This window comes from Cucumis melo, chromosome 9, assembly GCF_025177605.1.
Source record: "Cucumis melo cultivar AY chromosome 9, USDA_Cmelo_AY_1.0, whole genome shotgun sequence".
NCBI lineage: Eukaryota > Viridiplantae > Streptophyta > Magnoliopsida > Cucurbitales > Cucurbitaceae > Cucumis > Cucumis melo.
Window position 1 is genome coordinate 22,806,072 of NC_066865.1, and position 117,298 is coordinate 22,923,369.

At 30.3% G+C, this 117,298-nt stretch overlaps 14 protein-coding genes, 2 long non-coding RNA genes and 1 other non-coding gene across 19 annotated transcripts in view; 9 read left to right on the plus strand and 8 right to left on the minus strand.

Annotated features, from left to right (window-relative positions):
- LOC103482670 (ACT domain-containing protein ACR8-like) overlaps positions 1-1,903 on the minus strand; it is a 3,288-nt gene extending 1,385 nt beyond the window's left edge. Inside the window, exons 1-4 of the mRNA XM_008438941.2 lie at positions 1,324-1,903; positions 532-692; positions 349-416; positions 1-237 (exon numbers count right to left, since the gene is read on the minus strand). The exon at positions 1-237 is cut by the window's left edge and continues 330 nt beyond it. Of these exons, the coding sequence (XP_008437163.1) occupies positions 1-237; positions 349-416; positions 532-692; positions 1,324-1,406 (549 nt within the window). The 5' untranslated portion in view covers positions 1,407-1,903. The remainder of the gene's footprint in view (positions 238-348; positions 417-531; positions 693-1,323) is intronic.
- A 9,103-nt stretch (positions 1,904-11,006) lies between these two features.
- On the minus strand, positions 11,007-12,859 carry LOC103482671 (protein DETOXIFICATION 56). Its single transcript, XM_008438942.3, has one exon. The coding sequence runs from the start codon at positions 12,620-12,622 to the stop codon at positions 11,159-11,161; it is 1,464 nt and encodes a 487-aa protein (XP_008437164.1). The 5' UTR covers positions 12,623-12,859; the 3' UTR covers positions 11,007-11,158.
- Positions 12,860-34,945: 22,086 nt separating this feature from the next.
- LOC103482672 (AT-hook motif nuclear-localized protein 22) lies at positions 34,946-36,400 on the plus strand. The gene has a single exon (XM_008438943.2). It carries the CDS (start codon positions 35,220-35,222, stop codon positions 36,129-36,131), a length of 912 nt encoding a protein of 303 aa, XP_008437165.2. The 5' UTR covers positions 34,946-35,219; the 3' UTR covers positions 36,132-36,400.
- Positions 36,401-38,966: 2,566 nt separating this feature from the next.
- LOC103482673 (kinesin-like protein KIN-UA) lies at positions 38,967-47,358 on the minus strand. Of its 3 annotated transcripts, none has more exons than XM_008438944.3 (19): positions 46,766-47,358; positions 46,057-46,157; positions 45,842-45,964; positions 45,348-45,533; positions 44,934-45,155; positions 44,697-44,844; positions 44,167-44,316; positions 43,490-43,578; positions 43,150-43,353; positions 42,890-43,039; positions 41,604-41,738; positions 41,360-41,491; positions 41,142-41,280; positions 40,978-41,070; positions 40,365-40,490; positions 40,112-40,237; positions 39,834-39,977; positions 39,558-39,686; positions 38,967-39,459 (listed from the first exon to the last, which is right to left on the minus strand). In XM_008438944.3, the coding sequence occupies exons 1-19, from the start codon at positions 46,950-46,952 to the stop codon at positions 39,299-39,301; spliced, it is 2,745 nt and encodes a 914-aa protein (XP_008437166.2). In that variant the 5' UTR covers positions 46,953-47,358; the 3' UTR covers positions 38,967-39,298. The 3 variants fall into 3 exon arrangements, 2 of the variants coding, with proteins under 2 accessions (XP_008437166.2, XP_050945802.1); XM_051089845.1 differs by having other exon boundaries at positions 39,558-39,692; positions 46,766-47,341; XR_007823555.1 differs by lacking the exons at positions 38,967-39,459; positions 39,558-39,686 and having other exon boundaries at positions 40,112-40,280; positions 46,766-47,345.
- A 10,164-nt stretch (positions 47,359-57,522) lies between these two features.
- Positions 57,523-58,945, minus strand: LOC103482674 (zinc finger A20 and AN1 domain-containing stress-associated protein 1-like). Its single transcript, XM_008438945.3, has 2 exons — positions 58,713-58,945; positions 57,523-58,253 (listed from the first exon to the last, which is right to left on the minus strand). Exon 2 carries the CDS (start codon positions 58,223-58,225, stop codon positions 57,719-57,721), a length of 507 nt encoding a protein of 168 aa, XP_008437167.1. The 5' UTR covers positions 58,226-58,253; positions 58,713-58,945; the 3' UTR covers positions 57,523-57,718.
- Positions 58,946-65,078: 6,133 nt separating this feature from the next.
- Positions 65,079-65,839, plus strand: LOC103483063 (uncharacterized). Its single transcript, XR_001764899.2, has 2 exons — positions 65,079-65,450; positions 65,552-65,839. It is a non-coding gene; the product is annotated as an uncharacterized LOC103483063 (long non-coding RNA).
- Positions 65,840-66,849: 1,010 nt separating this feature from the next.
- Positions 66,850-69,756, minus strand: LOC103482676 (probable aminotransferase ACS10). Its single transcript, XM_008438946.3, has 4 exons — positions 68,969-69,756; positions 68,722-68,856; positions 67,806-67,966; positions 66,850-67,727 (listed from the first exon to the last, which is right to left on the minus strand). Exons 1-4 carry the CDS (start codon positions 69,461-69,463, stop codon positions 66,872-66,874), a joined length of 1,647 nt encoding a protein of 548 aa, XP_008437168.1. The 5' UTR covers positions 69,464-69,756; the 3' UTR covers positions 66,850-66,871.
- A 4,760-nt stretch (positions 69,757-74,516) lies between these two features.
- LOC127150937 (uncharacterized) lies at positions 74,517-75,783 on the plus strand. The gene is made up of 2 exons (XR_007823556.1): positions 74,517-74,792; positions 75,210-75,783. It is a non-coding gene; the product is annotated as an uncharacterized LOC127150937 (long non-coding RNA).
- Positions 75,784-76,825: 1,042 nt separating this feature from the next.
- LOC103483064 (blue copper protein-like) lies at positions 76,826-78,731 on the plus strand. Its single transcript, XM_008439498.1, has 2 exons — positions 76,826-77,066; positions 78,184-78,731. Exons 1-2 carry the CDS (start codon positions 76,826-76,828, stop codon positions 78,729-78,731), a joined length of 789 nt encoding a protein of 262 aa, XP_008437720.1.
- A 2,068-nt stretch (positions 78,732-80,799) lies between these two features.
- Positions 80,800-81,828, plus strand: LOC103482677 (blue copper protein 1a-like). Its single transcript, XM_008438947.3, has 2 exons — positions 80,800-80,971; positions 81,491-81,828. The coding sequence occupies exons 1-2, from the start codon at positions 80,800-80,802 to the stop codon at positions 81,826-81,828; spliced, it is 510 nt and encodes a 169-aa protein (XP_008437169.1).
- A 3,029-nt stretch (positions 81,829-84,857) lies between these two features.
- LOC103482678 (probable sugar phosphate/phosphate translocator At1g12500) lies at positions 84,858-86,451 on the minus strand. Its single transcript, XM_008438948.3, has one exon. It carries the CDS (start codon positions 86,329-86,331, stop codon positions 85,300-85,302), a length of 1,032 nt encoding a protein of 343 aa, XP_008437170.1. The 5' UTR covers positions 86,332-86,451; the 3' UTR covers positions 84,858-85,299.
- A 2,061-nt stretch (positions 86,452-88,512) lies between these two features.
- On the minus strand, positions 88,513-88,586 carry TRNAV-AAC (transfer RNA valine (anticodon AAC)). The gene has a single exon. It is a non-coding gene; the product is annotated as a tRNA-Val (tRNA).
- Positions 88,587-90,684: 2,098 nt separating this feature from the next.
- On the plus strand, positions 90,685-91,113 carry LOC103483065 (drimenol monooxygenase-like). The gene has a single exon (XM_008439499.1). It carries the CDS (start codon positions 90,685-90,687, stop codon positions 91,111-91,113), a length of 429 nt encoding a protein of 142 aa, XP_008437721.1.
- A 3,839-nt stretch (positions 91,114-94,952) lies between these two features.
- On the minus strand, positions 94,953-97,780 carry LOC103482679 (cytochrome P450 76T24-like). The gene is made up of 2 exons (XM_008438950.3): positions 96,757-97,780; positions 94,953-95,718 (listed from the first exon to the last, which is right to left on the minus strand). The coding sequence occupies exons 1-2, from the start codon at positions 97,645-97,647 to the stop codon at positions 95,119-95,121; spliced, it is 1,491 nt and encodes a 496-aa protein (XP_008437172.1). The 5' UTR covers positions 97,648-97,780; the 3' UTR covers positions 94,953-95,118.
- A 1,728-nt stretch (positions 97,781-99,508) lies between these two features.
- LOC103482680 (geraniol 8-hydroxylase-like) lies at positions 99,509-102,491 on the plus strand. Its single transcript, XM_051089846.1, has 2 exons — positions 99,509-100,599; positions 101,717-102,491. Exons 1-2 carry the CDS (start codon positions 99,709-99,711, stop codon positions 102,302-102,304), a joined length of 1,479 nt encoding a protein of 492 aa, XP_050945803.1. The 5' UTR covers positions 99,509-99,708; the 3' UTR covers positions 102,305-102,491.
- Positions 102,492-108,601: 6,110 nt separating this feature from the next.
- Positions 108,602-112,329, plus strand: LOC103482681 (geraniol 8-hydroxylase-like). Its single transcript, XM_008438953.3, has 2 exons — positions 108,602-109,539; positions 111,564-112,329. The coding sequence occupies exons 1-2, from the start codon at positions 108,652-108,654 to the stop codon at positions 112,149-112,151; spliced, it is 1,476 nt and encodes a 491-aa protein (XP_008437175.1). The 5' UTR covers positions 108,602-108,651; the 3' UTR covers positions 112,152-112,329.
- A 1,282-nt stretch (positions 112,330-113,611) lies between these two features.
- LOC103482682 (geraniol 8-hydroxylase-like) lies at positions 113,612-116,592 on the plus strand. The gene is made up of 2 exons (XM_008438954.3): positions 113,612-114,624; positions 115,800-116,592. Exons 1-2 carry the CDS (start codon positions 113,737-113,739, stop codon positions 116,406-116,408), a joined length of 1,497 nt encoding a protein of 498 aa, XP_008437176.2. The 5' UTR covers positions 113,612-113,736; the 3' UTR covers positions 116,409-116,592.
- The last annotated feature ends 706 nt before the right edge of the window (positions 116,593-117,298 follow it).

A 117,298-nucleotide genomic window follows, 5' to 3' on the forward strand; every position in this document is an offset into this window, starting at 1 on the left:
GGTGTCTATTTTCTCGGAGTCTTTGATAGGGGAACCAGAATTACAGTCCTTGACGTATATTAAAGAAGCTATTCGGCCATTGTGAGTCCACACTTTGGCCTCAACAACATCGCACTGAAGCTCAGCCAACACTGCAAATACCTCCGAAAGAAGACCCACACGGTCTGTCCCGGTTAGCTCCAAGGCCGTCAAATCATTTGAGGTGGCAGGTTTGCCACAATGAATCGTTGCAAGTGACTGTAAGACAACCCCATAATGCAAATAAGTTACAAAACACTAATGGGTAACAGATGCATTCACTGGATCATTAAAATTAATTGTGATTGGAGTTGGGTGCCTATTAATTACCTGTTCGAGGTAGCTAATAACGCCCTCGTCGGTTAATTTATTTCCCTCGAGATCAGTCACATGAAAAACTGCAAGCAACATTTAATAGTAGGAATATCATTAAATAGGTTAAATCAAGTGGCTATTCATTAGCATTAAATGCCATTGACAAGAAGAAGAAGAAAAAAAGACAGATAAGCTTACCATCCATGAACCATATTCCGTCTGAGGAAATGTAAGCTTTCTGAATTGAAAGGTTCAAGTCCGTCAACACTTGTACAGCTTCCAAGAGGATCCCATGTCTTCTAGCACTGTCAACCTTGACCAAAGTAGCAGTTTCGCAAACGGCATTATCAATCACAACCCTGCAAATGGGTCAATTTACGTCAAGTTTAATTACATTATAATTCGTAGTTTTGAAATTTCAAAATAAGAAACCACATGGGTCTCTGAAAAGTCTCAGTAAAGATGTTTGAACAATCCCGCTAGACAGAGTCAAACAAACCATAAATTAATAAACACTTGATGCGGACCGACGCTACGTCTAAACAGAGAGACCTTCTAAATATTCTAGACAATTAGAAAAGTAAAAAAAGGAAGAAGAGAAAAAAAAAATCCCGGTCGGTAATTTCAAATCTATTTTCAGATGAAGGTGTGTGAACGCAGAGATCGGAGTCGGATCGAATCTGAAAACGTGTGGGAAAAGAAATCTCTAAGAAAAGGAAAGGGAACATTACGGTGCTGAAAATAAGCAAATACTGCTCCTGATAAGGAAAACCGCAGATTTGCAAATCGGATAATAACCGAAACCCTAAAACTAAAAGATGGAAACAAATAGAAAGAAATTCCATAAACTAATCGAAATAGGACAAGATTAGCCGACTATTGACCAGAAAATCATGCTATTACGGAAGAAGAAGAAGAACAGTCAAGTGAACGATTGGCAGTGGTTAACGATAACGACTGAAGGCAAGAGATAGAAAGAACGAAAGAAACCTGGGAGTGTTCATCCGATTGATAAGCTTAGAGTATTCATCAAGACTCCCGGGCCACTCTATATCCACCATACTAAGTTTCATTTTCAGGCCGTAAAGGAGAAAACAAGAGACAAATTCAAGAACTCAAAACACCAAATTTCTCTCCAGATAAGGCAGTGTCGAAAAACAGAGATCTCTGAGGCCGTACTAAACAGAAGTCTCCGGCGAGAAATGGCGAAACCTTAAAAATTCCGTTGGATTTACTTGTGTCGAGTGGTGTTGGAGAGGAGAAGCATTAAGAAGTTGGAGAGTTGGGGGTCACCGGTCGCAAGAAATCCGCCGCGTGATTTTCCGAGTGAAATTTCTCTCTCTAAAAGGTCAGTATTCTCTCTCTTGCGATGGCAAAAGCACGCCTTGGCCTTGACTCCCTGGCTCCAGGATGGTCGCACTTATATTTACAACTAATTTATTATTTTCCCTTCTTTAAAAAAAAAAAAAAAAAATATATATATATATATATATATATATATATATATATATTCTATTTTTAATTCTAAAATAAAGGAATATAGTATTGGGCGCTCACACGTCAAAGGCGTGAGGATTGCCACACCGAATTACTGCTCCCGGCACTTGCATTTTAATTCCCCCACTCGCCGATAGGGGGACCACTCTCTTTCCGGACCATGAAAAAAAGGGTGAGTTAAGCAGAGAACGACACGTGGACAATGCCAAATAGGATTGGAGAATGAGTCCACGTAGGACGCCGCGTGTGATAGAATTAAGGACGTGTTTGCTTGGTTTTGACTCAAATAGCGGGGGATTTGGCAAGCTTGCCGAAATAAAGAAAAAAAAATAAATTAAATCGTGCCGATTTTAGGAGGTTAACGTGATGGTAGGGATCGTCCACGTGGTCTAAACTGGGCCCTACTGTTCCCTTTAAGACCGGCTTTAGCTTCCTAATTAAGTAGGGAATGGAAATGGATTGGCCGACCGGAATAATGACGTTCACACGTGACAACTCACCCCCTTCCTTTATTTTCCCCATCCCTTGTATTATTAATTAATTAACTTTACAAAAAATTACATTATACCTTTTCTTAATTATTTAATTAAATTACCGTTTCTTAGTTTAAGTCGTTACTTAATTATTTTAATTCAAAAAAATATATGGATGGAAAAAAGAAAAAAGAAAATGAAAAGAATGATTTTATTAGCCGAATGGACCATACTACTGTTTGGGTGGTAATAAAACATGGGGGGGGGGGGGGGGGGGGGGGGGATGGATCTCTTCCTTTCTTGTTAAATCGAGATTATTCCAAATCCCTTTGATTCAAAGCATATTCCCCACATACAAAGGAGGGTAAATTCGTAACTAAACCCTCGTCCTTTCATTTTCAACGTGGCAGGCTTTGATTCGCTTGACGGACGAGAGACAACTCATTTCTCGCTTACGTAGCCATGTCATCATCATCCCCCAAAACGGCGAGCTTCGCGTCCTACGTGTTGCGAAAAATGACTGTTGACGTGGGGTCCAGTGCAGGAAACACGTTCGCTTGTTGGCGGGAATCCTCCGTCTATACCTATGACGTGGTACTCCATTGAAAAGAAAAGAAGGAAAAAAGATAACCGCCGTGTGGCTCCGTTTTGCCGCCTTTTCCGGTTTCTTAATTTGAAATTGCATTTGCGTTACAATGCCAAATAGGCAGATAACAATAACGAACAAAACACGGCCGTTATGTCCGGACAAGAGGACGCGTCGTTTCATTCCAACACCAGATTATGTGATTAATTGTTCATTCAAATATACCCGTACCCTAATATAAACCAAAATTTTTAAAATAAAAAATACCCAAACTTCTTTTAAGGAAAGAAAAAACTTTGGAAAATTATTGAGTTTTATAAAAGGATATTTTCAAAAATATAAAAAATCGACAAAGTATTTACAGAACAATTTCGAAAATGGAAAAAACAGATACCGTGTAAAATACAAAAAATGTCTCCTTCAACAATGCGCCTAATATATTTGGTAACGTGATTTGGTACATGATTAATTGAGTACACGATTGTTTAGATTTGTCTATATGATCGTTTAGATTTTGTTATCATTTTTTTTATTCAAAATTTGGTATACTATCGTTTAATTTGGTATACGATCGTTTAGATTTGGGTACACAATCGTTTAAATTTGGGCCAAATCTAAACGATTTTTTTCAATATTCTTTATAGACACGATCTTTTAATTTTTGTTACTTTAATTTAAATCCCTAACCAATTTTCATAAAAAAGAAAAGAAGACATCGAAGAAAGACCATACAATGAAATGCATGAGTACAGAGGAAAATATCGGAGAAAATGATGGAAGGGCAAATATACAACGTTTAAAAAATGACTAAATTTATGAACTTTGTTGCACGTACCCTTATATTTTGGAAAGTTTCCCTTTTATAGATATCATATAAATATTACAATTTTTATCTCTAATCTTTTTTCTTACTAAAAAAGCATAACATGATTATTTAAAATAATAAAATTTGGAGAAAACTACTCATTTCATTTATGAGTATTAAGATTTTACATTTAACATATTATTCATTAGGTATTTGCTTTCGGTCATTTAAGTAATTAAAAATAATAACGAAGTAAATTTTCGATTTTAATAGTGATGCCAAATGTAAATCTTAAAATTTAAAAATCAAATTCAAATGTGAAAAATAAAATTTAATATTTTGAGGACTAAATTGTAATAAACTGAAAACTTAAGCACCAAATACATTCTCCTAAAAATTAGACAAAAAAAGAAATCCTCTATGAATGTTTTAATCCGAACTACCTCTTTTGCATCTTAAAAAACTAAATACCAAATATACCCATTCTTAAAAACTATTCCATTTTTTAAATTAAAAAACTAAATGCACCTACTATTCAAAGCTTTGGATGAAGAAAGTAATTTTTATAAAAAAAGAAAAAAAAGAAAAGAAATTCCATCCTTTTGAAATTTACAAAGCTATCGATATTTTAGTATAAACATTTCGATTCAATGTGTTAAGATAAAAGTTGATAGAATGTTGGATGTATTTTAAGTGATACGGTGATAACTTATAATTAAAATTTGAGTCACCAAATCTTAAAAAAAAAAAAAAGTTTACAAGATTTTTAGTTGAAAGTAAAAATAGAAGGATTTAAAAGGAAAAATAGTGGATAATATGGTAGCTTTCAAATATATATGTGTATGAGAAGATGAAGAAAAGTGAAATGGGATAATAAATCCATACGTCCTAATTATGGTCCCCCTAAACCAAATCCTCCGTATCTCTTTTTCATTTATGTATATGTATATGTAATATAAATAAAATGAAATAAAAGAAGCGGGCATGGATATGCAAGTGGGGGGACATGGCATGCCATTGGCGGGAGAATATATATCCGTTTCCCGCTAATTCGGACGGTGAGTGGGGACCATAACCTCAATGGATCAAATTCTACTTCTCAATTTCTCATCAACCTGAATAACAAAGTGGACTATTCATTTCCACGTGGCAATTACTTTTTATATAGGAAAATAAAACCCAAAGAAAGAGAAAGTTAGGGGATAGCTATAGGATGGCTTTTGGAGCCACGAAGGGACCCTTGGTCGAGGAAACCAGAACTGACACGTATGCAACAGCTCATTCTAGTGGGTCCCTTTTTTTATATATATATATATAAATGTTGGAAATCCCGCTAAATATAATCTTGGTTGTCGTGGACGACGACACCGCTTTTTGACCGTTGATGAAGAAGGAAGGGGGGGGGGGGGGGGGGGGGGGGGGAAGTTGGCGGCAAATTCGAAAAAAACGAGAACGTTGATTTCGGGTTGGGATCTCATACAGCGGCGCCGCACATTTCTCCGCAAGACACTCTCCCTTCCCCATGTTTTCTCTAATTCTCCCTCTCACTCACGTGAGCCACACATGCCTAATTCACCTCTTCATTAATTCATATTCACACCTTGGTTTTTAACCCAATTAATTCCAATCACTTCTGTGTGCTTAGCTTCATTTTATTATTTGTTTCTTTATCTACTATCATTTTTTTTTAAATATGACAATTAAATTCAAATTATTAGTAAATGTAGCCTAACCTAACAAAATTTTAATTCTTAGAGTTGCTATGTTACCTTTTCGTGGAAGAAAGTTGGTTCAAGACTGAGGTAGGTTGTGAAATTGACATGTGTATATATATATATATTATTAATATTCTACATGTGTCGTAATCAAAGGATCTCACTCCATGGTGCGAACATAAGATACGTAACCTTGATAATATTTGTTTTAGTTTTATATTGAGTGTGACAATATATAATGATGAAAACTAAAAAATTAACCATTTTCAAATTAAGATAAATGTTATTTGAATCAGATTTAAAACTAATATAAGTATTTAAGGATATTAAGTCGAATCAATGGAATATAAAGTTAATATGTTGAGTTAAAAAGAAGAAGAAAAATGAACTTGTGATAAATACTATTGATATTGAGTTATTTAATATCGATTTAACTTGGTTAATTAGAGGATTTTAATTTGGTAAAAGGGTTAAATAAATAAATACCGACCGAAATAAAGAAAGGGAATTTAGTTGTCCAAGTAAAAGAGAGTAGGTAAGCATGGCCCCAATAATCCTAATGACGGATTATGAACGACCAAAATAAAATTAATAAAAATTCCAAATTAGAAAAACATCCGTCAATGGAGTATGTTGACCAGAATAATTCACAAAATCCAAGTGGCAGGCTGTAATTGGTGGAGATCGTTGTTGGGTGATAATGAGCACTGAGCGGTTCGTGTACGTACAGAAGTGATGAACCGTCAAATGATAATCGGATGGACAGTGTTGATTCCCCGTAAGAAACCGATAGATGGGTGACATGAGATTGAAGGAAATGAAGGAAGAGATAACGTGAAATGGAAGCAAATATGTGTTTTGTGGGTCAAATTGATTTGCAATATTGATGGATGGCTTGCCTTTCAAGGCAGGATTTCAACACCTTCTCTACAAATTATTACTACAAGAGGGTGTCGTGGTGAACTAATAATATACTCCATAGTTTTCAACTTTTTTTCCATATATAATACAAAGTATACACTGATAAATTACAAAGTTTGGTTAAAATTAATATAAAAAAAATATATATCGGGAGGGTAAAGGAGTTTGTGTAGAAAAGAAAAGTGAATGAAAGCAATATATATATAACATTTATTTTGATGGAGAGTTTGCATGAGGAAGAAGCGTGTTAGTTTAATGAATAAACATGGAGTGAGAGTATGCATTACAAGAAGTCCTTCACTTCCAAGTGTGACAGCTTTGATAATGGTACGGCCACACACACACACACACACATATATATATATATTATTAAGGATGGGAAGCCACACGTGACTTTCATGAGAGTGTCCTGGCAATGGGACCAATAATAAGTGTGAATGATAATAGTAAAGTTAAATTGCAATAACTATTTTTGAAAATATTTATGAATTTTTGTGTTTTTTGATATATTATGGATTTTGAGATTTATATTTTTGATGTATGGAACAAATACGAATAAAAATGATATTAATTATAATAAACTAAAATCTTAGGGAAGGTAGAAGTTGTAATTTAATAAATGATTTGAGGAGGGTGGGTAGAAATGGAAGTTGGGGGTGTGCAGTAGAAAGTTGGTTAAATAAAAGTGAGACAGCTGGGGTGTGGTTGGTGTAAACAAAGCCACCATGGTCCCATATAAACAAAACCACCAAAACTTATTAAAGAGGGAGAAAGAGGGAATTGAATTTCTTGAGATACAAGAGAAAGGGAAGAATTAGAAGACAATGACATTTCAAACCCCAAATTTCTCTTCACCTTTTGTTTTCATGGGTCCCATTTCAATTACCCTATTCTTTTTACCTTAATGCCCTTTCTTCTTCTTCTTCTTCTTCTTCTTCTTCTTCTTTCCTTTCACTAATATTAAAAACCATAGTTTGGATCTTATTCAACATAAAACAATAATAAATTAAAACTACATGATCAAGAGAATGATAAAATTCAATATGCCAAAAATACTATATTTTGGAAAATATTATTCTAGGACCGAAATCAGCCCACAGGAGGTGCTAACATATATCCTAACCCATGATGATAAAATTGCTATATTATATCCTAATGACAGTAGCTTCGGAACTCTATTTTTCTAAACACATCATAATTACTATAGGGAAAGTAAGCGGTTTCAAATTCTTAAATACTTCGACTTTTTACACCTTTAGTACTTAAACATCGACCACATTTATGTTTACATTCCATTTGTTTTGCAAGTCACGTTCTTCTTTCCTCAAGACAAATTTACCTTTGTTATTATGGGAATGCTATGTTATTTTTCCTATTTAGATTTTAACATCAACACTGATGGAGCATGAATGAGCTGCAGTTGAAAAATGAGGATTCCTCCAATTTTATTTGGTGTTGAATTTAAATCTCAATTAGGTTTTTTCAATGTAGTATTTTTTATAACTTTATAGTAATATACACATGTTTAATATTGTTTAGAGATGGAACCAACTAATATGCTTAGAATTTTCTAACTATGATCTAGCTTATAATTAAAGCTTCACACTTAAGTATATCGATAGTTTTTAATCAACTTTTTGTAACATTCACCCATTTAAAGTTTTTTTTTTGTAGAAATGCAACTAATTAAGATAAATGATGTACATCTTAACAAATCTAAAATATATGTTGGTCAAGTTTTTCACTATCAGACGTTCCATAGTATTTTCACAAACTTCAATACATAAAACTCCATTACAATACATAATTTGGAACTAGGAGTAGCACCAACCCAAAATCTCCACGAAATTTTTGTAAAACATATTTGAAAAGAATAAGTAAGGACTATAATAGATGTCGGCTCCCAATTGGAAGATAAATTATAGGGAAGCTATTATTGTTTATTCATAGTCCAAAGGAAAATAAAAGGTTAGAGTTAGGTATTTCAAATATTGTTTAATTAGGCATCAACTTTTTGTTATGGGTATTTGAAAAAAAAGGTGGAAGAACCAAATTAAATGAAGTGAGATAAGACTAAATTAACAAATGGCTCCTTATTCATTTTTTTTTCTTTTCTTGATGTTGACAAATTGGGCAGTGTTTAATTAAAGAAGATTCTCAAATGGGTTAAAAGCTTTGGTTGGGGATTCTGTTTTACTTTATTTTTATAAAAAAAAAAAGTCAAATTAATTATCTTTTTAATATACATATTTTAAGACAATATATACATGTGTTTCATGTTTTGTTTAGGAGATGGAATCGACTCAATTGAGTGAAATAAAATCCAACCAAATTAACACATATCATTCCCTCTTCTTTTTTCTTTCTTTCTTTCTTTCTTTTTTGTTTTTGTTGTTGATATTCCAAGTAAGGAATAATTATGTTATTTAGGGTTTTTTTTTAATAATTATTTAATTATGTATAATCCTTTTTTTAAACATTAATTGAGAGTGAAAAAAAAAAACACCACGAAAAATTATGGGCGAGAGTGAGATTTAGGGTTAAAAACTATTTATTTGAGTTTTCGAAACTTGGTTTGAATTTTTAAAACATGGAAAAAAAGTAGATAACAAAGTATGAAATTGATAGGTGAACAATGTATTTATTGACTTAATTTTTTTTTTTAAAAAACCTAATAATTACCAAAGGAGACTTTAAATATTACAATTTTTAATTTCAAAACTTAACTTTGTTTTTTTTTTAAACACTCTTAAGACAACAAGATGAAAGTAGCGTTTACAAATTTAATTTTAAAAAGTTAAATAGTAATTAAACAATGGAACTCATACCAATATACTTCTTGAGGAATATTTATTCTAAGATATGATTCCTTTTCTAGATTTACTTTTCCAAGTTGCAAATAGGATCAAAATTTTCGTTTAAGAAAAAAAAATGAACGATTTCAAGTATAACAGAATGAACTAAATATTTAAAAATTCAATAAAATTTTATATATATGTTACTATACCAATAGACTTAGTAATATTGATATACACTCATAAAAGTTTGTCCGATCTGATAGAATTTGAAATATTTCTATATTTTATAAATATGTTCAACTATTTTGTTACTTACTAAACCATTCTAAAAAAAATCTCAAACTATTCTCCATCTAAGTATTATATACATTTATTGAGAAGGCCCATTGAATTAATATTTATATAATTTAGACACTTAGGAGGATTTACTTTCTTATATTATAATAGAAAGTAAAAGAAGTTAAATCCAAACCCATTAATTAAGGGAAATGTGAAACTTTTTTTAATATCTTGTGTTTTAATTAAATTTGATTTGAAGCAAAGTTCTACTTTTTATTTTGGGAATAATTAATTAAGTTGAAGTGTATAGTGTTATCATGCTTCCATTTCCATTTCCTCACTGTAATTAAAGGACTAGCTTAAAGCTAATCAAATAAATTAATTAGAACAAACTTAAGTTCACCTCCATGCTTATCATTTAACATGAGGTGACAGTTTGCATAAAAAATTGACGTGATTGTGAAATTTTTAAGTTTATTTTCATTTTAATTATTCTTGAAATTACCATAACCTCAATCTCATACTCTATTTTTTAATATATGTAAACAAAAATTGAAGAACTGTCAATGTGATAGCTTCATCTGGTGTGTAGCCTAATGAGTACCTCTAAGTATTTTCTCTTTTAACCATTTATGATTTTTATTCTAAATCTTCTATTTAAGATTTGACATTCTTTTGTTCTGAAATTTGTCTCTTAGTCACTCTAAAGCTAGGTTTAATTTTCACTCCTTACATTTTTTCTTTCTAGATTATTTTTACTAATCTACACGTCCCTGTCTTTAAAATTTACGAATCCGCCACTATTTGTTGATAGCATTATGAAGTACTAAGTAGGCAACCTTTGGGCCAAAAGGCTAGCTAGTGACTTTCTTCCTTTGGGCCTAGATATTTGTTCATAGCAAATTATTCCACAGTTCGTTTGGGGACTCATACATCGACATGTTGAAAATATATAGAATTGCACATTTAATTAATTCATGTGCAATGATAAGGATATACACCATATTTCGGAGTTTTGTCTTTAATCTTAACGGAGAGTTCATGATGAAGAGTAAGTTGTTCAAAGATTTTGGGAAAAAATTGTTTTTCGAAAACTTAATGTTAACGTGGTTTAGCTTGACTACGATGGTCTACCGTTGGAGAAGTAAGGGGTAGATTATTAGAAATTAGAATGGGTAATTGATTTTTATTAGATAACAAGAAACTTCATCTCAAACCAATTTGGCAAATAGAAGGAGTAGCCAATCTATAAGGAATGTGAGTTTTTTAACATAGATTTTTCAACAATTTTCAAGGATTACAATTATGTTTATCACAATCGTTAAGTGTTAGCATGAAGCTAAAACTATAGTCGATTGTTTAAAAGAGTCATACTTGGAATGGAATGTCAAAATCCCTTGGTGGAGGTAGAGCTAGAGCTACATTCAAGTAAAGTTCTAAAACTATACGGTTTTCAGAACTTTTTTTAGTCTAGAAAAATTTATTTCTATCTCTTGTTTTATCATTCATTACATAATCGTATGATTGAATTAGTTGACTCAGGTGTGGTACTTTTTGTTTTTGTACAGATTAGACTCAATCGATACGTTTATAGAAAGGTTTCTCAAATTCCAAGTTTAAATTTAGAAATCGTAACTATGCAACCTCCTTGATACCCTTGCCCGAGGTCGATGAGTCTATACAACTTCCATTATTTCCTTAAAGATCTAAAATCGTAGCACAACATAGGACAAATGAGTTTATTTCTAACATCATGTTTTTACATTATCAACAACAACGACCTCTCCATCTTTAGCCATGAGTTGAGCCGCTTGAGCTTCTTTCCCCCAATCAATCCTCCAAACAAAAACCATTAACAAAACCAAACACACAAACACTCCAACCAAGAACCCAATCAAAAGCCCACCAAGCCCAACCCCAACTTTAAACCCCAACACCACCCCCAAAGGCAAAGCCACTCCATAGAACCCACCAAGACTCGCACCCAACCCCATCAACGGCTTCCCCACTCCTCTCACTACTCCGCCACAAACCGCCACCGGAAAATTCACCACCTCAATCGCCGCCATCAAAACCAGCATCTTCTTCACCATTCTCACAACCTCTTCATCTCTAGTAAAAATCCTCCCCCATTCCCCTCTCCCCGCCACCATCGCCGCCGCCCCCATCAATCCAACCACCACACTCCCCACCACCGATACCCCCGCCGACCACCTCGCCGCCAACCCACTGTTCCGACCCAACTCGTTCGACACACGCGCCGACGCACACGTGGCTAACGATAACATAACAGAGTAAAGCAAATAATCGAAGTTTAATACTATAGCTATGGTCCCTACGGCTTGTTTAGCATTGGGAAGACGGCCGGTGAGAAGTATCAGAATCTCGTAACACCACCATTCAAGACAGGTGGTTAAGCAACACGGACCTGAAAGCTTCAATAGGCGAACCCAATCTTGAACCGTTTGATCAAACCACCCCCCACCTTCTTCATTATTACTCATACTTTGTTTCAACCAAACGTAAATCGCTAATGAAATCATTGCTACAAAATCTGTTACCCAAATCGCTATGGAAACCCCAATTAATCCCTTGGATTTAGCAAGAAAAATGTTGATGGGTACATGAAGAGCCAAAGCCAGAGCAGAGGACAACATGGTCGGGAGCGTCTCTGTTTGTGAACTGAGATACGATTTCAATGGGCAGAGGAATGAAGTGATTAACAAATCAGGGAGAAGATAGAAAAGATAGGTTTTAGCGGCAATTGAAATGTCTTTTTGTTGACCGAAATGGATCAAGATTGTGTCGACGTTGAGCCAGAGGAAAGAAATTGGAAGTGTAGCGAGGAGTAAAAGGAAGATGGACATGAACAGAGTTTTGTGAAGGAGTTTGAAATTCTTGGCGCCGAAGGCTTGACCGCAAATGGGTTCCATGGCACAACAGAGACCATTCAAAACGGAAAAGCCGGTGACATTTGCGAAGGTGAAACCGAGTGTTCCGGCGGCTAATGGAAGATCGCCGAGACGGCCAAGGAAAGCAGTGGTAATGGCTATCTTTACAAACCATGTTAAGTTCATAGCGATGAGTGGAAGAGCGATGCCTCTTTGTAATTTCAGCTCGGAAAGAATGGAGTTGATGAAATCTTTTGAAACCCATTTCGTAATTCTTGGGCTTGATCCAGATTCCAAGGTTGAAGAAGATACAGTTACAGACATCGACCCCCCTTTTTTTTTTTTTTTTCTCTTTTTGAATTGGGGGAAGAGTTTTGTTCTTGGGTGGATTTTGTAACTTAATTTGTAAGGCCTAAGATGAAGATGAAGATGAAGATTTAGTTGACGTGATTGAGATACTCTTGATCGAACTTTAGTGAATTAAAAAGAAAAATGTGATTGAGATACTCTTGATCGAACTTTAGTGAATTAAAAAGAAAAATGTGTATATGATATAGATGTAAAGATGATTGGGTCTCTTTTTTTTTTCACTAAAAATATATATAGAGCACTAATGGCAAAGGCAAAGGAAATAATGCAAAGATTGGCTCAATAATAAGGGTTTGTGTTAGTGTGATGCATGCAAAAGAAAAAGATTGAAGATTTACGACACAACAAGGACATAAATTCTTGAATTCTGAAATATAAATTCAAATCACTACTCTTTCAATAAATCTAACCTTTGGAAATTGTTAACGTATAAAATTTTCAGCAATATTTAAGGTAATATGTGTGAGGGTTAAGTTCTATTCTATGAAATTAAACTCTTTTTAATATACAAAAGATGTCTTTGATAAAAGTATTCCAACTCGCAAAAGTTGAAAAATCCAAACTATATGATTGATGGACAGGGGAAGGCAAAGTAAACATACATCATACTTTAATTTTCCTTTTTGCTTAAATTATTAAAACAAAAATGCCCTACAATCAACACTATCCTATTATCTATTATCTTTTTTCTTCCATCCTATTTTTTTTATATTATTTTGGTTTATGGTTTGTTCGGCTTTACTTTCCGTTTGTATTTAGATTTGTCCAACTTAAGCCATACATATGTTTTAGAAGTGTAAATAATGTCTCAAATTAGTTAGAAAAATAAGTGATCATGATTGCATAAGAGAGAATTTAAATATGAAACTTTTTGAGGTGGTACCAAAAACAAAACTTCAAGGATTTATACCCAAAAGAGACAATATCAATTGGTGTCCGAGTTATGATCTAAGCCTAGATGTATAGGTAACACCAGGTACATTCTACAAAATTGATTTGTGTGGTTGCACTCATTATTAAGGGGAGGATTGTTATCATCAGGGCAAACAAAGTTCTACGTTCTTAAGTAATGAAATAATCGTGGGTATATAAGTAACAAATATTATTTGAGGTCTTTTGAGAGTAAGAACACCAAAAAGCGAAATCTTAATAATTTATACTCAAAATGATTTCTAAATTATTTTGTTATATCATATGATTTTTTAGTTTGATGGACTTTTAACTAACTTAAAGATAACTCGAGTATCAAGAATTTTAAAATGCATGCTTTTGAGTTTTTAACCGAAGGATTAAAATTTTGAATCTAAAGCATTAATTCTTTTTAACTCTAACCAAAACACTTTTAAAAGATAAACTAAAAATTCCAAGTAAGTTCAACAAAGCTTATCTAAAAAGAAAAGCATGGGAGAGCAATAGTTTAATAATATGATTATAATTAATTTAACATAATCTTTTGTGTCCCACTCTTTTTCTCTTTGAGTGAGACCCCATTCCCAATCCACTTGGTTTACCCATTTAAGAGAGTATGATATGCTTTTCACCCTAATCCCACTTACTATATTTTATATATCATTCTCTATGATTCACCACTAACTCATCTCTCAAACACAAACACACACATAAATTACAAGTGTGTGTTTCTTAGCTATATAATACAAATTTATTTATTTAGTTCAAATAATTATTATATTGAAGATTCTGTATGAAAATGAATTGGGTAAAATTTAAGATTTAAAACATGGGATGAATGATGACAGAAAGATAGACAAAATGACAAGAAAGATTAATGCGCCATATCTTTATATTATATGATACGTATTGAATTAGGTTTAAGTATAGGAGAGAAAAGAAATTCCATTTAGTTACATTTATATTGGTTGCTTTACGCAACCTATAATGCAACACAACATTCAAAAGAATAAAATGGTTCCTTTATTATTATTATTATTATTATTATTATTATTATTATTATTATTATTATTTCCCCCTCCTTATCCGTACGAAATTTACTAGGAATAATATTACTGTAGTTATTTTGAAAAGAGAAAAGAATATTTGGTTTGGTATTTATGATATAAAAGGAATACAATTACAATATATGAAAATTAGGCATCCCATAGCCAAGAAAAAAGAGGGAATATAGAGTTTTTAATTAATTAAATAGATTATTCCCGATAGCCAAATTATTAATAGGAAAGGAAGATAGAAAAATTTACAAATTAAGAGAATGAAACTTTAGAAGATGTTTCTTTTCTTTTTTGTTTTCCTCTTTCCTCCTTTGTTAAGAAACAAACAACGATTTTTTTGTGAGAGATAAAGCAATAATTTCTAAAACCCTTTTCAGTTATAACTTTAATTTTTTTCTTTCTTCCAGTTATAGGCATTGCAATTAAAATTGCTGTCTAATTGACTTTTAATTTTTGTTTAATAAGTTAGATTACTAGATTATAAAACGATTTTAAGAATCAACCTAGCTTATTTTCAAAAACAATAAAGTAATTGAATTTTAAAATTTACAACCAAACACAAATTTTAAATGGAAAAAGAATATAATAATGTCATTTAAACTATGAAGAATTCTTTTAATTTAAGCATCAAATTTTAATTCTAGAAATGCAAACAATATTGGCGATGTAGAGAAATGATGTTCCAAATGTAATATTTGGGCTATAGGATAAAAAATTAGAACTTGATGTATGTTTGATGGTCACATTGTTAGAAATAAGAAAATCATTTTTATTTTGAGAAACATAATATAAAGTAAATTTTTGTCTGAGTTAGTTTTAGAATGAACAATATAGTATGGAAATGTAATATCCAAATGTTGCTAATTAGGATCTAATTTAGGGTTTGATAATTGGTAATATTGTGTGTACTCTTCTCTAAAATTTACTTTTCAAGATTATGGAAGATGGCAAAAAAAAAAAGAAAAAGGAGGAAGAAGAAGAAGAAGAAAATAGAGGTTAATCCCCACAGACAAATATTGTATACCTAATTTGAAAAAGGTTGAGGAATCTACTTTCTTTAAACTTTTCTAAAATGAAAATGATAGATATAAAGCCACTTTGTTTTTGTTCAATGACTTTTTATAACTAAACCCATTTGCTATCAAATAATTGGGATTGGCTTCATAACAATAGAATTAGTCAAGGCCAAATAATACTATTAATTTGCCTTTAATTTATAGATGCTTCTTTAGTGGGTAGCTTCATCAAATGGATTATAATTCCATTTTTTTTCTCTAATAACTCCCATTCATATTTCATAACTATGGTAACATTCTAGGTTCATGATTCAAAATTCGGATTCGATACCTAATGGTCCATCATTATTAATTATTATTGCATCTTTTACGACATGACAATGTTATCTACTTGTCTTGAACTATTTCTAATAGATGAAACTTGTCTTCACAAGCAACAAGGTTCTTTCAGGATATTTTGTGTTCGCGCTCGGAGTAATCTTAGTTGGTATACACAGTGACTTTCGATTCTTTTAATAATTTTTTAACCATATAATTTTATATCCTCAAGATCTATCTCCATTCATATGCAATCTCAATTCATTCATATTTTCCACCTAAATTTGGGGTTACAACTATTAATATAAAATAAAAAGGAAAGAGAATGAGAGCAAAGTTATTATTGTTGTTCTTATTATCGGGTTTTATGGGTGACTAGGAAGATTCTTAGGGGGTGTTTGGGGTCTAGAATAGGGGTGTTCGGGTCTAGAATGTAATTAGGATTACTAAAAATCAAATGAGTATCGGAATCTTGTCAAATTGAGGAAAAAAAAAATAAATTTGTAAACATGAAAACGATGAAAAATAGAATTTAATTGCAAATTGTCGAGATGAAATAAATTAGGTATTACAATTCGACTTCAAAATGATCAATCCAAACATGAATTTTGGATTACATTACAATGCATTTCAATTCCATTACGGGTGTCCAAACGCCATCTTAATATAAGGAGAGTTGCACAACCTCTCTAGAACTTTGCTCAACCAATAAATTAGATTAAAAAGAAGAGCTTAAAATAATCAACAATTTCAAAGGAAGATAGAGATGTTTTTCCCTTTATGCTACTCAACACCATCTCCTGTTGTCCACTTTGCATACCTAAACATCATGCTTCTTTTTCTTTCTTCTTTCTTTCTCCTTTTCCCTTTTCTTTTTGTTCTGTTTTTTCTTTTCCTTTTTTTTATTATAAAGAATTTTTTTTTTGCAATTTCTTCTTCACCATTCCTCAAAATTTTGTTTTGTTTGGTGCAATCATTTCTCCTACCTTTTTTTTTTCTTATCCTAGTGATCAATAAACCTAACGAAAACCAACCACGATCGGCATGGGCAATGGGCCATGTTAAAAAGAGCTTAACGGATGATTTTAAAACCCAAAAGGTGTTGGGCCTTCAAGACAGTAAGCCCAATTCAAATGATATTTGGGCTTTTCTTCAATTTCTCAAAATGCAAAAATTTAACCTAACATATTAACTGTGTATCTAAGAGCCCAGAACTCCTCATCCATCTCCCTAACTCAAGTTTAGTATGAATTTGTTCAACTAAACTCGAAGTTTGATGTTCGATCTCTTCATGAGATATTGATAAGAACTCATATATTTTAATTTCAGCTTCATACAAATGAGTTATCGATCCAATCGAGATACTCTCCATCAAGAATCCCTCATCTAAAAATCCCAAATTATTGCTACTTTTTTTTTTCTTTTTTATCAATCATATTTTGTTTCATACAACTTTTTTTCAAGTTATTTTACTTAAATAGCACCTTAAAAAATTGTCAAATTATTTTGTAATGTAACTATCCCAAAATAAATACTCAAAACAAACAAAATTTAATCTTATTCTCTTTTTTTTTAAAAAAAAAAAAATCCATGACTGTTAAAGGAAGTTGAAGAGATTAAATCATTATCTATATTCACATAAACAATTGAACTTTAATCCTTCCTCCAAGTTTGGAGAACCTACAATCTATTATATATATATATGCTAAAAACTTTATATATTTATATAAGTTTCATACTTGGCTTAAATTATAAAATTTGTCACCCCCACATTAAAATCTCTTTTCTTTCTCTCTCTAGTTGTGATAAATTTATGATATCCAACATAAAGATATGATTATTATTATTATACATTAGGGGTTTTTTTAATCACTTAATATATTCCTAGAAAAGAAACTCTAGTTTTCTTTTCTTTTCTTTTCTTTTTTTTTTTAAAAAAAAGAATAGCCTTTTTTTAATTGAGAATCAACATAGACAAAATGATTTTGATGAGATTTCCAAATATTGTAGTTTTTGTTGTTGTTGTTGGTTGTGTGTGTGTGTGTTGTGTCTTTTTATTTTTATTTTTATTTCTTTTTGGGTTGTCCGTACAATCAGATTAAAATTTTCAATGTCTGCTTGTAAATAACATTTCCTTTTTCAAACCTTTAATTTATAATTTTCCTTTTTCTTTGCCCTTTTTTTTATCCCCCAAAATCCAAAACGTACAAAGAATGAAATGTATCTTATCTTAAACAGTATTTTGGAACTTTCAAGGTTAATTAATTAATTAATTAGTATATTAAAGTTTTAGTTTTAGTAAGTTAAACAATCAAATCATTATTAAATAATTGATTTGATAATTTCTATATTTGCTTTATGTGTGTAAATGCTATAATATTTGGAAAACGAAGGGGGGCATCCCCCAAGATGGGAGATCCATATATTAAACTTTAAAGCTAAGGAATTTGGATTTTGGGTACTCATATTCCTTTTTAACATTATTAAACATTCCATTCCATGAGATTGCAAAAACATAAGTTGATCATTTGGTTTTGTTACAGTTCTGCAAATTAAGACCAACAAAGATAGTGAATATATAAAGTGAAAAACTACATATATTTTTTTTAATGATATGAAAGTTTTCCAGAGTAAACCATATGATATCATTTTGAAAATGTGGAATTTAATTTTTCTTTCTTATCTATAGCAAATTCAAATATCTTCTAATTAAAAGTAGAAATGGAAAGAAAAACATGTACCTTTAAATTAGGGTTTTTATTCTACCTCTAAATACTTATAATTTAAGTGATAAAATATGATTAGGGTTTCTATTAGAGGAAAAGTATCAAGAAAATTATAAAAATCAATAATTTTTTTTTCAAACCACAATATTCATGACTGTTTGAGAAAAAAAAATCAAAATTTTGATCCTAGTACGTTGGGAATGATTATTATTGTAATGATTTATAGTTAATGTTACAATAGAAAATATGATAATAATAATAGTTATTATTATTATCTTGATGACTACTAATTATATTCAGATCTAAAATCGTAATTTTTTTCTTTATATTTGAGAAAAAGATTTTGGTGTTAGTAGTTTTACTTCCCCCTTTCAAACTATTGATTTTTTCTCCAAATAACATTTTTCTTGATTTCAATTCTTACTCTAGCTATTAGTTCACGCTTGAGTTGAAAAGTTGTGTTAACCTTGGGGAGCAATCGACATATGCTAGCACCGAGGTTGTATCAAAGATAATATAGTTCGTTACGACACAATAACAATTGACATTTGTTTCCAACATAGCACACCTCATGTTATAATAAAAAGGACACAAATATCAATTTACACCATGAACTATGAGATTTGTATCAATTTAAACCCTGAACTAATAATTGTATCAATTTAAAATTTGAGCTTTGGGTTGTATGAATTTAGACCCTAAACTAATAGTTGTATCAGTTTAAATCATAAAATTTTACAAATGTATCAAATTATACACTAAACTTACATAAATATATCAATTTAAACCTTAATTTTTTCACAAGTATCCAAATAAAACATAATAGAGGGCCGATTTAAATTGATACAATAATTTAAGTTCGAGATATAAATTGACACTTTTAAAAATTTAAGATTTAAATTAATATAACTCTTAAAGTTCAGGGTTTAAATTGTTAAAATTACGGTTATTTCTTATCATTTATTCTCGATAGAGAGAGAGAGAAAAAAAAGCATAAACATGTTGAACAATCATTTAATTTTTTTTAGACATATTAAACTAAAAATATAAAAAATTTGAAGGAAAATTTTCAAAAACTTTTATGTTATATTTATTAAAAGATATATGGTATGATTTTTTGTAGTTAAAAATTTGACAAAATATTACATTAATAATTGTTTTTGAAAAATAAAAACAACAAAAACAAAAATCACAAAACTTGGGTTTTAATAAGAAACCATTTACTTTTATTTAAAATATATTTTAATTTTTTAAAAATTAAGCCACATAAAAATTTTATTTTTCTCTTTCTAATTATCTACTTTGTACCAAAATTTTAAAAAACGAAAATCTACAAATCAAATGGTTTAGCAAAACTCTCTCTCTCTCTCTCTCTCTCTCTCTCTCTCTATATATATATATATATATATATATATATATATATATATATATATAAATTTTAGTGAGTAAAGGCGCTTAAAATAAATTATATTCAGGTTTAATTAAAAAAAAAAAGTTGATGATATAATATATATTTACTTATAATAATATTCCAAGAAAAGAAATTAGTGTAATAACTAATAAGTAGTCAACTGATAAGGATGAGGTTTGTTGAACCAATAGGAACCCAAAGTTAAGATGTTTAATTAATTAAATTAAATTAATACAAAAGATTCTTAAAAGGAAATCATGTGGGTTTCTTCAGCTTCCATTGTCGTCTTCCCTATAAAAATCAAACCCCCATTGGCACCATCATCAATTATAATATTCATTTTGAAATATATATATATACTGTCTTGAAATAAGCAAAATTAGGTGGAAATAGAGAAGAGAGTTAGAGAAAGCATCCCAGATTCGAGGCATATTATTGTTGCCTCTCACATGGCCACCTTCTTTAATTTTTTCTTCCCTCTCTCTCTCTCTCTCTCTTTTAAAATATACAATTCCACTTCTCTTTTTTAATCTTTTTAAATTATTATTGGCTATAAAACCCTCTCCATTTCATTAAATTAATTAATTTAGTTGATTAAGACTTGATTTTAAAATATGTATAAATATTATTATTATTATTTTTTTTATATTTTTGTGTGTCACTTTCATCATTGCTGTGACAGTTTCCTTAGCCCATCATCCTCATCTCTTAATTCATCTTCTTCGATGTCTTCTTATTTTAATTTTATACATTTTTATTAATTAATATCATCCATCCATCACTCCCTTTTCCTTTTTTTCTTGAATACTTCAACTCTTTTCACCCTCTATTGCCTTGCCCATTGGAGCCTCTCACTTCACCCTATTTATTGCACATACATTCTGCTACTCTATTCATTTATTACTGCTCTCTCTCTTTTTTTTTTTTTTTTAAAAAATAACCATGTAAATGTGTGTATCAATCTAAGCCTCTATTACAAAGTTTGTAATGTAAAAGTCATATGAACTTGTAACTTAACTTAATTTTTAGGTTGAAAATGAGAGGGTTATTGTCTTTGATGTTTTGTAGATTCATGTGTGATAGTTTTGGTTGATTAACTATATAAGGACACTTTTTGTAAGATTTTATTTGGGCTTTTGTTTTTTCTTTCTTATATGGAAACATTTTAAAGAATTGTTAATTAGAGAGATGTTGAGAAATATTTGGATTAGGAAAACTGACAAATTGACTACGAAAAGGAATTAGTTAGAAGTAGGGGAAAAAATGGTACCGACTTTCAATTGGCTATGTCTTAATTATATTATTGAATTTTATGTCGTCTATTAAATTCTTAAAATAAAATAATTTAGAAAAATAATCACATACAGAGAGAAAAATATTGTATATTTTTATGATGGATAAAACAAAATTTAAAAGGAATTTGGAACACCTTCTGAAAAATTTGTTGCCGAGTGTGAAACACTTTTCCCTAAGCACATTGGGAAGAAAAATATTTAAATGCTTGGTCTAAATTCTAAAAGTACTTTTAAATACCTCCCTCCTCTCTTATCTGTTTCCAAAATTTCTCAAATTATTTTCTATTATAAAAGTATTTATAGTTCGTTTCGAATATATTATTTCATCTATTTGGAGTTTTCATTTGTGTCCATTAATTTTATTTTAAAATTGAGCAATTGGTCTATTGTTAATTTTTTTTGGAACAAATTTTCGCTATATCATCATTTCAGAAAATATTAATTTATTGTTGATTTTTTTTAATTTTTTTATTCTAATAACATTTTCTTATATTATAAGTTATGAAAGCATTCAATCTAATTGTTATTATTATTTATATTTAGAAAAATGGTCAAAAATCAAGTTTATTTAATTTTGTCATTTAGTAATTTTATATTTATTTTATGAAGGATAAATAATATGTTAATTTTTCTTTTTTTGGAAAATATTATTATTTAATTAATTTTCATACGGATAAAATTTAAAAGAATAAATTTAAGAATTATTAAAATAAGAACATATTAAAAATACATATATTAAAATTAAATAAATTTAACTAAAATATTATTCTAACTAATAAAATACTTCGTATTATTGTTTTTTAAAATTTTTAACGAGAACAATATTATTTATTATATATTATAAAAAAAATCTCATATCTTAATAATTGAGTAATAATTCAATCGATTCAGAACATTATTAAAATTAGATTTGAAAATTGTTAATGCATGCAATTTTTTCAAATTTATAGACATCTTCAAACATCGGATCAATGAAATGGACTCTAAATTTTTTTTGAATAGATGAATAAATAAATTTCAACAAAAATCTTAATAAAAAAAATGTAATTTGATATACTTATAAAAATTTAGAATTTTAATTGATAAAAATAAAATATATAAGTCTCGTACGATACTTATCCAAATACAATCGAAATTAATAGTTTAAGTTAAGATACTTATGAAAGTTCATGATTTAAATTGATAAACTTATTTGTTTAGAATTTAAATTAATAAACTTTCATACGAGATTTGATCGATACTTTCAGTATAGGATAGAAATTTTAAGACTACCTATTACCTAACATTTTTTTCTTTTGAGGAAATAACAATTTAAATTATAATAATATTTCAAACTATATAATTAGTTGTCCCTTTATTAGTATTGATTAAAAACCGATCACTAGTTAATATCTAACAACTCGATGATTAGTGAGGTACAAATTAAAGGAATAATTAATTTATATATACTTTATAACTAACCCATTGTTTTATAATCCTTAAATTGAGGCTACAAAGGTTGAAAATTGAGTTAAATATAATATGGGGTGGCCATCATTTCCTTATCAAAGAATGGAAGTTTGCCCCTACATGACCTAAATGATTTTGTCCTCATAAACACCTTTAGGTTTTGGTTCATTTAGTACCTTTTCCCTCTTTAATTATTCTTCCTCCTCTTCCTTTATACTTCTATAAAAATTTAAAGTCAAACCAAAAAGGAAAACACATAATGTTTTTTTTTCTTCTTTCAATTTAGTATATACCCAATTTAATCTTACCTGTTAGTCATCATGAAGAAGTCTAAGGAGTGATCAGTGATTTAATCATAATTTATGAAGAAGCAATATATATTTAATTTTTTGTTTAAAATGTAAAAGTATTAGGTCAAGTTCATAATCAAATATCACGTTAAATTCACATCTCTGTAACCAAAAGCTTCCTATTATACAAACCCTAGAGTGACTATTTATAACCTTAAAAAAAAAAGACAATTAACTTACTAATTCTAAAATATTAATTTAACGTTGATTAATCCAAATTAATAGCTAAACAAATATTAAACTCAAATATACTAACACCATCTCCTACTTCTCCTCTTCAATAATTTTCATGCAGGTTTGTATATATATCGAGAATCGGAAAGGATTAATATGTCTATTAGTTGAAATTTAAAATTATATTTTCATAAATATATAAACTCTTTGAGTTAATACTTAAAAATAAGAAGAGAGATATGATAATACATTTGATATTTCTCAGTTATCTTGAATTCAAAGATTATTTCACTCACAAAGCATTGTCTCACCATTTTTTGGCATGATTTTTAATTTTCTCAAACTAATGAAATCTAGAAAAACCAACCAAAGTTAGGATTTTGAAACAATTATAGAAAAATAAACTAAAATAATTATAATTAAAGTAAAATGCCAATATTTTTTAGCCCTAGACGTTCATTTAAAACAATTATCCAAAAATTAATCTACATGTTTTATAACTCTAAAACTTTGTTTGGATTTTGAAAAGAATATTATAAAATTAGACCATAAAACAAAAAGAATAAAGAAATGAATCGAATAGTATTTATAAGCTTAATTTTAAGAATGGGTTGATGAAGCACAGAGAGACAAAATGATAAGAATAAGATTGACCATCTTGTTGTTGATGTATTAGAATATATAACAATAAAAAGTATAGTTTTAAGATTAAATGTCTGACCTTTAAACTGTCATTATCTTTCTGTAACATCGATGTTTCCCTTCCCTAATTTCCTGTCAATTTTGATGATTTCGGAAAAATATATGTAGCTGTCTTGACTTTTATATTACGTTCTTTGTTTCTTTTAAGCAATAAGTAAATTTAATATATGGTTAAAAAATTTCAAGTGGGCTACTCAACTTCTAATTTGCAATTACCATCGAGTACTCTTAGGATAAACAAGAACTGATTTCTAAAACCATAATTTGAAGTTTTAAAGTATCTCTTTGTGTTTAGATTTAGATTCTATCATAAAGTTAGAAGTTTTTTTTTTCTAAATTAAAAAGGTTTCAAATATATGAGATTATATATATTCTCTATATATGTACACAAATGAGAATTGGTTGGTTTTACAGCATTATTAGACATAGGGTTCATTCAATTTTGCAGTTTGGTTATATTTAGCATCACGAGGTTTAATTAAATTTAGTTATCTAATAATTTGAATCTCCCAAAATTTCACAACTACTGAGAATTGTTTAGCATATGGATATAGTTAGCTTGAGTTTTTTTTTTCTTTTTCCTTCTATCAAATGCAAATTATGATGGTGCGTAATTTTTTCAAACCACTTCCAATTTAAATTTTTTGCTAGATTTTGAAAAAAAAAAATTATCTTTTTAGTTTTCAAAATTTGAAAATTATAAGAACTTTAGAGTCTTAAATATTATTTTTTAAATTAGAAAAAATTAAAAAGAAATTGAAAAAGACAAATTTCTCAAAATATAAATAAAAGTTTTTTTAAAAAAAATTTATTAGTTTTTTTTAATTTCCAAAATATGACCAACATTTTGAAAAGAAAAGGAAGAATTTGATAGACTATGGATGGGTTTAGTATTTATAAAAATAGTTATAAAAATAAGTGAAAGTATAAATAACTTTTTACGTTTGTGTTTCATAATTAAGTTCATATTGGTAAAGACCTATTCAACACAAGAAAAGAATAAATTAAGACTGAGTAAATATATGTATATGGAGGGTCATTAAAAAACATAATTAAAGCAAAATTGAAATTTAAGGTTTAGTTAATTAGTAAAGATTTGAAGGGATAGCCGAGGGATGCGTTTGTCAGCGCAGCCCACGCGTCCTTACCTCCCCCAACACTCTGGATTATACGGTCAAAGTCAAACCCTCTCCCTCTCTTTCTCTCTCTATCTATCTCTCTCTTAATAAATTTTGATTCGTCTATATAAAAAAGAAAAAAAAAAAAAAAAACCAAAAACTAGAAATTATTTACTATCTAAAAAAGTTGTGACATTCATGCTTACTAACTCTCTCTTCTCTCTCTCGACCTTAGTTACATTTGATCAAAGATGTATAAATTTAAATTTGGAACAACTTTGAAAAACCCAACAATAATTATTATTTGATGATTGGAAATTAATTTTGATATGGATCCAAATGAATGAAAAAGAAATATTGTACAGACACCTTATAAATATTGTACTTTCTTATGCTTGTGTGTGTTTGCTCTTATTTACTTTTTGAATCTTTATTATTTGTCGAATCTAATATCAACTTTTAATTTTAAGAATTATGTTGTTTCTGTGACCATTATAATAATAGAAAAAAGAATAATAATTAACATATAACAATTTGGTATTTAAAAGAAAAAAAAAATGTAGACGACAAACTACTACAGCCATGACATATTAAAAAGTGGATGACTTTTATCAACCAAATTTAGATTCTCTTCAAATTCCAAAACCAGTTGTCTTTGCCTTTAAATTATTTCATTTTATGCTTCAATGTCTTTTTCTCCTTATTTCTTTTAACAATTAATTGACTACACATCTTTTTTTTTTTTTTCTCTTTTTATAATGAAATTAATTGATTGACTGACTACATTTATCCCCTTCACTACCGTACATTTATCTTACATAAATGGTGTCTAAAATTATCCATTAACAATAGTAGATGTCACCATATAATTGGAAATGGGTAGATCTAAGTTAACTATACCTTAATCATCTTAATTTTTCTCACGTAGAACTTTATATTTAAGTAAAAATGATATAGAGAAAAATAATAAGAATGGAGGTTGAATATAAATTTGAAGATTTCAGAAGTTGAGGGGATTTAGAAAAAGTACAAACTCACATACTCAAACAAAACTAGTAGTTATATGTTTATGTTACAATTTAGTTTCTAGAGTAAAAAGTGCATGATTCGTACTATCTTGTAATTTTTTAGATGGAAAGAAATAGGCTTGTGCAATTTTAGGTCTTAGAGCAAAATTTCTGGTTTCAGAAGAAGAACAAAAAAACCAACTCTATTATAATTATATTAGAGGTGAATATGAAATCAATAAGAACGAACTACGATTGGCGTATATTGTAATAATGAAAAGATGAAGGTAGCAGAAGTGGATGTAATTGGGGCAGATTGTGTTGGAAACTTATTAATAAATATACTAATAATGTAAGGTAAAAGGTGAGGTTCTCCCTCAAGCATGCTGATTAAAAATGAATGGAATGGGTCACATATTAAAGTTTATAGATCCTAGATACATTGCTTTTTAATCTCAAAGCTGAAAAAAGGTATTCTATCATAATCTCTGTTCTTTCTTTCTTTTTCTTCTTTGGGTGTGCATAAATCAGATAATGCTATTCTTTGAATAATTTTAATAATTGTGATTTATTTGTGTATCGGTGAAAATATTAAAATAAAGTAAAAAAAAAAAAATAAAATAGATGGGAATTAGTTGAATAATATATAGAGACATAATATATGACTTTAATAGGAAGAAAACAAACCGCATGCATCATCATACTTATTTTATTTAAAAAGAAAAGGAAGGGTTTAGGGTTACGTGGGTGATTTCCGGTTATCGTGAAAATAGACCCGAAAGAAACGGGGGAGAACACACGTGGCAAAAAAATAGGGTGTGGACCCAAGTGATTTAATAATAATAAATACAGAGAAATAAAATTACCGTTAAAGAAAGGGGGTGCGTTTGTGTTGTTTGTACTTTGTGCCCAGTGGCTTCACTTGGTCTTAACGTGGGAGCACATCATCTTTCATTCTTATCTCTCTCCCCCCTCTTTCTTTCATTTTTCATTTCAATCTCCCTCATATCCTTCCTCTTTCTATTTATTATTTTTTTGCTCCAATTAACTTCTTCTTCTTCTTCTTTTTTTTTTTTTTTTACAAAGAAGAAAATTAAAATTTAATGAAACCACAAATTATTTTATTAAATTAAGGAGATAATTGAATCATACTCTTAAATTCTCCAATTTTTAAATTTCTTCGACATTTAACTCTTAAGCATCAAAGTATATATTGTATATGCAACATTAATTTTCTCTTTTATACAAGTTAAACTTTTTTCCTCTTCAAACATATTTATTATTGGTGTCATGTGAAGGTTAGTTTCATTTTTCACGTCCAAACTTTTGTATTATTATTATTATTTTTTTGACAATATGAGGAGTGGAAAGGTTAGATGTTATGGTTGAAAGTTGATGTAGGATGAGAAAGGTGATGTGTTGGACAACATTCAGTTGTCATATAGGTTTGAGAGGGAAAATCATAAAAATTAAAATAGTTTGAAAATTACTTGTCAAGTATTAAAAAAGAATCTAACATAGAATCAAATGATGCTCAGGAGAATATATTATTTAAGTTAAGAATATACTGTCAAAACTTAGACCCTAATTATCAAGTAATTAATTAAATGAGATGAGTTTGTTATCGAGATCTGAACAATCCTTCTAAATATTGTATTTAAATAAACATGCCAAACTATAAAATAAAATTTATTTAGAGTTGAATAAAAGTCTATACAAAATCACAAAACGCTAATTTAAACTTCAAAGTTCAAACCCTTCATTCTTGATAAATACTTTTAAGACTTCAAAAAGTCCAATTACTAAAAGTACTTTAGAGAGTTAAATCTAAATTTCACCTTATCAAACGTACGAACATTTTAATTTTATATTTTAGTGTAATTGTGAATGTAAAAGACCGAACTTTGATTTTTAAGAAAAACATGACCGTTTACTAAAAAAAACTTGCTGTTGTTTGAAATTTTAATCTTTACTTATTATAAAATATTTTAATTTTTAATTTCATTCCTATACTTCGATATACTATTACAAATTCATTTCAATTGTTATTTTATTAAATACGAGACTACACTTGCATTTAGGTGTGACAATAAGTTGGTGTTTTTTTACTAAATTAAATATATGTTTGGATTGATTTTGCAATAATTCAAAAGTAATTAGGTAAAAGTTTTAACCGTTTAAAATGTATGGTAAAATTGATTATAAGATAATTTATGGAAAACCATTTTTTTCAATTTGGTTGGTTTCTAAAATCTATGCGATATAGCTTTTGAGTACTTTAAAGATGGTTTGATATCTTACATGTTTCCGTTTCTATATTTTAAAAAACAGATATCTTTGATAATTGTTTTCGTTTTTCATTCCGAAAATTTAAAGAATGTTTCTAAAAATTGGATAAAATAGAGAAATGATGAGAAATAGTTTTTCTCACTTCTATTCCCATTATATTTAATCTTTATTTTTGTTATGTTTTATAATCTTTAATTCGTTCGATAGAATGGAGATATGCTTATATTAACTTTTTGACCATTGGATTCAATTCCAAATTTGAATATATATATATATATATATATATATTTATTTATTTATTTATTTATTTATTTATTTCTAACTTGTTTTTTTTTCTTTATTAATTTTTTTATATTTATATGCTTAATATTTCCTAATTTATTTTTTCTTCCTTTTTTTTTTTTAATTTTTTATATTTATATGTTAAATATTTATTACTTTATATTTTCCTACTCCTTAATTTAATTTAATTTTGAATTTTTAATATTTTAGGTTAATGTATTATTTGATTTTTAAATTTTAGATCTAGTTTTAATTTCTTTTTCTATTTAGCTATATTATATTTTATATTTAATTTAATTTTAAATTTTATCGGTTAAATATTTAAATTTATGTATTATTTTGATCTTTCAAATTTGTGTATATATTTATTTAAATATTTCTCTGAATTTTTAATATTAAATTAAATAAGTATGTTTATATGTTATTTTAAATCTAAATTTATTATTTTTAGTATCATCGAAACTAGTTAAGATTTTATATTATATAATTCATTTTACTAAAATAATCATTTAGATTATTTTTAATATTTTAATACTACGACATTTACATAATAATATAATTGAGTTGAATTTGGATTAACATCATTTAAGATAAAACGAATTGAATGATAAATAATATTTTAAATTAAATTTATTTGGTAATGCTAAAGCTCTATAATTATTTTTTCTTTCATATTTTAATGAATTATATATATATATATATATATATATATATATATATAGACACACGTAAACTAAAAAAATAAGCAAAAAAAAATTAGAAAAAATAACACAAAAAACAAGAAACAAAAAATGATTATGAAACAAATTTCTGTTTCTGTTTTTTTCAAGAGAACAAAAAACGGAAATAGTTATCAAACATAATCTCATTTCTTGTTTAAAAAAAAAAGAAACAAATAATGAGAAACAAGAAACAAGAAACATAAAACAAAAAACGAAAACGTTTTCAAACGGACCCTAACTTATTAAAAAAATCTCATACCTTTCCTAATTAACCGTTAAAATTCTTATTTTATTTCTATTCTACCAATATTTTTCATGTTACTTTATTTTACACTGTGATATTTTTATAAAAGCATAACTACCCTGGTTACTTATATAGTTGTAATTATCATTGACTTTGATTTGAGTAAGTCATTGTTATTTAACATCCTTCCCTATTTTACATGGATCACTTATTAGGATAAAAAGGGTTGATTTGTCACAAGTTATTATACTAGAAAGTACACTAATATGATACAAATGAAGCCTAATTAAGAATCTTATAGGTTAGACAAAGAAGAAGGAAGCTTATTTTTTTGAATGCATTTTAAACTAAAATTTTAATCCGTACACCAACTATCTTTTTTCAAAAACAATACAGAAAGAGGATCAAACTTTTTTGTATTGAAATTTTGATTATACATTTTTTAATGTCATTTGATCTATGCATCTTTTGCCTACACTTTGACTATTTCAATTTTATATGTTAGTTTCAAAGTAAAAAAAGAAAAAAAAGAAAAAAAGAAAAAAAGAAAAAAATCTACACGACACTTTTCATGCTTCTTACCAAAGCATCTGTATGGTTTTATTTTATATAACTAATCTACTTTGGTTGTATCATTTTTGTCATATCTTATAAAATCTTCATTCATAGGTCAAGCAAGTAATGTATCATATATATATCATCATTGACATTTTAAATAACATTATTAATTAACATCATCAACTTACAAAAACAAGTCTATATATGGTCTCGAAGATTTTAAAGTAATAAAGAGGTAAATATGCATTAGAATTAAATTTAAGTAACAAATTAAGAAAGATAATATATATATATATATATATATATATATATATATATATATATATATATATATATATATATATATATAGGGTTTATGTCTAAGAAGAAGCATCACGTGCCTCTTGAATTGTTCACATTAGTTGCACGTGTTTTCTGTCCTTTTCTTTTAAAACATGATCGTGTTGTAACTTAATTGTACCCATGTGAAGCTCTTTTTCTTCTTCTTCTTCTTCTTCTTCTTCTTTCTTTTTTTCCTTTTCCTAATTAAAAAAATGCTATAAATTTGCATATAAAACTACAAAATTTCCTCAATATTCCACAATATTTAACTTACGTGTCAACCCAAATGATGGAGTTTTGTATGTGGAGAACATTAGCTTCAATGCTACATTAGTGGCAGCGACTTTGGAGCTTTTAACATTTTATAAGACGACTTTTGCTTTTGGATAAGGACAAAATATATTTATTATTTTACTATTACATGCTAATATTTTTTAATTCAATATTGTTGTTCATCATTTAAATTAATTCATTACTTTGTACATTTAGTTCTAGTTAATTTGGTTGGTTCCATATGTATTTAAATTCATATTATATTAATTACCATCTCAAACATTATATTGCTATTGGTGGTTTAATCAATTTCAAATCTCTTACATTAAGGAAAAAAACTGTAATTTGAGTTGATAAAATTGAACTTATCTATTCTTCTTTAGAAGAAAAGAAAAGTAATATTATTCTAATTTTAGATTAATTAAAGATAAAATTTAAAAAAAAAAAATCATATTTAATGAGCATGTGTCTTCAATCTAATTGGAAGGAAGAGACATAAAGTTAAAATGAACAAAATTCTAGGGAGACAATTAGCTTAGAGAGCAATTTTTAATTTTCCAAAAAAGTCGATTATGGAGAGAGAGAGAGAGAGAGAGAGAGAGAGAGAGAGAGAGAGAGATGGATTAACTATATTCTTGCTAAACTCATCTCTTTGAAATCCGTTTTTACCTAAATAATTTAGATATAAATGTGGAAGTACTTTTAAGTACTTAACCAGATTCAATCCAACAAAAAGAAATATATACATATATATATATATATAAATCTCTTGTAACTTTGACCCTGTTATGATTAGGAATGAATTGAATTTCATAATCTCACATATAGAATAAATATATTCAATGAAGGAGAGCTAATAGGATGTGGAGCATCTCACTTTGCGTTTAGATTAAATAAGCTTAGAATTAATCAACCAATAAAAGCTACAATAATCTATAACCTGTAGGCAGCCTTATTTCAATTATGAGGATTAATTTTGTTTTTGATAAATTGTCTAATTATTACATTTGTGTGGTTTGGTTTTAAGGTTTATGCGACTAATTAATTTGATTATATGTAATTCAATTCAAGCCTAAATTTCATTGTAAGTATTTCTTAAATGATTAGTATTCACACAAGCTAATATAGTGAAAAAAAATGTAATAAACAGTTTATAAATGTAGAAAACAAAATTCACAAAATTTTAATTAGACAAATATTTCTTAATAGAAGATTTTAAAAAATCAAGTAAAAATTATAGAAAAGAAAAGAGTTGGTGAGAAAATAAATGGAAGTCAAAAGACATAGTCAAAAGAAACAATATCTAACTTGGTTAAGAAAATTCTTTTTGGAAAGAGAGATTATTTTAGTACGTTTAAAAAACTTTGAGAAGAAATGCTTTTTAAGTAAAATTGAATTTTTGATAACCACTAATGAAAAGTGTTTATTAGTGTTTATTTGGTGATTTTAGATTATCAAAATTGGTTTTTATAAAACTCTTAATAGATAAGTAGGAAAAGCTTATTAAATTAAAAACAATCTTTTGTAGAATAATTAGGTGATCATTATCCAAAAATGACTTTAAAGTAGTTAATAAAAAAATTCTTAAAATTAGTATTTAAGAAATAAACACTTATTTATTTATAATTTGATACAATCACTTTTGGAGTACAAAAAAAATAAATTTATTATTTAAAATATGTTTTTTAAAATGTAAGATATAACATTTAATTGAAAATATATTTTGTATAAATGCTTAAATTAGAAGTTATTTTAAACCAAGTTATGAAAATATATTTAGATAAACACATCCTTGCTTTCTTGCTTTGACTCTTTGAGAAACATTTCAAAATTGTAATTAAATATGTAAAAAATTAAATACATTAGATGCTGACCTAAACATGTAGTCTTGTTTTCCATGTAAAAATAGATTAAATATCATAAATTTAGTCTCCATTTTTTTTTTAATTTTTATACTTTAAAATAATTTTAATAATACAAATTACACTCAATAAACTTTAAATTAATTAAGACAAAGAAAATCTTATTTTTGACGCAATAGTTTAGTTTTTCAAAGTTGTATTTGTAATTTTAGTTTCTTATTGCTAATCTTCTTCTCATCTCACAAACATTTAAATGATTAGTGAAATTCGAAAACCAAAATGACAAAAAAATTAAAAACCAATTTTTTTTTAATGAATTTCCAAACTTTTTATTTGAAATTTGAAATATTCTTACAAAATAGATAATAAATCAAAAGAGATATAGAAATATTAAAAAAAAAAACAAAAAATTCGAATAGCTATTTAACGAGAACCAATACATATTATTTTTAAAATAAAATGATTATTGGATAGATAAATAAAAATTAATTATAAAAGTTTTAGAAATTTATTTAGAAGCCTCCAAATGGGAGACAAAGCTGTGTAAATTATCCCTAAAGAAAACAGCTTTTTGATGGTTAAAATAATTAAAAGAAACATTCATTTATAAATTGAAAGAAAAGGAGAGAAGGAACTAAAAAAAATTATTGGTATACATTTAAGACATATTTAGATTGACTAGTGAAAAAATATATTTTAAAATAAACTTTTAAAATTTTTTCAAGAGTGCTTATTTAAAAAAAAAAAAAACTTATTTTTCAAAATTAAATTCTTGAAAAAACTAAACTAAATATATTCTTAACTTTCCACTCAACAATGAAATTTCAAGAGTACTCTAAAATTTAAAACTAATTAGCATAAATCTTTTAAGTATTGTATTAAAATTTTTGGTTGATGAATACCAACAATTTTATCAATATTTCTTCGTACTTATGAGTTCAATTGATAATTTTATTATTAAGACAAATGACATAAACGAATTAAATAAATAATAAAAATTCTAACTTGAGCATAATATTTTGTTTTTAGAATGTTATATAAACATCTATTGAAATAAATATTTTCATGAGATTGAAAGGTTTGAGATTTTCATCTACTTCCAACATGTTAAACCTTGATCTTAGAGTGCTATATCCAAGCTACGTTTATTTTTATGTATCACATTCAATTGTTTTATTATAGTTTGTTACGGGAAAAACACTTCTTTTTTATTTTTCTAAAATATTTTTTAAGAAAAATATTTATATATTTTTGCATTATGTTCAAGTGTCCAATTAAAATTTATCAAACGACAAATTTTTTCTTTTTTCTTTCTAGAAAAGTAATATTTTTTATCACTTCATCTTTTAGTACATGTTTGTGCTAGAAATGAATGAAGAGGATTCATGGAGATGAATGTTGCAACGAATGCACTCAGATTATCACTTCACCTTTTACATTTGTTTGTGTTAGATGATATTGGAGATAAAGTGGAATGGATAAGTAAAAGTAAATCCAATAATTATTGCTCTTAAATTTATATCTTTGACTCTAACTCTACGTAGAAGGAAGGAAATTAAACTCCTAACCTCGAGGTCGTCATTAGTAAACATTTTCTTTAATTTATTGATATTATTTTCCCTCTAATCATAGTCTCATGATATTCTATTGTTGTGATATGGAAATCGACGTCTCCAAGAGCTTAAAAGATTTCAGGCATCATTGATATACAAAATATTTGGATAAAAAAACACATTTCTCCTTCACATGATAGTAAAGTAAATTTGTAATTTAAGAAAGAGGGAGACCTAGAAAGCAACGAAAACTTAATAATAGTAAAAAAAGTTACAAGTTTTCGGTTCCAGATCTCAAATCAAGTAGTAATACACATTGTATATGTATTTAAAGAGAATGTGATGGAATGAAGTTTACCATTTTCTTATAAGATATACAATAATGATACGATATTTTTCCAAATCCTAATGTTTATAAGTCACGATTATATTTGATATGATGATCGATGGACAAACCCTTAATGAAATCCATATTCACCAAGAATAATAAGTATAGAAGGTAAGAGTGATGAATGGTGGTAGATCTCGATGTGAAATGAAGGAAGCTGTATAGTAGTTTAGTTTGTATACTCATTTAAACACAAAGTTAGAATGGATTTAGAAGTTGATTAGAGAGAGAAAGTAAAGAAGGGTATATTAGAAGAGAAGTGATGAGAGAGAGAGAGAGGGACCCATGGCACCGCCCATAGGCATAAGCACGCAGCTCTAACGAATCCCAACCCATCTCCCATCTATTTTCTCCCCTCATCTAACCCTAACCCACAAATATATCACTCTCTCTCTTTCCTTCCTTCTTCTCTTCCAAATCTTCAACAAATCCAATCCCACAAAATTTCTTCCCCCAAATTCCTTCAAATTTCTATGCTTCTCTTCTTCTAAAATTAAAGCTCCAAATCTTTGGAATTCAATTCCCATATGGATTCCCACTCCCTTCCCCCTCCTTTCCACACCCGTGATTTCCATCTCCAACAACATCCATTCCACACCAACACCAACAACAACAATTCCGAAGAAGAACATAGCACCACCACCACCCGTCTCAAACGCGACCGTGATGACGACACCAACAACTCCAACCCCAACTCCGCTGGCGACCCCACCCCCGACGGAGAAATCACTCGTCGCCCTAGAGGACGCCCCGCTGGATCCAAAAACAAACCTAAACCACCCATTATCATTACTCGCGACAGCGCCAACGCTCTCCGTACTCACGTCATCGAAGTCACCGATGGCTGCGACATCGTTGATAGCGTCGCTACCTTCGCTCGACGTCGTCAACGTGGTGTTTGTATTATGAGTGGTACCGGTACGGTTACAAACGTTACTCTCCGTCAACCCGCTTCACCCGGTGCAATTGTCAACTTACATGGCCGGTTCGAGATCTTATCTCTTGCCGGTTCGTTTCTTCCTCCTCCTGCTCCTCCAGCTGCTACTACTTTGACTATTTATCTCGCTGGTGGTCAAGGGCAAGTCGTCGGTGGTAGCGTTGTTGGTACTTTGATCGCTTCCGGTCCTGTCGTTATTATGGCTGCTTCGTTTAGTAACGCGGCGTATGAACGGCTTCCATTGGAGGAAGACGATCAACCACCGCTTCCGTCGCTGCAAGGCGGCGGGGGAATTGGGTCGCCGGATGAAGTTGGGCAGTCACAAATAACGGCGCAAACGGCACATCATCAACAACAGCAACAGAATCAACAACAACAGCAGCAACTACTTAACGATGGTAATGCGCCGTTATTTCACGGTTTGCCTCCGAATCTCTTGAATTCAATTCAAATGCCACCGTCGGAATCACCGTATTGGGCAACTGCCCGTCCTCCGTACTAACCCACTACTCTCAAACCCAAAAAAAAAAAAAAAAAAAGAAAAAAATTCCATATCCTTTTGAGTTGTTTCTTTAGCTTAGCCACTCAGCCATGGAGATTATTAATTAATTTGGGGTTTGTTTTTTCTTTTCTTCTTTTTTCAATTATTTTTCTATTTCCTCAAGTTTGTTTTTCTTTCATAATTTTCAGGATATTTCTTGATCTTAGTTGGTAATCAAATTAGATTACATGTCAAATTTATCATATTAATTACTACTTGTTTTTTTCTTTTTTTCTTTTTTTTCTTTTTTGTAGATGTGAATTATGATTATTATTAATTATTCCTTCACCTCCAATTTAATATTTGCTACATTAAATTTTACATCTTTTCTCAATACAACATATTGTTGGCTTGTTTCTGAAATACCCATGATGGAAAAATGAAAACTTTTGTAGGTAGCTGAAATCAGAAGCCAAAATGATATAATTTTGGTTGAATTATGAAGTGTGTTTTATTTATTCTTAATTTCCCCTTCCCAACTCATGGATCATGAGCTGATAAAAGTCAAAGAATGGCTAGGTTTCAAGATACAAAAAAAGTAAAAAAAAAGAAAAAAAGAAAAAAAGAAAAAAAGAAAAGTGGATTAAATTGAAGGCAAGGCAAGGGAAGGCAAGATGGTAAGTGAAGTATTTGGAATGAATTGAATGAAAGAATGGGTTTTTATGAATTATTAGTGGAGAGACAAATGAAAGTATTCGACACGTGCAAATGTTGAGATTCCAGAGCCAAAGCTCTTTCTCGAGGCAAAGTTTACAATTCCCATTAATCAAAATTATAATAATAATAATCTTCTCTTTTTTGTTTCCTTCATTTTTACAGAGATTATTCTTTGTGATGGAAAGTTTCAAACTTTGGTCTCAAAACTAAGAGTTGTTGAGTTTAATTTTGTGAAATAGTTATGGTACTTCTTCTTGCAAAATGGGGAAGCTTTAATTTGTTTTGTTTTTATTATTATTGAAGAATAGGCAATAATTATATAGATGTTTAATTTGAAAATTACTTTTATTTGTTTAATTTGCACAAGTTCCTATACTCTTGCCGGCTCAAAATATGGAGAGATCACATTGATTCTCTTGGGTTCTGTTGAATTTTAATATCTCATGATCATTTTCAAATATACTTTTATTTTTTCTATTTCCTCTCAAGGGAGATAGAATCATACATCTCTTATTATTTCACAACATAAATAGATTTTTAAAGAAACCATAACATTACGATTTTAATTAGTAATTTTGTGTTTATTTAGATCATATAACATGGGGTTTTTCAACTAGTCTTGGCAGTTGTTAACCATTAACTTTAGCTTTCTTCTCTTGAATTTACTCAAAGTCTTGTATAATTTTACTTGACATGAGTAGGTTAAATTATCAAAGTTTCTTTTTCTTCATAAGATAATTAACAAGTTACATATTTAAATAAATTTTGATTCAAGAGAACTTCTTAAGAAGAGAATTTTACATAAGCTATGACACATTAACATACAGTTTTACAGCAGAGAATCAAATAATTAGCTTGTTGATGAATAGAGTATATTGCTAGGCCGAAGAAAAGTTCAATGTTTCAAGCTTTTAGTTCCTATATTTTATAAAAGTAACAATTTAGTCTCTAAACTTTCAATTCCTATATTTTATAAAAATAACAATTTAGTCTCTAAACTTTCAATTTTATAGCAATTTTAGTCTTAAAATTTTAAAATCTGAGAGAAAATTTAATGAGATTTTTTACACAAATAAATTGATAAACTAATTAAAAACTCGATAATTTTATAAAATAAAATAAATAAAATATTTACACCATAAAATAGTAAAACTTGACATCAAATTTTGACTATTTTTGTTTAGGTTCGCATATCAATATACTCTATTCATCAACAGGCTAATTATTTGATTTTTAGCTGTAAAACTCTATGTTAATAAGTCATAGCTTTATGTAAAGTCTCTCTTCTTAAGAAATTCTCTTGAATCAAAATTTATTTAAATATTATCTTATGAAGAAAAAGAAACTTCTTTTGGAAAATAGTGGGGGTTAGATTGGTTGAATGGTGTTATTAACTCTTTTATATCATCTGAAATTGTATATTTTCATTCATATTTGACATTTAAATGGTGGAAGTTGATTAATGTCGAATGAATAAAAATATATATGAAAACAAAAGCTTTTAAATAAATTATTAAATTAAACAACAAACATTTATGTTCGTTAAACTAATTATAATATTTATTATTCATATTATATTTACATTAACGATATTTTGTTGAAAATATAATTCACGTTGAATGCAAGAAAATGTAGAATGTTGAAAACTAACTCCATGGAATCACATTTTTGTTGTAGTTTAATTTTTAATGAAGCAAGTTTTTCGATTGAAAAATAAACTTAAACATCCCCATATTCCTAATAACAATAATTTACTTTTATTCTATGTTTGGTTTTTGATACAAATAATCTTACTGTGATCTCTACGAAAACAAGAGTTCTTTTTACTTGAGTCTGTTATGTAGCTTCCTTTTCTTTAACATAGCATGCTTGATCTATAAGCTTTTAATTGTTTTTATACTGTAAGGTAACATAAATGAATAATTGAATTGTACATAGTAGCCTGATCATCTTGTTTAATACAAGATTGAATATCATTTACACTCATTCAGTATTAGAGAATTTATATCATTTACACTCATTCAGTATTAGAGAATTTATATCATTTACACTCATTCAGTATTAGAGAATTTATAAAGACATATAATTAAAGTTGATATTTGTGTTGACTGAAACAAGCTTAAAAAATAAGGATTTGCATTACATGGTAAACCCATAACTTTTCTATAAGCTACTTTTATTTACTTAATATACAAATCAATTTACACACTAAGTTTGAAATTACAGATCAGGCCAGCTCCTCAGTCTGCCTCTAAGAAATTAATATGATTTGATAAACTATTACAACCCAGATCTCACACTATTTTTTTCATAACAAAAATTCAGCAGACTTCTACTTCTTCTTTTTTTTTTTTTTTTTTTTTTTTGATGGGAAACAATGCAGGATGCAAGGCTGACTTTGGAGCCATTTCAGAAATGATTGTGCTAATAAATATAAAATGTTTCTGTTAAATCTACCAACTTGGGATCAATCAATAATCTATTCGTAATCGCCTCATTTCGGCTTGAAATGTTGGACTTGATATTAATGTTCGATGTGCAAGAGTTCTTATGTCTTCCCGTGAACAGTCTCTGGATATTCGAACCAGTTCCCATAGGGCACCTCCGATGATCATGTCTTTTGCGTTCACTTCTGCAGTATCAGCAATTTCATGGTTTTTTGAGTTAATATTTCCAAAAGTACTTGTTAAGCTTAAAAGTTCAGACATGAGAGAGAGAGATCGAGACTACCATGCTGTGCTAAATGACAGAGTGCAAGTTCGATATGTCGTTTGATAGTGGATGCTTCATTGTTGGCGTTCTGTACAATCCATGGGAGTGCTCCATCTTCAATTAAGAAAGACTTTCCAGCCTTGGTCCCTGTTCCTTTCAAAAAGCCGAACCCAGATCAGTTCATGAAACATTGTTTCCCAAAATGCTACCGAGATTTCATGTTAAACTAAACGTTGAATCAAACTGAAGGGAAAAAGAAGGTAGGCTAGAGAGACCCAATTTTGGAAAGATTACCTTGTGTAGAGGCCCTCGACTCGCACTTTGCGAAATTTGCAATTCCTCTAGCAACTTGTGCAAGAACATCAGGATGTCTGCATCTTACCATACCAAGCAATGCCTTAATACCGCCTTCGCCCCTTAGCTTCGTCTGCAACTTATCTGAACAACATAATATTACCTTGTAAGTGAGAGTATGATGTTGGATTGTGAACATTTGAACAGCAGGAGCAAATAATGAACATCAATTTGCATGGATTAATGAATGGACCTTTTAGACAGATTGCAACACTTACCATTGCCACATAAATTGGCGATTGCTCCGGCAACCATACGAAGCGTTTGGGGATCCTCAGCGTTGGCAGCGGTCATGGACAGTAAGCTAATGCCTCCTTGGGACATAATGAGTTCTTGGTTGGTCTCTGATGGAAAAGACAAGGCTTGTCAAGAGCGACGAAATCTCGGCTTAAAGACACAGACAAGCAAGTGGTATGAAGGGTCGAGGCAGGAGATATATTGTATTCCAACAGAAAAGGAATGGAAACTAACCATTCATTGCTAGATTTGCAATCGCCCCTGCAGCAACTCTGTGAATTGTCTCATCCTCGGTGCTTCTGAGTAGCATCAGCAAAGATGAAAGGCCTCCAGCCTCAACAATTTTTTGCTGATTTGTTTCTGCATATTTGAAGGAAGCATATAACTGAACCTTCCACAGTATTCACTATTATACATTTGTTCATTAGTGATGGTTAAAATGCTGCATAACAATACCTAGAACTACAACTATGGTTCAGATTTACGGAAGCAGATAATCAAAAGTAGATTTAGATTACTATTCACATTCAGTGACTAAATGAATCTCACAGCCACAGTTCCTCTTCTCAGTTACTCTTTCCCCAAAAAATAAAATAGTATTAGTGGCATCTAAATTACAAGGATAAAGACCATTGAGCATGAACCCGATGAGCAGAAATTGGCGGTTAATGTCCAGCCAACTTCATCAACCTTAAATCAGCCGGTGAAAATATAACAATCACTTAATATCAACTTTAATCCAGCCTTGTGACTGTCAGAAATATAACAGTAACTTGAAAAAGCTAGGAAAGAACAGTAAAAGCAATAATGGCAGATCGCCAGTGAACATTGTAATGCTTTTTGGTACCTTCAGCTGCTAGATTTGCAACCACTTTCACAGCATGAATCCTGACGTCATAATCTTCAGCTTCCAGCAACGACAAGATCTTTTGCAGTCCAACTGTCAAAATATTATAGAATTAATGGACAATTTGAAATAAGGTACAAGATAATACAGGAAGCGACTAAAACCTTGCTCAAAGAGTTTGGCCACTGAAGCCTTCTCCCCGTTTCCAGCATCCTGAGCCTGTGAGTGCTTAACTTGTTGCACGAGAGAATCTAGAGAACCGAGAACTTTACCAGGCTCACCTCTGTCTAGTCGTCTACTGGTCTGCACATAAACCATATGCTCTCTTGTTAAAACATAATGCTACACAAACAAGATCAATAAAAGCTAAGCCAAAACTTACCTCATCTGCTTCAAAGCTCAATTGCAACAACTGGCTCTGTAGCATAGCTATATCTCCTTCTAGTTTTTTTTTCTGATTTTGCTCATCCTCCAGAGTTTTGCGGAGCTTTAAGATCTCTGAATTGCATGAGATCTAGCACATGAAAGACACCATTAAAATAACTACAGCGTTAGGTATGGAGTGGAAGAGCTGGGGATGACAAAATAAGGCTAAAATTAGTTACACAGAGTTGAATCAAACATACCTCTGATCTCTTCAGTTGGGCTACTTGATTTCTAAGATTGTTAACTTCCTCTTCTGCTGCTTTCCTCAAAACTATTTCCTTTTTAACCAACTTCTTTAGCTCTGCCACTTCCTTGTCAGCAGACACTGTCAAACCCTGTATCATTTAAGAGAAGATATACATGGTTTAAGAGAAGGTTGGAACTGTTGCAACAATCCATGAAACTGTTGCCATAATCCAAGGAGCAAAAGAAAAACAAGCTACCACTAAGAGAGAGACTTTCTGTTGACCTTGCTATTTGATGAATAGTTATACTGGATAACTTTTTTTTTTTTTTTTAACTTCTCAAGTCAGTCAGAAATATAAAATGGATATTGGGATAAGCAATAGCTATTGTACTTAGAGTGTTCAAATAACCCGACAATCCGAACAACCCAGACTACTCAACCCAAATTGTAAGGTTTAGGTTGAATTTTTTATGTTTTTTTCGGGTTTGGTTGGATTTGGGTTACATTTTTTAAAATCCGGGTTGACCCAAGCTAACCCCAATTTCTAAAGTTATTAAAATATATATTACAACTTATAAATATTATAATTCATACATATTATTATGAAGTTTTTTTTTTTTAAGTTTGTAATAGATATGTTGAATTTTGATATTTAACATTTGAGTTTCATTTAAGTTTTATTAAATTTTAGTCATTAAATTGTAGGCAAATTTAAGTATTTTAAGTTAATAAATAATATAATTAAAAAAAGAAAAGAAAAGAAATAAATAAAACGACAACCCAACTCAAGTTTTGAGGTTATTTGGGTTGTCAATTAGACCAACCCGAAAATTTGGGTTGGCCCAAAAAAAATTCCTAACCCAACCCCCATGTACACCCCTAATTGTAGATGCTTCAAAAGTGTACTATCTTATCATATTGAACTGGAAACTTGATCCTTGCTCGATCTAAAACCATCTTTTAGAAGCTATAGAATGTGAAGAAGACCAAAGCACGCAGTTTGAGACTGTGAAGAAGATTGAGATGTGAAATGAAATAAATACACTTACAACCACAGTTTATATTTTAATTTTTGAATTAGATTAAAAGGATGAAAGTAACAAGGGAGGGATATCAGGATCACAGAAATCTACAACAATTTAATTTGGTAGCAGGTACCAGCCAAGGGGCAAATAATGCTAAAATAATTTATGTTTTAGCACAATCAATAGAATCTAATGATGTGAGAGGAAAATAGCATATAGAACTTTTATATTCCATATGAAACAGAAAGAACAGCTGATGTATGTAACAGGATACCTCCCCATTAGCAATTACACTAGAAGCAGATGCAGCAACTTCTTCATTAATTACTTTCTCCCCACCAAGCTTCTTCTGCTTCACCATCAATTGATCTTCAAGCTTCTTGATTGATTCCATGTAATCCTTCTGATATTTCAGCCTTTCCTTCTGTAAATACAACAAACATTCTCAGACATTAAAGCTGTAAGCAATCAAACCTTGAAAACTGCATAGGGGATACTCAATACCCAGAGAATTTAATCTAAAAGAACCCTTACCTCTAGGGCATTTGAATGACTTCTATCAGCCTCGGATATGCGATCCTGTGCTTCTTTGGTAATTCTCTCAATTTCAATCTCAAATGCCTTTTGCTGCCTTTCATGTTCTGCAATCAGTTTGTCTAATTGAATGTCTAACCTTCTCGACAAACTCTTATAATCAAATTCTTCTTTTATCTTCAGCATATTTTCCACCTTCATAGCCTGAGGGCAAGAAAATTTAGAAATTAAAATCTTGGAAATAGAACAGAATTCAGAAGTTAATAAACAAGGCAAAACAAGAGTAGTGATTATAATTGAAATGTCCAAAACCACACAAAACTAAGCCCCCATAACCTACCCGTTGGCCAAACATTATTGTACTCGTGGTCTCTCCACGATGCCGAGGTGAAGGACCAATAGTAATAACCAATGAAGTTCTTGCCGTTCCTGTTAAAATTTTGCACGGGAAATATTTCACGATTAGAATGCTAAAACAGGGAAAGATTGCTACAAGAATTAAAAATAAATACCACCAGAGAAACTACATTTAACCATGATATTGGCAGAGTTGTCTGGAAATTTTTGTATGAATTCTAACATGCTTAACTTAGAACCTAACTAGATTTCTTTTTTAAAGTCCCAGTCACTCTTTCTTTTTAAACCAATTTGAAAGTCATTCTGGGTCCCTTTTTATTACTTTATTTTGGTCTAATTCACAGTTTTGTATGGGAGGAAAGGAGATGACAAAGAAAACTCTCAATTAAATACCGTTTAGCAAAAGATCCTGTCTAGGAACCCAATGAGGCAAATGGAAGCATGAGCATACTTCTGCCATATGGAAGTTATAGCTTCAGTATTTATGTTGGAGAAGTTTTACAATATGAACTTAAATACCTTTAGTAATGAACAATCCAACTTCCATAACTTCATTTCGAAGATATCTTAAACACAGAAACATAATATAGAATTATATGAAACACTAATAGATCTAATCCGTAAAGGCACACCTAAAATAATATTAAAATCAGATCTTACCCCCAAATGAATCCCGAAGTAATCTTGTCAGCTTTGAATCCCTAACTGGAACGTGTGCACTATTCTCCGCTAGTGCATTTATGCATTTCCCTAATGCACTCAGGGAGAGATTGATGGATTTGGCTTCTTCAAGTGTATGTCCTTCACTTCCTGCCTCAAAAAAAAAAGCAAATAACATTTAACGTGTGTCGAAATTCATTGACAAAGCCAAGTATTCTTACGAAAAAGTTGAAAGACAATGCTACATCTAAAATGAACTAAGCATGAAAAGAAGAGATACTCATTAGTAGGTTATTTTTCCAAAAAAATACTAATAATAAGATATAATCAATGTCGAGTGGAGGGAGTAACAACTTAATTTCAGTAGAGTACACAACTAGCACTCGACTGTAAGTGCTAAAGACATCACCACAGAAATACTAAAAGTATGTAGGCACAGTATGTTGAACCCAATGTGCTGGCTTAGTTGTCAAAGGGGAACCTGCAAAGATAAATGTATTCGACTACTGCTAATTGCTAAATAAACACACCTGACTTGTCAATACGCTCTGAACCAGCAAGATCTACCACCACTAATTTACCCTTCCGAACAATTGGAGGTTTCAGCGTCTTAACTAAATGAGAATTATCACTTGACAGAGTTGAATCCCTTCCTTTTAGAGACCGTTTTACGTGTACCTTCAACAAGCAGTAAACATTTAATTCCCATAAGCTACTAGCAGTTTTTGAAAGATTGAAAGACCTCAAAGTAACCAGCATTTGCATACCATGAGAATTGCATGACTACGGGAAGATTCAGTGTTCAGTTTTGTATTCGCAGCAAACCGATGAGCTTCCCCCAACCTTAGTAGTTCCACAAAGCTCTCTTGGTGTCTAATTTCTACGAGGGTAGCCCCAGGTACTGAAACATCTCCAGTTTTAGGATCTTCAACAATGGAAATGTTATCATTTGCAGGGTCAAGAAGGTCCTGTATGCTCTCCATATAAAGCTGGACGTATGTTTGTAGAGAATGAAGGTTAGCCATTAAAGGTACTTCTCATGCAAATACAAAGAACTCAAATTTTGGCGCACAAGGACTTCTTAGAGAAAACACAATCAAAATTTCTCATCAAGCAGCACTCAAATTTGCAAGCTACTTCTAGTAGAAAAGAGTAGCAGAGTGTCTACAAAAGGAAACAACCTGCAGGTAGGATACTGAGACAGAATCAGTCTCCAAAGAAACTTCAGCCAAGATGTCCTCCATAGCACGCACCATGATTCCACGATCAGCAGTGTCTTCCTCTCCTAGTCTTCCAAGAGTATATGTTTTACCAGTACCAGTTTGACCATATGCCATAATTGTTCCATTGTAGCCATCCAATACACTCTTCAGAATAAGAAAAAAGGCCAGTCACTCAAAGGAAGTTGCAAAAAGATTAGGAAAGGGACCGAAAAGAATAGACATCAAGTGAAGTTAAATAAAGATTAGAAGGAGATTATTTGGAAAAAATTTCACTTCATCAAATTCCTGCTAAGAGGTGTATATATGAATAAATATTTGAATGCATGGTTTTCCTTTTTTTTCTGTTTTTAAATGAATGAACGAAACAAACACGTAAGCATAATTTATTTTATTACTATTTAAGAAAAAAAATACGAAATACAATGAAGACTGATAATATAATGCAAACATACCTCCACAACAGGTTTCGCCACGACTTCATAAACACGTTTTTGAGATGCAAACTCAGTTAGCACTTCATCAAACTCATAAGTATCTGAATCCCAGTTGTTCTTCCGAAGTTTCAACCTTTTAAGCTGAAATAGATTGTGATATTCTGACTGACTCCATGAAGACAATAATGATGGTAAATATGGTATTTAGTAGTGTAGTATTGGGACCATTGTACCTCTGGCTGCAACTCAACACAATCAGCAAAATCAGCATCAGCAATTGATTCTTCTGTATTGCGCGGTCGCAATCTAACAGCCACTCGAACTCTTCCAGGAACTACACACAACCATTATGAACAATGTGTGAAAAAGGAAGACCATCTCATTAAAGTGACCTTCCTTGACAATGAAAGTAGTAAAGGATTTTCAAACAAAGCAATAAAACAAAAATTAAATTATCAAAAGGTTAATACATCCGGACAGAATTAAAGCATTGGTGCAAAAATACAAGACATTGAATTTTGAAATTTGAACATAGAAGCTTGCTAAAAGTCAATCAATTTACCAACTTCCGCAAGCATTCAATAATGAAACTTTGTTGAAAGCAAACTAACGTTGTTTAGAGAAAAAAAATGACATTTCAAAACGGTTCTTATCTGCTCCAAGCAGACTTCAAGCTTCCATCCTATTTGTCAATTGAAAGGGTTGAATAACCCCATTCTTATCCGAACAAAGTTATAGTTTTTCCCTTTCAAATGCAAGAAACCAATATAACAACACCAGAATAATTCATCAAAACCATCCCCTTTCAAATACCCTCAATTTCAAATCACTTTGATGCAAGAACTCATAAAGAAGAAACCAGGATCTCCACAATAAAATTAAAAAGGAACACAAAAAATAAAACCCCATAAAAGAAAAAGGAAGAAAATCGAAGAGACAAACCTCCACCATCATCCTTGGCAACTCCAAGAGCAGCAGGGCTACTGCGGCGAAGAGCTGAATTGGGAAGAGACTTTGACTTAAGAGAAGACTTAGAGTTGGAGGAATTAGCAGAAAAGGGCTTATCGAGCTTAAGGGAGTTTCTAGAAGTGGCACCATTTCTATAACTAGTACCCCCAGAAGCAGCCATTGGAAGGACAGAAGAATTGGGGAAATGGGTTTAGGAAGAAGTCATTTGAAGAACGGAGTGGTTTTGGTTTTCAGAGAAAAGGGAAGAGAAGGGAGTGAGAAAGTTTGAGAGAGAAATGGGAAAAAAAAAGAGGGGGGGGGGGGGGGGGGGGAATGGGACCCAAAAAGAAGAGGGAGAAAATGGTGAAAACGAAGCGTGGAGGAGCAGTAAGAAGAGGTACAAGTGGAAGTGGACGTAAATGGTGTGGGGGATGTGATTCAGACAAAAGAAAATTCGGTACCTTTCTTCTTCTTTCTTTTGGTTTGGTCGGAGTTAGAAGAAAAGAAAAGGGCAAAAGAAGAAGAGGATTTGAAGAAGAAGAAGAAGAAGAAGAAGAAGAAGAAGAGAGGTTGAGGGAATGGATGATGTAGAAACTAAAACGACGCCGTTATTTTCTCAATTTACAATGTAACTAATTACGGGGTTGTGTCTCGTGAGAGTATTAACTAACAAAACGAATCACGTCGCCTAAACCATTATCATTATGCGCTTCCCAATTTACTATTTTGACCTTACGCTTTCTTCTATTAAATTAACTATACATAAAAATGACGTTTAATATATATTGTTTTAACCAAACTTCCTTTTTATACATACATTAACTTTTGACAAATTTTATCAGACCAAAACTCTTGACAAGTTTGTAAAGTTAGAAAAATGAGTTAAATTATAACCATTATAATTTTGAAACCTCTTAATATTAATTGTTCTATAATCAACGAAAGATAATAATTAAATTATAGGAAAGTGAGTTTAGTTTAGTAGTATTGACACGATTTTTACCTTTAGAGGCTGGTTGAAGGTCTTCAACTTCACCTCCACCTCACAATCGTTATCTTCAAAAATAAGAAACTAAAAGTCTAAATATGAGTTTTGCAAAATACGTGTAATTAATAACTTCCACTGTTGGATAGTGATTTCTAAGAGTGAGTTTGATTGTAATACTCCTATTAAATGTGAGCATGAAATTGAAAAACGGAGTCAACCGACCTAATCAAAGTCGAACAATTTAATATTAACTCCGATGGTCTCCTACTTGTTTATTTTTTTTTTTTTTTATTTTCCAAATTTTATAAAGTTTTTCAATTCTAATTAATTAAACAATAGAAGACAAGAAGCAAATTATTTAATTAAACATCTTGAATGCATTTAATTAGTTATGATCAAAGTTCAAAATCTCGCACTTCCATAAATTAAAAAAAAAAAGTTTACTAATATTCAAACTACCGTAGGAATTATATATTCTATAAAGCCATTGTTGACGTAAAATTTTAGAATTGTATTGGAAAATGAAAATAGATGTTTTCTTTAATATCATTTGTCATTTCATCTAAGATTCTATTTGATTATTCTTAGAATTTGTCGTATTTCATCTAACATCCCTATTTCATTTTCGTCATATTTTAGTGTACTCTTTTCAAATATTTTAAACAAAATTTTACTTTATTAATTTGTAAACCTCGTCCACACTTATATTTAAAATTTTAAAACTATACTTCAAACCTTTAAATATGATTCTTTTAAGAATTATACTATACTTTGTGTAAAAAGAAAAATGTTGATTCAACCTAACTATCATACTTCATATATTTTGACTAAAACAATATTAAAAAAAAAATGCTATCAAATAGATTTCTTTTTTAGAAATTATGGTATACGACATTTTAAATAATTTTTGGTGTAAGGGACTAATAGTAGTTCGAAATTGACAGTTTGCTTTCACCATTCTTAATGTTTAAATTATTCTACATATGGTTTTTTTAAAAATAATTATAATGATAATTAAGCAATATAATAAGTTTTTAAATGTGAAGGTAATTAAGCTAAAGGTAAGTGGAAACTATGTTTCTTTTTCTTTTCTTTCTTTATATATTCTTCGATCTATAGATACATATATATCATACTTTTTCATTTTACCCTCAAATTCAACTTAAAGCAAAAGCAAATTTTGAATCTATATGTGAATGCCTTATGCCATCATACCCTTCTATATGATAATAGTTGGACCATATATAATATATCTTAATTTGATTCAAATAAAATCCCTCTCCTCATGCATTTAACTCTTTCTTTTCCTTCTAACAAATCAAATAATTTTAAACATTTTTTTTTCTAAAAAATAATAATGCAAGAGATAATACCATGGATTGACTATGACTATCATCTATCACTAATAAATCTATGTTGAGCTATCACTGTCTATTATTGATAAACTATGTGACATATTTAAAAGTATTTTTAGGAATTTTGTTATTTAAAACATTTGCATTTATATTAGTTACTATTCTAACTATATGGTCATATTTTCCCATGAATTTGAATTCAAAAATTAAAGGTCGAGTAAACTTAAACTTAAAAGAAATGAGGTGAGAGAGAGAGAGAGAATTGCATGAAAAAGTAAATGCAAAAGACAGTGAAGATGGGAAGGCCTTTTCTTCTTTTTTGTGGTCTCTTTCTTCAATGATATGTGTACAAAATTTTGAAATGAATTGGTGCCAAAATTAAAGGGTCAACTTTACTCAACCAAAGATTAATTAATTAATACATAATTACACAAGAAAATCTTTCATTATATGAAAAAAAAAATTCCAATGATGAGTTTTCCCGCATCTTCAAATTCCAATGAGAAAAAAAAAAGGATTAAATTAAAATCTCTTCCCAAAAACAAAGTTACAAACTTAATTGAGCATATACATACAATTAATTTCAAAACTGAAACCCTAGTAATGATAAAAGCACCCTTTAATCTCACATTTTAAACATGAAATTCCCATATATTTTATTTTACATCATTAAGATAGAGAAATCAGTATTCAGATTGAAAATTAATTCTTTAAGACATTCCATATAAAAACAAGAAACAATGCATTAAATGAGTTTAAGTTCATCATGAAATGATATATATATATATATATATATATATATATATATATATATATATTCTTTACTCAATAGGGGGCCTTCACAATCTGTTTAAAGGCCCCTCAAAATCATTCTTGGAGTACTTTTATTTCTCAACTTTTGATTTTCTTGGGTATCTCATTGCACTCCAATAATTCTAATAACCCACATGGACAAGAGGACAAAGAACCATAACTACAAAAAAATATATAACAAATACAACAAGAAAATATAGAGATCGATACACAAATATACATGACTTACTAACAGTGGTCTAGGAGACAGAGGAAGAACAATATTACTCTAGAGAACGTGTTCAGAATACAAAAACGACACCACTAGGTTAGAAAGTTTATATATTATACTCCCCTAAACCCTACGGTCAAAATCCTAAATAATTCACAAACAAATGTACATATGCTTAATACAATAATTGAAGAGCTTTCCCTCGAATACCCACTAAATTAAAAGCGCGTTGCCCCTAGACCCCAACTTGCTAATCGGTTAATGAGACCCTCGTACTAGATTGTTTGTACTGCCTTATAACAAATTTAAGACATTTCAACAAAGTACATATTTGAATTTTCCCATCCATCAAAATATAGAGCCTTAATGTTCAATAGGAAGTCTCTTGAAAATAAACAATACAATCAACAAGAAGATATATAATATGCAATACTAATTAACTTTTATAATATGGTTCTACATTTCATTCAAGTGTCTTATCATAGACTTTCTAGTAAGTTAATGACAAGAAAGCATAGATTATTTGAAGAGTTTGATATATACATACATATATATATTAGATTCACTGTTAGTCACATGGTGGGTCTAAAACTTTTGTTGAATTAAGGTACAATGATAATAATATTTGGAGGCAACAAAGGGTTGGGAAGCCAAAATCATTTAAGTGGGTAAGTTTTTATTTTCCAAATATTTTGATGGTTGAAAAGGTTCTATCTAATCTTTACCTACCAGTTTTTAATACATGTCTGTGATTAGAATAAGAAATAAAAATTCAAAAAAGGAAAGAAATTTATTTTTCTTTTTAAAAAAAGGTCCTTTAGGCAGCCAACAAATAAGGTGGTTAACATGTCTAGTTAATCCAAATCTTATATCAATTTTAAGTAGAACTATCTATCAACTTTAAAGAAAGTAAATTTAATGTTATATATATAACACTTTAACAATATACTTCTGTACTGTTCGATGAATGTAAAATGTATTACATAATGTTTTAGTTTAATTACATGTTCAATGAAATAATTAATCACTATACAATATCAATAAAAAGAAAAATACTTAGGTGTAGTATGGGCTGTATTTGCAGTTTTTGTGTTGTCCAAATTAATTATCTAACTAAAACTTCACATATGCTAAAAAATTATTAAGTTCTTGTCATGTAGAGAGATAGGTGTAGTTAAGACTACGTATTACCATTGTCTCTCGAAAGAAAATAGAGGAAAAAAGGCGAAGGGTTTTAATTTGTTGCCATCTAAACCTCAATTAAATCAAGGTAATTTAAACTTTTGCCAAATGTGTTTAGGCAAAACTTAAAGAGTGTTTTCAAGTGCTTTCTTAAAATAGGAAGATGAATGTTTTGAATGTGTTGCCAAACTTATTCTCTTCAAATTTTTGTTTTAATAATTTAACATCTTACATGTGATGATATTGATTTTAGGTAACTCTTGGCATATTGATTATTTCTTTTTTTTTTTCATATATAACTACCTTTTCTTAGCAAATCTTGAATCGTAAACGAGTATAGAAAGTTGATTTATATAAGGCTCACTTTTGTTGGGGATGTTTTGAGTGAGAACTATATACGACTATATAATAACCATCTCTTGTTATAATAAATATTATTTGAAAGTCTATAGTAAATATTATTTCAAAAAGGAAGTTCTTGCGGATAAAAAAAAATTAAAACTATTTAAAAAATAGCAAAAATTAAAATATGTTAGGGAGAATATGATACTTTTTATTATCATACACTTAACTAACTCTAAAAATGTTATTCATTCTAATTACACGAAAATTAACTTATCTTACCTATATATTTCATCCAATAATTTCATCTTTGTTTTTAATTCTTCAACTTCTTCTTTGTGCTCAATTTATATAAATGATTATAAATCATATAAAAATTTCTTTTCTTTGAAAAAATAATTAATTAGAAATCAATCTAACCATTAACCCATAGAGAAAAATAAAACTAAGTGTCCCTTTCTTTTCGACTCCTAAACTTAAAACTATATCGCACCTAAAATTTGATGTTCAAAATTATTTTTTTAGTGTAATAATTAATAGTTATGGATCTTCAATCCTTAGGAACATGTATCAATATTGATACCTAAACTCATTTTATATAGACTAAAATCGAATCAAACTTCAAACTATAGAGATGAAAATGATATTTTAAATTCTAATAGCTTACCTACTACGTGTAAGGAGGGATCGGTCAATATACAAATATTAAAGATTATTTTCTTAATATATCTATCAAATATTGGGGGAATTTATAAGTTTTAAATTATTGAAGAAAAATAAAATTAATAGAGAAATATATATTCCAATCCAAAAGTGACTTTTTTGATTAACACAACTCGGGAATAGTTGGATGCCTCCATTCATACCTTATAATGTAACAATAATAAGTTTTCATTATTAATATCAAGGTTTGTCCTCTAAATTAAATGTTAACCCATATATTATCTTCCATTTTTCTTAAAAATAAAAAGAAGAAGAAAATTATTTTCTAAAAATTTAAATGGTATAGTTTTTGTTCATTTTCTCAATAAAGTTTTATAAAATAAATTTTAGGTTAAAATAAAATTTTAATCCCATACTTTTAAAGCTTTTTCAGTTTTAATTCATATACTTACAGTTTTATTTAATTGTTAGTTTATTATTGATTTTTTTAAAAAGAAAGAAAAAAGCTTTTGTCGACTAATTTGCAATTTTGTCATAAATTTCCAAACATATTCATATACATTTATATTTTTTTGACATGAAAAATATTGTTATTCAACCAATTCCAGTACCATATTATATAACATCGTCAGACATGAACAAAAATGGTAAATTTTCTTTTTTAGAATTTTAGTCCATCTTAGAAAATTTATTCTTGTTGATAATATTTTATGTCAATATTATTATTTAACCATGAAAAGTTGTTAAAACTTTGATGTTGTGTAATCCCATGCAACTATTTGTGGAGTGATAAGTAAATCAAATCATGTTAGAATTTTTGTAGGGATACGTATGGTTTGTTTTGAGTTTAGAATGAATAGGTATATTTTTTATATCTATTTTCTTTTTATTTTTTATTTTGTTATTGTTGTTTAAACTTAATCTACTTCTAACTTATTTATAGATCCAAAAATTTCTAGCTATCTTACTCAACTACTTAAACATATATATTCTCAGTCAAGAAAGAGTTAGAAGTTTGATCTCTTTGAGAACATGACATTGTTTAATAATTGAACCGACATAGTTCTTTACAAAGAAGATCACTAGGAAACAGAAATGAGATTTGAATCTTCAAGGAATTTATGTTAGAAGACAAAAGCATCATCCTGTACATATGTATGAACAGTAGTAGTAAAGCCCGAAGTAGTACTCCTCTTCATCTGAAACTCATAGAAACCAAAGCAAGTTGGTCTTTCGAAAAATTTGCATTACAAACAGTGAAAAAGGGCATTGTGCTGTGCCGCATTATTTGATACTGACAATACAAAACAAAGTAAAATAAAGCGAGAGGGAAATGTACCTACAAAATCTTATGTGTGTGTGTACGCAAGCTCATGATCAAAGTAAAATAGCTGAGACCAAAATGCATATCATTGGTTTTATTAAAGGATATTAGACAACAACTTTTGGTAGTACACAACCATATGACGACTGTCAAAGTTCTATTCACAATATATTAGATTCTTTGAATCCACAATTGGTTTTAAAAAAGATGTACACATGACCTGCAGCCTCACCCTCTAGACCCCTTTCTTTCTTTATGGAAAAATATTAAAGCTAATTTGATAATGATTCCCTTTTATATTCATGCTGACTTTCAGTAAAGGATACACACAAGTTAGAATTGAGACAATATGTTATCGATCAATTCAAACACTTGAGTTGGTCGACTCAGCTACTCGAAAGACCATAATATGATCCCCTCATTATATATATATTGTTCTTTTTCTTTTTCTTTTACTCCTCAGTTTTTCACCTTTTGTATTCCGTTTTTCCATTTCTCTTGTTTGTATACCTCTAAACATATAGCAACCTTCATGGTTATGCTTTTGATATATATATATCACCTAAAAGACTTGATTCATATAGAGATATATATTATGATATTTGTATTTCCATTACGGAAACAGACAGGTTATGCTCCACCATTTGGTGACCTTTGAGTATGTAGCTGCCTGATATCCACTTAAAAGAAATGGGCAGACTTTTGTTTAATTTGTTGGGGTATACCCTTTGCATGCCCTTTCATTATTTAATTTTTATTTGCTTTCGTTCTTTCACTTTTCTAGTTGACCCAAATTCTCAACCCTTTAAGAAAGTTTTTATGTGTTGAGGCCCTTGTGGTCCTTTTAACACAATTCTTAATACTTGAACAACATGCCTGTTTTAATTGATATTAATAATATGAGCCCTCAACCAAGCTCGGAAGTTATCTTGACATTCATCATCGACATCACAAAAGAAACAACCATCAAAGTTCCCAAAATTCCTTTCTTAATCTATGAATAATTGAAGTATGTAAATCCTAAATTACAAACAACTAGTAGAGTCTGTCTATCTCAATGATAAAGAATTTGTTTAGTATGAATTTTAATTTTGTGAATATATTTGATATCACATATATATATATTTGTAAATAAAATTTGATAAAAAAGATGTAAAGATAAAGTTATCTCATACATGTGCAAAGTTCAACTATTGAAATTGAATTATTCAGATCAAGTTCGTTGGTGCAAACACTGTCCATCATTTTATCTTTCAAAATCCAAGCATAAATGTTTTATATATTTGTAAAAGATATAAGAGATATCGATTAATCTTCGATATCAATGTGAAATCTTTAAGTTTTCAATTATATTTTGATGTATCGATAAATATTTTAATAATTGATTAAAAGAGGGATATGAATGAGATATTAAACGAGAGTGAAGTGAAAGTGAAAGCACAAATAGGGGATTAAGGCTTTATTATTGGTGCATACTTTTTGCGGTGACATGCCTTTATTGTTGATAGCTAGAAGTTTGAATTTTGGGGAGATATATCTAATCTAACATGGTTTGGTTACCATTTTCATTTATGATCTTTCTTTCTTGTAATTTCTTATTTTTCTTCTTTTTTAGATCATGATCACCTATGGTTTAAAATTTAAAACTTGAATAGAATACACAAATTTCGTAGAATTGTTTTAAAATTTTTTAGAAAATTATTTTAAATGACAAAACTAAAAAAAAGAAAATTAACAAAATATAGTGAAATTTTAGATTTTATTAATATAAACATTAATTATTTTTAAGATCTATAGAATCTAAAGTTTTACCAATTATAGCAAAATCTATCAAATGTACTAAAATTTTACATAGTTTTGAAAACTTTTTTTAAAAGCAAAAGAGAGAATCATGAATAGCTAACCAAACACGCGTGTGTTTCTTAGAAAAAAAACTTGAAAAATAAGAGAAGAGAACAAAAACGTCATAAAATCAACCAGTATATTACTCAATGATGTGTTTTGTGGAGTTGTTTACTTTTCTGAACTGTGGGAAGCTGCATTTTCTGCCATAGCAGCTGGTGGGATAAGGCCACCCTTTTCGACATATTGTTCATCGAGTCCACATGCAATGCAGAACTCTTTTTCTTCTTTATTGCTTCTAAGCCAATAACATATTTGAAATTGGGACATTCTCTTCATGCCCCCCCTCGAAAGAAAAAGTTTGTATTCTTTTCTTTTTCTTTCTTTCTTCTTTAAGTTTGATAGAGAGGAATATTGTTGAACACTCCTCACACATTTCAACCCATTCCAAAAGTTAGAAGGTGACGTTTTTCTTTATGCTTAAAAAGGAAAAAAAAATTGTTTCTAGATAAACAAAAAAAGTCAATAGTATAATACAACTTTTATGTCATCTTGAACACTCGTAAGAACTAATTTACGTTAAAATCTTTAGGAAATATTTAATATTAGGTAAGTTGATTATAGTGTCAAAAAAAAAAAAAAGTTAAAATAAAACATGTCAATAGAGTTTGTTTTAGGCATAGAAAACTATTCCACAATAATGTGTTACCTCAATCACCCATTTGAAAAAGAGATGCCACCAACCACTCCAAATTCATTTCTTTGCAATAATCGACCCTCCATTTTCAAGGCTTTTTACAAATAATTCTCTTGCAATTTTGATTGATACTCTTGCATTTCATTATTAATACATTTGTGTTTGAATTGTGTGTTGAAGTAAAGTCTTTCATATATTGAAATTCTTTAGTCAAAAATTGATTATTTTAACCTATATTCATAGAATGGTGTTTTAATTAAATATATAACAAATGCTTCTTTGTCAATCTCAGCAAATAGACATAAATAAATAAAACAATGTTATTCATTTATTTAACGTTTTCATTTGTATATTTCTTCTTTGCTTCTCAGTCAAAGCGTTGATGTCTTTGTTTGGCTTAGCATATTTCATCCTCTTTGACTCCTTCACAGAGGATCAAGCTAGTCCAATAATTCAAACCCCATATGAACTTTTCTAGCTTATACTTGTAAGAATTTGGACCATTGAGGATATTAAGTGAAGCTGTGACTTGCGAGGGCCTGCAAACTAATCTTGGGACAAGCAGTCGAACAGACAGAGACTGGAGTTTACTTCATTCCTCCAATTTTGTTGATAACTATGGTAACTCAATTGGAATATCATCCACTTCTCTACAACATTTTAAGGAAAATTAAATCTCCAAACTGGAGTACACACTTAGGAGAGTACTGATGTAGTAGCACTTAAATCATGTAATTTGTGTTCCTTCTATTTTTTTAGTGTTAGATATCACTTTCATCAAGCCCAAAAGCGGTAGCTGAAAACTAATCTAAAGTTCATAACTTAACCTAAGTTTAGATCCCGAAGTTCTATAATCGACTTCTGAAACCCAGATCACATCCAGTAAAGATCAGTTTAAAAGTTAGATGACGAAGTGACAACAAAATCTCAAGAATTTGATCAAAAAGAAAAAAATGGATGTGAGATGAACTTCTAACATTTGATTACATGAAAATACAAAATTGATAAATGAAATTTACTAGAAACAGAGATGGGGATTCAAAGCACTTTTTTAAAAAGGAAACGCCCCCACAATCGGACTTTTTTGTTTAGATATTCTCTAATTTTAAAATTAATTCAAAACCAATTCCTTTTCAATTAACTTTTGAAAGTGGGAATCACAGCGCAAATAAAACTCCTGACTACAGTAGATGGCTTCAAATGGAATTCAAGTTTTGATCAAAAGAAGAATAATGAAGAATTGCTTCTTCTTGTGTTCATCTTCAAATTTCGGATTCATAAAACCACTGCCTAATCTTTACAAACATTAAAGTAAACGGAAGGGAAAACCAGAATCAAAAGGAATCAAACTTGCATTATTCACCCATAGTTGCTAACTTCCCCAGCAAACCAAAGCACAAAGAGCTTTTCCCCCCACATCAAAATGAACCCAACCCAAATAAACAGACACAGAAACGAACAAAGACGATCAATCAGAGCAACAAACCCACTAAGAATTTACCAAGTTCCTACCCAAATCCTTCTCACAACTCAGAACCTTTCAACTTTATCGGCCCTCACCACAGGATTGGCTGTGGCGATCTCCTCCCGTCCAGCACTTTTGAAGTCGTAACAACAGTTGTGTTTCTCTGGGTACCGGTGAATTCCACAGAAAGTAAGCTCGCACTTGCATTTGAACCCCATCAATCCCACCTTCTTATTGCAGGTTCGGCACCGGTTTGGTACATCCGGTGATGGGGATTTGCTGGAACTGCCGAGGGAAATTCCAGTGGATGATGACGATGAAGCTGAATCCACTGATGAATCGGAGAAGACAACTGGAGAATTACCTTCAGCCGGCTTTAAAATTTTGGACTGAAGGGATTTCTCCATCGCTGCTTTTGCCGATGCCGCTTGCTCTTCTTTGATTCGAGAGTCTCTGTAGCACTTCGAGCAGAGATTCTCGGTACCAGCTGAACCAAAGAAGCCGCAGTTGTTCACACAAAGCTTCGGCTCCGATGGCTGGTAGCTTGTGCCATCGTTCTGCTCTGAACCCATATTTTCCCAACTCGTTTGGTCTAATTCGCTGTAGTTTCAGGAAGAAAAAAAAAACACAAAAAAGAAACAAAACTCGATATTAGTATTAAAATTAAACACATCTTTGATCAATTCCCTTTTTCATCTTCTTGCTAGAAACCCTAACAATTCTCAGAAAACCAAAAAAATCCAATCCGAATGCAGTACCAAAATTCAAAACTCATCAAACAAAGAGTGTAAAGAAAATTTCAAAAACTTCCTTAAAAAATCAGAACTCAGCCAAGTATTTCCAGCATCATAAACCGCAAGGATTCGCAGAAACATCAAACAGAACAAACGAGAACATCTATCTATCTACCTACCAGAGTAAACAAGGAAGACGAAAGGACAAGAAAAAGAATTCAAAACCTCAGAAAACGTAAAATTCCAAAATTTCCTTCTCATCCAAATAAAAACGATCTAAGACTATTCTGAATCAAAGTCAAACATGGTTTGAAAAAATCCATACCTCTTAAGCCAGTAGAAGATCTAAGGAACTCAAAACACCAAAACCCTCCGTTCTAGGATACAAATTCAAATCAGGAATTAGAACAAAATCAAAGATTTAGGAAACCCTCAAGGAGAATTAAGGAAAACAGAAAGAAAGAAAAGAAAAAACCGATTATGTTGAGGTTTAGAGGCTGATAGAACGATAAAGATGAATTACCCAATTCTTCAAGCTACCCCTTGTTTATCATTATTTCCACGGCGCCCCCTCGTTTCAATGTCGGTGTAATACTACCATACGCCACTTCTACATTGCACTCCTATTTTCAGCCGTTCGATCATGTTCATCATATTCATCACGGGTTCATTACTTTAAATCTGACGGTTAGGATGTTTTAATCCGTGATGATTGTTTTTTTCTCTTGGAATCTTTCCTGACGATTTCTTGACGAACACGAATGGGCCTTTTGGTAATTTAACATTTCACATAAAAAAAGGGAATTTTTTTTTCTTTTTTGGTAACAGATTTATATTATCCAACACTAAAATATTGTTTAACTTACTTTTACCTTTTCTTTTTCTTTCTTTCTTGCTTTTATAAAAAAAAAACATAAGAATAAATATAAATATGCCATTTATTTTTTTGAATATGTAATGGCAATAAAATAATTTACCATGATTAATTTTCAAATTTCAATTGATATAATTTATTTTTTTAATATTTCAAAAGTGTGCTAGTTTTTTATGGTAGTCATGGTCCACCATAATGAAATATTTTCTTAAATTTATTTGATTGTCTCCTTCAATCTCGTTAAAATATATTTATTCTATTTTGCAAATATTAAAATTGAAAAAAAAATAATAAAAAAAGAAAGGTTTGTCACAATTATTAAAATGTCCACGTGTCGAAATATATAAGAACCTCGATGATCCTTCAAATAACCTCCGTCCGTTGATGATTACTTCCCTACACGCGCCTCTTCTTCCCGAGGTGTCCGGTTCGGTTTACTAAATAAACCGGATGGTTCCTGGGTCCCACGTTTTGCGTGAAAGCTCTTTGCTTTATCCAACCTAGCAGTTAAAACGGCTCTAAAATTGCGGCAGAAGTTTATATTTGTGTGTCATTTTTAATTCGAATTTTGTTTCCAATGTGGTCGCTCGGACGATCGTGCAAATTGAATCTTTTAATATCTACCATTAGATTTGTGGGGTCCATGATATTGAGGGGCTATGATTTGGGAAGTTTAGGTGCTATTCTGAGATTGGCGTATTCTAGCAAGTTCTTTATATATAATATATATATATATATACACACACAAAATTATTGGGCCTGCCGCGGGGCCCAGATTTTAGGTTCGACGGCGAAGCTTTGGTTTGATGGGGAATGAGTTTGAACGAGCGGGTGTACGAGGTCTTATCGTGAACTCTTCTTTCTGACCGATTGATCGGAATCTTGAGTCTTGGGCGTTGGATTATATAGGCTTTTGAATTTAGAAAATCATTTAAGTGAAACTATGGGATTTTATTTTTGTTCTTTGTGAAGAGATTTTAGTTTCGTTAATCTCTTAACTATCGCATTTAATAGGCTTTACACGAGCATTGTCAAATAATTATTGCATTATTTCTCTTTCAAAATGAACAATTGAGAAAAATATTAATGGATTGATATCCATATTTGACATTTTTTATTTATTTATAATTATTTAAGATTATGATTATAAAAGGGTTTATGAAATTGCAAGCTGAGAGAACAATTTATTATAAATAATGAGAGGGATACGTATGAATTTTTTTTGGAAATTTTTGGATGTGTTTGAATGTAACAACATTATTCCAAACAAAAGTTTAAAACATTTTTTTTTTAAAAAAAATATACAAAAAAATTGTTAAAACTTTGATATATATATATATACAATAATACTTCTAATAATTTCGCCGAGACAATTTCTATAGTGGTTGGGCTGATAGATACCTCAAACTACGCTAAGAGCCTAAGCCCATCCAAATATATATGCAAATTTTGTAGGGTTTTGTTTTTGTTCTTTAGAAGTATTTTATTGCCATTAAGAATCCAAATCTCTCCATGAAACAACATGTCAATTAATGTCTATTTAAATTTACTTTTAATGTTTGTACTAAAATGTTTATTTAAAATTTTTATTAATCAAATATATGCTAATCTCAAACTTCGACATATTCTCTAGATAGTTAAAATATAGTCCATATGAACAATTTACGATGCTTTATCTAGTTTTTTAAACTATAAGAATTGCATTGTAACTTTTTTCATAAACCTAGAAAGTTAGATTTGTCAATGATTTATGAGTAATAAACAAAACTTGAAGTAATTAAGTGGTCAAGTTGTAATAACTATTTGGTTTTTTACTTTCAATTTTTATAATATAAAGGTTTCGGTATCCAATTGTTTGTTCTATTTTTCCAATTTATCAACATCTTTATATAGATTTTGAGGGAGAAAAAAGTCTCAAAGGTGATTTGTGTTTTTAAAAGCACATGTGGGTAAAGTCTGTATAAATACGGGAGTATGGTATGTATGTTTTGTGGTACAAGTCACAAGTCACAACTTTAATAGAAGAATATAGCTTCTTTTCTTTTATCTGTGTTGCTATAAATAGTCATCGACATTTAATTTTACACATTAATTGACACGTCCATTTTTATCTTATTTTAACTTAAAACCAAATTCCAAATTAGGAACATAATTGAAACAAAAGTAATTTAGAAATATTTTGTTGAACTTTAACCTATGTTGTTATGCCTGCATGGATGATAGAACTTATGTTGAACTAGAGTTGATTGAAAAAGTTGATATAAAAATGTGGATATACTTTGGAACCAAAATGAAAAAGCAGAGTCATTTTGTTGTCTTTATTAGATTACATTATCCTTAAAAACAAAAAAATTAGTGTTCATCAATTAGTTTTTAATTTTGAAAACGTTTTGAAAATTTACTAAAATTTCATAGACATTAATAAGTTGATCTATTAGATTTTAATTTTGACTCACTTTTAAAATTTACTATGAAAATGAAATTTTTATTGGCAATAATGATATTAAATTGAAAATCTTATAAATTAAAATTTAGAAATTTAGAAATTTGTAGAAGTAAATAACCCTTTTTTATTTATTAAATTTGTTAAGGTACCATAAACTTTGATGTATATTTAATTTATTTGAAATAAAATACACACATTCTAATATAAATTAAAAAAAGAAACTATTTTTACATATAGTTTTATAAATACATCCTATTTATCAAATGTTATAAAACAACTCAAATTGATCATTTTTTCTTTTTACTTGAACTCAAAATTTGAGCACTTAAGCCCCTCTACATACGTCCACAAAAATATTCCATATATACAATGAGATAATATTTGAAAATATAAAAAGCAAATTTTTTTAATAATATTTTCCTTTAATTCTTAAAAAAAAAAAAAAAAAAAAAAGGTTAGTGGCTATTAAATGATGAAGATAAGTAGCAATAAGAAAAAATGAAAATGATTGCATTGCTTTGCCTCCACTCTTCCTCAAAATCCTCTCTACCCTCTAAGTTTATCCAATTTAATTTACTCTCTAAAATTTTAATTTCTACTTCATCTTTAAGGATTTTTCTTAATCTATATAGCATTAGAAATTAGGTCATTAGAGGTCATACCTTAGCCAACTAATTGATGCATAGGGGTTTGCTCAGTCTTGTGTGGAAAAAAAGAAACAATCTTGAATGATAGTTATTGATAACAATATATTCTTGTTCACACGTCTTACCAATTTTGCGATAAAAGGGTTGCATTATTGTTTGTTGTTTCACAAATCTTTACAAACTACATTGATTGTGAGGGAGGTTAAGCCCCATTATTAATTAGCTTTGACTAGCATCGACATACATGCAATACGTACTTAACTTAATTACATGCTCCAAAATATATTAATGATAGTAGTATTGGTTTAACACAATTAACATAAATTTGTATTATCGACTTTGAGGTTAGAAGCGTGATTCCTCTGCTTCCTCTCTCTCTCTATATATATAATTATGTATAGCATATTCTCGTCTAGATTCAAATTTTTATTGTCACGTCATAGTAGTAATACTACTAGAGATAACAAATAATTTAAATTTTAACATTACTTCTCAAATTGGGCTTCATCCCCTTTTTTTTCCTTCTTTTTGAGCTAATACCTTTGAGAGCATTGTACAAATTACAATGGGTAAACTATACTATTTAAAAACCTAATTTACACAAGTCCCAAAATGTCATATAATCTTTTATGCTTTTGTTCAATAATTGATTTGATTGAAGCTCGAGATAAACTTAAAATTTACATATTTGTTTGATAATATAATATACATCATCTACAATGATACAATATTGTCTATTTTGAACATAATATAACACCTCATGATTTTGCTTTTAAAAGTACTCAAGAGAATAAAACTTCAAATAAATAAAAATAAATGTTACCATATGAATCTCTCACATTTTAAAACCAACGTGAAACTTTGTGTTTATCATGAAATTAACTATAGCATGGTTTTGACAAGATTGATAGTAAATAATGAAGAAAGGGAATAACACCAATTACACACTAGGGGAAAGACTTAATGATGCATAGCATTTCATGATTGGTGTGCATGTGATTGCTACATCAACTCAACTCATACACAATAATTTCTATGAGCCCAAAAAAAAAAGTGCAAATCTAATTAATATAAACATAAAAAAAATGAAAAAGAAAAATTGACATCCCCTTCTTCATTTGTTTGTTGACTAAGACAACAGTCCTCTAAGTTCCCCTCTTGAATATATACATATAATTTTGGGTACAAAATTAAAGGGAATGAAATGGTAAAAGAGGAAACAAAGGGTGCAGGCTTTGTAGTGGGTCTATATATCAATCTATCTATCTATCTATATATACTCTCCCTCTATTTGTATTGGACCAAAAGAAAAACTTCATTATTTCAACTTTTTGAATTATTGAGTACTTTGTTAGTAGTAGTAGTAAATGAAGAAATCATACTCACTACTGCAATTCACACCATTACTTCCCCATGGATACAGTGCTGCCCTTTATAATTACTTCTCCAAATTCATAATTCAACTAGTCCCAACCCATGATGTGACAACAATTTTATTTTGCAAGACATTATTGCTCTATATCGTAAAATCACATCTCTAGCTCATATTCTCTCATGTACTTAATAGTGTATGAAATCAATCCATCGTAAACCCTAATTCTTACGATGTTAAACAATCTTTTTTATCTAATTGATCTATAATGAGTAAAAAACTGCATGCTTGTCAATACATGCACATATGGATTCTAGAGTGAGTGTAGCTATATATCAAATTTATAAGAGATATTAACCTATTTAATAATAGTGTTTGAATCATTACTTTTGAAAATTTAGATATCAAATTGTTACTCTTTAATATAGGAGGATTAAATGTAATTTTTAATCTATATATAAACATCTCGATAATTAACACTTGTATTTTTCAGTATCGTTCATTCTAACAATAATGTAAAAGTGTATAAGATTGAGAAAATTTATAAAACAAAATTTACACCATTCAACCAAATACTTATTGAAATAATTCTTAACACTTGAGTTATTTCAAGTTGTCTCACGAGATTAATTAAAGTGCGTGTGAGTGATTTAAAAACTTACTAAACTTAATTTCTTTCGAATCTCTTTAATATATATAGATATAAAGACATACATGTATATTTATTTATTTATTTATTTTGATGGTGGATATCTTGTCATTGCAAAAACTATTAATTTAATTCTTTTGAGGAGAATAACAATTTTTTTAATAAAAAGTGATGAAATTATTGTAGTGCCGACGAAATTGAAGTTGAACAAATCTTTAGAATTAAGCACAAATGCTCTACACTTACTTACTCCATCTTAACGTTGAGAGAAGTCTTGGAGAGTGGGGGCTGTATTATACTTTTGGGGTATATATACAAATAACCTCTCTGTGTGTGTGTGTGTGTGTATATATATATATATATTATATTAGTGGTGAGAAGGAAATGGGGAAAGTGAAGAGAAAAAGATGGTATGATTGTTATGGAAGAAGAAATAGAGAGAAAGGCATCATTATGAAATTTGGTAATGTGGAAGGAAAATAAAAAAGGGCTCATTGCAAATACAGTCATACACAAATATACAAATTAGCATCATACCTTCATTCACAGTGTCAATAAATTGCTCATTACACATTAACCAAACAATATGGGCTCACCTCAAGGTTGTTCTCAATGTTCCATTTGACTCTTTACAAAATATCTATTCAAAACCAAAATAATGAAACATATAAAGGTCGATAAGAAAGCATGGCGCCAGGTTTGATCTTTTAAGCATCGACTAACACGAGCCCGTAGTGTCACAAGTCACTAGTTATTAACAAATGTCTAAGGCCTTAGCCACAGGATAAAAAAGAGTGCTTAATCAGAAGTCCACCACCCAATATTATTATTTGTACAATTTGCTTTCTCTACCTTTCTCTTTTTTCTCCGCCTCGTGAGTCTACACGGTCTATATAAGTATGAGCTTCAACTTTCATACAATATTCTACTAGAAAGAAAGGCAAAAGTTAAGAAGCTGCCATAGAAGAATAATGTGCGTCAGTGCAACACAAAGTGTTCTGTTTCATACAATTCAGAGTTCAAAGAACAAGAGAAGTTCAAAAAGATCAAAATTTCAAGTTCTGAGGCTTACAAGGTTGCTTTTTCACACAACCCCATCTAACCTTTTTGATGGTTTTTTAGAAGACTTTTGTTGATGGGTTTTTTTCTTTTCTTTTTTCTTTTAAATTTTAGCAGGAGGAGATGTGAAGAGAAGCTGGGGAAGGAAATTGAGCTGAAGAATCTGCAGCTATATCTGGAGAACCAGACCATAATTGAAGAGAATGAGAAACTAAGAGAGAAAGCCAATATCCTTCATCAAGAGAATTTGGCTTTATTGACTGAGTTTCAGAAAAAATTCCCGCATTTGGAACAGAGAAAGTGATGGGAATCATCAATAGAGTGCATGGTTTTATTTCTGTTCTGAGTGATTTTTAGATGTATTGAACTCTTTATTCAATATATATGTGCCATTTATCTAGAGTACTTGATATAACTTGAAGAATACTTGAGTGTAATTTACATAGTAGTAAGGTTGAGAGTTGAAAATCTTTTTTCAGGACCAGTCATTGTTGAACTTTGTGAAGCTTAAGAAGTAATCAGATCATATGAACACAAACTATGGGACCAAATATGATATAGGATCAATCGTATAATTTCTTTCATAGGTATTGAGTTTGTTCGTAATAAGTATTAGTGCAGGAAAAGATCCTTCTTTATGGTTGGAACTGTTCATATGGAAGACCAACAGTGTAGAAATTTGAACTTGTATGATCTATTATCTCGAGCCAATGGGAGCTGGAGCCATTTCTAGTGCAAAAGAAGAAGCACAAACAAAAATGAAAATTTTTAATGATTTCTTTCTTAGGTGAGAAGCAAAGCATATGAATGAACCGAATCTACGTCGAGAATGAGAGATAACAAGACTATGCATGCATAGGAAAAGTAAAAGAAAAGATTGAAAGGACTCATAGACCTTACATATACAAATAATGTTTGCTTCCAAATAATGGCTAGTTTTACTTTTTTTCATTAATTTTGTCCCTTAGAAAGAACAACAGAACTTCATACTAAACTTCATTGATCAAGTATAGACTGTCTTTAATCTATAGAACTTTTTGAAACATTAGAACATCGGATATACTTCAGTGACTTAACGTTTCAAACAAAATTGTGACATGGAGTACAAATCAAACAAAATTGTTACATGGAGTACGGCATGAGGATGAGGATTCTCTACTTGAGGCGGATTGCGAGTCTTTGTTAAACATGGGTAGAAGTCACTTCTCTCTGGTTTGTGAGAAGAAAGACTCAACTTTTGTTCACAAAATGGTTCCAACTAAAGAAGGTTCAGACATATCCTTGTCTACTCTAAAAAATGATAGAAGCTAGTAATGTAGCATCAATCGATAATAACCCTGCACTGCTACTCTGCAAGTCTACCGCCTATAATTAACTACGAAAGCCTAGAAAAAGTTTAATAGAATCAATACATATCTACAGAACAATAATTGCATTTCAAGTATAAGATTTACAAGCTTCGGAAATTCTCCGAATTCGGTCCATAACAATTGGTATTTCTTTATCTACCGAAGTTGTAAAACAGAATCCAAACCATCCCGGTTCAATACAATTACAACAAGAGCCAGGGGTAACATTAACTTTACCTACATCAAACAACTTTTCCCAGAGCTCAAGTTCCCCTTTCTCGCTGTAAGAGCGGATTAATTTGCTCATATCAGCCCAGCAGTAGAAACCTCCATTGCTCTTCACACATTTGATGTCGAGTTCCTTCAGCCCTGCAGTGAATTTACTATTCATTTCTCCAAGCCTCTCTCGATTGGTCCGAATGAAGCTCTGAATGAATTGCGTATCTGAAAGCATAGAGGAAAGGAGGTTCTGGGTTATGGCAGAAACGGATGAGAACCTTGCCAGTTTTCGAGCAGCAGCCAGGATATTCTCATTTAAAGAGTAGATTGCAGCAACTCTAAAACCAGGAAGTGACATGTCTTCAGATAGGCCATATGTAATATGAACTCTGTCTCGGTCGTTGTCTTCTAAATCGATCATTTCAGCCATGCTCACAAACTCTTCACTTCCATAGGTTGATCCTACAAATATTTCATTTGATATGATATGGATGTTTTTCTCCCTGGCAAAGTCTAGAAGGTCGTAGAGTGTTTCTCTATTTAGTTGATTTCCAACGGGAATCGAGGGATTTGAGATTATAATTCCACGAACTTTAAGGCCACGATTCCTTGCCTGGTGGAATGCTCGATCAAGAGAAGTTATGCTTAAACTGAAGTTATCGGCACTGCGGCAGGGAACAGGTACTATCTCTACCCCAGTTCGCCATTTTACATCATTGTCAAGGCTGCATTTGCAATTTAGACTCTTAGTTTTTCCAGATAAAACTGAAGTAGTGTTTCATGAAAGAGAAATGAACAAGTACCCAGGGTAATATGGCGTAGGAACAAGAAATGCATTTCCTGGGTCTGCTATGCAAAAGCAAAGAGTTTCGATCGCAGAGGTCACTCCGGTCGTAAATACTAACTGGGAAGGGTTGAATGAAACAGAGCTCCCTACAACTTGAGACATGAAACTTGCTACAGCCTGTGAGAAGATGCTTGACTAGATAAATATTTTGGGTAAAAGTACATCCATTATAAGGAACTCCATATGAAAGTTACCAATTAAATGCAGTCCAGATAAAAAGGTAATACTATAGGCAACACAGCTGGCAAGATGGAGCTAGGAAATAAGTAATAAAAAAGCCAATACCGATAAATTATGGAGAAAGTTTAAACGTCTTCTCTAACATGTTAACAAAGAAAAGCTAGCAATAAAGTTAGAAATATGAAAAATGGAATACCTTTTAAGCAGATATAAAGATTGGAATCAAACATTAACATCGAGGGTTCGAAAATGATTCTTAATTTCCTCTATAGAAAATGAAAGGTGGCAACCAGTATATTCATTGGAGTCAACTCTGTGCTTCATATATTGAAATCTCACTTCATTCAGTATATGTTTTACAATGCATTCATTCATATATTGAAATCTTCTCCGGTCTCCAAACGCGATATCCATATCAAACTAAAAGAATAATCAAGAGCGTAAATAAACAGAGGAAGAAGGTCCTTACAGGGGTGAAGCACATATTCAAATAAAGTCATCAGCATTTGAAAAAGCTAAGAAATTTGATGTGCTTACTCTATGTTAGCACAGAACACAAGTCCAAGCATATGCAACATACTAAGCTGGTCAAGCAATTAAATTTCTCCATCTAAAAAATGAATTCATACAGACAAGTGCAAACCCAAATGATTCACATCAATTACAGAAGGAAGGCATATAAATTCGATTACCAGTTTCAAATCCTTCAATCCATCCGAAGGCTGATAACAAACAGTCCCAGCTACACTCAGCTCATTGTGATTCATCCCTAATATTGCATCTCTTCCATTCTCCGTTAGCCAATTTTGCACCAAGTCCGAGGATAACTTCATCGTTTGATTAAACATCCACAATCGTCAACACAGAAACCGAGAAATTCAGAGCACAAAAATCTTGCTGACACATATTCAAACCAACAAAAAGCATAAAGCCACCCACCTTATTCTCAGCTACAGAAAGCTGAATAATCCCCGTCGGATTATCCAATTCATCAAATGGGTCCTCCAAGAACCTTCTCATTCCAACGAAAATCGAAGATTCCCCAAGTCTAGAAATCGAATTAGCCCGACCCGATACGCAAACCGGCCCACACGACCTCGGCGAGAGGAAATTCCGAGACAATGTTCGAGGCAGTACAGAGAGCTCCACTAACTGATTACTAGACGACGGCGAAGAGTCCCCCGAAGAATCCACTTCCGGGGAAGAAGGAGGATCCCGGGTGGGGTCGGACCGGTTCCGTTTCAAGTATAGCTGAAGAAAGTAGAAGAGAACGCAAGGTATAACAGAGCCTAAAACGACGCCGCCTCTTCCTTGAACGACGCCTTGCAGAGGCACTATGACTCTCATGGCGGCTCCTCCGCCACTGCTTGTGGTGGGTTCTGCTTCTTTGTCCGATTTGGAATTGCGAGTTCTGAAGAATCGGGTCTGGGTCATTGCAGAGTCATTTCAATTCACCGGAACCCCCAACAGATACTGCCACCCGCGAAGGGCGAGATTATGAAGGTGGTTCTTTCACCGGATAGACATGGAAAATTCCGGCGGCCGGCAGGGGAAGAGCAGAATCGACAAAATTGAATTATTTGAAAATAATTTTAAAAAATAAAAGAATTTATATTACATTGGTACTTTCCGCGCCGATTCTTTGGGCTTTAAGGCGGAGATGAATTCGTCTTCCCATTTCTTTTCTTTTTTGAAGGGTTTCTTGTTTTACGATAATACCCTTTCTGAAATTTCTTTACAATATTATACATATAAGAATAATAAATAATAGAGCATTAATCAAATACACATTAAACTCTATTATATGTATTTACTTCTTCTTTTTTTTTTTCTTTATCATGAAAATTATTATTATTTAACAAATTTTGATAATTAAAATTTAACAACTAAAAATAATAACATGTATAATAATTATTTTTAAAAGAGAAAGTGTGAAAATGATAAAATAGACAAAATATTAATACACAAAATAAAGTTGATGGATTATTATGATTTTTATTTTCTTTTTTTTGTAAATAGTCTGTGTATTATTATTGTTATTCTTAAAAGAAGTCATTAAACAAATTAAAATGGAAAAATGAATAGAAATGTAATGGGATGTTTGGGTTGAAGACAAAAATTGGAAGAATTTGTCACTTTCCTTTTCCATCACAAACCACAAGAGTCTAATCGATCAAATTATAGCAACGCATAGCCAGCCATATATTCTTATTTTAATTTTAATTCTTTTTCATCCTATATGAATTCAAAGTTATTATCGTTATTATTTTACTTAAATCTTTGAAAATTCTCTATTTCTAGTCGTGATTTTTTTAATTAATTATTTGAGTTAATCAAAAAATGTCACAACATTACTACAACAATAACTACGAGAATGAAATCAAAGTCTTGAATTCTAATAAAATTTATTTTAACACATTATTACAACATATATTTTACAATATGTTTTAAGATCTTTAGAAGATGAAGTGATTTCATCTCATCTTCCTTCTCTTGTGCCCCTTCTCACTAAATACATACAATATACTACACAAAAACCTCGAAAATCAAGAGAGTAATAATTATTATTTAACAAACTTTCTTTGAATGCCTTTTCCCCACTAATAAGCTAACAAATTTTGTTTAGTCAATTGGGTTTGTTTGTATTTGAATCAAGTTGTTTTCACACAATCGATTGGCTTTTAATTTTGGGTATTCACCAAATTTTGGCATGTGAGATGAAGCCAATCTTACCATAACTATACAAATTTATGAGTAAAAGAAGAAAAAAGAATGACTTAGAACCGTTCTTTTTCTGACAAAACTAAAATAAATAATAATAAAATAACTACTATTATTTATTAATAAAAATAAAAAATAGGAGTGTTTGTGATGGATCCTATGTAAGTATGGGACAAAAATATTAAACCACAAACTTTAGATAATTTAATTGGGGGCCTTAATTTGTAGTCAACACTCTGCTTGGGTACATTCTTAAAATATTTATTAATTAATGTTAAATTATAGATTTTGTTTCTAAAAAATAAAAAAATTGGATTGGACTTATTTCCTATAATATAACTAATAATATAAACCTGTCTAAAAAAAAAGGTAACATGTTTATTTATTAATTTTAAAATATAATTTTTGTTTTTTTGTTTTTTTTTTTTTGTAATTTTTTAAAAATAAATATTAGTTGACATTGACATTCTATGGATATTCATGAATATCGATATTTTTGTTAACAACACATTTGAAACTCCAATTATTTAAGTTTTGTTTGTTCTTGAACTATTTGTAAAATTTCATTGATAGTAACTATATTTGATAAAATCTTTAAAAGATAGTCTATATATTGTGATGAATAGTACTTACGAAAGTTAAATCAAATGATCATAAAGATTAATATATTGTTATTATAATAAAATACCATAAACCCTAAATTTCTTCATTAGGGTTAAGACTAAACTAAACGGACTAATAGGAAATGAATCCAACTCAGGCTAATTGATCTTACTTGGGAATATAATTTTTAAGAAAACTATCTTAGGTTTTTCTGAACAAAAAAATATTTATATTTGATTTACGAGTTTTAAAAATGTATATTTCTTGCTATTGTACTTTTAAGAATAAATATTTTTTATCAATAAATTTTCAAAATATCTATACTTTTAGTTTTTTTTTAATAATATTTAAGAATAGAGTTTAAAAAATTATTGTAAATGACAAAACTTTTTAGATTTTATTAATAAAAAACGTCGATAGACAAGTAAATATTAAGAACCAAATATATTTATACTTGCAAAATTTAGAGACTAAAAAGGTACATCTTGAACAACTTTGGACTAAAAGCACCTCTCCTTCAAAACTTGAGTACCGAAAAAATATTTTTTTCTCCAAATTTTAATAATTAAGCTCATGGGTGAAGGTAATTTTCATATAATATTTAAAATTCCGCCTACAAAATCAGAAGACCTTATGATATATCATCTTAAATTACTGATTGACCACAAAACTTAAGTATGAAAGAATACTATTAAACTTAACGGAGAATAAGGAGACAAATGAGATTAAAAAAAGGCTACCGTGCAATAATGGATCAATAATAGGAAGAAAGAAAACAAAACATTACAAAATCTAAAATACATGGTGATCAAATTTTAAAATGAGTACCCAATAAATTAGAGGAAAATAAGAAGAATTAAAAGAAAGATATATGTGGGGAAAGTGTGTGGTGGGTCTCAAAGTATATGCAATGTTAGGGGAAAGGGAAAAGTGTGGAGATGGTGAAGCTTAGGTTAACCAAAACGAAAGGATTTGGATGTTGATGTTTGAGGCCAAGAGAAAGAGATGACCAAACTCTTCTCCCAATTTTTGCCTATGTGATGGCATCGAAAGGGATGCTTCTATTATTGCATGCATTTTGGCCTATTTCCTTAATATCATTTCATTTTTACTATTATTATTTGAGGGTGTTTGGAGGCATTTATTTAAAGCAAAACAGTTAATTTATTATCGTGTTTTATATTATTGTAGTTAGGTTATAATAGTCTCTGTTTGAAGAGTAGTTCGAGATAGAAAAAAAATGACAACAAATTACATTGAAAAACATTTACTTTTCAAAAAAATTTACAACAAAAAATAAATAAAATTAAATAGCAATGGAAACATTATGAAACCACACTAATAAATCTATCCCAATTATATATAAAAAAAATATGTATACATGTAAAGGATGAGTTTGATATTTAGAACTTTGAAACATGTTGTGATATATATCTCTCCCTAACTTGTCTCCAACATGGCCAAATTGATATCCCTTCTTTTGGCTTTCTCTTCACTTATAATATATATATCTCCTAATTACATATTATATAAATGACATGAATTTATTTATTTTCCACTATCTTTATGTAGCCTAATATTTTTCTTTCCCAACCTCTCTCACCTTCTCACCCTTATCTTTCTCAAGCTTATATTTGACTTTTAAGGATAAAAGAATATTTTATATCCTACCTAAAGAAAAATTATCCAATATAGCCATGATATCCAATTTCTCAATAAAATAAAATAAAACAAAACTAAAAAGTGTAGGGAGGCTTTTTATTTGTATATATCAATTATTTATTTATTTATGTTGTCTTGTTTTAGTTTTTGTGAGAGATTTTACTAAATTAATTTTATATGCATTTTTTTCATTTAAATATTTTGAAAGTAAACCTTACAAAAGAAAAAAAAGAAAGAAGCAAAAATTAGGAAAAACAAAAGATAAAGATAGCATTGTTTTCAAGAAGTGTGTTAATTCAAAACATCCTTTACATCATATGAAAGGGAGTGAGTGAACTCTTCACCCTCTACGTAACCTATTCAATCAAATAAAATAATAGTAATTGTGTTCATCTTTTCTTATTATCATTTGTTATATTGAGCAATTAATTTATATTGAGTGCAAAATTTGTCTACAATGTTCATAAACGCCATCCTATTCAAAGGCCACTATACTTATGGAGTACATGTCCTAATTCATTTTAATTCATTTTAGTTTATATGTTTATTGTACTTATATATATATATATTATTCTCTCACGGTTAAACTCTAGTCAAGTGGAAGTTTGTTTAAATTTATTTTGTAAAATTTATAGTTTGTAATCATATTTTATTCAATAAATTAAACTTGTTATATTAAAAAATTATTAGTAAAATTTAATACTATAATCTTAAATCCAATAAATTAGGTCTCGAGTCTATTTTGAATAAACTTGAATCATAAACGTGAATCAAGTTTGAGTATATAATCTAAATAGTTTATAGTATACGATTAATGATGAATCCCTTATTTTTTGGACACTATGGATGCAGTTTTGTATAAATAAATTACATGTCAACAAATTAAATCATTTTGGTAGATTTAATATAGGTTGAAAGCCTCTTCAACTTTATGCTATTTATATATTATATATAACTGAGATAATACTAGCCTAGTGGTAAAATTATCATACTCTTTTATATTTGGGTTTAAACTCTACTCTTTATATTTTTTTTATTGAATTATAAAATCCCTATCAACAAAATTTTTGAATCAGCCACTAAATTTGACCGTTGAAAGTTCATGACAGGGCATAATATAAGTTTTAATCAATTGTAAAAATCATAAAACACATACCCTCTTTTAAGGGCTAACCCTAAAAATAAACAAGACCCACAAATATATATATGTTCAACCTTGAAAACATCCATAAGAACAAAAACAAATGCTAGCGGAAAAGGAAAACAAGTTAGGTGAATCTGTGCTACACGCTTCAATCAATAAGAAAAGATTTGCTTAGACTAATGGAATATAGACTCCTTACAAATTCGTAATTTTATTAAATTAAACTAAAGAGTTGCCATTTAAGTAATAGCTAATATATATATATATATATATAGCCTCGGAATGATAAAGACGTATAAAACAATGTACATCTAATATAATTGTATTCTTCTTCATTAAGCTCAGCCGGCAACTAACACACAGGACACAGCCATGGCAGACCAAAATAGAACCATATAAAGCATGTTCCCCCTCCATATTATTAACAGATATATGCTACCAAAATCAGCTCTATTACCGACGGGCAAATGGGGTGGCGCAGTGGTTGTTGTGAGGTGTTGGCGATAGTGGCCATTTTAATACCTTGTGTTTTGGGAAAGGATTATGTAGTTGGAGATGAACATGGGTGGAACGTCAACTTTGACTACCAAGCTTGGGCTCAGGGGAAAATCTTCTTTGTTGGGGACTCACTCAGTAAGATATATTGAAAGCAGATAGTTTTACAATATAATACCTTTTAATTATATCTTTCAAATAAACATATGAAACATTAAACTTAAACGTCTAAATTTTATTTGGTAATTATTTTGTTTTTATTTTTTTAAATTATGTTTGTTTCATGACAATTTCTTACCTATACATTTCAAATTTTCTAAATAAACACCTAGTCTTAATCAATTTCTAAAACAAAATCAAATTTTAAAAAACTATTTCTCAACGTTTTTTAAATTGAAGCTTTGTATTTGAAAACAACTCCTAATATAGCTAGAGACAACAAAACATTATAAATAATAGATGGAATTAATTACGTGAATTTATAAGCTTAATTTTGAAAAGCTTAAAACCAAAATGGCTTAAACCCCATTTTATTTTTCTTGTTTCAACTGGCAGTATTCAACTACCAGCAAGAGAGGCACAACGTATTCAAAGTTAACGGCACAAACTTCAAAGAGTGCACTCGGCCGGCCGACGTTCTACCGTTCACGAGCTGAAGAGACCGAATTCAGTTGAAATCAGCGGGAAAAAAATGGTACATCTGCGGTATCGGCCTCCACTGTACTGCCGGACAAAAGCTCGTCATTACAGTGCTGGACAAAGGAGCTGGTGTTCCTTCTCCGTCTCCATCACCACGGCATCTTCCGACACCTCCAGCCTCCCTTCCGACCAACTCAACCAATGCACCCCCACCTGCACCATCAACCGCCACAAAAGCGGCTGTTTCCGTCTTCCTGATGGTGTTTACTATTCTGGCAGGGATGTTATGATCAAAGCTCTTGATTTTTTTTTTCTGAACTTCACTCTCTTGTTTTATTTACATTTTCGTTTGAGATTGCTTGTTTCTCTTTTACATTTATTTCCAATGTGTTAAGGGGAGAGGTTGGAAAACAATAAATGATTATAATTGCTGTAACTCAATTTAGTTTTGATATCAATATTTATGTAATTAGTACTCCGTTGATTTTGATTTTCTGAAGGTATATTGAATTGCATTAAGTATAAGTTGACTTACACAATGAAGAAAGTTAAGAAAAGAAAACACGACAACTCAAAGAATACTTTAATTTCTGAGGATAAAGAGCCCTCTCAAGTCCCGATAAGACAGAAGTCCTACGCTATTTTTCTGAAAAGAGTATATTAATGGTCGAGAGAGATATATGAGTCCCAATAAAAAAGAAGCTCTAAGCTACTTAAAATAATAAAAAAACCACCTTCGACTACACCAACTTGACTAAGCACCTGGGAACATCGCATAGTAACTAGCTCCGGCTCCATGAACTCATTGATTACGTTTGCCTCAAAATAAAATAGATAAAACTAAATCCAATCGACTCAACCGAATTTCCGACATTAAAGTGACAAATCCAACTAAGCTCTATATCTCAATGAGAGATTGATCAGCTATGGGAACAAGTATGTCTCCTCAATTAGCCTAACTAAAAGCCATCAAATTTTTCTTTCGATTATGTGACATTGCGAATGCAAAGGGAAGAATATAAGTAAACCGTTAATATAAAATAAAAAATTTTAAAAATACAATTTTACCTTAAAATTCAATTTAATTTGCGCAACTTTGACTTTTTTTCTTATTGAAATTAATGAATTGCATTTTGTTTTTATTAAAGAAGAAAAATTTAATGCATACACTTTTTTTTTTTTTTTGTCGAGTTCAGGTAAAGTTTGATTTTTTTTTCTTGTCATTTTTTTAACAGTTCATATGAGAGAGCGAAATCTCAAATAATCTTCCATCGATGATCAAGAGGTACAGCAGCTGGACCATGGTTGGCATAATACATAACAAAATATTAACATTCTTAGTTATAAACACACATAAGATGCCACGTAAAAGAACCTTATAATATATAAACCTTGTTTCCATATTATAAGGCTAATTTATTACAACCAAAACAAGCTTCAATAAAGTTAAAAACACTTCTTTTAATAAGCTGGCCTTAATTTCATGCAACCAGTCCAAAACCAAAATTCATTTTTATTTATTGTCGCAGTCCATGGCCGGATTGGGCTCAACAAATAGTCTTTATAAGTACCAATTCTCCAAATTGGCCTTACACAAGTGGTCTCTCAAAATGGCTAACTACTCTCACCTCTTCCTTCTCTTCGTGACATTTTTTGTTCCTCAAGTTTTGGCAGCAACCAATTATACAGTCGGAGATAAGAGTGGTTGGAACCTTGGAGTCGATTACTTCTCTTGGACCAGTGACAAAACCTTCTTTGTTGGCGATAGTCTTGGTAAACTCTTTCGCTAAGTTGTTTTTCACTTTTTTTTGTTCAACAATCAGAAAATGAGGTGTGATTAGGATGATCCGGGTGCACCTACCGATTTATGCTTCGTATCTCTGGAGAAATAAGAGATCTAAATCTCCTAACCTCAAAAAAGTTATGAATGAATACATATGACAAGTTATGAATTTAATTTCTTTTTCCTAAAAAAATGGTCATATAGCAACTGGAGATTTGGTATTTTAGATGAGATGCACAATAAATAAATAGAAGTCGGATGCATCCAAATATTTTTCTTAATTATTCCCCTAAACAGCAATTTCTTTGTTATGTTATGTAGTTCAGTTTTTACAACTGTTTTCAAATTTTAAGCTAACTAACTTTTGAAACTTAACATGATTAATTATTCAAAAACTATTCAGGTTCTTTATGTTTTGGTTGGTTAAGAATAATTCAAAGATTTTCTTTAAAAAATTATGAAAATTGTTGTAAAAAATTGTTAGAAAAAATAAGGAATAATTTTCAAGACCATCATGCTGCCAATCAGAGCCTAAATTACTTAACATCAATGTGATGACATTGTAAGTTAAAACTTAATAAAGGGGTTAAATTAAAGTTTTAGTTGTATTTATTTAATCCTGAACTAAAAAAATATAATAAGTCTTCAATTTGAATTTAGTACTCAATGTTAATTTTATCGAAACGATAAGTTTCACCTTTTTTTTTTTTTAAATTATTGAGAATAACATAACTACGAAAATATTTACAAAATATAACAAAATATCGGTTTTTATCAACGATAGGCTATCAATATCTATTAACGATAGAAATCTTTTGATACTAATTAGATCATCAAACAATGTAAACTAAAATTAAATAAACATTAAAATTTGGAATACCACAGTGATGTTCTAACCAAAAGAAAAAAAGAAACTATAAAAATTAAACATCTAATAGATCATTCACTTTCAAAGCTGTATTTAATAGGTTCTTTTCATACATTTGAAAATGGTAAAAGTTTATGGTTCTAATTCATTCATGTGCAATATTAATAAATTTTAATCTTTCAATTTTGAGTTGCATATATATTTTTTTATGTGAGATTTTTTTAAAATTTTTGTTGTAGTATTCAAGTATGAGAAAGGGAAGCACAACGTATTAAACGTCGACGTCTCGTCGTTTTCACAATGCACTGCGCCGAAAGACCAACCACCGATGGTTAGCGGAAACGACGTCATTACATTGACTACTCCCGGAACCAAATGGTTCATTTGCACCATTCCCCACCACTGTAACTCCGGCCAGAAGCTTGTCATTTCAGTGGACTCCGCGCCACCCTCCCCCATTATTCAATCTCCTTTAATACCGCCATTTGCTGGCCAGCCTCCTCCACCGACATCGTCTCTTCCACCAGTGCTTGTCCCAGATCTGCCGCCAGTGCTACCTCCGACCTCTCCTCCTTCGGTACCATCGCCTCCTCAGAACCAAACTGCCCCACATTTGCCGATTGCTCCAATGCCAACCCAAACCATTCCACCAGTGGAATCGCCAGCTGCTCCGAGCCCCATTACTGCTGCTCCGCCGCCTTCTGGAGCTGCCCTGAAATCCGTTGTTTCCGGTCATCTTGGGTTTTTGGCGATGGCAGTTAGCGTTCTTGCTGGGATTATGATATGATCATCATGGATTCATATTTTGAACATTATTATTCACTTTTACCAAGCTTTTACTTTTATGTATGATTTGTTTCTATATTTATATATGTATTATAGTTGTATAAAATAAATTTGCGTTCTTGAACCCTTTTCAATCATTTTGAAAATAATTTATGAATTAAAAATAAATTTTCATAACTTTCTCTTTATATTCCGGTTATGAAAATTGACAAAATATAGAATAAGAAAAAACATAAAATAGCATAGAATCAACAAGTTAAAGAGATTAAACGAATATATAGTGTCTTGTAATTAGCTTATATATTCAATATAATGATTTTAAAAAATATTGAACACGCGAAACACTTATTAAACATAAAATAAAAATTGAACATAAAATAAAAAAACAATAATTGATTTAATAACAAAGGATGCATCCTATAATTCTTTTTCCAATTAAGTCGGAGTGATGAGATGAAACCTAGACTGCACCTAATCATTGTTTTAAACAAGATGTCCGTTTAAGTTATATATATTTGGATTGATACACGTCTAACAAGTTATTCATGTATTAGACTTTTGTTGTCCCTTGATTTATATGAATATATTATAGGCTTGATGTAAGTTCATAAAAGCGTTCATCAGTTTCTTTGTTGAGAACGCTCTCATAAACCTCGTCGGTTTCTTTCTCAAAAGAAAAAAAAACTTGAACATCATTCAAGGAGGATGTGTCTTTTTGTCTATTAATTTTTTTGTAGGTCTGAATCATCAACTTTTAGTTGATAATGTAAAATATATAAGGAATGTGATTGAACTGGAGCAAGATCACAACTATATGATAGACTCATGCAAGAATAATATAACAATGAAAAAAAGGAGAAAAATAGTGACATAACAATAACACACCACCAAGTTATGTAGATAGCTTTAGTTAATATTTAAAGTACTATTTGGCTCACCCATTATGATTGAGCTTTCTATCATTCAACATTGAGAGTTGCCTCGTTTCTCTAGTATTTTCTTTTTCAACGTAGGTACATTTTGGGTTGATCTTAAGTATTATATAAAGGTGGAATTATAGGTATCTCGTTTTTTAAAAAATATGTCAAAGAAGTATCCAATAAAATACTTTAATGAAGCTACAAAATGCCAACATCTCGTCTTTGAAATATCCAAAGCTAGCTTAGCCTACAAATGTGAAATAGGCAGTATAATTAGAAACCTAATGCATGTAGAAATAGTTTGGTTGAGTAAAACTCTCATATATAGCTAGCCATATATAACTTTTTACTTTCTTATATATAGAACAGTTTTATTTTTTAAAATTTTAATACTCTTTGAATTTTAAAACTTCGGTATTGACAAATAAAAATAAGCAAAAGGAATAAATAGTAAAAGTTAAAGATTTACACGTAGTTTCCTAACAATAATATGTTAGTTACTACATTTATAGGAAAAGTGATAACAATCTACATTATAGAGAATACTATCAAAATTACAAGTCAAAGAGTACATTTAGGGTTAAAGAATTTATATAGTTGAACTCTCGTACTAGCTTGTTTAATCATTTAAAACGCAAGAATAACAAATTTAAAACATTCCTTTACACTAATTTTTTTTAAAAAAAAAATCAATATAACAGGTGCATTTGATAATCTAGTCACAAACATTTGGTCATATATATTATTTTTATTAAAGAAAACAAAGGAATAAACTCGTAGAAATCCAAGTGTTTGAAACAAGGCATTCTCACACAACAAAGACACAAGCTAGCTAGCTCTAAACAATATATATTGCCATTGTAAACATCTCCACATGAAAGTTTCTAAGCATTTTACACATTGCGCTAGCTTTTCTCCACAAGCTGTCAAATTCCCCAACCACACCCATCCTTGTATCCTTCAGCACCCATTCGGCACCCCACAGCCGGCCGCCCATGGCCGGCCCCCACACCAACCCCATTCAGACAAAACATATATATCTAAATATCTATAAATACCAACCCTACACAATCCTCATTTTCCATCTCATCCCTCATATATCAAATTAACTACTTAATATTACTCCATCTCAAAGCCTTCCTTTTCCAAATGGCCATCTCCACCTCTCATCTCTTCGTCCTTCTCTCATTTGCGGTGGTCATGTCTGCCCCTTCGGCTCTGGCCACCAATTACACCGTCGGAGATGATGCTGGTTGGAGCATCAATGTCAACTATACCGTGTGGGCTCAAGGCAAAATGTTCAACGTCGGCGATATGCTTAGTAATTCGTTTTATTCAACTCATTATGCCATTCGTGCTTTTCTTAAATGTGTTAATTAAAATATTATAAAGATGACCTCCTTTATAATTTATTTATTTTTGTATAATATTCTAACATGGTTTTGTAATATAAAATGTCATATATACCAAATAGATATCATACAATGGTAAAAACTCTAAAACACACTGCTATATTGATATTTATTTAGTAGCATATTTAAGAATATAATTGGATTCTAATTCTATGCCATTATATTTTTAGGTTGAATATAAACTTAAATTGATTAATTCATAAACCTTTTATAGAAAATTTTTCATATTATATAATTCATAAGATAATCATAATTCACGTTTTTATTGAAAAAAATAGTAGAGTTTATAATATAAATAGTGAAATAATAAGGTATTTTATAGTTGCAATATTTTGGATAACAGGAATAAAAAAGAAAAACAGTTTTTGAAAATTATAAAAACTAGAATTGAGATGGAAATAATTTTGTTTTTTTGTCATCGAGATCAGTTTTCAATTACCCACCCGGAGACCACAACGTGTTCAAGGTGAACGGAAGTGATTTCAAGAGTTGCACGGTACCAAAGGACCAAAATGCATTAGCCACCGGAAGCGACGTCATTGTGCTGGCCAAGCCTGGAAGGAAATGGTACATTTGTGGAAAAGAAGGCCACTGTGGACAGGGGCAGAAGCTGGTCATTGATGTCATGGATATGGGTCCGGCCAATTCCCCACTTCCTGGTGGAACTCCCCCGCCTCCCCCATCTGCCGCCACGAAAGCTGTTGTTTCCGGCCAATTTGGGTTCGTTGCACTGGTGGTTGCCGTCCTTGGGATGATGATGATTTAGAGTGATAATAATTTAATTGATGGGGTTTTTTCTTTATTATTGATTTTAATTTGCAATATTTGACAGAGAGACTCTGCTGTTTTAAGCATTGTTCCCATTTATGTTTGGTTTGTTTTTGCAATTTGATGAGTTTTTCCATTTCAATTTGAGACATATATTTGAATTTTAATTTGCTTACCCTAATAAATTTGGTTCTTCTTCAATAGTATAATTCTCTCAACATCCTTTTCCATAATTTAATTACTTCTCTCCTACTTATCTAAGAAAAACAAAAAAAAAAAAAAAAAAAAAATTGTTTTCACCCCCTCACCGCTAAAAATTTGTGTTTAGTCAAATTTTGAAAAGTTAAAAAAGAATAATTTTTAAAATTTTTATTTTTATTTTTAAAAATTTTCAATGAATTCAACTATTATTCCTACCTGCTAAATTAAGTTGTTTGGTTGAGTAGTAATTCACTTGACTTTACTTTGAAAAACTATTATACTCAAACATACAAATTATATAAACTATTGGTGTAGGTGAGTATAAATGAGAAAGAAAGCAAGCTTAAATACGTTTATATTTTTTGAAAATTTTCAAAAATTAATTCTTTTCATAACTTTTAAAAATATATTATTGAAATGCTAACAAATTCATAAAGTTAAAAGGAAATAAAAATATATTGCTAAGATGTTAAAATGGTAGTGAAAATGACCCACTGCTACCTAATTGTCCATGACCCCCAAAACATGTTTACATTTGAGAGAGGTTTTCTTTTTTCATACATTTAAATTAATTATTCTTTGCATAAAAAATGAGAAATACTTTTTTCAACTTTTAGTTGTTATGAAATTCATTTTGTGATATTGAATTTTGATATATGGAGTGATTCGATATCTCTAATTTCCTTAATATCTAAACGTTTGTTGGCTTCTTCTTAAGAAACTTTAAACGATTTTTCCTATTTCTATATATTTGATCATCTTCCTCTTCTTTCTTTGTTTCTTTGATTTTGAACTTCCCTCCTCGATGATGCATACTCTTCTTCTAACAAATGTACGTTTGATGTGACTACGAGTATTACGTTAATCTTAAAGAGCAACTAGACGACAATCAACAAACAAAAGAAAACATGTACGTTCTAGGCGTTTTAAATATTACAATGATATGTATATTACACACATTTGAATTCATCCAAATGAAGTTGAGTTTATATTTTGATTTTTTGAATATGTAATCTAAGAAGATTAGAGAAAGGTTTTAATTGGTAGGTATGGGTTATAGCTGTAGGTGAAGGAGGGCCAGCTTGTCCAATTCATGTGATGTGACAACTGATACAAACAAAATCCTTTTTATCATCAAACACAATTAAACACCTTTTTCTTTCTCTTTTTTCTTTGACTTCTTTCACTTAATTTCTCTCCCTATTTCTTCCTTCCCCTAATTTTTATATTTTATACTCTCCACTATATATATATATATATACATACACATACATACATACATATACATACATATACATACATATATATAAAAGATGACCTTAGAGTCAAACATTTGATTTTCATCACTTAAATTTATTTTTTTTAATTTTACATTTAATGTTTTTTTTACTTTAGATTTTGGAATAAATTAATTATCTCTATTAGATAATGTATGTGGACATGTAGTATTTCTTTTAAATTTAAAAAAAAAAATTGTAATAGATGTTATAGATAATTTTAAATACCGAAAACTCTAACTATTAATCAATATGTGTGTGAGGTATGAATAATCATTTAAAGTTCTTTTTTTATGGGGATAACAACTTTTTGAAAATTATTGTCTTGCATGAATGAAATCCAGAATTGAAAAGAAAAAGATATATTTGATACAACATTATATAATTGAATTTTATAGAAATAAATTAGGATATATTTGATGAGTGCATGCATGAACATGACAATTTGTTTAATATATCTTCTTCTATATATTAAATAAAATATATGATGTATATTTATATTTTTAAATAAATTAATAGTATATTTGACATCGTGAAAGGTGATCAATTTTCAGCTACGAATATTAAAAATAAATAAAAATTGTTAAAAGGAAGAAAATATTAATTTAAAATATCTTAAAGAATATCAACCATAATTAAAAAAAAAAAACAAAATAAAGTAAAAATTAAAAAAAAAAAAGATGTTACGAAGTTAAAAGATAAAAAAAATTACTAAAGAGTAGTCATAAATAAAATAATACTAAAATTTAAGATATTTGTAAAACATTATATAGTTATGTAGGAAGTTAATGGTATGAATGTTTCAATCATATTTATGAACTTTAATGAGGCTAGATTGGAAAGCTTTCTAATTTGGTTGGAATTTATTAGCTTTTGCCTCAACTAACAAAAATGAATTCAATATGGCTTTCTATCCAAGAAAAATGGATCAACACCCAAATGGAAAAGTAATTTATTGTCTTCCCAAACCTAATATTTCATCATGTTTTATATTTGTTAATTAACCATCCAAATTATCTAAGGAGAGTGAAAAAATCAAAATAAGATAAAAGTGTTGAGTTTGGCAAGATGCATATTGTTCCACGTTCTTTATTTTTGTACGAAGGTGAGTGGATTTTCTTCAAATAGAGAGGTTTCCACGTAAATTTTTGTTTTTCTCTAGATGTTTTTTTCATAAAAAAAAGCCGATTTAAACATTTATTAGTTTATAGACAATTTTGCATAGAAATGCCAATTGTCCATTACTTGTTTCATTGATTAGATAATGAAATCGTAGTTAAAAGACACATTAACAAAAACACAACAAACTAACATACTTTTGTAAATACTAATTGGCTCCTCTTAGTGTCCTCTTGTACTACATCTATCATTGCCTTAGCACTTTACATTAATTAATTAATTTGATCATCCATACAAATTGATTTATAACAAACAAAAATTTATTTTATAATCATTGGAAAAAAATAAATTTAAATTCTAAATTACAAGAGAAGAAAAAAGAAAAAGAAGAAGAAGAAGAAGAAGAAGAAGAAGAAGAAGAAGAGAGAAGTTAGAAAATGTAGTAAAATTAAAAGGGATAGGTTGGGGAGACCATCTTATCCATATTCCTACAAATCAGGACTACAAATTCCATAAATGACAGCTGGAAAATTGGACTTCTAAAAACTTTACTCTCTCTTCTATTCTCCAATCAATTAAAGTTTATAAAGTTGAAAAAAAAAAGAAAAGAAAAACCCCCAAAAAGCATAATTCTCTCCGGAAAGAAATTCAATTAATTCTCATGACCCATAATCATACCAATATACTATTCAATTCTTCCTTCCACTATACAAATTTCATCTTCTTTTTTTTTTTTTTTCCTTTCTTTCTTTAAATTCTATTATATATAAATTAATTTTAAAAAAAGAAAACTTTAATTCCTCTTTTTCATCAATTAAAGAAAAGCAATTAATTAAATTAAATTAAAAACAAAGTAACACAAATCTTGCCCGTTAATCCGTCGTATTCTTCGATCTCTTCTTCGCCTCACCGTAAATCACCACACCCATTACCGTAACCGAAAATCCGGCCATCCCCATCACCGTCACCGGATTCCTAAATATCAGAATTGACACGACGGCCGCTACCGCCGCCTTCGCATTTCCGAGCACCTGCAACGTCAAAGCACTCGTGTGTTTCGTCACTAAGAAATTCGTTAAGTTCACCAAATACGCCACCGTCGCGTTCCCAATCAACAGAAATAAAATAAAAGGATCTGCCCGCGCTTTCTCCACCGTGATCGCCGCTACATTCCCTTCCACATAAAGCGTAACGGGAAGCAAAATTCCCGCAGCCATCGGCGCCATAAACCGCAAAAGATTCATCGAGTGAAGCTTCTCCCCTTCGGCAGTCAACAGAATCCCCTGTACCACGGATTTCAAAGCCCGCCCAGCGGTAGAGCCAACACAGATCAAAAACCCAAGAAAGTGAAACAAAGGTTCGCTATTGCTAGCTAAAACGATCCCAAACACCACAGGCAAAAGCGCAAAATAAACCCCGGCAGGCTCCCTCTTACAAGTAATCAGAAACGCAAAAATGGCAGTGAAGAAAGGGGTAGTTGCGCCGATGGCTTGATTGAAGGAAACCGGTAGATAACGAAGAGAAGTGTTGCCGCAGACTACGGAGAAACAGAAAATGGCGCTAAGAGCGAGGATTTTAAGAAATTGGGTACGAGATTGGATTTGCTGGGTGGGTACGATTTTGAGGAAGAGAATAGAGAGGTAGCTGTAGAATGTACAGGAAATCATGTGGAGCATGGTAAGGAAGATGGGGAATCGGAAGCCATAGAAGCTGAGGAGGTACTTGTTGAGAAGGAGGACACCGATGTTGGAAAGGTACCAGGAGAGGACGATGAAGGCCGTTGAAATGGTGGGGGATCTGGCGGGAGGGAGAGCGGTGGTTGGGAAATCGAGGATGTGATCGACGGTGGTGGGAGTTTGGTTGCTAAGTCGGCGGGTGGCCCAAGTGGGTGCCTCGCCGCCCATAATGAAATGGAGTAGGATTTTTGTGAGTTGTTTGAGAGTAGAGAGAGTGAGAGAGAGATGGGAAGGGGGGAGGAGAGGAGGATAAGGAGGAAGATGGTACGGATGAGATCGGACGGTCCACGTTTTTCCGAGTATGGATGAATGATTCCGCGTGTCGGTGGGATACGTATTTTGTACTATTAAACTTATAATTTAATTTTGTATGAGTTACTTTGATTTTACTTGTGAAGAATTTTTGTCCAAACATAACATAAACTACTCCTTATTTACTTTTCATTTCCCTTTTTTTATTTCTAATTCCTCCACACCTTTCTTTCTTTTTCTTTTTTCTTTTTCTTTTTATTTTCTAATCTTTTAAAAAATTAATTTTATTATCCTTCTACATAGTTCCTCTTTTTTAAAATTCTACCTTCAAATTTTGTTTACTCTTTTATAATATATTCCCATCATTTGTGTTTTTAGGAAGACTATGTTGCTAAATAGGTTGAGTTAGTTACGCCAAAAATATTACAATTTTTATTTTAAATATAATGGTAATGTGATTTTCTATATCAGAATTCAAAAGTTCTTTTTTTTTTTTTCCCCCAATATTTTGGATTTTAGTTGTCCCTATTTTTACTCATTGGTTGTTTGCAAAACAATTTCATATTTCTTTTAAACAGTTAACAAAAATTTAAATTTAAATAAACATTTTTTTAAATGTTCTAGAAACTAAAACAAATAATTCTTTTATATACAAAACTAGATTCAAAGTTTAAAACTCAAAACATGATTAAAAAAATATTAAAGATACAAAAAAAATTATTCTTTTTTTTTGTAAATAATCAAAATTGGACATACACTATATGTGTTACACAAACGTTAAATTGTTAAGAATGTAACGTAAATATAAAAGTTAAATGTAAAGTCTTGTAAATAAGTTTTTTTTTTCAAATTCCGAAAAGATAAATATATGTATATGATTAAATAAGATAACAACTTCCATACTATAGAAGTGTTTGAATATTTCAATAATTTTAAAAAAAAAATGTAGATTGCATTAAAGAGGTCGATTTGTTTTCTTTTTTTTTTCTTTTTTGTATAATTAGAATGGAGGATGGATTTATGAGGAGACTAGGGACATACCATTCTCGAATATATTACATAAACGTGTTTTAAATAAGATGCAAATCATTATAAGACATGGAAAGAAAATAGATTTAATTTTCAAAAACAAAAAACAAAAAAATAATAATAATAAGGTTACCAAACGATGGGTTGATAACCAATATTTCACTATTATTTTTTTATTATTCTTATGTGAAATTGAAAATTATATAATATCGATATTTTATACATTATTTATCCATATTATTTTAATTTTTTTATTTAAATAAGAATATAAAAAAGTGAGAGCATTCTCAAATATTATAAAATGAACTAAAATATTTATAAAATATAGTAAAATTTTAAAAATATCACTAGTAATCATTTATAGACTTCTACTGATGTCTATCAGCAATATTGATAGTTACTAATAAAAGTCTAATAGTGTCTATCATTGGTAGATTCCAAAATTTTGATATATTTTGTAAATAATTTTAGCAATTTTATCATTTACAATAATTATACTTATTATTTATTAAACAATTTCAAATTTTAAAATATTTAAAAATAACAATAAAATTAGTTTATTTTTTTAAAATACTAAAAACCACAACTCTTCGTTTGATTATTATTTTTGTCATCGTAAAATAATGCATTTGAAATAATATTGATAATTTTCTATCATTGATAGACAATGATTACGTAGTCTATTTCTGGAATAGTGATAAATCTTCTATTACTATCTATTAGTGATAAATAGCGACATCTAGACTTTTATCCTCATCTATTAATAATAATATTCTAAATGTACAACTTATTGAATTTCATCAAAGAATAGGAAGAAAAAGACTCGGTTGTCTTATGTTTTTAAAAAACAAGAAAATAACCACACATATACCCTACCTCTTTTCTAAACCCAAAAACCAAATAATTAACGAATGAAAAGAATCATCAAACAAAATATCTTAATCAGAAACTCTTAGAATTGTTTTGAATGTAAGGTACATATGATTAGTTTTTATATACACTACAAATATTGATGAAAAAGAAAGTAAAAAGAAGAAGAAAAAAAAAAGAATAAATTGATAAAAATAATGGCGTCGCCCGGACTCGAACCGGAGACCTTCAGTGTGTTAGACTGACGTGATAACCAACTACACCACGACACCATCTGGTGTGAGAAGTAATATCAAAGTAGATTGGTTGGTTTGATAGGAAGGCTTGAAGATGGAGATATTATATTGTCCTTGGAATTCCTCAACTGTCAATAATGGAAACAACAACTTAATTGTCAAAATTTATAACTCTATAAAACAAAAATTTGTTAATTGGATGAGTTGCGAAGATCATTCTCTCGATTCTTTGTCTTTGATTGTACGAGTAATTATGATATTATTACACATCATCTACCGAGAAGGTTTGATCAAGTTTGGACTAAATTGATTGTGTCGAACAAAAAAACATATCTTTCTACTTTTAGATAATATTGTTAGAGAATTAAACTTTTAAAATAAGAATTGTGAGAGAAACACAAAGAATAATGGAAGAGAGGAATTGTGAAGGGAAGAAAGATGATGCATTGAGAGGTGAGGGAGAGGTGTTCTGCAAACGCAGGTTGGGAATGGACGTGAGAAAGACACTTGACAATATAGAAGACTGCTTAAGTGCGTCAACTTGGTTTGGCTCTTCTCGTGTCCAATTCGTAAATAGACTAAATCAAACAAAAATAAAAAATGATATAATATTTTTATTTTTACCCAAATAATTTTTAAATTAAAAAAATTATTTTCTTTTTTCTTTTTACTTACCTTGACCTTTTCCCTGTAATTACATATGAACTAAAAGTCAACTTATTATTCGTTAAGTGCCTAATCCTTTTGCTTAAAACAAAAATTTCAAATAATATTTTTTTCTTTACAAAAGGAATCTAGTTTATGTAACTTATATTTATATATTATATTTAAAAATGGGAATAAAAAAAATAATAAACACATACACATGACAGTGTTGTACTAAATTTAAAAAGGAATCCAATGTATAATTGAATCCTTAATTATGAAAAAAAGAATCTTCATCCAACGAATGGAAGAACGAAAGTAAAATAAGTATGTGTTGGATCAATAACTACAAGCTGATAAAGCTGAGAGTTGTACTATACTAAAGAAGACTTCCATTATTTGCCACACCAATATATAACACATTCAAATCCCTTTGGTTGACCAACGAGCAATAGAAGATATGGACTTCTTCACCTTCCCTTTCTTCATCTTCCTCGTCTTCACTTTCATAACTCTCTGCCGTCTGATTCCGGCAAAACGAAACCCCAAGCTTCCCCTCGGACCAACACCTCTTCCCATCATCGGAAACCTCTCTTGGCTCTTGGAGACAAACCCCACCAATCTCTCACCAATCTCGCCAAGTCTTACGGTCCAATTATGTCGTTAAAGTTAGGCCAAGTCACTGCCGTTCTTGTTTTCAACCACAGAAACAATCCAACAAGTTCTTCAAACACATGACAATGTCTTGTCAAACAGATTCATTCCCGATGCGGCAACAGTTTATGACCATGCCGAATTAGGATTCCCATGGATTCCCATCTCTCCTAATTACAAAAACCATAGAAAAATCTTCAACAACTATCTTTCATCTCCCAAGGCTCTCGATGCCAGTCGAAATCTTCGCCGCATGAGGATAGACAGGCTTCTTGATGACATTCGACGATGCGCAGTGAACGGCGAGGTGGTGGACATTGGAAGAACTTTATTTTAAGTTAATAATAATAATTTAAATCTAGATTATTAGAGCATTTCTTCCATTTTTTAATTTTTTAAAAATAACGACAAACTTCCGCCGGTCCAATCATTTTTTTTTTTAATTTTTGTTAATAATGACAAAAAAATATATATACAATTTTTCATCATTTTTAAAAAAGAAAGAACAAAATAAAGAAAAAAAAAAACAATACAATTTTTGTCTTTTGTAAAATAAAAAAACAACCAAACTTATCTTTCTTTTCTAAAAAAAATAAAAATCAAATTATCAAATTACAAAATCTAAAAATGGAAATTGTTATCAAAGGAGGACTTACTTGTAAGTTTGAAAGTTCTAAAAAGTTTGAAGGTATAACCAAAAGCTTAAAAATTACGGTGTGTACACAAATAATAAATTTAATTAACATTCTGGACAGAAAACTGAAATTAATAAATTGTGCTTTAGGTTTTATTTACAGCAAGCTCAGATACAATAAGATCGGTAGCACAATGGGCAATGGCACATCTCTTAAAAAACCCAAAAGTGATGTGTAAAGCCAAAGAAGAGCTATCAGAAGTGATAGGTAAAGGGAATTCAATTGAAGAATCACACATGGAGAAGCTTCCATATTTACAAGCAATCATCTCAGAAGCTTTAAGAATGCAATCATCATTTCTAGTTCCACGAAAATCAGAATCAGAAGTAACAATTTCAGGCTTTACAATTCCAAAAGGGACTCAAATTATTGTGAATTTATGGGCTTCGTGTAGAGACCCAAATTTATGGGAAAATCCAGATGTGTTCATGCCAGAGAGATTCTTGGAACGTAAAGCAAGAAATTTTGAGTTTATTCCATTTAGTCATTGGGAGGAGGACTTGTCCTGGTCAGGGAATGGCAATGAGGATGTTACATTTGGTAGTTGGTTCTTTGATTCATTGCTTTGATTGGAAGCTTGAAGATGGTGTTACACCTCAGAATTTGAACATGGATGACAAATATGAACTTACTCTTGCCAAAGCTCAGCCACTACGAGCTATACCTCTTCTTATCTAAATTTTTACATTTCAGTTTATGTTATTACATCTTCTCTTTTATGTGTTAATTTAAGAAAAATAATTAGTGTATATTTGGACAACTTTTATCGTTATGTGTATAATTCTAATAAATTCTAAGATTGTAATTTGTGTTTTTTCTTTTTGGAAATACCACTTGTAATTCACATCATCACATGTTATGTAGGTGTTTAAGTATTTTATAGTCTATTACTAATTCTTTTTATGTTTAAAAAATTTTAATCGTAAATTGTGCTGATGAAATACAGTGAAATAGCTTCTACCGCTCTATATTTTATAAATTATATACCATATAATAAAATCTCTTTGTAAAAAAAAAAAAAAAGAAGAATTAAAATTAAGTAAAATTGGTAATAGATGTGAAGATTCACAATATAATACCAACTGCACTACAATTATGCTTTGTTGATTATGCTTGGTTGACAAGAAATAAAATGTATTTATTCAACTTCAAAATCACTTCCAAAAATAATAAAATCTATTTTGTACTTTTTACTTTTGAAAAAAGATACCATAGGCACCCGACATCTCCACTAAGTGGACATCCCCTTAGCACTTTCATCATCGCCGCTTCATTAATATAATTGAAAAAAAGTACAAGAAGCAAAGATGACAAAACAGAAAGTAAAGGGCTAGAGACAAGCCCGAAGCAAAGTAAGATTAAAAAACATTAAGATTAGTGACAATAGTGCTAGCACAGTAACTCGAGAATAGAGGGAATCTAGAGGTTCAAAAACTCGTCAGAGCACATATATCCTCCCAAAGGTTGATGATGGACGAGCTTTTTTCCTTGAATATATGATTGTTTCTTTCCCTCCATATATTCCAAAGGGCACAGAAGAGATAACGTTGAATTTGACAATATCCTTTTGGTGGTGTTGATCGATGTTGCAAAGCTCAGTGCAGAGGGAGGATACACTTAGATGTTGCTGTTGGGGTTGATGCCCTAAATCTCGTGGTCTTGTAGTTTGTAATTGTATATATTATACAAACTTTTTATTTATCTAATAAAATAAAGTGTTTTATTTTATTTGATATTTAGTTGCATTAACTCACAAAACCAATAAACTAACATCCAAGGTTATCTTCTGTAACCTAAACATGTATGTGGAGACATACAAGTGGATCATGTTTAAGTGATAACCTAAATGGTCTGTAGTAAATGGATAAGGCTGGATATCTTATCCTGGTGACACTACGAATACGACCTGCTTTGTAGTTGTTACAATTGTTCTAAAGTGCTACAAATGATTTGATCCTAATCATTTATGTCGAGACATTAGAGCGGGGGTATTCTATACAAAGAGTTTGTATAAGACCGGACCATGAAATGAATAGTCTCTCTTATTAACACCGTTACTAGTTGAGACTACATTTCACCAGGATGACTATAGGTGACTTGACCTGAATCTTGAGTGAGTTGTGAACTCCTGCCTATGTAGGCAATTCTTTGATTTGTATGGGTGAGAGTGGCCTATGTAGCCGACTCAATATGCCTACCATTTTGGGGATTCGTCTGATTGGGGAGCTGGGAACGCAGCTACACAAGAAGGAATTCACTCCTTCTCTATAGATAGAGTAAGTAGAGAATTTGCTCTCTTAAGGGTTGATTTCAGGGCTTGAACAATGTGGCGCCACACCCTCTCTTGGTCTGAGAGGAGTTCAGTTATAGTAGGACTATAATTATTGTTCATTAGAGGAATCAATGGTACTTAAGGAGTTAGATGTAACTACAGGGGCAAAACGGTAATTTTTGGCCTAGCTGTACTTACGAGCAATTTGTGAAGGGTCATTGCACTGTTGATTGGTTATATCTAATGGACACAAAAATATATCTACAGTTAGAAGAGTGCAACTATTAGTCTTTAGTGGAATGACTAATAGTTAATGAATAGAGATTAAATTTAATTAAAGAGTTTAATTAATTAATCTCATTTCATTAGAGCTTCAATCTGTAGGTCCATAAGATCCCCTTGTTAGCTCAATAAGGATAAATGAGAATCAAATTTATTTTGGTTTAATTTGAATTGTTCAAATTGATTAAAGGGAATAAATTGTATATGATACAATTAATATAATGTATTTGATACATTATAATGTAAAGTTTTTTATGAGAGAAGTTAATATTTGAATATGATTCAAATAATAATAATAATATGAATGAGGTTCATAAATAAACTATAGGTTAAAATTGAATTCGATTCATATTAGAACTATAGATTATAGGAGAGATCTAAATCATTGGTTATATTATATATGATATAATATAAAGTTTATATTATATGAGATATAATATATTTGTAATTAAATTTATATTAATTTTATATTATATGAGATATAATATATATTAATTAAATTTATATTGATTTTATTTAATTTAATTAATACATACATATATATATATATATATATATATATATATATATATTTAAATAGAATAGAATATATATACATTGGAGTTATTCTACGTGCGGAGGATGGGGAAGTTATTTGATAACTTCCCCCTCCATTTGTTTTAAAAGAAAAAAAAAGAGGAAGATTTTTCTTTTTAAAACAGCACAACACAATCTTACGATCTCTCTCTGTATCCCAACAAAACAAAATTCTCTCAAAAGCTTCTTCCCTCACCAAAATTACAGAAGCCCACAACTCTCTGTGATTCTTTACTTGGAGAATAACGAGGAAGATTTTGTGGTGTCACGAAGCTTGGAAGAAGAATTGGTTCTACAAAGGTCAGTTTATTTTCACCTTTTCCATGAGAAGCATGTTTATTATTTTTCTTTGAATTTATTGGTTTCATAAATTAAATTTCACTCGCACGGGCGTTCATAAGCTTTCGCTTTAGGAATTCTATTCCTACAGTTGCAATTTCCAGCCGATCAGATTTTTAATTTTTCTCCAAATAGATTTTAATTATTCTGCAGTAAATAAATATGTGATCAATATCTTCTGAGCTTTGTCTGCATAGAGAGCACCAACTTGGGCTATGATTAAGATTAGAGACCTTTCTTTGGAAAACATCAATTGTATTAATACATTTGTGCAGTAGGGGCCAAATGAAAAATCCGTTTTGTACTTGAAACATTAACATATCGATTTAGTTTGTTATCATCAAAATATTTGGTTTTGATTGAAGCCCTAACAAATATATATGAATGGCTAATCTTAATTCTTCCTTTTGATCATGACGACAAACTATTCAATAACTCATATGAAAGGTTTCGAGAACTTTCTTTTCCTTTTTTTTTCTCTCTCTCATTTTCTTTTTAAGGAGGGAAACAAAACAACCAAACTACACAAATAAAGTCAAAGAGTAGATTCTCCCAAGAAGGAAGGAACGTCTTCAAGTTAAATGGTCAAATAACCGCATTTCCAAATAAGAATACTAAATCATGGACAACGAGTTATTAATTCTTGTGATTAACCAAAAAAAATCCAAGAACAAAATCTCAGTGAAAAAAATCACAAATATAACCAATGAACACCTCGACTTTGTTCTCGTATCAAGATCGTTTGATTTATAGATCCAAACGATCTATGAATCAATTTCACTCCGAAGAAGAAAAATATAAATTTTGAAAGCTTTAAAGAGACCTTTAAACATGACAATGACCTCAACAAACGCAACAAACTTCAATAATGGTAAAATGTCTTTTCATAGCCAACACAATCATGCAATATTATACTCTAATTTAAGGTGCAGATAATGATGAGGAAGCAATATAACTCAAATATTATAAATTGATTTTTGGATCCACACTACAAGGTAAGTAAGTTCATATTGATTATGCATTGTTATTCTTCAATCTCATATAGTATCGATCAATATTGAATTAAAAGAGAGGAATAGCCCTCAAAGGTCGAGAGGAATAGCCCTCAAAGGTTGAGAGGAATAGCTCTCAAAGGTTGAGCCATCTCCAAAGTCAATCTAAATTTGTCATCCATATTCAAATTCTCTGGTGTAACTCCATCTTCAAGCTTCCAATCAAACCAATGAACCAAAGAACCCACAATCAAGTGCACTACCCTCACTCCTAAGGGTTTTCCGGGGCAAATTCTCCTCCCACTACCAAATGGAATGAACCCAAAATCTCTACCTTTGGTATTGAGATTACCAAGAAATCTTTCTGGCATGAAACAATTTGGTTGTTCCCAAATATTGGAGTCTCTCCCTAATGCCCAAAGATTGACAATTATTTGGGTACCTTTCGGGATTGTGTAGCCAGAAATGGTGACTTGTGATTGGGATTTACGAGGAAGAAGAAGTGAAGATTGCAATCGCAGTGTTTCTTTGATGATTGCTTGTAAATATGGAAGCTTCTCAATTTGTGATTCTTCAATAATAGCATTTCCTTTTCCTATTATTTGGTTTAGCTCTTCTTTGGCTTTTGACATGACTTTTGGGTTTTGTAAAAGATATGCCATTGCCCATTGAATTATTGTTGCACTTGTATCGGTGCCCGCTACAAATAGATCCTATACAACCAATAACCAAAGCAAAATAATTATCATTATTTTAGGAATAGGTACCATTTAGGAGTTGTAATGAAATAAGCTTCTAATATAATAATTTAATCCAAAGTCCAATTAGTTTGAATTGAGTATTTTGAATTTTATTTTGCAGTTTTCTATAATATTTTCCCACAATCCTATTTCTATTATACTTTAGATTTAACATGCATTAATTTATTTCAACGTCTTTTAGATTTTCAATAATTATGGTTGCACCCTAGCATTATATTGTAAAAAAGTCCTCAAAACACACAGAAAGGTATTAAAATACTATTTAATGATAAATATAATATAAACAATATAATAGACATGTTTACTTATTTAAAAACAATGGAATATCTATTTACTAATATAAAGTTAATTAACTTTTTATGATCTTTTATTTTGAATTTTCTTAAATTGATATTTTACATGGAAACTTTCATAAAAAAATCTTGATATTTTCCTCTAATTCACACTTTTTATCTTTTCTTAGCTTCTTAATCTAATATTACTAATTGGGTTTTTTTTTTCAAAGTGAATACATAATTTATGATAGATTTATGTGTTTTCATTGACTTGTTCCAAAAAAGAGTCCTAGTTGGTGTCTTCTAGAAATCATTTTTAATTCAAAAGTTATGTCAGAAGATGACTTTTATCTGTATCTAATATAATAACTCTTTTTTTTTTTTTTATTATTATTACAATAAAGAAAGACCTCACCATAGACATCATGATTGAACTTTAATAAAAATGATTATTCTCAACACGTTTTTTCTAAGGCTATATTTATAATTTTTTTTTAAAAAATATTGCTATGTATAATACTTTATATTTAATAACTATATTTGCAATGATATATTTTTAATGGAATCATTGCAACTACGAACCTAATTTGATAGTAGATCTTGCAATTTATCCAAAATATATAAGGACTAAGAAGGTAATTTTCTTAAAAAAAAATGTAAAGAAAGAAGTAAAAGCAAATGCAAAAATAAATAAATAAAAAAAAGACAGTCTCACCAAAATCAAATGTCGAATTTGGTTTCTATCCAGAAGAAACTCCCCGTTCTTCTCCTCATCCAAATTTAGAAGATGATGTAACGCATCAAATTTGGGCGTAAAATCAAGCGATTCCTGCATTTTCAGCCGTCCATCAATCATCTCATCGATAAGAACAAACATCTCTCTCAAACGAACGCTGTTACGCCGCCTTACTCCTTGAATATCGAATTTCTTAACCACCGGAAAAAAATCACTAACATTCGTTTTCCCAAATGCTTCCATCACTCCCCCAAACCTTGACTTAAATTGTTTCACCATTTCCGAATTAGTATCTGCCAAATCCATCGACCAAATCGAACACGACATCATATTAAGCACCGCTGTAAACGCCGCCGCTCCAACATCCACAACCTCGCCCTTCACGGCCCTTTGCCGGACGCTACTCAAAAGATCTTCAATCTTCGCTTGCCGGATACTTTCATTGGCCTCCAGACTTTTTGGGGAAAAAAGTTGGCTTTTGAAAAGTTTTCTAACGTTTTTCCAAATTGGCGAAACTGGGGCGACCCATAACGTTCCCAATTTGTCGTGGTCCAATACTCTGGCGCCGTCCGGGATTGCTCTGGTGGATAATACGTGGTCGTGGGTTTCAAGGACTTGTCGTATTGTCTCCGGTGATGATACGACAATGGCGTTGACTTGGCCGAGCTTTAACGACGCAATTGGGCCGTAGATTTTGGCAAGGTCGGCGAGATATTTGTGGGGTTTGTCCCCAATATCTAATAGATTTCCGATGATCGGAAAGGATCTGGGTCCGGGTGGAAGATTGGGTTTTTTTCTACTTGCTATCAAATGGATGACTATGGGAGTGACGATGAGACATACTATGCAATTAAGGATTGAAAGTTCCATCTTTGATCTGCTTCAGAATCCAGAGAAGGATAAGATTAATGATGAAGATGACAAAACAGAACTTGAGAGCAACCCATGCCAATACAAATGGGATCTCAAATTAGACTAATGAGAAAACAACCAACCAATAAGTTTAGAAAACAACCAATAAGTTTACTTACTAAACGACACTATTTATTCAATTTTTTTAATCAAATTCTGACATGATAGAGATATATATTTTTTTTTCTTTTCAAGAAAACTATTATATTAGTTAATTTTTTAAAGATTATAAAGATTATTTTTAAATATAGGACGAATAGTAAAATTAAGATTTAATCAAGGTGCAAGAATTAAAAAAAGGGTGGAATATCATACCATTCGAGAATAAGGTGACATTCTTAATAGTTAATTTAAATAAGATTAGAGTGTGAGATTTGAATCAAGTATTTTTTAGTTCTTAACATACTAGACATTTTAATTGTTAAAATATCATTTTAATCTCAATATCCGGCTATCAACCAAGCTGATATTTATTTTGAAAATGTAGAATTCTATTCTCTCTATCAAATAAATTCATTAAATAATCATTAAAGTTGATGTGACAATTTGTTGTTAAAATAAAACAATAATTAGGGAAGAAAAGGTCGTCGTTTTCTTCTTCTTCTCTTCCCCTACCAACCAGTGTGCACCAATTTTCCTTTGTCCTTTCTTCCCTTCTTCATATTCTCCCTCCTAACCACAAACTTTTTATTTCTTCCCTAAATTAATGTTTTAAATTTCTCTCGATATAATCCAACTCCCTGTTTTAATCAAAAAGTCATTATTCCTCACTCCCCACAATTTCAAAGTCACTACCTAATGGAGGGGTTGTTTGGTTTGATTGAAAACCTTGAAAATGGAGTTATACCAATTAATCATACTATTGCGAAGATAGTTCATCCTTTAATTACATTCTTAATCCTTTCATTTAAACAAAATTTTTAAATTTTATTTTTATCTTTACTTAAGGGATAAAATATTTACGACTATTATAACAAAATACATAAAGTTAACCATTTTTTTTTGTCATTCAGACATTCTTTCTTTTTGTCTTTTTCATCGTCTTTATCATTTTTTTTCTCTTTTCTTCCATCACGTTTCTTTTTTTTTTCAAACTTTCTTATTTGGTTGTTCAAGATCGTGTAATAAATATATATTTTTTTCTTTTTCTTCCATCTTCGTCTGTTTCTTTTCTTCTTTTTATTTTTTTCAAACCTTCTTCTTTGGTTGTTCAAGATCCTATAATAAATATAAAAAAATTGCAAAAAAACGACCATTTGGTAGCCAAATCTAAATGTACAACAAAAATAGCTCAATCATCATGTACAAAGAATGTTAAAAAAAAAACTCCTAGATTTGGTTTAGATTAGGGTAGCAAAATATAAACTATCGTACCAAACAATAGCCAAATATAAACGTGGTTGACGGGTGATTTTTAGTATTTTCCGCAATGAACTCTAGTCTTTTTCCCTTTTTGTAATTGTTCTACATGGTTGTGTAAATATTTTACCGATTTCTTATTTTTTTAAAATAACCTCTTTAATTTATGTAATCTATATTTATAATTATATCTATATCTATACTGGGTTAAAAACGACAATAAAAAAAAAGTTCTACTTGTCTTTTTGTTTTTTTTTTTTTTTTTTGCCCTTCAATCTTTTTTAATTTCCAATTGAGCCTTGCAACCTTTTTACTCACATCATTCCAATTTGGCTTTGCCTCACGTTATCCTGCTAACTCCACCAACAACGCTCCTTATGGAATCTTGTTTGACATGTCATTCACACACGAGCCATTATTGTACAAAAATTAAAAAGGAATCACATGTTCATTCCGTAGATATGAAAAAAAATATCTTCTCTTCCAACGAATGGAGGAAAATGAAACTGAAAGAAGTATGGGCGGTGGGATCAATCACAAACTGATAATTGAAGAGAGTGGCACCTGCTATACTTAAATAGACTTGCATTATTGCCACACCGATATGAAAAACATTCAATTCCATTTTGCTCTTTCTTGATCATTGAGCAAAGAGAGAATATGGAATATTTCTTCACCTTCCCTTACTTCATCTTCCTTATCTTCACTTTCATAACCCTCCGATGTCTAATTCCGGGAAGACGAAACCCCAAGCTTCCCCCCGGACCAACACCGCTTCCCATCATTGGAAACCTCTTTGTTCTTAGACACAAACCCCACCAAGCTCTTACCAAGCTCGCCAAGTCTTACGGTCCAATTATGTCGTTAAAGCTTGGCCAAGTCACCACCGTTGTATTTTCGTCTGCAGAAACAATCCAACAAGTTCTTCAAACACATGACAATGTCTTGTCATATAGATTCATTCCCGATGCGGCAACAGTTTACGACCATGCCGAACTAGGACTTCCATGGATTCCCATCTCTCCTAATTACAAAAACCATAGAAAAATCTTCAACAACTATCTTTTATCTCCCAAGGCTCTCGACGCCAGTCGAGATCTTCGCCGCTTGAGGATAGACAAGCTTCTTGATAACATCCGACGATGCGCAGTGAATGGCGAGGTGGTGGACATAGGAAGAACTTTATTTTCAATGGCGCTTAATTTGATATCGTATACAATTTGGTCTGTGGATTTGGTGGATGAGGATTCAGAAATGACCAAAGAATTCAAGACAACTCTGAGAGGAAGCTTGGAAGAAATAGGAAGACCTAATATTAGTGACTTTTTTCCTATGTTGAAGAAGATGGATATTCAAGGTGTAAGGAGACGCACCACCGTTCATTTTGGAAAGATATTAAGTTTGATTGATGAGATGATTGATAAACGGTTGAAGATGCAGGAGTCACCTGATTTCACACCTAAAAATGATTTGTTACATTATCTTCTCAACATGAAGGAGGACAACAGTGGGATTCCTCTTGATAGAAACCAAATCAAGCATTCAATATTCGTAAGCCACTTTTTCTTCTTATGTTTTCATTATAATTCTCTTACACTCTATTTTTCTCATTAAATTCAAAACTCGAAAGTTTTTTTTTTTTGAGCGATTCCTCTGTTTTTCATCAACCATAGGTAAATGGGGTTTCCTTTCTTTCTGTCCTTTTTGGTTATTTTGATTCCAAGAATCTGGTTTCTTGGATTTTTTTTAAGGGGCCGTAAATTAAAGAATGAGATTTGGTTTTTGTTTTGATTGGGAATTTTTGGGTTTAGGATTCATGGGTGAGAACTTGGATGAGAATCAAGGAACCAAAGCTTTTCATTCTTCTTCTTTTAGTGTTTTCGTTAGTCTCAACTATCGGTTAACTTTAATCTAGGAAGCATTTAAAACTATTTAACAAACGTCAAGGACTCAAATGTCACATTTAAAACTTCATGAACTAAATATACATTAAGTTGTGGAACTAAAGAATTCCATCCATATCATTTTTTTATTTCAAAATAATTGAAAAGTGATCACCAAGAAAACTACAAACAAAGATAGAGGAAGAAAAAGGAGTTTTTTTTTTGTCTACTAAAGAAGATAAAGTTTAAATTAAATGATAGTGTGATAGACTGTTGTTATTGGTGGATAACAATAAGGAGGTCAAACATAACAATCTCTGATTGTCACTATCTACTGGTGGTAAACAGTAATAGAGACTCCTATTGTTTTTTTTAATGATAATGTTGTGCTGTTCAACACACTTTAATAATGATAATATTGTCCCATTCAACACACTTTATTCCATGAAAGAAGAAGAAAAAGAACCATTTGTTATTTTAAAAAAAATGAAAACTTACCCAATTTAAAAAATCTTTTGTTTTTTTTTTCTATACTTGAAATTATTTCTACGTACATAAACTTTGTGTGATCTCTCTTTTCTAAGTACATAAAGAGAAAAAAAAGTCAAATAGTCATCGAACGACAAAAACTTAAAAATTAAAATTATTATCTGAGGCATTTTTTAAACGCTTCACATGTTATAAAAGTTTGGATATAACATAAGCTTAGATTTAGAGTACTTACAATAATAAATTTAATTATATCAATACTAGAACACAAACCAAAATTATAAGTTGTGTTTTAGGTTTTATTTACAGGAAGTTCAGATACAACAGGATCAGTAGCACAATGGATAATGGCATATCTCTTAAAAAATCCAAAACTTATGTGTAAAGCCAAAGAAGAACTAATGGAAGTGATAGGTAAAGGCAATCGAATTGAAGAATCACACATGGAGAAGCTTCCATATCTACAAGCAATCATTAAAGAAGCCTTAAGAATGCAATCATCATTTCTAATTCCACGTAAAGCAGAATCCGAAGTAATAATTTCAGGTTTCACAATTCCAAAAGGGACTCAAATTCTTGTGAATTTATGGGCTTCATGTAGAGACCCAAATTTGTGGGAAAATCCAGACGAGTTCATACCAGAAAGGTTCTTGGAAAGTAAAGGAAAAAATTTTGAGTTTATTCCATTTGGTAATGGGAAGAGGACTTGTCCTGGTCAAGGAATGGCAATGAGGATGTTGCATTTGATTGTTGGTTCTTTGATTCATTTCTTTAATTGGAAGCTTGAAGATGGAGTCACGCCTGAGAATTTGAATATGGATGCAAAGTTTGGTCTTACTCTTGTCAAAGCTCAACCAGTACGAGCTATACCTCTTCTTATCTAGGATTTAATTTACATTTCAAACTTTGTTATTCCCATTTTCTCTTTCATGTTTATTTTAAGAAATAATTAGTTTATCTCGAACAACTTTTATCGTTATTTATTCTAATAATTTGTAAGATTGTAACTTAATCATGTGGTGAATTTGTTTTGCTTTGCTTTTTTTGAAATATCACTACCTTTGGCAACAAGTCTAGCCTTGTATTGTTCAATATTGCCATTTGAGTCACGTTTGGTCTTAAAGACCCATTTACACCCAACTCTTTTACTTTCTTTAGGCAATTTTACAAGATCACAGACTTCAATATCATTCATAGATTTTAACTCTTCTTTCATGACATCTAACCATTTGGTAGAATTATCTCCTTTAATGGCTTGTGAAAACGAAAGTGAATCATTATCAATGCTTAAGTCAAATTCTGACTCATGCAAATAAACCAAATAGTCATCAGAAATAGTTGATCTTCTTAATTCTATTTCTTGTGGTCCCTCAGTTACAGGTTTATTTGTTACAATATCATTATGTGGTGTTTGACCATTAATTTGTTGTTCTTGTCGATTGTTAACAGAGTCAACAACTACAGGAACAACAACTTGAGAAGAAGTTATAGATGAAGGAATTTTCACCATAACTTCTTGAATTTCCACTTTTCGCGGTTCCAAACTCCCACTAATTATGTCATTCTCAATGAACCTTACATTTCAAGTTTCAACTATTTTCGTACTGTGGTTAGGACAATAAAATCTATACCATTTTGATTTTTCTGGATAACCAATGAAGAAACCCCTGGTTGTTCTTGAATCCAGTTTCTTTTCATGTGGATTATAAATTCTTACTTCCGCTTGACAACCCCAAACATGTAGGTGTCTTAAACTAGGTTTCCTTCCTGTCCACAGTTCAAAAGATGTCTTTGGAACTGACTTACTAGGAACCCTGTTTAATAAATATTAAGCGGTTCTTAATGCATACATCCACAAGGACACAGGTAGAGATGAATTAATTAACATGCTTCTAACCATATTCATTAATGTACGATTTCACCTTTCTGCAACACCATTTTGTTGTGGTGTTCCTGACATTGTGTATTGAGCACATATGCCATGACTTTCTAGGAATTTAGCAAATGGATCGGGGCATTGTCCATTCTCGTCATATTTTCCATAATACTCACCACCTCTATCAGATCTTAAGATTTTCACCTTTCTATCTAATTGTCTTTCAACTTCATTTATAAATACTTTTAAGGCATCTATTGCTTGAGATTTCTCATGCAATAAATAGATATAACCATAACGTGAGAAATCATCAATAAAGGTGATAAAATACTTTTCTCCACCAAAAGATGGAACATCAAAAGGCCCACAAATATCAGTGTGTATAATTTCAAGGAGCTGTGAGCTTCTTGTGGCTTCTTTATTAACTGTGTGTTTTGTTTGTTTTCCTTTAATACAATCCACACAAATTCCAAGGTCAGTAAAATCCAAATCTGGAAGAATTTCATTCTTTATCAATCTTTTAATTCTTTCTTTGGATATGTGACCTAAACGTTTATGCCACAAGTAAGCTGACGATTCATTAGTTTGACCACGTTTAGTACCAACATTATGATGCAAGGTTAACAAACTCTCAGCAAAAACATTATCAAGCTTTAATTTATATAAGCCATCACAAAGAATACCAGAACCAATAAAAATGTTCTGTTTGAATAAACTAAAACACTCATTCCCAAATTTAAAGTAATAACTTGAAGTATCAAGTTTTGACAAGGAAATCAAATTACGAAAAATAGAAGGAACATAAAAGGTATCAAAAAGGTCTAAATGATGTCCAGTATCTAAAGTTAAACGATAGGTTCCCACAGCTTCAACTGGAACTTTGACTCTGTTTCCCATAAAAATGAATCTCTCATTTGGGTTTATGGTTCGGGTCGTAAGGAATCCCTCTATCGTATTGGAAACATGAATGGTACAACCAGAATCAATCCACCATGTATTATAAGGAACTTCAGTTAAGTTTGATTCGAAACATACTAAAGCATTATGCTTACCTTTATTCTCGAACCATGCCTTACGTTTTAGACAATCTTTCTGATAGTGTCCAGGTTTGCTGCAAAAACGACACTTATCCTTAATTTGTCCCTTTTTGTGGATTGGGGCAGATGACTGTTTTACCTTTAATTGTCCATGATTGCCCTTGCCATTCTTTTTTCCAGGTTTCTTTCCAGCTCCTTTATGACCCATGAAATTGACAGAGTGAATTATTGGTTTCTTAAGTCTCGCTTCCTCTTAAATGAGCATACTTTGTAATTCATTCAGATTCCATTTATCTTTCAGAGTGTTATAGTTCATGTGAAATGGACCATACTCTGAAGGTAAGGAATTAAGGATAAACGTTACCAAAAAATTCTCATTAACTTCCATTCTCATGTTGTTTAACCTTGCTGGCAAGTTCGTCATTTCAAGGATATACTCATGTATAGTACGAGAACCATCAAACTTGATGTTGGTTAAAGTACTCATAAGTGTTCCAACAAGTGACTTGTCAGCCGACTCTGACTGAGAATATTTTTCCACAGCTTTCATAAATTCCTTAGCATCTTCAGTGGTCTTAATTGTGGACTTAATATTGTTTGCTACAGTCATTCACATAAACATTAAGCTCAATCTATTTGATCTTTCCCTAGCTTTATAGAAAGATTTATCCTCATCACTGCTAGCAGCAGTAATTGCAGCAGGTTTCTCATTTAAAAGTGCTAAATCAAGATCCAAAACTCCAAGATGGAATCGAATTTGTTCGCACCAATCAGAGAAATTGAGTCCATTAAACTTTATTATAGATGTAGCATGCGAATAAAGAGAAACAGGGGTAGATGCTGCAATTACAAAATAAATATACTTATACATTATTGCTTTGAGAAATAAACTTAAAGATATTGACATATGTTCAGATAATATTAAATAACCATTAATTTATACATTGAAGTTCTTCTTTGGAAGGCACAACAATGTACAACATTTACACTTAACTGGTGCTAGATTTAGTTTCATATAATTGGTAATTTGAATGCTCAAATTAGATACATTAGTTATCTTTGGATATACTAACAATATCTAACCAAACACCTCATTTAACCACAATAAGATTCAAAATTATAAAACTGCTAATTACTTTTGGGCAAATTAAATGTTCTATCATAATGAAAATCAATATACTCATGACAAATCATTAATGTTTCATAATATTATCTCATTCATTAGCATCAAATAAACATGAGTAATTGAATCAATCTTAATTTGATGTCTATAGATCTATCAATTTGGCCACTTTGGTGACTAACAAATTGTTCATAACATAGGCATCATGATAAAACAATTCCAATTAACCATAATAAGATTCAAAATTATAAAACTACTAATTACCTTTGGGCAATTTAAAAGGTTTTATAATAATGAAAATCAATATACTCATAATAACATCTTTATTTTTCATAATATAAAATAATTCATCATCATTACATAAATAGGAGTAATTGAGTTTAACCTTAATTTGATATCTATTGAACTTACTAATTTGACCACTTTGGTGACTAACAAATTATTCATAATATAGATATCATATTAAAATAATCACAAATAATTATTTTCTTAATTTGCAAAACACCATCAATAGAATATCTATAAAACTTACTAATTTGGTCACTTTGGTGACTAACAAATTATTCATAATATATAGATATCAAACAACATAATTGCAAGTGATTTGCCTCATAATTTACAGTTAGATACAAGGATTTCATCAAAAATTCATACATTCATACATTATCCTCCAAAAATTTAATTGTATAATTTAAATTTTAGAGATAAATGGATACTTTAAACATAACACATAAAATATAATTAACATGTGATCATCAATTTCATCATAAACTAAATATATGCAATATTTCGAAAATCATTAAAATCTAAAATTTAATTAGATTTATTATGAATTAGATTTTCGACAATATCGTAATCTTTATTAGATTTTAATTCCTTTAATTAAGGATTAGAATATTAACTTAATTCGTGGCCTTTCAAATAGATAATTGAAATTTATATCAAAATCAAAATCTTAATTCTTTAAAAATATCAAATCTTCGTAACACTTTAATCATTAATAAGTGGCTCAATGAATTTTATCAAAGGAAAAGAAGGTTGCCGGCGGTGGATGAATTAATCCCTTGAAGAAAAAATGGTGAATTTAAAAAACTTTTATAATTTTCTTTTCTTCTTCCGGCTTTCCATAAAAACAAATTTTCAAATTCATAATCTTTAATCAAAGAATCTTTAATTCAAATGATAATCAATAATCGAATAATCTTGATTTAAATTTAAAAGAAAAACAGGAAACATTAAAACAAATCATTAATCATCCATGTAAAATTATAAGTTCTCAATCAAGGCTCTGATACCACATGTAAACTTTAGTTTCATGATTATACAATAAACCCTAACATTGTATATAACGATAAATGCCAAGATTTTTGAACTAGATAACTTTATAAATTAAAATTAGTTAAAGAACAACATACCTTGATCCATGAATAATCTTCTTGAGGAATTGTGTTTCTCTCACTTGCCTTTCTTTAGACTTAATTTAAGTTTCTTGATGAGAAGAATAAACTAATTAATGAGGGAGGACCAATCCCAAGGTTCTATTCATAGACACCACCCATTGTGGTGTTAAATTAGGGCAGTATGTTTAAGCTAATGAGCCTAATAAAATAATAAGCCCAAAAAGAATAAATAATAAATAATGCAATTGGACCACATTGATGATAATATTATATTTAAGAATAAATCTAACAACCATTGGATAGTGGCGTTCTTTGGTCTGATGGTTTGATTGGAAAGGTTGAAGATGGAGTCACACCATTAATGATACTGAAATATTAAAATAGTAAAATTTTTCCGTTAAATGTTACTTTAGTTAACTAGCAAAATAGTTAAGGAACATAATTATAAATAACACAGTAAATTTAATAACCACAAATAATACAGTAAATTTAATAACCTGATTCGGTAAGAACTTACTTTTGGAGAGCTATTATATTACAGTTCAGATAAGGAGATTTTATTAAGATTCTAATGAGTATTACACTTCAATAATCTAGAATACGCTATCCTTATATTGATACTCGCTTTTAGTAATTTTATTTATTAAGATAGTCAGGCTCCCTTTGAACTCGTTTTCAAATATCAACGTCCTTTTTAAATCTCTTTTCCTTTAGATTCTCCTGATTTGAATAATTGAAGTTTAGATATCAAGCTCCCTTTGATTTGAAGCCTTCAATTATTAAAGTCTTCTTTAATCTTATATAGATATATATATATATATATATATATAAAGATAACTCGAATAGGTTTTGAAGAAATCATATGGTCTTCATTAAAATAAATTAAAGAAGGTAAAGGACTTACCTTGTAAAAATTCTTCTACGGATTTGTAGCTTGAAAGCATCTTGATTCGATACCTCCATGAGAGAATGAATTTTCCTTTTTATAGATAGAGAATGGATAACTTTAAACCGAAATAGCTAAGAAAAATAAACTTTAGAGATTTTTTGTTTAAAATAATCTTTGAAGATTCTTGGTTAAGGATCTTGAAAAGTCTGGACGATGAAGTAAAAAAAATATCTTCTATAAAAAATCTTCATGTGAGAAAGAATGCAAACTTATCGATGAAAGTAATTAAAATATCTTTTTTTAAAAAATCTCCGTGGGAGAGAAAGTGTCACCAATCCGTAACTATACCAAATCAAACAAAAATAAAGATTAATATAATATTTTTATTTTTATCCAAGTTAAATAAAAAGTTGTTTTATTTTTTTTTCTTTTTCCTGACTTTACCTTTTTTAAAAAAAAAAAACTCACCAACTTATTACCATGGAGATGACTCATCCTTTAATTACGTATGAACTAAAAGTCAACTTAGTGCCTAATCTTTTTTGCTTAAAACAAAAATTTCAGAGATTATTTTTTTCTTTACAAAAGGAATCTGGTTTATGCAATTTATATTCATATATTATATTTAAAAATGAGAATTAAAAAAAAATTAAACACGTACACATGACAGTGTTGTACTAAATTTAAAAAGGAATCCAATGTATAATTGATTCCTTAATTATGAAAAAAAAAATCTTTCATTCAACGGATGGAAGAAAATGAAAGTAAAAGAAGTATGTGTTGGATCACTAATTGCAAGCTGATAGAGCTGAGAGTTGTACTATACTAAAGAAGAAGACTTCCATTATTGCCACGCCAATATATAAACATTCAAATCCCTTTGGTTGACCAACGAGCAAAGAAGATATGGACTTCTTCACCTTCCCTTTCTTCATCTTCCTCATCTTCACTTTCATTACCCTCTCCCGTCTAATTCCGGCAAACCGAAACCCCAAGCTTCCCCCCGGACCAACACCTCTTCCCATCATCGGAAACCTCTTGGCTCTTGGAGACAAACCCCACGAATCTTTCACCAATCTCGCCAAGTCTTACGGTCCAATTATGTCGTTAAAGCTTGGCCAAGTCACCGCCATCGTATTTTCGACCGCAGAAACAATCCAACAAGTTCTTCAAACACATGACAATGTCTTGTCATATAGATTCATTCCTGATGCGGCAACAGTTTACGACCATGCCGAACTAGGACTCCCATGGATTCCCATCTCTCCTAATTACAAAAACCATAAAAAAATCTTCAACAACTATCTTTTATCTCCCAAGGCTCTCGACGCCAGTCGAAATCTTCGCCGCATGAGGATAGACAAGCTTCTTGATAACATCCGACGATGTGCAGTGAATGGCGAGGTGGTGGACGTTGGAAGAACTTTATTTTCAATGGCGCTTAATTTGATATCGTATTCCATTTGGTCTATGGATTTGGTGGACACGGATTCGGAAATGATTAAAGAATTCAAGACGACCCTGAGGGGAAGCTTGGAAGAAATGGGAAGACCTAATATTAGTGATTTTTTTCCTGTGTTGAAGAAGATGGATATTCAAGGTGTAAGGAGACGCACCGCCGTTCATTTTGGAAAGATATTAGGTTTGATTGATGAGATGATTGATAAACGGTTGAAGATGCAAGAATCACCTGATTTCACACCTAAAAATGATATGCTACATCATCTTCTCAACATGAAGGAGGACAACAATCAGATTCCTCTTGATAGAAACCAAATCAAACATTCAATATTCGTAAGCCACTTTTTTCTTCTTCTTATGTTTTCACTATAATTCTCTAACACACTATTTTTCTCATTTAAATTCAAAACTTAGTCTCTTTGTAACAATTTATTGATTTTTCCTATTTTTGAAAAACTTATATTTTTTTGGTAATTATATCTACCATAATAGAACTGTCACTTATAGTTTATTCTATATAAAGTAATTGAAATGTATTCTTAACAAAACACGATAAACAAAGAAAAGAAAGAGTTATTTCCGATATTAAAAAAGAATAAGTTGTTCAAATTAAATGATAAAATGATGGATTGCTATCATTGTTTGTAACTAATAAAGAATGATAGTAGACCTCTTACCATCGATATTGAACACATTTATATCATTGTTTGATGGTAAGAAAGTCTACTATCGTTGTTTATCAGTGACAGACAATAATAACAATCTATCATTATCTATTAGTGACAAACAATAAAAGACTTCTATCATGACTATCTTCCAAACATAGTATTATCCCCTTTCAACTTTTTTTTTCCATCTAATATGAAGAAGGGACAATTTGGTACTTAAAAAATCTTTTTTTTTTGCTATATTTAAATTTATTTTAAGGCTTTACCATTTCAAACATTTTTTCTTGATTTATTTTTCATAAAATAATTAATAAGACTAAAACAGTTTTCGGAACTTATTTAGAATTGGAAAATTGTTTCCAATTATAAAATTACTAAAAATATTTACAAATATAATAAATTTCAAAATATATAAGTAATAGATATTGAACATATTGATAAACTTCTATGATATAGATAGACACTAATAGAAGTTTTAAATATTACTGTAATCGTAAATATTTAGTTTATTTTGCAAAACAACATCATGTTTTTTTCTTTTTAAAACTACCATATTTAAATATGGTTTTTTAGGTTTTAATTAATAACCACAACTACATCACATCCTTGATTATCTCATTGCCACTATAAAAAATGGCTATTGGAATTGAAAATTAACCACAACTATATAATAATGAGATAGTCACTTGATTACTTTCTACTTTTTTTTTTCTTTCAATTTTAGTTAGCTTCAAAGATAATCATTTGAATACCTCTTTTCTAGTCAATTAGTTAGTTGTGGTTGCCTTTCAGTTGACATTTATTTTGTCACGTAGTAATTTTATATTTGCCATTTATTTTGTCGCATAGTTAGTAGTTTTAAATTGCCATTTATTTTTTCACATAGTTAGTAGTTTTAAATTAGTCATTGAATTAAAAAAGTCAAAAAACCTCGTATTGATTGTCTTTCGTCAAGAATTTGAGTGTTATGTCATTGTTATGATTGTTATATAATTGCTAATAATATCGATTGTGTATGATTACTATATGATAATTAGTCAATAATATTGATTGTTATAACTCATCTATCTTATAAGGAGTGCGAGTCTCATTGATTTTTCTAATATTGAACTCTTAACTTCTCAATAATTGATCTTTTAATGTTGTCGAATACAACTTGATAATGATTGATAGTTATCTGATTGCTATTTGATATTAATAGTTATTTGAGTGATATAGATCTTCTATCAAACATCGATAAACATTGGCAGAAGTCTATTAATATTTATCATTGATGAATTATAAAACTTTGCTATAATTCTAAATATTTTGTTCATCTTGTTATATTTGAAAACAACTTCAAAGATTTTGTAAAAAATATCGTTATCAAAAATATTTTTTAGTTTATAATTATTAGAAAACCCCAAAAAAATTAAGAAACATAATTTTTGTCTTTTGGTTTTTTTTTAAACAACCAAACATGTACGGTCTCTTTTTTTCTAAATACAACAAGAAAAAGAGTTAAATAGTTATCAAATTACGTACAAAACCTAAAAATTAAAATTGTTATCAAACCAGGTGTTACTTATAAGCTTGAAATTTTTATAAAATTTGAAGGTACGCCAAAAGCTTAGAATGAGAGTATACTTACAACAATAAATTTAATTATATCAATACTTAGAACATCCAAAATTATAAATTGTGTTTTAGGTTTTATTTACGGCAGGCCCAGATGCAGCAGGATCAATAGCTCAATGGGCAATGGCATATCTCTTAAAAAATCCAAAAGTGATGTGTAAAGCCAAAGAAGAACTAATGGAAGTGATAGGAAAAGGTAATTCAATTGAAGAATCACACATGGAGAAGCTTCCATATCTACAAGCAATCATCAAAGAAGCCTTAAGAATGCAATCATCACTTCTTATTCCACGTAGAGCAGAATCAGAAGTAACAATTTCAGGCTTCACAATTCCAAAAGGGGCTCAAATTATTGTGAATTTATGGGCTTCATGTAGAGACCCAAATTTGTGGGAAAATCCAGATATGTTCATACCAGAAAGGTTCTTAGAAAGTAAAGGAAGAAATTTTGAGTTTATTCCATTTGGTAATGGGAGGAGGACGTGTCCTGGTCAGGGAATGGGAATGAGGATGTTGCATTTAATGGTTGGTTCTTTGATTCATTATTTTAATTGGAAGCTGGAAGATGGAATTACGCCTGAAAATTTGAATATGGATGCAAAATTTGGTATTAGTCTTGCCAAAGCTCAACCACTACGAGCTATACCTCTTCTTGTCTAATTAATTTACATTTCAAACTATGTTACTCCATCTTCTCTTTTATGTTTATTTACGATAAATAATTAGTTTATCTCGGACAACTTTTATCAATATGTATTCTACTAAATTGTAAGATTGCAATGTGAGATGTGACAAATTCTAATAAAAGTAATTCACATGTGATGCTTTTAATTGTAAATCGTGCTGATGAATGAAAAATACAGTAAAGTAGATGTGGAGATTAAAAAACAACTTGTTAATAAATGTCTCGTTAAAATCAGCTCATGTTTCGTCCAAATTTATCTCAAATTTTCTAAAGTTTCTTTCAATAGAGGTGTTAAAAAGAATCGATAATCCTATTAATCCAGATTAACCAATCAAAACTACAAGGGTTCGGTTCGGTATGGTTACAAAATCAGAGAAATTATAACTTGAGTCGAATCGTCGGGTCGTGCAAATAAGGGTTGAGTTGATCCAATCCGACCAAGTTATTCATTTAATATATAGTAAAACCTAAAACCCAAAACCTTTTTGGCTTTTTGTCGCATCTCACGCCCACGTTGAAGCCGCTCGCCTCGTTGTCTTGGCGTCACCCCGTCTTCCCATCTTCTACGATTTTCTATTTAGCTGGCTGAAATTCCTTCGATTGCAGTCGTGCAGTCGACCACAACTTCTCTAGAAAGTCGCAGATCACCCACACCTAGTCGCAGTCGCCCACAGAAGAAATTCCTTCCATCGCTTCTTCAGTTTATGTTGGTGAAAGGGGTAGTCTTCAGTTACTCTCGCATGTGTGGTTGAAGGAGAGGAGAGTCCGCTAAGAAACTGCCAAAGTAAAATAAAGCTCTCCGTGAAAAAGTAGTAAAAGTTATCCAACTATTTTCACTCATTTTAATTAATTTAATATTATTATTTGTCCTCAAAACCCCTTCTCCTCTTTCTTAATCTCTTCTTGTTTGGTTTATGCAGGGAGTTAAATTTTGAACTTCCAGAAATTCAGGAGCCTCATCTCTTGTTCTGCTTACACTTTATTAATTTAAATATTTTGATTTTGTTGAATTTGTGAGGTAGAAATTTGTTGCATTTGTTGCGTTGAAATTGTTTTCCGAAAATTTGTCTAAATTATATAATGATGAAAAATAAAAGACCAACCAACCCAACCCAGCTGAATTAACCCTCACATATTTGCATATCGCTAATTCGGATAATTGTGGATTATGTACACTCCTACTTTCCAAAAGCATGGTCTCTTAATTAGGATACACGATTTGGTAACAGCCTGTTTAAGAATTAATGTTCTAGAGTTACCTTGACTTTCTTAAATATTATATTATAGGGTCATACGAAAATAAGATTAGTCGAAGTGCAGGACACTTAAGTTGGAAAGGACAATCATAAATATCATTAACAAAATAAATTAATCGAAAGAAAATTCTCCTTTAAATTATTTCTAGAAAGTATAAAGATGTCTTTGAAATAGAAAACACATAAAGTATAAGAAAAATAAACAAATAAACACTTAATTAGAATTAAAGTCATGGGTGGGTTCTCAACTCTTATAAAAAGGCAACTAAAATGTGTATGGAGTGAGAGAGAGTGAAAAGAAAATATGGAGTTAATGATGTGTATGCTCTTTGTTTCCTTCATCGTCTCATGCCTCTCCCTTCTTCTACTCTTCAATTCAAGTAACAAAAGAACCCATTCCAAGCTCCCTCCTGGCCCAAAAGGTTACTTAGTCATTGGAAATTTAATGGATATTGGTGACAAACCCCACCAATCTTTAGCCAATCTAGCCAAGTCCCATGGCCCCATCATGAGCCTCAAACTAGGCCAAATGACCTCCATAGTGATCTCCTCAGCAGCCATGGCTAAGGAAGTCCTCCAAACCCATGACCAACAATTATGTGACCGTACAATCCCGTGCTCGTCCGCAGTTTACGACCACGACAAACTCGGTTTCCCCTGGCTTCCAGTGTCTGACGTCTGGAGAACCCTTCGAAAAGTATGCAACAATCATATGTTTTCTCAGAAGATTCTCGACTCGACCGAAATCATTCGCCGAAAGCAAATCCAACGACTTCTAGACAACGTACGAGAAAAGGCTTTGAAAGGCGAGGCTGTAGATATTGAAAAAGCTGCGTTTGGGACCATTCTCAATATGCTTTCGAACATGATTTTTTCGGTGGATTTAGCGGACCCGAATTCAGAATGGGCGAAAGAATTGAAAGAAACTGTGTGGGGGATTATGGAGGAGTCTGGCAAACCGGACATTGGAGATTATTTTCCTTTGTTGAAGAAGATGGATATTAAAGGTAGTCGAAGGCGTATGATGGTTTATATTAAGAAATTTTTGGACATGATTGGGGATATGATGGAGAAGCGAATGGAGTTGGAAGATATGGAAGAAAATCATGATATGCTTTACAATCTTCTCAATCTTGCAACAGAAAATGATGGCTCCATCTTCGATATCTATTTAATCAAGCATTTAATATTGGTAAATCACTCTACCTTTAGAAAAAAAAAAAAAGTTCTTCTAGTCTCTCTAGAACTATACATTATATAGATTGATTTGGTAAATTTCTTTTTCTGTACTTTATATGTTTGGTGTTTTAAATACTAAAGAAAAATTAATTAGATCTCTAGTTAGCATTCACATTATAAATTCTAGAATTAGATATAATTTTTTTTCTTCTTAAGAAAATTATTATATTAATTAAACTTTTTAAGGGTTAATTTTCAAATATAGTGAAAGAAATAAATGAGTAAAATTGAGATTTATTCAAATACAAAAATGGAAAGTATATGAATTTAAATTATTTTTAATAGTCTTTTTTTATATTTCATTTAACAAAATATAATATTACATGGTTTTTCCATGTACAGCAAAATGATAAAAAAAAAATTCTATTTTATTACTTTACTATATTAAAAATATTTCTAGGGACAATTTTGTAATCGAAAATTAATATTTTCACGTAGAAATATTAATAGATAATAAAAAGTTTCTTTTAAAAAAATAACAATAAATTAGTAGAATGTTTATGATTTATTAAAAATATATAGAAATGAAAATATTACAATTGAAAGTGAAAAACTAAAAGATACAAAAAAAATACTTTAAATTTGATTGTTATATCTACCAATATCTATTTTTTCTAAAGAGATTAGAAAAGATTTTAATTTTTTGAAAAGAATAAAAGAAAGTATTATATGAAAAATTTAGTGGTGGACATAATTATATGAAAATTTTGCTATGGGGTAGATGAGATTTAGTGCCTCTATTTGTGAACGACGTTTTTTTATCGTTTAATTAAAAGAAAAGGATTCATTAAAATCAAATTCAATTAAAAAATATATCCTCTTATATTTTGAATAAAAACACTAAGGTCACTTCACTCACCTTATTTCAATCATATATATCCACGACTCCACCCAAACTCATTTGTCTAGCCATTGCTTTTAAGCGTCAATTTCTCTTTTTTGCTTTATTCTAAACTACTTTTCAGTGAACTGGGGCAACACATACCAACATAATCAATATTCCAAAATAATATCAATTATTGAACACAATTTTATAATGACTTTGGCATCATATGTTTTAGACAAATGTATACTTACACATGTAATTGGTAGTTAATTATACGTACTGTTTCTCCACGTAAAAAAAAGGTTCTATTGCCCGCCGGTAGCGACACGACTACATCGATGGTGGAATGGGCAATGGCAGAACTATTAAAGAACCCAGAAGCACTATCAAAAGCAAGAAGAGAACTCATGGAAGTTGTGGGAAAAAACAGGCCAATTGAAGAATTAGATTTGTCAAAGCTCCCTTTTCTTCAAGCAATTGCAAAAGAAACTCTTAGATTGCACCCACCAGTTCCTTTACTATTGCCAAGAAAGGCAAGAGAAGACACTGAAATTGGAGGCTTTATAGTACCAAAAGATGCTCAAGTTATTGTGAATGCGTGGTATATTCAAAGGGACAGAGACATTTGGGAAGATGGTGAATTGTTCAAACCAGAAAGATTCTTGGAGCTTTCAGAGATTGATTACAAAGGTAGAAACATGGAATTGATTCCATTTGGTGCTGGTAGAAGAATTTGCCCTGGATTGCCTTTGGCTAATAGAATGGGGCTTTGGATTCTTGGTTCTTTAATTCATTCTTTTGATTGGAAGCTTGAAGATGGAATCACACCGAAAAACATGAACATGGATGAAAAAGTTGGTCTCACTTTGGTTATGGCTCATCCACTTAAAGCTATTCCTATCATTGTTTGATCTTTTTCAGCAATGTTTCAAATGTGTGGACTACAAATAATCTCCAACTCTATGTTACTATTGAAGAAAGAAAAAAGTTATGTTTTGGGTTTTTTGTTGCTAATAGAATTATGTTTTGTTGCTAATAGAATTATGTATTGTGTGTATTTAGTATCTAAATGATAGGAAAAATGTTTGTGAATAATTGACTTTGTCCAATATCATATATGTTTTCTCCTATTCAATTAGTATAAATCTAAATGAATATAAATGCTATTTCATGCTATTAAAATAAGATAGTTTGAACCATTGTGTAAATTTGAATTGTTTAATTACTGAGGTTGTATGAGTAGTTTGAAGTCCATAAATCTAAAATAGTTATTTTGGGAAAGAGCAACTTATTCTTGGTTAAAAAACGTAAAAGAAAAACTAAAGCTAAAAAAATATCAAGATTAAATACAAATAAAAGAATAGAGAAAAGGTAAGATAAAAGCTATTTAAAACAAAAAGATCGGAAGATATTATGAGATATGAGGAAGTCAAATATAAGATTATAAAATTTGGCACCAATAATTTTAGCTGACGATTTCTATGGATAGACAAAATATTTTAGTCCAAAGAAAAATGTGTTATGTGTAATGACACATACAATTTTACAAACGAGGCATGTGTTGTAAATAGAGGGAAGGTTGGTGGTATCATGGTCAACTGTCAGGTCGAACGATCGATTTTAGTCTTTTTTTTTTTTCTGTTAAAGCAGCAATACATTTTTATGTGTTATATTTTTAAATTAGTCGATCCCAATTTTCATTATTTCTTGACTGATCGATCGATTGGTTTATTGGTTCACAAAGTCAATAGATCAAATGCGTACAACCAACCGCTCACCATCAATTTGGTCGGTTTTGGTT

Excerpts from the sequence above, each read along its gene's own strand:
- LOC103483064 (XM_008439498.1), top strand. The coding sequence starts at position 76,826 with ATGGCCGGATTGGGCTCAACAAATAGTCTTTATAAGTACCAATTCTCC. Across the intron at positions 77,067-78,183 it reads CTTTGTTGGCGATAGTCTTG|TATTCAAGTATGAGAAAGGG; the intron begins GTAAACTCTTTC and ends TTTTTGTTGTAG.
- LOC103482672 (XM_008438943.2), top strand. The coding sequence starts at position 35,220 with ATGGATTCCCACTCCCTTCCCCCTCCTTTCCACACCCGTGATTTCCAT.
- LOC103482680 (XM_051089846.1), top strand. The coding sequence starts at position 99,709 with ATGGAATATTTCTTCACCTTCCCTTACTTCATCTTCCTTATCTTCACT. Across the intron at positions 100,600-101,716 it reads AAATCAAGCATTCAATATTC|GTTTTATTTACAGGAAGTTC; the intron begins GTAAGCCACTTT and ends GTTGTGTTTTAG.
- LOC103482679 (XM_008438950.3), bottom strand. The coding sequence starts at position 97,647 with ATGGAACTTTCAATCCTTAATTGCATAGTATGTCTCATCGTCACTCCC. Across the intron at positions 95,719-96,756 it reads AAATTCGACATTTGATTTTG|GATCTATTTGTAGCGGGCAC; the intron begins GTGAGACTGTCT and ends TTGGTTGTATAG.
- LOC103482674 (XM_008438945.3), bottom strand. The coding sequence starts at position 58,225 with ATGGGTTCAGAGCAGAACGATGGCACAAGCTACCAGCCATCGGAGCCG.
- LOC103482677 (XM_008438947.3), top strand. The coding sequence starts at position 80,800 with ATGGCCATCTCCACCTCTCATCTCTTCGTCCTTCTCTCATTTGCGGTG. Across the intron at positions 80,972-81,490 it reads CAACGTCGGCGATATGCTTA|TTTTCAATTACCCACCCGGA; the intron begins GTAATTCGTTTT and ends CATCGAGATCAG.
- LOC103482671 (XM_008438942.3), bottom strand. The coding sequence starts at position 12,622 with ATGTCTGTAACTGTATCTTCTTCAACCTTGGAATCTGGATCAAGCCCA.
- LOC103482673 (XM_051089845.1), bottom strand. The coding sequence starts at position 46,952 with ATGGCTGCTTCTGGGGGTACTAGTTATAGAAATGGTGCCACTTCTAGA. Across the intron at positions 41,281-41,359 it reads TGAGCTTTGAAGCAGATGAG|ACCAGTAGACGACTAGACAG; the intron begins GTAAGTTTTGGC and ends GTTTATGTGCAG. Across the intron at positions 39,693-39,833 it reads GTCGAGGGCCTCTACACAAG|GAACAGGGACCAAGGCTGGA; the intron begins GTAATCTTTCCA and ends GCTTTTTGAAAG.
- LOC103483065 (XM_008439499.1), top strand. The coding sequence starts at position 90,685 with ATGGCACATCTCTTAAAAAACCCAAAAGTGATGTGTAAAGCCAAAGAA.
- LOC103482676 (XM_008438946.3), bottom strand. The coding sequence starts at position 69,463 with ATGACCCAGACCCGATTCTTCAGAACTCGCAATTCCAAATCGGACAAA. Across the intron at positions 68,857-68,968 it reads TTTCTGTAGCTGAGAATAAG|TTATCCTCGGACTTGGTGCA; the intron begins GTGGGTGGCTTT and ends CAAACGATGAAG. Across the intron at positions 67,967-68,721 it reads GATTGAAGGATTTGAAACTG|GCTGTAGCAAGTTTCATGTC; the intron begins GTAATCGAATTT and ends ATCTTCTCACAG.
- LOC103482682 (XM_008438954.3), top strand. The coding sequence starts at position 113,737 with ATGGAGTTAATGATGTGTATGCTCTTTGTTTCCTTCATCGTCTCATGC. Across the intron at positions 114,625-115,799 it reads TAATCAAGCATTTAATATTG|GTTCTATTGCCCGCCGGTAG; the intron begins GTAAATCACTCT and ends CGTAAAAAAAAG.
- LOC103482681 (XM_008438953.3), top strand. The coding sequence starts at position 108,652 with ATGGACTTCTTCACCTTCCCTTTCTTCATCTTCCTCATCTTCACTTTC. Across the intron at positions 109,540-111,563 it reads AAATCAAACATTCAATATTC|GTTTTATTTACGGCAGGCCC; the intron begins GTAAGCCACTTT and ends ATTGTGTTTTAG.
- LOC103482678 (XM_008438948.3), bottom strand. The coding sequence starts at position 86,331 with ATGGGCGGCGAGGCACCCACTTGGGCCACCCGCCGACTTAGCAACCAA.